The sequence below is a fragment of the Conger conger genome, chromosome 10, assembly GCF_963514075.1.
Source record: "Conger conger chromosome 10, fConCon1.1, whole genome shotgun sequence".
Lineage (NCBI taxonomy): Eukaryota > Metazoa > Chordata > Actinopteri > Anguilliformes > Congridae > Conger > Conger conger.
In genome coordinates this window covers 37168995-37313173 of record NC_083769.1, presented here as the reverse complement: position 1 = coordinate 37313173, position 144179 = coordinate 37168995, and the positions used below count along the sequence as shown (strand labels likewise).

At 42.3% G+C, this 144179-nt stretch overlaps 5 protein-coding genes across 12 annotated transcripts in view; 1 reads left to right on the top strand and 4 right to left on the bottom strand.

Annotated features, from left to right (window-relative positions):
* ccdc120a (coiled-coil domain containing 120a) overlaps positions 1-1111 on the bottom strand; it is a 25915-nt gene extending 24804 nt beyond the window's left edge. The window contains exon 1 of the mRNA XM_061257947.1: positions 819-1111. The gene's annotated coding sequence lies outside the window, so the exon portion shown is untranslated. The remainder of the gene's footprint in view (positions 1-818) is intronic.
* Positions 1112-33875: 32764 nt separating this feature from the next.
* On the bottom strand, positions 33876-70315 carry mbd1a (methyl-CpG binding domain protein 1a). Of its 7 annotated transcripts, none has more exons than XM_061258532.1 (19): positions 70219-70315; positions 54697-55332; positions 52206-52343; positions 51234-51357; positions 49793-50370; positions 49577-49659; positions 48184-48227; positions 45515-45658; positions 43770-43835; positions 43061-43108; positions 42071-42103; positions 40647-40691; positions 39721-39792; positions 38972-39136; positions 37776-37988; positions 37525-37611; positions 36833-36925; positions 36143-36313; positions 33876-34594 (listed from the first exon to the last, which is right to left on the bottom strand). In XM_061258532.1, exons 2-19 carry the CDS (start codon positions 55029-55031, stop codon positions 34121-34123), a joined length of 2913 nt encoding a protein of 970 aa, XP_061114516.1. In that variant the 5' UTR covers positions 55032-55332; positions 70219-70315; the 3' UTR covers positions 33876-34120. The 7 variants fall into 7 exon arrangements, with proteins under 7 accessions (XP_061114516.1, XP_061114517.1, XP_061114518.1 ...); XM_061258533.1 differs by having other exon boundaries at positions 36143-36310; XM_061258534.1 differs by lacking the exon at positions 37525-37611.
* An 8641-nt stretch (positions 70316-78956) lies between these two features.
* cxxc1a (CXXC finger protein 1a) lies at positions 78957-93469 on the bottom strand. Its single transcript, XM_061259103.1, has 13 exons — positions 93305-93469; positions 92526-92647; positions 92023-92123; positions 91404-91549; positions 90886-91041; positions 89594-89743; positions 88901-89008; positions 88224-88411; positions 81981-82188; positions 81043-81153; positions 80555-80604; positions 80057-80153; positions 78957-79103 (listed from the first exon to the last, which is right to left on the bottom strand). Exons 1-13 carry the CDS (start codon positions 93305-93307, stop codon positions 78957-78959), a joined length of 1587 nt encoding a protein of 528 aa, XP_061115087.1. The 5' UTR covers positions 93308-93469.
* A 1948-nt stretch (positions 93470-95417) lies between these two features.
* zgc:113363 (uncharacterized protein LOC791449 homolog) lies at positions 95418-105695 on the top strand. Its single transcript, XM_061258525.1, has 5 exons — positions 95418-95557; positions 99463-99625; positions 100335-100484; positions 100929-101183; positions 104180-105695. Exons 2-5 carry the CDS (start codon positions 99475-99477, stop codon positions 104434-104436), a joined length of 813 nt encoding a protein of 270 aa, XP_061114509.1. The 5' UTR covers positions 95418-95557; positions 99463-99474; the 3' UTR covers positions 104437-105695.
* A 10225-nt stretch (positions 105696-115920) lies between these two features.
* On the bottom strand, positions 115921-142991 carry tfe3a (transcription factor binding to IGHM enhancer 3a). 2 transcript variants are annotated; one of them, XM_061256912.1, is made up of 10 exons: positions 142387-142991; positions 133393-133506; positions 129434-129677; positions 128608-128829; positions 125814-125909; positions 122909-123026; positions 122171-122227; positions 121967-122042; positions 120820-120967; positions 115921-119641 (listed from the first exon to the last, which is right to left on the bottom strand). In XM_061256912.1, the coding sequence occupies exons 1-10, from the start codon at positions 142569-142571 to the stop codon at positions 119231-119233; spliced, it is 1671 nt and encodes a 556-aa protein (XP_061112896.1). In that variant the 5' UTR covers positions 142572-142991; the 3' UTR covers positions 115921-119230. The 2 variants fall into 2 exon arrangements, with proteins under 2 accessions (XP_061112896.1, XP_061112897.1); XM_061256913.1 differs by lacking the exon at positions 142387-142991 and adding an exon at positions 136600-137058.
* Between the last annotated feature and the right edge of the window lie 1188 nt (positions 142992-144179).

The window sequence follows — 144179 nt, the reverse complement described above, 5'->3', positions numbered from 1 at the left end:
TTAAGTGATCAAACCTACCATTTAACACATCTCCTTCTTGCATCACACATATAAACATACCTTGCCTGATACGACATCGGGTCGGTTATAAATGTGTGCATATAGCTGATTACCAAAACAATTTGAAATTTACGCTTATACACGGCACAAAAAATACGGAATTATATGTATGATAATTTCATGATTATTGCTCACAACTTCCTGGCACCATACAACACTTCAGTTTTTAAAATACCATGCCACTTCTCTGCTACAAATATCTGTTTTAAAAATGCATTAACGTTAATTGAATAGACTTAGACTTTTTAACAAGAAACCGGTATATTATAGGCAGTCAAAGTCAGCTTCCCAGCAATGTAACGTTTGAGACGCTTTTTAATTTCTGCGTAAAAATGCTCATGATCAAATTTACAGTAGTATTCCCTTTGTCGCTAACCAAGCTATTTCTAAACTCCCTCTATTATAAGCAAGTTACATGACAAAATCAACCGTAGCTTCTCTCCATATAAGTTTCTCAAGTTACTGGTTTCAATAGACCAAGGATAGTGACAAAAACATTTTGCACAGAGTGAAACTCAGTTGAAGCCAGCTATGAAAATGAAGATGCATATGAGGTGTCCTCTAGTAACTTGACAAAAAAAAAGATAGGCTATAGGCTATTGAAGGAACATTATGACCAAAAAGCATCGATACACTATGTCAATGTAGTTGTCAAATACAGTCGGCTTCATGTTTATCATTGTCAATCGACAACTAGTAAATGCAAACGTACAAACACTTATGCCTAACTGTACATTCGCGCCGAGATGCATGCTTACCTTGATATTTACACCTTCCCTCCTCTGCGTTTCGCGACCCTCATTACTAGGTTGGAGAGGGGAGGGAGTCTAAACGTAATGCTCCAACGTTTTTTTAGCAAGCTTGCAAATCGGTCCCTCAGTCATATTCCTCCCGAATTTTACCATCCCATAAGTAACGTGTCGGAAGACATGTCAAGAATATGCAACGTAATGGTAATGTATGAAACAACGATTAATTTAGCGATAAAGAGACCGATACAACAAATGTCTCGTCCTACGTAACATTGGGAACGAGACTCAAACTCCTGATACCCCCCTGCTCCCCAGGTTAGAGCCACCCAATACAGCTGGCTTTAAATAGACGAAACCAACTCCCAAATATACAAAGGGATACAAAGAATGAGACAAACTTTATAAACATCGCATTTTGCAAGTTATATTTGTCAACCTTTTCCAAATAAAACAGACCAATTGAATGACAAACATGTACGTGTTAGTTGGTTGCATTGTTTGGTTTAACTTGGCACAACTGCAATGTATTTAATTACTCACCCCAGCGAATTACTAAACATCTCCCTTGTTTCACTTCATTGGTTTGGTCCAAAATAGGTGCACAGAGTTGAGATTCCTTATTCCTCCGTACTTCATAAAGTCGAGGGCTTCATTGTGGAATAATTCATCCCCACGGCGATGGAATGTATAATATATTGCTACCCCGGCAACTGCTTTTGCACTGAGCGTTGGGCGATGGAGTTAATTAAATTAAATATACACTTACTGTGATTAGCATTAGCGCATATCGAGCTTTTAGGTGAAGGTGTTGACTAACTATTCAGTATTTTAGTATTTAAAGGTATGTATTTAGCTACGGTATTTGCAATTGAAAAGCCCACAGCTGAAATAGTAAAATTATAATTGCTAAATTATACCAAAAACCGTATTACAAAAAAGTTGGAGCACTATTTCAATAAAAGTGTTGTTAATAATGATAAGTATCCTTATTATTTCAAATGTAAAAAATAAGATGGCACAAAACACTCAATGTTAATATTTACAATCTGGTTTGTATTTTGCTGCTCGTAGATATGTAATTGACACCCCTTCCTCAGTAATGACTGTTCATTTTTTTCGAGGTATAATGAATATTTATGACATATGAGTCCCTTTCCTTGACATAATCTGATTTAGGTTAAACAGAAGGGTCAAAATCTTATATCTTGTAATGTCTGTGCTGAGGTCCGCAAGCATTTACACTTAGGCGATCGCCTATGTGACCTTCAGTATGTCTAGAGCAGGCTCTGAGAGTATCCCAGTGTCTACTGGCATTGCACTCACTCTCAACTCACTCTAAAGGCTGCTCCAAATGTACGATACCACCATTCATCCAGAGTCTTATCTGGGGAAGCAATCTGATATATTGTCGTTTCAGAATCCATTAGACTGATGGCAGGGAATTTGTGTGGCCTCTTTGTCTTTAACCAACACATGCTACTAGTACTACAGAAGATGATATGGTGCATCAAGGTACTACATAATTTGACACGTAAAGGTGTGCAGCCTCCATACACCTTCATATCGTCTGTTATTTGGACAGAGCCAGCTCCAGTAGGGGTTTGGTGGCCCTAAACAAGAATGAACTGGCGGGAGAACAACTCTGGTTGTTTTGTAGTAGAAACTCCCATGACAGCCTTTCTTTCGTTGTATGAATGTATGAAGTGGTCAGTAGCAGTTCTATAAAACATTTTAAAACTTTTATCTCACTGTCTTTCTGCTCGTAAAAATGCTCCAAGGAAACATACTGTACGACATGCCAGAAATTATTTTTATAAAAAAAGAAAGTGTACGTTCCACTCTTTTTTTTTTTACTTTCGCCATTTGTGACATACGAAGTCTTATGCCTTTCTGTCTCAGTGTGAAACTTTTAAAACTTTATATAACTTCTGCACCGAAAACAAACTGCCCCACAGAACACACAAAGCTTAAATTTTAATTTATTGTTTGTTCAGCAAAGAGGCAGTTGCAGAACTCAGCTCACAGTAAAGGGGACTGATAGATTGTTGTGTCTTACGATGAATCTTCAGTAAATGTCTCTTGCCTTCCGTGTGATTGGCTGCGTATCCACTGACTCTACTTTCTACATCATGACAGATTAAGCTCCATGCCACTTTCCCTTCCTGATTAAGACTAAATGTGGCTTTTAGTCCAGGGCTTTTAGTGCTGCTGCAAATGACAGTTTGTTTCGCTTACTCCGAAGAGGCCCGTCCCCACTCATACATTACTGGTCTCTCAATTGCATCTTCTGTATCCCTGTTTTTCATAATCTGTCTTGGCTTTTTTTTTTTACTTTGTTGTTTAATGTTTTTTTTTTAATTGTCTCTGAGAATTTCTAATTGAACGTGTGCTAAGACAGGCTTGTTATGAGCATTTGTTATGAGTTTCTCAATTTTGAAAGAATGAAAGTAATTACTTACATACATACCAACATTAAAAAAAACAACAAACATTTTAGACCACACTGCTTTCAATGACCACAATTACAGTGCTCTGGCTGCTATAATGACACAGTACTGTGATGGGTTAATTATCAGAATGCTCTTGTTTCTCACAGCGGTCAGTAATGGCGACGGTGTTCAGGCTTCACGGCAGAGTGGGCCGGGGTGCCTGCGATCGGAATTGGAGAGGACTGTGGGAGCAGGAGTGGGAGCCAGAGGAAGGCCGGAGCGTGTGAATTTGAATTGCGGGAAGTTCAGCTGGTACTCAGGACAAGGTGCATCTCCAGCCCCTTCCTGGAATTTTCCAGGCAGAGAGGGCGTTTTGATAGGGAGGGCATGGTCGGGAGGGGGGGTGTTGTCCTAGAACACAGCTCTCCGCTGGGACTGCACTCAGTGCAGCTTCCACTGGAAATACATCAATTATACTCTGAATCAGGAACTACACAATAGCCACCAACACAATCATACTGCTTTACTAGGCAATATCCTACTGATGCAAATCTGCTGGTGCCATTATTATGAAATGTCATACTGTCAAAATAAGACCAACAACAAGAAATAAACAATGACCTGGAAATCAAAGAGGTTATTTTCATGCTAGCAGTTGTTTTTAGTCTTGACCTTACATGCAGAGACAGGACAGCAAAGAAACCTACATTCTATTTAACCCTTTCAAGAGTATGTTTTTGGGAATGCTGGTAAGTGAATGTTCTAGAATGTTTCAGTTATCAGTCGTGGTCATTACATCAGCATTAGAATGTTCAGTTTAGAACATTCTAATTACATATTTGTGACCTCACACCTTACTGGCAGTATGCAGAGCTCTCAAACTGCACCAGGCACCATGCATGCAAGGAAAAATAGCTTAATCAAATCAATGGGATCCTTCCCAACCCCCTTCACACATGGACCGCTAGGTGTTTGTAATGAAAATGTGGGGGAGGGGATTAATGGGGTAAGGTAAAGGACGTTTCTGAGTTATGACTGAACATCTCAGATGACAGGGAGAAGAGATACACCTCCTGCTATATGCATCGGACAAGATTTATGAAACCGAAATGGTTATATATCAAAATCAAATTGACTGTAAATATAGTACTGTCAGAGGTGTAAAATCCAACCTACTATTTTTGTTGCAATCACCTGGATTTGCTAATAAGCACAATTCCCCAGCCTGGAGGTAGAACTAATGCGTGAAATCAGCTAGCTGAGTTCTTGTGTGGAAGAAACACATGGTAGAACTTTTACTTTCTGATCCCTGGACTTTCCACCTCTGAGAACTGTATAGAATACAAATGGGAAACAGAAAGAAATTGAACAAAAGATAGGGAAAGAGAGGATAAGAGAGAGAAGGGAAAATATAGCTTTGAGAGACCTGTTGTAATTTAGGAACCAAATGGAGATGTTTGGGCAACAGCCATCTGTTCAACACATCAACAACGCTGCCCACCACCTCCCATTCTCGCAGCTGCTGGAGATGAGCTGGTCTGAAGCTCCACTTTATGAGAGTCCCATGACCTTGCTTCAGCTCGCCATTCGGGACTCCCGACATTCAGCAACACTGAAGGCAAATGGCTGAACCAAACAAGCTGGAGAAACAGCGGGGTAAAAACAACAACTCAAGGGGGACACAGCGGACCTACACTAGTAGTGACATTGTATTGTGTTTAAGTCTAGCCTTAAGGGCCACTGGTGGGACTTGGACCACATGGGGCCCTACAGCCAGTAAAAATCACAAATCTAAAATCTCTAAAACTCTGAATATATATATATATCAATGTTCCCAGTGAATATTTGTGTGGTGAAAACTCAGTGAAATGCCATCAACATTAAGTTTTTCTCACTGACTAGGATGTAGTTAGGCTATGTCCAGGTAAAAACCGGAGCTATATTGGGGTTAAACTAGGCCATTTATGTCAGAACATCTCTCAAACAAGACTTCCATCCCTCTAGACATCTAGATTCCGGGGATGACTCACTTGTCGCAGAATGACAAAATATAGTACATAGAGGTGTGTCCTGTCAATGAATCATTTTGCCCTCAAGGACCAACACATCTTCCATGCAGGATTTTCCACCAGTTTGTGAAAAATGTACCTCAGGTCTAATTGATGTGAAAATTACAACTAAGCATCTTTTGACTAGTTTCATGAAAGTTTCAGAGACAAAAGCTGGCACAATAAAAAAACAACCAAATGAAAAACCAACAAACTGGCACAGACTCTCACAGAAAGGTTCCCAATTATTTATTATTTATTTCAGAAATAATTAAATCATATCAGGTAATAATTCTGACAATCCAGCAATTCAGACCTACAGTATGTGTCCAATAAAAACATATGGAGCACTATGGAGCTGAACATATTTTGCATGGACCAGGTAGATTCTGTTTGCAGATTTATTTCATTATTTTATTTCATTTTAATAAATATCTGTAGACTCTTCAACATCCCACTTAATTTCAGATAAATACAAAAAATAAAATAAAATCAGATGCACATCTCCAAAGCCTTTTGTGCCATCCAAGCTATGCTATGCTGGTGGATTTCAAAGTCACTAGTCCAAGGGTGGGAGTGGTGGCGTGCATGCAGTTTTTTGTTTCTACCAATTGCCCTGGCTAAATTGAGATCATTTGCTGAATACACTAGCACTGGTTCACCTTTACTGTAGATTAGATCACAGTAAAACTTTTCATCCCTGGACACAAGAGCTTCTTCAGCTGTCACTCATGCACTTATCGCTAAAATTTCAGATTGTGTAAATGTTAGAGCTATTTAAGTCATTAAGGCCAGATGTTGACATGAAAACCAGAAACAGATATGGCCCTCTTTTCCCACCACTACCCTCGCCACTACATCAGAGAACTACACTTCATGCATAGCTGCCCTGTGCCAGGCTTCCACTGGCCCAGTGACCAGGGAAGGATTCTTTTGTGCTGTTAAGGAGACTTCTCTGGCAAAGGAAGCCCTCCTATCCTGGGTGACCTTGGCCACTTATTCACCGGCCTACAGACTTCCCAGACACAGCTGGCACCCACACAGTCAAATTCAATGTCAGCCTTTTCTTTATCTGGTTCCCAGACAAATACACAAGGACAATCACAGAATGTGTACTCCACAAATAAAAGAAGTTGAAAAAAGTGGGTCATATTGCTTTGCTTGATATGTATTAATCGTTCATGCCAGCTTTGTAAAAAGTAACCAGTCAAATATAGCTCACTTATGAGAGGGTAGTTCCCCTGAAATATTAACCCATTGAAGTCCATTGCTTTCACTTTCCAGTAGTGATTATTACATGAGCATTGGAGTGTTCAGCTAAGAACATTGTAATCACATATTTGGGCTAATTCTAAATGAAGTACATTCATATTAATTCCTGTTTGTTTCACAACTTAAGAAAGATGATTTGCTCTACTGGTTTTTACGCCATGTCCATGTTGACTTTTTTCAGGTGTGCCAATCCCCCTCAGAGCCATTCAGAAAGGCCCTTTGTGTTTTGGTTTAACTGGCTGACCCCGGCACCTGACCCTAGCCCCTTTCCAGCAGTGCTAGCTATCAACTGCCCCTCCCTCTGCCCCAACACACTGGCAGTTAATACAACAGGACAGGGAAGTTCCCACAAACTGCAGTTCATCTCAGCCACTGCATGCTCTTTAAAACGGTGCACATGTGGGCTAGTTTGAATCATGGAAAGTGAATGGAGATGGCTTTTTTTATTTTTTTTATTACAGTTGACAAACTCACTTTCTAGATCATGTTACCAACAATTCCAAGTAATTTTAATTTACATTTAGTTTAACAATAGCCTTTTCAGGTGGGTTTACAATATGTTTATCTCCAAGGGATTTGAATGGGATTATTTGAGGAAATGAAGTGTTTACCACTGGACAATATTTTAGCGATGATACAAAAGCAGCACACCTGCAGAATAAATTACTTTAACTGGCACATCAAAAAGAAGTTGCAATGTGCATTCTAAAGTAGTCAGATTAAAGTAATTAATTGAAATGAATTGAATTGAATTGAAATACACTCATAATGGTTGGCTCAATTGCACCGGGAAATATCAATGGAGGACAGAAACATATTTGAATCCAAAACAGTTACATTTTTGACCCAGATCTGTTCAGTGCATGCACAAAGAAAGACCGGAGAGCGAGCCGTACTACCCCAGGAGCAGGGAGAACAAGGATGTGTTGGAATGAGGCAGAAATAAAAGTAGGCGCATTCCTAGTTTAGCATGCAACATTTTAACATGTATTTATTCAATTCCATATGGACAATGCCAACGGTTATATGTTTGACAGTAGAGACCCAATTTCAGACTCCAGAATGTGGTTTCTAATGCTTTCACACTGTCTGTGGGTTCCTGGGTTTTAATGTCCTTCTATGGCCAATTGCCTCCATTGGAGTGATATGCTATGGCCACTCCCTGGAGACAGATTATTCTCTCTCTCTCTCTCTCACACACACACACACAAATGTATGCACACACACACAGCATGTACACATACACACAAACATACACATACATGAACATGCACGCACTAACACATATGCAGGCTTTCGCACATGCGCACATCACACACAGAGCCAGAGAAACAGATGCATGGCCCTTTAACTCCAGTCAGTTGCGTAACAAACACAAGATTTATTAAGCGAAAGACAAAAGAATCATGGTGGCCAAGTGTTTTTTTTTTTTAAGACAGGCCCTTGAATAAACTTCTTCCACACACTGGGGTGGGGGATTGGAAATCTCAGAGCAACAGCTGATTCTGACAAGTTTAATGCAGTTCCTTTAATCTTGTGCCAATTGGCACGGTCTTCCTTCCCTAAACCTTATCCCAGAGAAACCACTCGATCCACCCTCCCCTGTTCTCTGCTCTAATCCACAGCTTGTTCACACTAGCTCCATGAAAAATTGTACTTTTCCCTGGTTAAATTTCATACTTAACATCCAACCTGGAATTTTAGAGACTGATGCCCGCACAGGCTCACGATGTCATTTTTCCAACAGTTAAAGAAAACTGTAAACAATGTTAAATGCAGAATAAGTGGGACAGCAAAGTGCTTATGAGAATTAAAGTAGCTGAAGCACTGCAAGCAAAAAAGAACCAAAGCACTACTACTACGAACACAATGTCAGTAGGCCTATAAGTGTGGAACACAACTGACTAAAGTGGTGTGAACATGGTCCACTGTGATCCCTGTGTAGTGAACTGAACTCAGGTGCTCATCCACGGCAGTGTTATTCTATCTCTGTCTCATAGCTCCTGCTTGGGAGAGGGTGTGTTTCATAAGTACAGTATGATGTCATCAGAGTAAACACACAGCTTTGCTGCAAGCGCAAAAAAAAACAGACGCTTGCCCACGCTGCTCTTCCTCTGTCCGTGACCTGGTCACCCAGAGGATGGATGACTTACCCACAGTCATCAGAACAGCCCTGAACTCACCCTTAACACACATCCATCAGTTCACACTTCCACCTTGCAGCCACTTTCCGACACAATCCTCCTTTATGTCATCCTCTCGTTCATACAATGATTTATCTGACATCTTAAGAGACTACCTCTTAAAGCACTACACTGCAATGTAAGGATTTTAATTACTACCTATCAAAGCATGCCCTATATTCCATTTATTTATTTATGGATGTTATAGTAAACACATGGAGAAGGTTCTATACAACACGAGAAACAAACATAATAGATGTAATTATTGAATAGGCATAGGTAAGTAATTGTAATTGTAATTGTAAATGTAATTCCATCCAAAAGGGTAACTACAAATATAAATGACAATTTGTGAACGTAAAACACGAGTATGGCATATTAAAATAAATACCTTATAAGTATGTTTAAATAATGTCTGAAATAGCCAACTAGCCTGAGCTTCTCTGGTTCTTTTTTTATGCGAAGACCAACATGTACACTCTGCCAAGATAATCCAAAAAGCAAATATTTTATAAAGCAATTATTACTACATTATTCAATTCATTGTAATGTGTGGCGCCACACCAGACCGTACATTTGACCGTACACCCATGGTATCAGAGGGTTTGTATGAATTCATTAATTCATATTTTTTCTACTTTGAAAAAGTGTCATAGCTGATGATCTCCGCCGATTCTCTTTTTCACCTTGCTCCGTGCATTCTCTCTCACCCTCTGGAGCCACAGAAGAGGAGACGGCATCATACATATATTTATATTCACAGACGGAGGAGATCAAAAGCGCAGCGAGAAGATGAAAGAGCCTTTGAGAGGGAGAAGCGTGTGAGCTGGGGTTCCAGGCCCTGAAGCAGCACTCTGTGCTGTCAGCTCCCCCTACCACTGTGGGGACCCACATTCTGCATCAGATCCTACCACTGTGGGGACCCACATTCTGCATCAGATCCTACCACTGTGGGGACCCACATTCTGCATCAGACCCTATCATTGTGGGGACCCACATTCTGCATCAGATCCTACCACTGTGGGGACCCACATTCTGCATCTGATCTTATCACTGTGGGGACCCACATTCTGCATCAGATCCTACCACTGTGGGGACCCACATTCTGCATCAGATCCTACCACTGTGGGGACCCACATTCTGCATCAGATCCTACCACTGTGGGGACCCACATTCTGCATCAGATCCTATCACTGTGGGGACCCACATTCTGCATCAGATCCTATCACTCTGAGAAATGTTTTACACTTAATTTTGAGTAATATTTTATTCATTTCTCTTTGATTGTTATCTTATATAATGTCCTCCTCATTTTCATGCAGTTCTGTTAAAGCACTGTCTCTCCATCAATGCATGTCCCATGTTTAAATAAAGTACACTCTCAGAAAAATGGTTCCAAAAGGAATCCCATAATTCCATGGGAGAACCCCATCTAGTCATAAGGTTCTTTGTCTGGGCTTTTACACTTCACACCTATGATATACGGATCCATAACTGAAAAGGGTTCCTCCATAGAGACAAGCCAAAGAACCCTTTTTTTCTGAGAGCGTATGGTTCCTGAGGTTACTAATATGATGTATTATTTCTCTGCTCATGTTTATCCTACCCTGCTCTCCTTATGTTTCATGCGCTGTGTGCCGTTTGTGAAAGGCTGAGCTGGAACGGGAGCGAGGGAGGCCTCAGAGAGAGGCCTCAGAGAGAGGCTTCAAACGGCACGGCAGTTGAGATGAGATAGCGGGTGCGGGGCGTGGGCGGGGCAGCTGCTGCAGTGCAGAAACCCAAACACAGCTGTCTGCTCTGCCCCCGCTGCAGTGACAGAGACTCTCGGCAGCTCCTCTCCCCGGTGGACCCGCACGCCGCTACACGGGTCGTCTCGCAATAACCGCGCCGTTCCGCGCGATAACTTTATCTTCAGAAAGCGTGCGTGAAAGGGCTGCCAAGTGTCCTAAACAACAGCACTCTTTTTATGCTATCCGTAGAATATTCCTCCCTTCATGAATGTCTGCACTTGAACAAAAATGTCCCATCTCTACATTTAACAACTTGCTGGAAACCCTGGGCCAATGAACGATGGTGAGGCAAGTCATTTGCGATAACAGGACAGACAGAAGCTACAATCATGTGTTTCATGAACTCTGTCAGATCCTTAACATGTTATTACACAGCATGTGATTGATAGTAAGCCTGACTACACCACACAGCATTTCGGCTAAGCCACTCCCGTACTCCAGAGCCAGTGGGTCTCCTCTCCTCTCCTCTCAGGCGGCTTTCAATTACCGGTAGATTAAACCTGGAAAATATGATGAGACTAAGATCGCAAATATGTGAATAGAATACCAAACATCCCACTGCTGATTTAAGAATCACTACTGGTAAATAGAAAAGCAACAGACACTGACTTAGAATGTTTGAAGAAAAAAAATAGCAGATGGTTAAGTTATAAATAACTGGATGGATTCATACGCGGGAATTCTCTTCTGAATAACTATGGAATCATATGCTGAAATCCTCTCGCGGGCCCATAAAAGAGGTGCGGACGGCTTTAATGATAGCATGTGCGCTGTGCCTGTGAAGAAGCATGAAAGCTTTGGAGTTCATGGAGTGGGGGCTGGGGCTGGGGCAGGCCAGCTGGATGGGGTGGGCTTGTCAGGACCTGCTCCTCGTTCTGTGACAGCGTCTGCAGAGACTCCTGCCGGCCTGCTCGGGGGCAGGGGGGGTGGGGTTGTCTGATGTTGTCAAATGACCAGCAGATACAAGGTGGGAGAAATATAAACGCTACAAAGTTAAAAGCCTCTCATGCGAAAGAAAGCGAAAATAATAAGGATAATCAGAGGATGTTTCCTTTGTGGCAGACTCCAGCGGTGATGATTCAGCGCGCTGCTTTAGCAGAGCGGTGCCGGTAGATGCGGAGATTCCTCAGTGTGGTAATGAGGGTCCTCTGAGGCTCAGTCCTGTGGCGTGTATCCGCATGCCTGCGAGCGAAGCCCATCTAATCACTCTGTCTTCACAACATTCCCCGGCACAGCACCTGGACTCAGCCTTTTTTCCATTCAGCTTTTTTCCGAGCCAGATCTCCTCCATCGGACCGAGCAGACCGGGGTCTGATCTGTGTCTGCCATTTGTGTTTACATGAGGCAAAGATCAACAGTGGGCATCATAGGTCCACAATCATATCGGTTGATTCGCAGGGCACACTAAACTTCTTTCCCATGGAGCACAAAAAAAGCTTGTTAATGCATCCCAATTAGTATTATTTTAGCGCACATCTACGTTCAGGAGCAAATGCTCCTACAATGGCAGCGATTGTAGAGCCCTGATTCGTGTAAATAGCAGGAAGGCTGGTGTGCACTGAGGTAAGTATGGTGGTGGTATGTGCAAACAGTGTGCACCTGATTTACAATGAGATCAATAGAGGTGCAGACCCAAGGTCTACCAGCCTTTGTCTGGAGTTTATCCAGTTAAACTCAATGGCCCCATGATGCTGCGTCACTCCTCCGCTCTCAAAGGTCAAGATGAGAAGATCAGTCCACAGCCAGAAGATGAGACCGCAGTCAGCGTCTCTTCTGTGGTCAGACTTGCCGGCTCTAATGGGTAATCAATCTCCAGGTGTGATGGGAGAATTGGTTAAAAATAAACACAGGTTACCATTATGCACACACACTTGAGCAGCAAAGAGGCTGGCCCACTCACCCATCCATTGTGTTGATGAAACAGTAGGATCCTTTTTTGAGCGATGGACAGACTGTTCACACTTTAGTTATCATCTCCCTCCCCAACTCACCTAACTTATTTCATTTCTATCATCTCCTCTTCCCTGCAACACCAAGGCATTGTGGGTATGCTTCGAGCATGGACATTCAGAAATCCAGAGCAGAAAGGTTTGGTCAGATTAATAGCTATAGTGACATAAATGATGAAAAATGAAACAACAGAAGTAAAGAAAAATTAAAAATTAATCACATCTGAATTTACACTGTAAAAACAATTTCTTGTTTCAAATGTACAAAGTTAGTGCCCGGCCTCACTTAAAATTTTAAGTTAAGTGAACCTGAAAACATAGGTTGTTCACACTAATTAATATGGAAAGATATTGTCTTCTCAAGTTATTAAGTTGGACACTAACTTTTGAAAAGTTTTTTTTTTTTACAGTGTAGTAATCAAATAACAGCATCAATGGGCTCACTGAGATCTTTTGAAAAGATTATTTCCCTTCTTACTTTAAAGTCTTCTGACATTCACACTAAAAGAACTGCTGTAAAATACAGCTCCTGCCTAAATTGGACAATGGAATATGGGAACGTAACTTTTGAAAGAAAGATCATGATGCGCAATCCATCAATCCAGCCCACTACCTCACCCTCTAAAGTTCCTCGGATTGTTTTGCACTGGATGCATGAAAGGGGTGTGTACGCTGCGTTGTTCTCCACTGTCCATAGATGGTCGGAGTTAGTAGGAAAGTAATGCTCCAACTCAAAAACAGGATCAGATTTCACAAATGCAACCTTGTGTCATCCCCCTGGGCGACCATCCACCTGTTCCTCTGGTATCCCACTCCACATGTTCAAAGTACTCCACGCATTCAACGAGCATGAAATTCCCACTTCCTGACGGGAGTCTGCACACAGGAGCTGCACTGTCCGATGGGATTCCCATACTATGGGCTAGAATTTGGGTAGAATTCATATAAATACAAATTTGGGTGCAATGGTGCAAGCTTCCCATGTAAAAAAAATGAATACTGAAGTATACCTTTTATACACCTCCAACAACAAGTTTGATAATGTATTTCTACCTCTAACAAGTATTACTGGAAAATTCTCCAAGTTAAGCAGCTGCTATCCTTTCAACTCAAACCCCCCACACCTGCTGCTGTGTCTCAATCATCAGGCCACAGACAGAAGGCCATAAAGGTTTTTCTGTTTTGCAAAGTGTTTTGTCAGATGTCATATTTTATTTTGTTTTCTAAATTATTAAAATAAATCATTTTAAACCAAAAAAAAGCAGCATATTTTTTATCATTGTTTTGAATTTGTTTCGCATTAACAGCACAACTCCAGACTGCCAGCTGAGAAATGTTGAGCATTGAGAAGGAGAAGCGTTCTCTAATCACAAAACACAATGAGAAATTTCTAGATTAATCAGGGAAAAATCAGGTGAATATCACATTCCCTTTCATATCTGCAGGTCTTGGAGAATAAATGGGAATTAAAATGGGGTTAATTAGTGAACCTATGAGATCCGACAGTAAAAAGATGCAATGATATAAAATGAGAGACAGACTATTAACATATCAGCTGTACAATCCAGATAAGTATATTGTGCCGTAATAATGCTTTAATTTGACCCTTATCCACAAAGCTAATTTCCAAAATCTGAAATGTAGTCTTTTACGTGCTTTTATTCTACACTAAAGCACTTAAAATATATTAAGGGTGAACTCAGTGAGCACACAGAATTATGGCTTAATGGAACATCTTATTTGAAAATTCATAATTAACTGGTATTTTCAACCAAACTGCAAGTGTCAAATTGCGGTCTACAATCAATATCTAAAAACCACATTAAGGATTAATTTCAACAACACACAGCTGGTATTTGGCCAGCCTTGGGCAGTTTAGCTGAGATGGTTGTAACCTGGTTGCTGGCCAAATTCTTAATTTCCATGCCAAAGATTGTTTTTACTAAAAGTCAAAAGTAACAATGTTGGTGGAGATGAAAAGTATGTGCACCTGGGAAAAACATAGAGGTAAACAGTGCCCTCACTGGTGGGGAATGTGAACTGGCTGAAGCCCTTGGTAACAGATGGAAATATGAGAAAACTGCTGGGTAAAACATGGCAAATCATGTGCTTGAATATGTCAAGTTTTTGTGTGAATGCACATTCCAATTTTACAGTAAGTGTACATGGATAAACTGACAACAAATGTTTTTTTATTAAAACTACCTAAAATTCCCTTACATATGACCATAAATATAACATCTAGAGTTATCATTTACCCTATATAAAGGTAAACATTATAAAATAAATGATAATCTTTATTATTACTAATCATATTGCCATAGTTTGTTCGGCTGATTTCACCATTGAACATGAAGGATAAACAGTGTATTCAAGAGATTAGATAAGAGCTGTGTTTTCCTGCCTTTCAAATTCGGCTTGTTTTTCCCAAAAGAAAGCAATCACGTGTTTTTTCGTGTAGACAGGATTGTCCTGTGTCTGTTGAAAGCAACAGAAAATCAGCCTTTACCTCACTCAAGATAAGTCTGCATCTTAAGCACTGGAGTAAGGAAGCCATTTTAGCTCGACAGAGGTCAGGGCCAGGTCAGTCCTGCACATTACCTCAGTGGCTTCAGTAAGTCACCCTCGGCAGAGGAGGTGATGAGTACAGTATTCACCACATGCTCAGTTCGGTGGTCACAGACTCATGTCTAGACCGTGAAGAACTGAACAGGCTCTGTTCAAATTGGCTGGGACTTCTGCGCTGGTATTCAGTAGTAGGGCTCACTTGGCGAGTTATTCAGTAGGGTATGGCCATACCATTCCCAGAGAGGCAAGCTATACTACAAGTGACTGGTTGTGGCTTAACCTCACCGTAACATTTTAATACAAACATCCGATAAATGCTTTAAAGTATGATGGAGTCATGCTTCATTGTACCGATGGGAATCTAGCCCCGGTCTTTCTCACCTCACGATAACCCTGCTACCAGCCTCCTCACTTGGTCATCCCACAGTCTCGCCCTATCGCTTTCACTGGAGCGGTACAACACATCCCATCACCGCTCTGCAAGAATGAAAGAACAAAAACAACCAACAAATCTACTCTGGAATGTTCTGACTCGAGGCTTTCTGACTGTCTCGCTCTCGCTCTCTCTCTGTCTGCATCTCTCTCCCTCTCTTTCTCTCTCTGTCTGTATCTCTCTCGCTCTCTCTCTCTCTCACTCACTCTCCCATTCTCTAGGTGTTTGCTTCAAAACATGACCTAATTTTTTCTGCCTGAGCGAAGCAGCGAGATCTGTCACGGTTCGAGTTCTCCACAGCGGCAAAGCTCTCAATGAGCTCAACGGGCACAAAGAGGAGGAACAACACGAGGGGAGGAGAGAGAAAAAAAACTGACAAGACAGAGTCAACGGCAAAGGCAACCATCGCATGGCAACAATGTGGAAAATCCCCTGCTAAAAATAGAGGCATATCGCGGGCGAGCAGCTCTGTCAGAGCAGCCAATAACCTTTCACCCCTGGGGCGCTGTCGGGTGGGGGGTGGTGGAGCGACGGGGGGTCAGTCCGTCCGTAGAGATTGGGATGAGTGACTCAGATGCAGATGTCTCGACTGAAACACCAAGGTCAAGCCCGTGTTAACACATCGTGTTGAGGAGTTGGGCATATCCATCCACACGGATATCCCGAGCCTGACGTCCCCCCACATCCCACACCGGGCGGCTCGATGAAAGCACGGGCACCTTCCCGAGGGTCCCATCTCCACCTGCCCGTCCACAGCTTCACCGATGGAGCTCAGCCACGGAGACACGGCCGTTCTTTCGCGATGCTTCAGACCCGTTTGTGACTCTCTGATCCAATCAATCGGTTCCACTCCATGGGTTCCTTTGAAGATCTCAACAGCAGTTTCCACTTTCCACATTCACTGATACAAATCTGTTAGTATATGACAAACCGTTTAATCTAAGGATTATTTCTGCAGGGTTTTTAATGAGTAACTCAATCAAATCAAAGAGTGCAGAACACAGAGGCTCTACATCCTCTACATCCGATATGCGCATGTAGGCTACATGCAGTCTAAAAATAAATCTGTAAATGTGTTTTTGTCATTAATGCACATAATTGCAGTCAAGTGCATGCTAATGTAAAATACACAGTTTCTCTATATACGGCAATGCATTTGACAATGTATTCATAAGAGAAATGCACAATTTTGAGCATACAAGCAATGACACAACCAGGCAACTCCAACTCCATCTGTTGAAGTGTATCACTGTAAACCAGTAATTCCCAAACCTCTCCTTGGGTAACACCCAGACATTTGATGTGTTCCACCTCAAGTCTACCGGAAACAACTAATCAAGCCCAGTAAATAGCTGACTCAGTACAATGAGCCACGGGATTCATCACTGAAGAGCACTTATTAGTATTTAAAATGGCATTTATCTACACACCATTTGAGCCCTACCAAAATGGCAGTCTGAGCATGTGATGAATTCTGAAGCCCTGTGCTCCTCACCTAGACAAGACAGCTCGTAATGACAGCCTCGCGTCGTAGCGTCTCGATTGGCTGACCTGTGAGAAGAGCATGGGTTAAGACACCGCACCGTCTTTAAACCCTCAGCGAGGCTGTAATTACAGCTGATCACCCGGCGGCCCTTAGGCCCGGGCTACAATTACACCGTCCCATCGCCATGGTGACATTCACTTCCTGTCCAGTGACAGTGGAAAGGAAGGATAGCACACGTAGGGGCACGTGTACACACGTCCTGTGGCATAGGACTGATGTGAGAAGAGCCTTCTGCTCTGTCTGAGCTGAGTTCTGGCTGAGTGAGGAGTAGCAGACTCCCGACTCGTGTCGTCCATCTGACACAGAAAAGTTTCCGATGGCTATTCAGAAAAGATCCGTATTCAACGTTTCTATGAAAGATCAGGCTATCCCGGCTGCCCTCGGTCAAGATACTTAACCTGAATTGCTTCAACTAAAAATATCCAGCTGTATTGTCTTGTACGTAAAAATGTAATCTGTGTTAGTCACTCTGATAAAGAGCATCTGCTAAATAGCTAAATGTAGAGAGGACCTTGCCATATCACAACAGACATTAAGCATCCACTTGAGTGACACTTGACAGCCATCAAGACCCATATCCCTCAGAGTAGTGGCTGGGGTCGACAGTTAAAGTGGAGGAACATTAAATTAGCCATTTTGTAATGTTGTCAGAAGTCAGTTCCACCAAAGGAGGCATAAGGTTTCAGGTGCATCGGAACCTCAGTGCTTCTAATTTAGGCTAAGGTACACACCTCTTATAGCACAGTGTCCCCCTCACTGTCCTTGAGGAAAGAGTGCCCTCTACTGGCCCAAAAAATCGACTTCCAGCTGCAAACAGTGTTTCTTGGTGGCATCCCTGACTGAAAAGGTCTGCCTACACTTAGCTAGGAATGGTCTGGAAGCAGTTATGATGCCACGCCAACAAACAGCAGACTGTGATTCACCAGCAAGTTACTTTTAAAGAAAAACATTCAATGTAGCTCATGCCTAAATCAATTAGAATTCTACAGGGATCCTTACATAAATAGGTGGTCATAACAAAGGCCGAAGGCTCAGCCTATCACATAGAGATCAGGTTCAGCCTATTCAATATATAATGAAATGAAATCTAATTTTAAATCAGTTTACTTCCAACATATAGGAGCTGACATACAGTATTTAAACTGAAAACCATTTGAAATAGTGTTTGTCTGCTTCACATTCCCAATCTGGGTTCACAACACTGCATTTACAGTTTACAGCTAAGCCACCCTCACCAGTTCTCGTTCCAGACTACACAAGGGAGCTCGGTCAGAATATCTCATTCACACTTAACATCACGGGACCATAAATCACCTCCTGATGACGTTCTGTGTCATGCTGAGTCAGCAGTATTTCACACTTACATGAAAACATGTTTGGAGTCACAATTTAATACTGGCTTTGCCTTTCTTTTTTTAATTATATCTAGCTTTTCACTACTTTCTGGGAACAACCTATTCTTCAGAGACCTGGTTCTTATTAACATACCTTTGCAAAACCAGGGTCATAGGTATATTTATGGGTCTTTAGAAGGCATGGGAACTATTTTATTTTCAGTTTTCTATACTTCACAAGGTCCACATGTTTTCATTTCAGCACAGTGTGGTTAAAACATTTCATATTTCATCTATGAATGGCAAATCCTACATCAGAAGATCAGTGTGTAAAATTAAGCTCATTTGTGGACACAGAGCTCTGAATATTGGGAAATCTTCACATTTCATATAGCCTACTCTAAATACTATATGTCCCGTATATCCAAGCTGGAGTCAAATATTAATTGCTAAATCTAATACACAGGATAATATACAAGTAAGTTATAGAATTCACATTCCTCTGATGTATGCATTTAAACATATAATGTTTTTAGCAAAAATAAACATCATACAGTACATTACTCAGATTGTATTATATTAGCTGTCCTGTTCTACCCTCACTTGATTACCCTCAGTACAATATCATGTTAAATTGTCATCAATCACGTGTAATTATTCTGAGACAACGTGCATGCATACAACTGAGAAAAACAGATGCCCCTTGATTCCTCTAATCATAAATGAAGTTAATTTTAATTTATATAAATTGTTCATTATTTATTACAGGTATTCATGTTAATAATGTTCCTCTTTGTCTCTTGGGCATGTCAGAACCATCACTCTGAACACGTGTCCTTTCTGCTCCTGCTTGTGAATGACTGGATTCGGTGCACTACTTTTGGAAGTCAACTCACAGATTCAATATTGACAATGGAAAACTTTTGTTAACTGGAACATGTACCTACATCAGGGAATGATCACAATACCATTCGGGGGGCAGAGGTAGGTAGCTAACCAGGCGCAGCAGTGTCGATTGGGACAGGGGGTGGGGGGTGGGTGGTGAGAACGATTCTATCCCCAAGGGCCCTCACTAAGCTGTGCTGTAATTATGCAGGGATTGGTGGCCTGGGGTGGTGGGGCCCAGTTGAGATCTTTTCATGGGGCCTAAAATCCCCAGCAGCACCCAAGACTAGGGGTGGCCTCTCTCACAGTGTCCCTCGGGAGCTGAAGGCACTACTGGACAGTCCCGAGCCGGGGTCCCAAAAGATTTTTCTGACCCAAAATGAATGTTCACAAACTTACATGACCCCAAAACCCCACCCACACACTTTTTGTGCCTTTTGCCACGACTATACTGGAAATAAGCCGCAATGTCTCCTGCCTCATTGCTTTATTATGGTTGGGTTGTTGTACTGTTAAAATGTAGTGGCCTACATTCACATATTTTAAAGAGAAAAAAATTATGTTTTATCTTTTTCAAGATTTTCAGGCGATCCCATCCTGAAATCAAGCGACCCAACATGGGGGCCCGACCCACAGTTTGGGAACCCTTGGTCCAGAGTGTCATCTCTAACCACTGCTGAGGTGTTAGGAAGAAAAAGACACAGGCAGTCGTGCTATGCTAACAGAAGATAACTGCCCTGCTGCAGTCCCGATTAGGAACACAGCAGACTGACTGGTTGTCTGCTGATGCAATCTGGAACACTCACTCATTTCTGCAATGTGGAACACTCCTGTATCATTTCTGCAATGTGGAACACTCCTGTATCATTTCTGCAATCTGGAACACTCCTGTATCATTTCTGCAATCTGGAACACTCCTGTATCATTTCTGCAATGTGGAACACTCCTGAATCATTTCTGCAATCTGGAACACTCCTGTATCATTTCTGCAATCTGGAACACTCCTGAATCATTTCTGCAATGTGGAACACTCCTGTATCATTTCTGCAATCTGGAACACTCCTGTATCATTTCTGCAATCTGGAACACTCCTGTATCATTTCTGCAATGTGGAACACTCCTGAATCATTTCTGCAATCTGGAACACTCCTGAATCATTTCTGCACCCTTGATCATGCATTTTCTTCCAGATCATCTCCTGTAATGTGGAGAGATGCAGACGATCAGGCAGAGGAATCTCCATGAGCCACTGTACACCTCTCATTGTAGAAACGTGTATAATCTACAGTCAAACATCTAATTCAATCAAATTAATCCAGGCTTGTACATTCAGTGCTCAAGCCAAGTTGGCCTCAAGATAAGGGGTGGTCTCAGTCAACTGTCAGCCAAGATAGTTCAAGCATTTACAAAACGTATTTTACCTAACAAGAACAGCGTTAACCTTTATAGCATTGAAAAGAGCTTGGTAGAACAATTATATCATGTTATATTCTACATTTTTCATAACCAAAATCACCTGAATAATAAATGATTTGGGCATGTACTTCCTGTAAATGGCAGGCTTGTTACTTTAAAGGTACAATATACAGTTGACGTACTGACACTCTGTACCAAATCATTGTGCAGCTGTACAATAATTCAAGCTCACTGATTGAAAATGGGTTCTATTGGTGTTTCAACATCAGCGCATTCACAGACAAGGGGGAGGGTAAACAGTGATAAACAGTGTTGTGGTTTGAGGGTGTTTTTTGCTGCAATTCCTCTCTTCACTGTCCAAAATTACCTATTGTACCTGTATGTGTCCTTTAGAGACTCATTCCAACTTCAACCCTTTAAGGTGTGACATCACATTATGTTATTAACAGAATATTCTGATGATGGTGTAACAGTCGCTACTGTTAATTGAAAGTGCTGAAGTTCTAAAACCCTGACTTAGAATTCTGAAAGAATTTATTTTCTTTTTTTTTTAAACCTACTAGGGTTCATCATGAAGCAACTTTAATCCATCTGCAAATCTAGACAATATCAGAATGAAAAACCATGAAGAGGTTCTGAAGTTGCCTATTGATTCATTTCGATGTCATAATTGATAATTGTGAGTCCCTGAGTCTTTGGGAGAGGGGAACTGTGAGTTCTATAAGTGGAAGCTGGTGTTGTCAGCACTACAGGAACTGCACAGCGCCTCACATTCGTCGCAGAAAAAAACCCCTGTGTTTGACACCTTGACTGTGCTACACTAAAAGAAGGAGAGACTGCATTATGCGCGTAACGTCCCACATTCTCTCAAACGCACATCCTGTTCCACATGCGGGAGAGAAAACGGCAGGAGAGACAGAGAGAGAGAGAGAGAGAGAGAGAGGGAGAGAGAGCAAGACAGGATAAAAAAGACTTTGATTTAGGCTCTGATTAAAATATTCACCAAGCCTCTAGTGGCAGTACATGCACTGCCCTGAATGTCTAATTAGAAACTGGAAGCAGAGGCTGCCCTAATTATACTCAGAACTGCACACTTCCTCCCTCTCTCTCATCCACATTCCTTTTCCCCATCCCTCCATCTACACAGCTGCCTCTGCCCCACCACCAGCTACTAAATCATCCTCCCATTTTTACCCTCTCAATTTGCTTGTTTCATCACTATTACTTTTTCAATTTGGATTCTTCTATATATATATATATATATATATATATATATATATATATATATATATATATATATACTGTGGCTCTGTACACATCTTTAATTTGAGTTAAAGTGGCTTTAGGATTCTTGGGGAACCCCGCCTACCCAAACACCAATGTCCTATAAAAAGACAAGAAGAAGAGATATGCTGTAGAAGAAAGGCTGAAGGAGATTTGCAGGATTTTCCCAGCATTCTCTGTGGTGCTCCACTAGTGTCCCCACCCTCAGCAAACGTGTGAACAGCACCCTAAATAGACCCTCTGCATTCTCTTCACATCCTCAAACTCCTCTTAGCCACTGCTAGCTCTTTTCCAACAAACTGAACACACTTTCCAGCGTAGCACAGTGATTTCCTGTAGTTCTTGCATACTGTTGCTATGTAACCAATGATTGGCAAAACAGTAAATGACAATGCATGGCCATAATTGACAACGTCACAGGTACAACTAAAAAGGAATTAAGCAAAATGAATTCCAATTCTGTAGAATGGTCGCATTTTAAAATAAACTGTTTGAGCTTTTAAGGTGTTAAGCTACACTAAAACGTTTGCATAATGCAGAAAGGTAACTGTATGGTAATATGTTGTGTATATTTTGTATGATAACAAGGATCAGGGTTGGGAAATAGGGAGGAAGCTAAATGAGGTCATACTAGTTAACTAGTTAGGATTGGCATGGCCTAGATACAAGACAAGCAAGGTATGGTAACAGAGTAAGAGGCTGGGCATGGCATTAGAATTAAAAATAAATCAAACAGCATTTTGAGTTCTCACACACGGACACAACCCTACAGTGTGTGAGTATGAGCAGGGGAATGAGTTCTCACACACGGACACAACCCTACAGTGTGTGAGTATGAGCAGGGGAATGAGTTCTCACACACGGACACAACCCTACAGTGTGTGAGTATGAGCAGGGGAATGAGTTCTCACACACGGACACAACCCTACAGTGTGTGAGTATGAGCAGGGGAATGCTGCCGGGGAAATCTGAACACACTTTTTCAGGAGTCAATCCTGAATGATTCACCCTGCTGTACCGTAGACATGGGGCTTTTTACTCCGTGCTTCCCAACCAATTTCAGTCCTCTATGACACACCGGGGGGGGCTGATTTCCACACATAACGCTGGAGGTCCACACCTATGCACAGGATACTAAAGAAATTAGTAAAAAGGTTGTATCCTTGGCGACGGGTGCGATTACAACATTAGAAACCACGGGAGACAGGAAGGAGTGAGATACCACAGGTGCCAACACAGACCATGCAGAGAGTCTATCACGAGTGTCAGAACACCTCACCGACTTGGATGAAATTCAAGAGGTGGAACGGGGCTGTTTGGAGTCACTATTTTTGCTGAGAGGGAGTCGATTGAGTATCTTTGGTTGACTCATTTTTAAATATTTCATTCCAATGTCAATCAATGATGGACTGGCGTTGTCAATGAATGTAAAATCAAAGTTTAACCAGTTCAGTGCAAACTTATAAATTAAATAGCTTGCTATTAAGTATCTCAGAGGTTTATGTTTTAATGATTTACACACACTCATACGCATGCATACACACCTTTCCTATTCTGTTAATAATTGTTCTGTTACACCTGCTCTATTACCCCATTTCCCAGATGAAATGATATTTCACTTCACTTACATAAATCTTACCAATTACAATTACAGTTTCTTCTAGAACAATAACATTATAGTATTGTTCCAGGATTGTTGGAGTTGTTGCTACGGATATTTCCTCCACTGGCAGTCATGGTTGTGGTAATCCAGTCCATGGTGACATTTGATAATCACAAAGAATGAATAAAAACATGTCTTTCCACAACTGTTAAGAAAATAAATAAGGAACCAAAGGCAATTTATATGAACAAAACAAATTCATGAAAAAAGACACTAAAATGTGTCATCACTAAACAGGGAGGTATGGTTCCTCTTCATCAGCAGTCGCTTTTGTCTTTCTGTCACCCCTGTTGCTAAGACTAAAAAAAAAAAACAGACTATTCTATCCCCTTGCACAATTTACACTTTAGCCAAATGTTATGTTCCACACATTGGTGGAATAGTCCAACCCACAAATAAGAACTACAGAGGTAAGAGTCAGCAAGGGGTGCGAGTTTAATATAAGCAGCTATAAGGAGATGGGGAAGGGAAATGAATGAAGGAGAAAAAAGTAAAGAAGATAAAAGAACAACAACAAATGCCTGTATTTGCCCAAAAAAAAGGTAATGAAGCACTAAAGTTGTAGCCAGCAGATGGATTTTAATACTCAAGCAGAGAAAGGTCTAACAGGGAAAGAGGATGTTTTTCTTTCTTTTTAAAATAAAAATCATGACAACGACAAAGTGCTACACATTTAACTATATTCACAAAACAGGGGGAGGAAGTAAGTTACTTTCAGATATAATGACAAAATAAATATACGTATTTTTTAAACTTGTTTATATGATTCTGGACATTTGAGACAGGAGGTTGCTGTCCTGACTGATTCCACGTTTCCAGGCTTTAATCGTGTCAGGTGCACCTAATGCCATTCGACCAAAGGCTATAAAGGCTATACAGCATTTGGATGTAGTAAAATAATTAGCATATAATAGAAAAAAAAAACAGACAGCTACCAACTAGATATAAAATTCTCATTCGCGTTTATGCGAACTTGAAACCTTAAAATGTACAATTAATGATGCCACGCTTGCCACAAAAATAGGCTATCCACTATGGAGTCAGAATATAGCACAACTACATTAGCTACCGCTGATAAATCTCGCGCTTCCACCATAACTGCATGCGCACGATATGACCACTAAACAACTTGCGCACAACGTGTCTGATGCCTACAAATTGATTAAGCGTCTCGGGCATCGGAACAACCCCCTACACACCCACACCAAAAAAACAGGACCATACAAATTCAGATTCCTGCAGACAACAATCGTGTTGCCTACCCAACCATACGGTCAGGGGTTAGAAAATACACCATCACATCTCACATCCTGTCCTTGTCTCTATCACTGGCATACACACCAACACAGCGATAAATATATTGCACACGGCAGGGAGGGATTTTGTAGTGTATTTTGAACTATACCTGTTTGTGCCTGCACCGTCTCTGTACGCAGCCCTTGCGTGGAGAGAATGTGAAAACCTTCACTGCTGACCCAGCGAGCCTCCTGCACAAGGTAGCAAACTCAGTATATTTTCGCCAGGATTCTTGTGTTTTCTCGAAATCATAAATGTCAGATTCCCGCAAGAGAGCGTCTCCAAGTTTCGAAAGCTTCTTCGCGCAGATGTCAAATGGAAGCGATAAAAAACGTTGGCACCAGGGTCAAAGAAAAATAAAAAAAATTGCTCTTGGAAAAAATGCTTCTTAAAATAGCCAGTTCTGCAGTATTGCCAATCTTGCTTTTAACACAGACCGAGGATGTGCCATAACCACATAAACAGTACGGGGGTACATTGATTAAAATGCACAAAAGCGGCAAGAGCGCAGGAAATTCTGACCATTTTCATTCATGCAATACCCGTTCAATTTAACAGCGGCTTCGATAATTAAGCCGCTTGACAAACTGGAAGCTCGTTTCCGTATGTGAGAGCACCAGCACGCTCTCAGAATACGAGACTGAAACACGGAGGAAAACAGCTGCGCCCTTTTCTTAGCTCCAATGCCGAGTCACACAGAACGGAAGAAACCTGAAATATATATTTACTGAGTCCCGTGTTTTAAGACATAATTCCACATCCCTTTTTGAAGACATCTGAGAAAAAATGTTCATAGATTTGTCTCATAGCCTATAAAGGCATCCGGAGGCCCTTACTAGAGCACGCGTGCATTCCTTGGATACATAGATCACATAAACATCATTGGATAGCTATGTATATTCTTTGCTTCGCAGCACTGTGTCCAGTTGATGAAACAAGTAGCTCGAACCGTCAGTTTTGAAAATCCGCTCTCATGCTTAAAAAATCAACTTCAGGAATATTGATGTGAATGAAAATATTTCGTAATTTAAAGCCTTTCTCAAAAGTCTTGCTCTGCGACATCAGATTCCAAACACAAATTTTAATTTGGAGCGCGTAGCCTGTTTTGGTAGCGGTATTTATCTACTTCTCTCTGAAAGGCTGGGATTTCCATTCGGTTTGACCTGCAGTCTCTTTATCGTGCACGTTTGTCCAGAAGTCCTCAGCATCCTTAGCGCAGACGCCTCGAGCCCAACGAAAATACGAAATTAATATATATGTTCAGCATATACACGATGATATTTAACCCAATAAGCCGGGTAAAGCTTGATTGTCAGCTCGTTTAAAACACACACACCGCAAACACACTGCACACATACAGCCGCAAATGCGCACGCTTTGCAACCCCCACCCCCGTCACATATCTCCCAAACATACTTAGGCGCGTACAGTAGCAGTGCCTGGATTTGCACTCAGAGGACCAAACCAATCCTGTCCCCTCACCCTGCTCAGTATGCCGCTGCCATGCCCTCGACTGTTAACCCTTCCGTGACCGAACACTTGTTTACTTAAAATAATACGCCTAATGTGGACATCGTCACAAAAAAAGATCCCCGTCGACCTGTGAAATTAGACTCAGGATCGCGCATTTTGAACAACTTACGGCCAGATTTCCAGTTCACATGAAAAAAGAAAAAAAGAACAAAATTGCAATTTCGTACAATTTTGATATTGACCATGCTTGACCTAACGCACTGCAAGCCAATGCAAAGTTCAGAAGTAAAATAACACGAACCGGCATGCTGTAAAATTAGGCTACTGAATATGTAATTGCGATGTTATCATTGAATAAATATGGTTTGGAAAAAAGTCATGACTAATAATTCCATATAGTGGGCGACAGGAGACACAATCAGGCAAATTTGTTTTTAAAGGCATTTCCTTTCATTAAGGTGCTGGACTGATGGCTAATTGCCCATGGACACACGCAGAGCATATTGGGTAACGCGTCTGTAGACTCTTGATCTCTCATTAGTTCACTATGGGCATTGACCTTACAAGCTCCATCTGTAGGCTGCTTGCCATCGCATCACTGTTGCGCAATTTCCGGTCCAGGCAGACAAAGGGTTAAAATACCAGGACTATAATCCACAAATGGCTTTAGTAGAGATTATAAAATTGGAAATGGGGTAAACGGAGTGCATGTGGCAAAAACAACGACTCTGCAATTTGACAGATTAAGAGGCAGAAAAAAGAGAGACTGAATTGATCAGTGAAGAGCGACAGCTTATGTGGATGTGTTAAAGGTATGGAATAGCTTATAACAGGTGTATTATGGCAATTTTGCTTTTATGGTATTGTGCCCCTGGACCTCTGGAATCAAGAACAGTCCCAAAACATCACTGATCCACCACCATATTTCACTGCAGGTATAAGGTGCCTCTGCTTTTACGCATCTCTGGTTCGATGCCCAACATACCGATTCTGTATCTTGTCACAAGGTCATTTGGTATCATCTGACCACAGCACCTTTGTTCAATCATAATATAAAAGTCCAAATAAGACAGAATGAGACGTTTTGGTCAGATACAGCATCAGCATGTTTGGCATCAAAACAGATACATAAAAGGAGAGGCACCTCACACCCATGGTGAAATATTGTGTTAGGGCAGTGATGTTCTGGGGCTGTTTTAATTGCAGGGGTCCAGGGGCACTGGTTAAGATCAATGGTATAATGGATTCCAATCAGGCAATTTTGCCTTTATGGTTGCCTCTACCACAAGGCTGAGACTTGGTGGACTTTTCAGCAAGATAGTGACCCAAAGCATACCTCAGAATCCACACAGAAATGGTTCTGTGACAGCAGAATCTATGTTCTGGTTCTGCAATAACCATCTCTGGCACTGGACCTTAATACATTTAAAAACTCCTGGGCTGAACTGTTAGACGGCGGTTGACAAACACAAGAAGTGAAGGATCTTGCAAGAATCTGCATTGAGGAATGGTCCAAAATCTCTCCAAATGTGTTCTTTAAACCTTGTCAAGTATTACAGGAAAAGACTCCATGCTGTTAACCTTGCCAAAGGTGGATGCACCAAATACTAAACCAGGTGTGTCAATAATAATTAAACCTTCATTTTGGTGAAATCTATTACGATTAATTAAATGTTTGAGTTTGGTTTGATCCATTGAAACATTAATAAAGCACAGTATTTCTCATGTTGACATTATCTCATGAGTTTCTCAATAATTGTACTGTTTATTAATTGGAAGTATTTTTTGTGCATTGCCAGTCAGGGGTGCCAATAATTCTGTAGCCCACTGTATATCTTCAAATCAATCAATGTATTACCCATGCTTCACCCTGCAGGGCCGTACACACCTACATATTCTAATTATTCAAAAGCCATTAAAACATTGTTTTGCCAACAACAACAACAAAAAAAAACTACAGGTTGAAGCCATATAGAGCCATGAACAACATGATGAAATTGGATTAAATCAGCCTGATTATCATTCAAGAAACCACAAGAAGTTTTCATGAGGACGTCGGACAGCAGCTGATGTACAATGGAACTGGTCCTACCAAAGATAAATAAACAGAAGTTGCAGTATTTGTGAGACAGAAAGCCTCAGAAAGTCAGCAGTTCAATATTAAGGTCCCAGTGGAAGAGAAAGTATCTGTTGCCAAGGCTGCAAGAGACTTATTTTTGTTTCTTGCCAAAATAACTCCATGGAAACAAAAAAAGTATAATTCAAATGGAAGCATCAGATGAAAGGGAATGCTGAGCCAATGAACAATCACAGGGAACAAAAGGTAAACATGGCTTAACACCTGACATGAAGATAGACAGGTGTGTCCATATAATTATCATATACAGTGCTGTCCATAGGTATTTGGACACATAGGTATTTGCTCTGTACTGCAGCAAACAAGCAGTTTAAATGAAACAGTCACTATGAGGTTAGAATGCACACTTTCAGCTTTAATTTGAGGGTTTTTACATCCATATTGGGTTGATCCATATAGGAACTACAGCCTTTTTCATACAATCCCCCCATTTTTTGGGGATCATTGTATTCAATATTACATTGCAAATCCTTTACAATCAATGACTGCCTGAAGTCTACAACCCATAGATATCACCAGATGCTGGGTATCTTCCGAGGTGATGCTCTGCCAGGCCTTTTTATGGAGGCCATTTCCCTTCAGTCTGGTCTTCAGCAAGTGAAACGCATTCTCAATTGGACTGAGCTCTGGTGATTGACTAGGCCAATCGAAAACATTCTACTTTCTGGCCTAGGAAACCCCTTGATTGCTTTGGCTGTATTTTTTGGATCATTTTCCTGCTGCATGAAGAAGTGTTGCCCAATCAGCTTTAACACATTTGCTTGTTTCTCTATAATTTGGCATTCATCCTGCTTTTTCCATCAGCAGTGACATCATCAATGATCACACGCAAGCCAGTTCCAGTGGCAGCCATACACACCCAAGCCACAACACTACCGCCACCATGTTTGACAGATGAGCCGTTCCTTTTTTCCTCCATACTTTCCTCCTTCCATCACTCAGGTACAGGTTGGTCTTCATTTCATAACACTTTGTCCATAACACTTTGTTCCAGAGTTTTTTTTATGATCATTTTTGCAAACTGTAACCTGGCCATTCTATTATTGAGGCTTGCCAGGGGACTGCATCTTGTGGTGAACTCTCTGAGTTAATGCTGGTGTAGTCTTCTCTTGATGGTTGTCTTTGACACATCTACACCAACATCCTAGAGAGTGTTCCTCAAATTCTACCATCCTGTCTGTCTTCACTCCAACCCTAACAAAGCACACCTCTTCAACAGCTCAAGATCTCCTTGAGATGCTAATTAGTAGAAAGTGTGCCAAAACAGGGTTGAAATGAAAACCCATTGGACAGTATATCCCCATGTACAGGGTTGGGAACTGCTGATGTGGATTTACACTGTGGTGCAACGCTGTCAGTTGCATCCTGTCTCTAGGCCCGGATGAGGCAGTGTAGTGGTTCTGTAATAAGCGGATGGAGGAGGATGCATGAAAGCCTTCATTTCAGGGCAGTTCTTCTTCCTTCTTATCCTGAGACAAAGCAGCCCATTCAGTTCAGGCTAGGTTTACTCGCTGCTGCGCACACTCACTCAGAGAATGACCCCTCTCTCAGCTTTCAGCAAGGCGAGCTGAACTACTGCAGGTGTCTCCGTATCAGGGCTCGCAACATGCACTCCCTCCAACGGCAAATAATAAAAAAAAAATGTAAAAAAACTTTCGACACGCACAATGAATGTTTCGCGTCAAAACTTTTCAAAAAAACACGCCCTCGCAGAGGGGTGGGTTGCTCGGAAACTCCCCCGCGTCTCCTGCTACAAACGGATTGCAGAGAAATAAAATGGATCCTCCCCGGTTAAGATCCGCAGGCCTATCCACCTAAATCCCGCGCTTAAAGCAGCTTTTCACATCTGCTTTCCATTTAAATCCCTCACATCTCCCCGGCGCTTCCCCGCACAATTCACACAGTTCTGTGTTGCCCGGGTTTTGATGATAGACTACATGGTATTTACTAAACGAAAAGCTGCTTCATTTTATTTGGCCCATGGAACTAACAACAGATAAACACTTCTTTAGTCATGTTAAAGCTACCGTCTGAACACTTTGGTTACAACATTTACATCACTGTTTCATGTATATGCATGAAATCTGCCAAATGCCTTAATTCACTGTTCAAACACCGCTAAAATAATATTTGTGGAATTTCAAAAATGACCTTCCAGTGAATATGAGGGACCTCTTGTGGACAAGGTTGAAAATTGCAGCCCAGAGCAGAGTTAAGAATCCTACCAGGACTGATTTTGGTGGCCTGAACTTATTTGCCATTGTGTATCATACTTACGATAAAAGTCAAATTTTGTAAGACTACTTGTGGGTGTTAGTCGCACAAAAGGTGGAGCTGATCACAGCATTATCATTAGCCAATACAACTAAAATGCGGTGAGCCTATATCCTAGCACCATATCCATGCTCTCGCACATTTTAGGGGACATTCCGTGACCCAATAAAAATGCATTCTACACAGAGTTCTAAAATCCGTAAATGTAGCGGGGTGTCAACATTAGACAGAATTATAATCTCTAAAATGGCGCAATTTAGCCTACTTTTCCTTTGGTAGAAAGGTTACCGAATAGGCTACAAACCCGCAGCCGAAAACCGGAAGCCTTATTTTAGCTAGATACACGCGACGTTAAGTAGCCCACCTGCGAGTTCAGTCTCAGGTGGTCATCCATGGTTAAAAATTATTAGTATCAAGCTCCGTTCTGTGCTCCGCGACCTATCGGAATACCAAAACAGGATATAAAACAGGACATAACACACAGATGGGGGTAACGCATTTTCTCTGCAACTACATTATCAATACTTGTCAGAGACGGTTGTACTTGGACTCATAGTGTTTGTGAGAGCCTTTACAAAACGTAGACAATAGCATATCTATGTACAAGTACCTTTGTAGAAGTAGAGTACAATGGCGAAACGGACAACAATAATTCCTCCAGAGAAAAAATATAAGAAAACAATCGACATTCTATCGAAGCTTCTCCGAGTTATCACATTTTTAGAATGAGAAACTATTATGCATTTGGTCCGCTCGACCCTTGTCGTGAAAATGACACTGACATTAGGCTACCTTATTTATCGTAGTATGTGTATTTCCAAAATATGGAACAGTTGTCGCTAAAGCAATGGCATTTTAAAATAGGTTATACAGATAGAACCGTGAGTTCTAACGCTTTCAAACGGTATATCCTGCTACCATAGTAATTGAAAATTGCACCCTGAAAAAAGGAAATGCAACAAAAAAAAGGGGGAAAAAAAGAAAGAGAAAAGGGTTAAGGTCCTAACCACCATTTGCAGCGTCACTGAATAAATCCTTGGTCCTTTTTATTTTATTTTAAATAAGTACCTTGGTCTGGATGTGTGTTAGAGAAAACCGAATAAACTGGATTTGAAAACAACAAGACCGAATTCAACTGCAGCCTATTACAAATTAAAATTGTGCCATTCAAATTCAATTTTTAAATACAATAATTCCAATATTTGTATTGCAATAGATATTATTGCAAAATTCAAACTACATTTCTGCTGGAGCACATTTCTGTCCACCAGTATTCATGTAATATATGCCTAAACCTCCACCTTATCCTTGGTTGAGGTTTGGGGAAAAATAGCCCCAGGACAATAAGACTTGTCAATTGATCAGACCACCTCTCATACAGTATGCATTTTTGCATGTTAACATCGTAGTTGGCAAACAGCATTACAACACAAAGAAAAGGACAGATTCTTATTTTCAAAACATATGGTTTAATATAATTAGAAAAAATAAACCATTGACCATAACTTCTAGAATGCGCCAGAGCTCACTGACCGCATTCCCAACGACACTAACTGAGATTCTCTACTTACTCTTTATGCAAATTTAATACTTAAGTATAAAATTGAACAGCTTCAACAGATACATGAGTGAAAAGTCTAAATTCAGTGATCATCATTGAAGAAATGTCAATGGAAAAAACATCCCAGCAAAATCAGGAACATTTTAATATCAAAACTGAGAAATGGGGAGGGGGGGGGGGGGAATCAAATTGAAACAAAGGAAAAGTAATGAGAAACTCCATTTATAATCAATTGATTATCCAATTCACCTCTTTGACTTAAAGGCTTCATCCAGTGTCTAAATATAATCTCGTTCTTTTTTTTCCTTTTTTAAATAGTCCTGTTACTTAATATTTACAAGAGCATAATTTTGCACAATATGAATAAAAAATACTAGCCACACTTGGTTAAAAGAAAAACACCTTTGGCTAAGTTGTGGTACCATATTTATGTAGTAGTCAATGTATTCAGGGAAGTACTGTGTTTCTTTAGGAACACTAAAGAGGGGGCTGCAAAGACAAAAGCTTTGCTGCATAAAGTGGTTTCTTCAAACAGCTTGGCACCAATTTTTACATCTGTGTGCTTTTTGACAAACCTCCCACCCCAAACAATAGGAGATTTTGGTTTCGCATGAAGTCAAGTGTGATTTACTGGAGTAGGGAATGTAAGTTCAGTGTCCTCGGAGAATAATTTGTTGGTCTTACTCAAAACTGAAACAGTTTTCAGAACAGTTGACTGAACCTGGGATTGTTCAAGAAAAGATGGTCCAGTTTGTACCATCATGTTTGGGGATGGCAAACAAACAGAAATGAACAAACCAAAAAGTGGCGACAGTGCATTCCTGGAAAGGAATGGCAATGAAAAATGCTTGCATGCTGGAATAAATTTGCTGAAAAAGTTAACCTGCCTATTAGAATCGGAGCCAACTGTGTAAGAGGGCAGTGTTTTCCAGTACAACGAAAGTTGTGGCTGTGGATAGTGAAACTGTGCAGATGGACACACGCTTACTTAAGGGAATGGGCAGCAGTAAACCAGCACCCAGCAGAGCTACAGATAAGGTGAAGACACCGTACAAAATCGGTGTGAAAGCAGGGTTTGAGTCAAACCAAGTACTAAATATAAGGCAGTTTCCAGCAAACATGCGGACAAGCAGGCGACCGTTCCTGCAGTAGGCAAATATGTGCCTGTGCCCACCAACCTCCATTACCACACTGACACTTTTCATGAGGAAACCAGGAAGCAGCAAGAAAAACAAAGCTAAACCACCAATGGAAACATGGAGCCAAGTGTGAAGACCACTGAGAGGTAGTCAGGTCGATCCGTTCACCTCCCTCACCCGAAATGCAATTAGCATCAAGTCAGAGGCAGAATACAAACAAACAAACAAACAAACAAACAGACAGAGAACAGTTAAAACAGCAGCAGTCTTTTCAGAACCGTCACAACTGTTGGGAAGTGGGAAGCCACTGGTGTCCTTGACGATCTTTAAACGCGATTCCACACAGAGCACCGTAGAAACAGAATCGGGGGAGGGGGGTGAGAGATGGGGGGGGGGGGGGGTGGGCAGCTGTGATCTTCTCAGGATTTGGGGGAGCTGAGATCCCCACCTCCAGCTCTCACACACCTCAACACAGTCCTTTATTTGGAAGCGGAGGTAAAATCAGCAGGTCTCCAGTGGCGTGGGCAGCAGTTCAGTGGAATACACCTCTGAGACCCCCGCGGGAGGCGCCGGTCACAGTGTGGGGAGGCGGCCCTGCATAGTGGAGGCCGTGGCCCCTCTGCGCTCCTCACACCACCAGCTGGGTGATGTCGCACTTGTCGCAGCGCTCCTCGGACTGCAGCACCAGCAGGCCGCAGGCGGCCGCCCGCACGTACAGCACGGGCTCCTGGTCCGGGCGCGGCACGCAGGACGGGTACCCCTGGCACACCGTGTACCTCTCCAGGTCCAGCAGCATGGACACCACCTGGTCCACCTGCGCCAGGCGGGGCGGGTGGGCCTCGTACAGTGGGTGCGTGAGCAGCAGGGGCTGGTCCTGCACGCTGAGCTGGTAGAAGAAGCCGGGCTCGATCTGCAGCACGGTGTCGGCCATGGTGGACAGCTTGGAGCACTGCAGCAGCTGCAGCCGCGGCCCCTCCACCATCAGGCCCACCCAGTGCGGCGGCAGCACCGTCCTCCGCAGCGCCTCCAGAAGCCGCAGCAGCTCCCGCTCCGCCTCGCTCACCACCGGCCCGCTCCTCGCCAGGCTGAAGATCTGTGTGATCTGCAGGGCATCATGGGAGAATGGGTCTCCAGCGGGCCGCTAATGGCCTACAACAGGCCTGTTCCTGGAGCTCTACCGTCCTGTACCTTTTCACTCCAACCATAACAAAGCACACCTCATTCGACAGCTAGAGATGTCCTTTGAGATGCTATTTGGTGGAATGAGGTGCCAAATTAGGGTTGGAATGAAAGCCTACAGGGCAGTAGATGGAACAGGGCGAGGAACTGCTCAAGTAAATTTACACTCAACACTGTCAGCCGCCCTGTATGTTTTCATTCCAACCCTAATTTGGCACACGTCATTCTACTAATTAGCAGCCCAACGAGATCTCTAGCTGTTGAATGAGGTGGACTTTGTTATGGTTGGAGTGAAAACCTACAGGACGATAGATCTCCAGGATTATAAATGGAAATTTATAAATGCTCAACAGTGGGGTTGCACATACACGATTCCCCAATTCCCTATTTTTTGGAATGTCCAATCATCTGCTACTACGTTCATGCGCAAACCCCCATACCTCTGCGGCTACCAGACAGTCAGCTCTGGCGCGGTCTGGATTCCGTCATTCGACGGAACACTATAAATATTCACTTAATCTTTTAATAGTGCTATACAGCAAATTATTATGTAGCGAGTAACATTTTTGAGGTGTTACATCCGTGCACCCCCGGTGCTGTCCAAATTCAGCTTTCATTTGACTGATTTTTTATGTGAAACCTGTGAACGTTTGGACAGCTTCCTGCTGGGGGGAGCAGAATTTCAATAGCACATCTTGGAAAAAGTGGAGGACTATCTTGCTTTCCAGCCCCAGCATGTCAGGCACAGAGCTGAAGGGATTAAATCCTGTCGGTACATGTTTGTTGTTTCTGTCACCACATCAATGGCAACCACAACAGGCAGCGATGCGTTTTTATAAAATAACAGCTACAGTAACACCCACACCACGCTAAGCCAGGAACATGAAAAAATCGCATGTTCTTTCCTTTTTTGAGGACACTTTTTTGTGTTATTTCTCCCCCAGTTTTGAATGCAGGAGCTGAGCCGATTAATGGCGGTGCTCCCGCCCAAAACGCACGCCTCTGCTGAGGGGAAGCCAGAGGGGGACAGCGGACCAGTGCGGGAAGGCTGCAGGAGATCGCTCTCCAAAACAATTCTGTTTCATCAAGGACCAGTTTCACAGATGAGTCCAGAAATGAAATGAGTCATTTCTGAAATGAGTCCAGGACTAAGAAACTAGCTCTTAGTCTATGACTCTGAAACTAGCTCCAGAGTTTCTGTCTTGTAATTAAATCTTTTTTTCCCCTCTTTGAAGTAGAAAATATTAGCCTGTCTTAAGATACTTTTTGCTTGTGAAATTGTGAAAAATGACGTTAAATAAGTACACCGCACGCCAAAATATGATTAAAATACTTGTTAAGATTGACTTAATTTGGGGGGGGGGGGGGGGGTTTATCAGTGCCTGATGTTGGGATCTAGCCCACGTTTGTGTACAGAACCTTTACTGACGAAGGCCTCGCTCTGAAACAGTGGAGTCTGCTGCTCACTCACCACAGGTGTAGACTCTGCCTCCTCTGGCTCCCCAGAAGCCACCTCCACAATCTCCACGTCCCCCCCCAAGACCAGAGCGTCTCCCTCTGCCCCGGGGTGGCTCAGCAGCTGCGGAAGGTGCCGGTACTGTGCTGGCAGGCTGGCCTGGTTATACAGATCATCTGGGTCCTGCTGAACGAAGGACAAGTCAAATGAGAGGAACCTTTTCCACAACCGAACGGCTCACTCACAGGAGTGTAGGTCCAAGGCCAGGGACGTCCCCAAAAAAGAAAGTAGAGGTTTGGGTACTGAAACCCGCTACCAATGTGGCACTGGTCCGATATGAGCAGTCCCTACCGGACTGAAAAACATCACAGATTTCAGTGCCACAAGCCTTCACTAGTTAATGCTACACTTGGTACTTTTAGCAAGCTAGCCCACATTAAATTCGGTCAAAACACCAAAAATAAAACGATAGAAATGACATGTATGACAAAGTATAATTTTAATAATTACATAAACAACCAAATTGTAACATTTCTTTGCCTTTGCAATAAAAAAGACGTTCTTTAATGTCATTGTTTGTTCTTTATTTTAAAGAAGGTATCAGGCACCATTTTAAAAGTATTGTTTTGGCATCAGTATTGGCGAAATCTAAACGATACCCATGCCTAGTTAACAGTGAGATGGGAAACGGAGGGGGTTACTTACCGAAGGAGGAAGGGGCAGGTTGGTGTCATAGGCAGCAGGCACGTGGCCCATGTTCCCCATCTGAAGTCTCGTCCGGTCCGTTTGGAAATCGTCCTGGTGCAGGGAGAAAGCGGGAGGTAAACGGGAGGTTTTCACTCCTCAACACTGAGCGAGTGCACACACAAATGTCAGCGCATGATTTATGAGCAAATGCAATGAGCACAACAAGAAAATAAATAAATAAATAAAATGAGCACAACAAGAACACTCCTGGACGGGAGCAGAATGAGATTCCCACCACAAGGGACTTTCTGTGTCAGATATTAACAGTGGCTATCACCTGTACATTCTCCATCCACAGCAGTGGTAACCAACCCTGTTCCAATCTACTGTCTGGTAGGTTTTCATTTCAACCCTAATTTGGCACACCTGACTCTACTAATTAGCAGCTCATGGACATCTCTAGCTGCTGAATGGGATGCGATTTGTTAGGGTTGGAGTGAAAACCTACAGGACGATAGAACTCCGGGAACAGGGTTTGCCACCACTGGTCTAAAGGCTCTGCTGTAACTTTCGCTAGGAATATGGACAGCAGTGATCCCAGTCAACAGTCAGGCGATGGCAGAACATCCATGAGCAGATCAGACGTATGGAATGATCAATGTGAGAATGATGTCCCTGCTGTCTGGACCCCACTTTAGGTCTTTCCTGACCTGGATGCGGATTGGACAGCTGCTGTCGTAGAGCTCCTCAGAGACCAGCATTCCATTGCTGAGGTCACAGGTCAGCACAGAGTTCATCTACAGGAAGAGAAGTTGAGTGCCCATCTACCCACCCATCACACACAATTACAATGTTTCGAGGGGAGTTCTCCCTGCATTAGTCATTCAGTCTGGGCCCAGACTTGTGTTCATTATGGCGCCTCCATTTTGAGAATGGGCAGCTACCGCGGACAGGTGCTCACCTGTGAGACGGCAGCCTCGTTGTCCTCGTCATCTTTGACGAAGTTGTAGTGCCCCGGCCGCAGCGTCCCGATGTAACCGTCCTCGTCGTCGTCCTCGGTCAGCTCCACGTCGTCCCAGATGGGCCTGTGGGATCGCCTCTTGCTCCAGTACTTATCCCGGGCTGTCCTCTGCCTGACCCGCGATTTACTCGACTGGAAGGGCAGCAAGTGCCTCTGTGGAATGCAAATGCATGCATAGACACACACACACACACACACACACACACACACACATACGCACATGTACACACACATATATACATACATACACACACACACACACACACACGCATGCCATATACATACACACACACGCCCACGCACACAAACATGAAGTTTAGTACATGGTAATGGCCCAAAAACTGTCGTTTCTACAGTATAGTAGTTCTACAGTAGTTGTTCACTCATCTTCTTGTGACATGGTCAAGGGATCATAGAACAGGACCACAATGCAAAACGGCTAGCCTGGGAAATCAGTGGCAACCTCTTCATAACCAACCATCCACCCAACATTTGGCACAGTTAAGTGCTAAAAACATTACATTACATCTTGTGAGAATATATAAAACACTTTCACAAATATGGTATTTACACATCACACTGGGTGTGCTCAGTATGAGATGGATGGGACCCTGTTAGCTACAGCGTGTGTAATTGATCGACTATTCTGAAGTGCACTGCTACTGGCTAATGTTGCACAGAGGTTATCCATTTACTGCAAAGGGCTGTTGGCTAGGATACTTTATGATCCTGAAACGAGAAAATGGCATTCCTTTATAAACACACATTTATAAAGGCTTTTTACCACACTGTAACGTTAGAGCATATTTTTACACGCTGTGCTGCACCCCCTCTGGATATCAGCGTCCACTAAGTGACTGTAATGCTTCAGAGCACAGTGTGGAGACAATGCAGAGATTGATTTTCATTTCATTTTCCCAGTCTTTTCCTCTGAATGCCATGTTTTAATTGATCCTGCACACCATTTAACACCAAAAACAGCCTTGCAACCTTGCTGCCATGCACTGGCAATGTTATAACACTGACAAAACATTCCAATAACATTGAACATTTTGTATTCTCTGGGAGCCAAGCTCTGACGGGGCAGACGCTGCCCTCTCTGCAGTACCTCCGACCGACCACAAGATGGCGCTCACCATAGCATGACTCTGGCACTGACGCAGACGGCACTTCTGCCTCTTCTTGTTGCGACCCCCGAATTTGGGCTTGTCCATGCAGAAGTCGCATCGGCCGCAGTCCGTCGTGCGCAGGCAAGCGTCGCATTTCCAGCAGGCGCGGCGACTGCGCTTTTTTGGTCCGTACTGAGCAGAGGGAGCGGAGGTTACTGTGTGAGTGTGTGTGTGCGTGTGTGTGCGCATTCCTGTCATAGAGGAAGAGGGGAGCAGTGCTGGATCAATTAAAAGATGTTATCTCTTCAAACAAAGCGGTTTGAGGTTACCAGTTAGGAATATAACCATAAATCTGCTGCTGAATCTGAATATGCTTCTTGTTCCCATTTCATACAAAATAACACCATTGCTGTAGAACTAACATATTCACAGAACTGGCCATTTCTATTGGTTTGTGAAATATACGCCAATACACAGACTTGTGTCCCAGCACGGATTCAGAATCATCACAATAAGATCAAATACAATTTGCTTGTGTTTTTTGTTTCAACAACTGTGGCTGAAATGTTTTGATATTATTATAACTATTGGTTTTATAATTATTAATATTATGTTATGTATATACTTTTACTGTAAACTTGCTGTTTATTTACACTTTAGATGTGATGAATGCATTGTTCAATTGCTTGAAAAACAACAAAAAGCTGAACTGAAAAATAACACCCAAGTTGGTGCTTAAGCGTAGGAACACGGTCGCCCTCCTTCCTCATACTCACGTCCGTGTCCTCGTGGTCATCGTCGTATCCAGGGAAGTCTTCAGCATCACTGTACTGAGGAACTGCATATGGCTGTGAGAAGAAAAGGAAGACCTCTCAGACCAACAGCTCTGAGGCCCAGTACACAGGGTCCATCCATCCATTGTCAAACCCGGAGAGGCCGGAACCTGTCCCAGCATGCATCAGACGAGCGGCAGAAGTACACATGACCCAGTTGGCCAAAAGTTGTACCTCTGCTATTTGTATCAATGAGCTTGTTTGTTTCTTAGCAACACGGACCAACACGAGTACTCCAGCAAGAGCCAACAGCAACACCCCAACAAAAATAATTTAAGTCTACCCTTTTTTTTTTCATAATGTACAGGAATTTTAATGTACCAATATGAGGACAATGTAGGCTGTGTGACACAGTCATATTCGATTCATCAAACTACGTGCAAGTACTTGCATTTGACAAAGAAGCGATCTGCATGAACAGATTAGGAGAAAACCTTCCGATTACAAACACGGGCTTGAGAAAGACGAAATACTGTTGGGAAGTGTAGTGCACCATTGTAGACTTAACATTGGCAGCAGCGTGCTGGTAGAGCCACTGCTGATCACTGTGTGAGAGTTGGCCATTCGGCAGTAACTGACAACCACCACCTCCACTAACACTGGACCAACAAGGTCATGTCTACGGAGTTATCACAACCATACGTAACGTGCACAAACACAGTTCACTGCCACCACAACACAGGGCACTTCACAATCATGCATTGGTCTGCTCAACCTTACAGCAGTGGCATTGTCCTGCAGAAGATAACACTGAATCCAGTAGCAGTCATGCCGGCACATCTGACGTCCCGTTAATTCATGCATTTTTAAAGACATATACAGATAAAAATGAGTCTATAGCAGCCCCATTCCAAGCCTGGCCACCTCACCTTCTTAAAACGTTTAGTCTCAGCGTGACGGGCCCTGGGTGTCCTCTAAGGAAGAGAGGGTGCATAATTGGCGGGGTAATGACCACAATGAAATGGCATGACCACAATCATTTTCACAGTTAAGCTGCTGCTAATCAAATATTCAAAACGATAACCCCACATGTGTTTTAAATTAAAAATGCCAGTGAAAGGGCATCAAGTAACCAGCAACCAAACCCCCCCCCCAGGATAACTGGGTATCAAAAAAAGTTTTGTAGACAATATATAAGAAAATATGACAACATTTTTGAAAGATTTGACATGATCAACAAAAATTTGTACACTGCCAATTGCCGTGAAGAAAATAAATCAATTGGAGATTTACCATACTCTAGGCCGAGATTACTCCTGGTCAGAATACCCTTCCCCCAGACAAATTTTGGTTTCTAATTAAAAGCTATTCGGGGCAGGGAAGTAGAAGTTAGTAGTAGTAGAAGTAGAAGCTCAGTGTATCTCTGCCTGCCATAAACTATGAGAAGGTGTAGTTATATATTGGTACATTGCATCATCTATGTTAATTCATTAATACTGACTGGTTTCATGATAAACTAAAGGTGTTTTGACCAGAGTTTGGGGGTGTGAATGTTTATGTGCGAGTGTAAATAAATGTGTGGGGGGTCAACTGTACGTCGCTCTGGATAAGAGCGTCTGCCAAAATGCCATTAATGGGGGTGTTGTTGCTTTTTTCCCCTCCTTTCCTGGTTGTCAGTTATGTATTTCAATGCTTTCGCACCAAGTTTACAGGTCATGCAAATAAAGCACATTTGAATTTGAGAGACAGAGAGAAGAGTGAGAGGAGTGAGAGAGAGACATACAGAGGGGAGGGAAAGAGATAGTGAGAGACAGAGAGAAACAGACAGAGAGAAACAGAGTGAGAGGAGTGAGATAGAGAGACATACAGAGGGGGGAGGGAAAGAGATAGTGAGAGACAGAGAGAAACAGAGAGAGAGAGGGAGAGGAGCGAGAGAGAGATGTTTATTTAAACATGAGCAGTGTGGAGAGTAAACAGCCTGCATCACATGGATGCAAATCTGAGCTTATTTGAATATTCAAAGACCACTGAGCACTGCTAACGTCCACTAGCAGCCCGAGTCACAAAGACCTCAGAAAACACACATTAATCTCCCTAAAAGCCAAATCCATGCAGCCAAAATATTACACTCGAGCTCTCCAAACCCTAAACCGGTCCTGGTAATGTTGTGTGGTGTGGAACCATGGGTGAAACCAGCTCTTCTTATATAATCAGGACAGAAAAATGAAAAATCACAATGTTTGCTTTGGACTCTTATAAATGGACTACGAACCCCCATGACACAACTCCACAATGAGCATTTCACTGTAACAACACAAAAAAAAAAAGAACAAAAACCGCTGGCCACACTCACCATCAGATCATTTGCAATTTGCCTCTTTAATTTCTGCAAACAACAAAATGTGTTTACTTTGGCTTCCATTCCTTTATGTGCCACAGGCCTATCACAGATGCCAAATAGACATATTAATCAACTTAAGTATTGCTGTTGCAATACAAGTCCCTGCTCTGTGGACTCTGCTTGACTACTTTGACTGTGATCAATTATACATAAGTTTGATTACCATTTTGTCATTACATTGCTTGTTTATTTTTAACTTCTATTTTATTCCTAGATTTCTCCCCAATTTTTCCCAATGCATGAACTCAGCGCAACTTGACGATCTCCCACCCGCAGCTGCTCCTGCCCACATCAGGGGGAGATGGCAGAGACACACGTTCATGTGACGTCTATTCCCTCGATTTCCACACTGCAGACGCACCACCAACCACACACTGCCCATGTAGCTGGAGTGGAACAAGGTCAGCGCAGTTTTAGTATGTGCGTCCGCAGGCGCCTGGTCTGACCAGGTGTGGCCGCTATAGAGCGATGAGACCATGGGATCATTCCCCAGCGAGGCCTTGCCAATGCGAACCTCCGGTCATCGGTAATGGTGTGACCGGGATTCGAACACAGTCACAGGGCTCACAGTTTGGAGACAACCAGATTTTTACAGCCTGAGCAACCCGCAGACCAAACCCATTGTTATTTATATTTTTGATGTTAATGATATTTATTGATATTTTTTGCATTGCGATGTTGTTATTTTGCCTGTTATCTTATTAAGTTGTACATCCTGCTATTGTGCAATCCTTTTGCATTTTCCATAACAGGCTGAACTAGTTTTCACATGTGTGGTCTCTGAATATTTACCTCCCACTTACGGTTGGTCTTACACTTTTATCCAGAGCGACATACAATGATTGTCATCTTGCTGTAAGTGGCTCTGGATAAATGCATCTGTCGCATGGCTGTAACGGAACGGTTATTCCTATGTGATGAGCAAGTGCAGCATTCTCTTACCGTCATTTTAAGTTTCCTCCCAAACTTCGATTTTTTATCTGTCTTTTTCTGAAAGAACGATAATGCAAGTACACATATGTTAAATCTAATATGTAAAGAATCAGCAATAAATAATTGTTTAGCGTTCCTTTAAAAACGGCATTCACTGATGAAACATGAATACAAAACAAAAACACAAAAGCACAACCAATTATTAAACAATCATTACACTTGGCATGTCAGACTATCACACTGACAATTGACAAAAACTTGATTAACGACATCGCACATTTACCTTGAATGTTAAATTTACTATTTGCCTTACAAAGCAGAAGCAGTTAAAACTTTGCTACTTTTCTCATTTTTTTATTGCTAACCTGATCCATTTATATCATTGGTACTTGAAGGCTATATTGCAGATGTATTTTCTATTTTATTAACGACGCATTCACTGCGCTCGAGTTCACCTTCAGTTAGCATTACTGTGTTTCATGCCAGGAATGTATTTTACAATAACAGGGAACACAATAATCATTCTTCTAATGAAAAACTGATACAAAAATGTATTTTTACACAGCCACATGTAAAAGATGACCCAGTCAGAGAGGGTATGTGTGCTTGGGCCAACGTTTTAAAATCTTTGCTCTTTAAAAAAAAAAAAATTATTATTATTTTTTTAATAAAAAAAAAAAAATCGGATTATTTGCGAACGCGCGGCCGCAGTTCTTACCGGCGGACTTGTGAATGGTTCCTTTGTGTCAGGCGCCCTCCCAAGCACCCACTGCCCTTGTCCATCCTCAAGAGAGGACATGACACAAGAGCTCCATCACACCACTCATCACCATACAGCAAATTTCATCAACCGCATTCAAAGATAAACCACTGCAAAGAATCACTGTCTTAACAAGCGTTTTATTCTTGGAATAAGACTAAAGATCTTTTGTTTTTCTCTCAAGCCGAACAGCTTGTTTTAAGTAAGTTTGCTTGATAACTGAAATTGTCTTTCCCCATTGGCAAATCTTGAAATTACTCAAACTATCTTACCTCATTGGCAGCATTTTTGTATTATTTAGCAGAAAAGGTATGAATAAATAAATAAATAAATAAATAAATGAGATCTCAATATCAGACTAAAATACTTGTAGACATTGGTCTTTGCAGTGTATCAACATTTTTGAGAAACTAAGTTAGCGCATACTGTCGAGGTGATTAGTCAGTGATTTTTTTATAACGCTCGTCAGGTTTTAGTTGAGGGATCCGGACATGCAAAGGCGTGCAGTATTCATGTGTGCACGTGAGGCAACAGAGGGACAGAAAGAGAGGCTTCAAGTGCAGGAGTAGTGGGAGTTTTACATACACAGTGTGTTCAGTGTCAAATCAACTCTAACAGAGTAAATATGGTCCCTATGGGACTGTTCCAGTTGCATTAACACTGCAAATTGTACCGTGTAATGTGCATGTTGTTGAAGAGCAGAAAGCATAAAGCTCTTCAAAAAGGTTTGGTTTATTGTTAGTATTTAGTATATGGTGAGAACAGTCCAGTTTAAATGAGAGTGGTTCGTTTTATTGTGAGACACTTCAATAGATGCCTGTGCTGCACTTGAATAAGGCTTTTATATGTTATATAGTATAAAAATTCACATTGCCTGTAGCACAAAACGGCGTTGCTTAAGTCTCAAAGTCTCGCACATTCAAACATATTTCTGTGTATTACTGACAAATCTCTGAAAACATTAATTTTGTACTGCCCTATTTCAGAAATCTTTTGCCATGTGCTTTACCTAGAAGGGGGACCCTCCCTGTTGAAATTTGACACAATTAAATTGCATTCTTTAATAGTTTTTGTCCATTTAAAAATAAAAATGGATGTATACTGATTTCAACTGCTTAACTGTATAACTGTAGACGTTTTCTTGGAGTTGCTGGTATATGCAATTACATCGATCTGAGAAGCATCATCATCACAAAATGTTTTGTGTTTGCACTCTTTAACCTGGCAGTAAGCATTCTTAAAATCTGAATACATACAAATAAATAAAAACTATTAAAAAAATAAATAAATAAAATAAAAACAACTAAAGCCCAGAAGAATGTCCCTGGATCATTCCAGTGAAATCAATCACAGAATGTTTATTTTAATTAATTCATTTTCATGTTTCCAAAGCTTCCCAAAAAAAGCACTGGGAGCAACTATGGGTAAGGGGATATGTTCTTTTTATTAAACTAAAATTTTCAAACCGAATTTTCCAGTAAGGGGATGTTGACTGTTTTTGTTAAACTACAGACCTACCTATAGAATACTACATTAGAATACTTTTTAGCAAACAGTCTTTTGTTCAACTCTCTAGTTCACCGGTTAGTGCCGTTACAAAACAGCTGGTTTGTAAGCACAAGTGCCGTTCGTTCGGCCGGCTGGCAGACAGATTTCACGCGGAATGATCCTCTTCCGTCTCCACGGATACCAGCAGCCAGTACCTTGCGGATCGGACACAGGCACTTCCTCCTCCGGCAGCGAACAGGTTTCTGGGAGGCGGGGTTTAAGAGGCCCTGCCGACAGCTGGCGCACGTACCACAGTCCTCTGTGACGTGGCACGCCCGGCACTGCCCGCAGGGCAGCCACTGTGAAGAGACGGGCAGAACCCAGTCAACACTGGGGAGAACCTACTCACTGCTGGGCAGAACCCGATCACGGCTGGGCAGAACCCAGTCACGACAGGGCAGAACCCGATCACTGCTGGACAGAACCCAGTCACGTCTGGGCAGAACCCGATCACTGCTGGGCAGAACCCAGTCACGGCTGGGCGGAACCTGATCATCATGGGGGTTCTCCCTTCCTCCACTTCCATCTACAGCACCCCAGAGTTTAGGGCAACCCTACACCCTACCCTTCCTCACTCTGACTCTTCAGCTCCCTCAGACCTTTAGCAGGATCCACAACCCCTGCGACGCCATTTTGATAACCTCAATGCAAGCACCTCTTTTAACTGGGTAAATCTTTAATTTCCTAAACAAGCCTTTAAGGGCAGACAGATCGGAGAGAGAAAAGGTAAACTGAGGTTTGCATATAGCTTTGGTAGGTAACTTTACTCATAAGAGAAGGGGAGATATAGCTGTTGAATATCGCCAGGAGCTTGCAGGCTTACACAAGCATGGGGCACAGTTGTTAACGCTCTTTCTTTGAAGCGGCCCAAGAGAGATCCTCATGGTTGGTGGAGTGGGCTCAGATTAAAATTAGGAGCAAGGGGTATACAGAGATCCCATGAAAGTGCAGGAACTGTCAGCTGTACTGCAGTTGGAAGAGATACTGAACTTAAAAACAGCTGGCAGCTTTTAGCTTATTTTAAAATTTCAACAGTGAAGCTTCTTCAGTCGCAATAACATTTGAAACTAAAATATCTAGTATGGTGGTTGTTCACTCGTATATCTAATCACATTTATTTTTTTGCTAATTGGAAGACTGGACACAGCCCAGGGAATCTGAAAAGGAAATGAAGTAGCCCAGTAAACTAAGTTGAATGGCAGGCCTCACTGAAACCCTCCCATGAACTTGGATTTGACCTTGGTGACAAAACTGTAGCCTTCTATACATCATCCCTGAACCAATGCCAGAATATACAGCAGTGAAAGCCTGAATTCACATGTGAATTATATGTATATTATCTGAATTCTAGGGATTCTAATGAAAAACTACTCCAATTGTCCAGAAGCTTAGAATTGGACATCCGTGACTGTGACGCAGTATGAAAATTCTGCGCTCAGCTGAAATTGACTAAATTAGCAGAGTGAGAAATTGCCCTGAGGGACCTGGAACGGGTCGCACTGATGTGCATTTACAGCGGTGTCCACACTCACTGCTCGCCATCTCGCCGCCGAAATGTGACCTGGTTTTTCATCCCTCCCCCCTGCCATCCACCACCCCTTGGCCCATATAAACCCCTACGATCGCTCAAAATGGCCACAAAAGCATGCTGCAGTCCGCTCATGGTGGCCTCCTGTCTGGGATCTTACAAGTTCCGACCCACAGGGAGCCATTTCATTACACAACTTTATGGGTATTAAAGGTACAATAGGTGGGATATTTGTGTTAAATATTACAAGACCATTGTAAATCCCTTCCTATCATTGAAAAAAGCTCACTGACGTGTTGACTCACCCTCTGCCTGGGTTTATAGTCCTTAAATTCGGGTTTTATAATACACAGTTGACAGACCAACACTGTACCAAAACATTGCACAGCTGTACAATAATTAAAGCTCATTGGTTGAAAATTGGTTCTAATTGCCACAGCCAATGGTGTGTGTGTGTGGGGGGGGGGGGGGGGGGGTTCAACGTCAGCAGTTCACAGAGAAGGGGGAGGGACAAATAGTGTTGTGGTTTGAGGGTCATTGTTGCTGCAATTCTTCTCTTGACCGTTAGAAGTCAGAAATTACCTACTGTACCTTTAAAATATTCATCCCTAACTATCAACATCAACACAATAGCTCGAGCCACGCAACACTCCTTTGTATTCACAACAGAACAAGGATTTCTGTGGTGAATCTTGAGCAACTTACACAACTCTCTTACACTTACACAACATAGTATCTATTTCCACAGCTGGATATTTTTAAACAGTCGGCTCAGGTTCTCATTATGAACTGAAAATTACCGTTACCCAAGGAGGCCTTGATCAGCAGATCAATTTGGAGGACCAATTCCCACCTAAAACCAGAATATTTGCCCAGTAGGACAGGCATGCTCCTAAACACGAACAAGCAATCAAAGGACAACATGGTTGCCAAATTAGATTTAGGAGGTGGAAAAATAAGGAAGACCAAAACATCTTGAAGTCAATATGGGTATTAACATATTCATCCACAAGTGCCAACATCAAAACACACAGCAGATCCAGCCACACAGCACTGCTTGGCATTCACCACAGAATAACCATGGCACAAGCAATGAACATTTCAAGCTCTAGAATAGACAATTTCTTCACAGAGCATGTACAGCACAGGCAGGATACCCCGGAAAGAAGAGAGAAACCCCAGGAGATGAAGAGGAAGCGCTCCATGCACATACAAGGGAGACGGTGGATGAACAAGCAGGAAAGCACATGCAGGCAGTGTGATGTGTGGGAAAAGGACCGTCATGGTCAGAGTTACCTTCCTGAAGACTATGTTTCGGGGGGCTTCCGGTTTCTTCTCAGCTATACAATCAGAAAGCAAAAAAAAATAAACCACCAGCTTAGGCAAGGAAATATCTGGGACATCATCTGGGGCAACAGCTTTCTTTGCCTTCTTGATTAATTTTCTGTCACTGTGTCATTTTAGCTCTCCGATTTAAAGGCACACTACGCAGGATTTCTGTCCTTGCTCCTGTGTTTACAATCAAAAACGTGTCTCCTCCTCCCTTCTCAATCCCGCCTACACCCCCAACATCACCCGGAGTAGTACTGCAGGCTACTGGAATCATGTGACTTTCAACACAGTAATGGCTCCATTCAGACCAGTCAGGAAGTCAAAGGTATGCCAAAAAGCTTGACTAACATATCCGATAGCAAAAACCATATGCAGCAGGGTAGCTAGCTCCAGCTAAACATTAATAGTGATCGAACGGACCTACGCTAGCCACTGCTAACACAGCACCAATGGGTTTTAGTCTGCTCAAGCCTTCCTCAAAGCATGGCAAAATTCACAAGTGCATCGATTCATTGTCGCTTTCATTTTTATCTCAAGTCTCCGGGAACGTCCTGGAGTCTTTTGGATTTTGGCCTGAGCTCCCTGCCCATGAGAGGGATAAATCTCCCGGAAATACAAGTTAGAATCTCCAGAAAATATGTGGCAGCAGGGGTCAGCTAACGTACATAGTACATAGTACAGCTAATAACAGCAGCTACCAAACCTTACCAAATGCAACACTGCAGTAGCCAATCCATACACAGTTCATCCTGCAGTCCACCTTCTATTGCCCACATGCTTTTCAGATACCATTAAAAAAGGGTCACGCCCATAAATGCCCCAAACACGTGAGAATAACAAATACAGGTACAGAAGCAGGGTATCGGATAGAAGTGAACACGGACACAGGTTGGCAGAGCATCATAGTAATGACTGAGCTTGGTGTTTTATAATATTTTCAAGGTGAAAATCCTGCATAGTATGCATTAACAAGTGAGAACAAGTTGCTTTCCCTGACAGACAAGTCAGAATTAGGGCTCTATACCACGCAGGCACTTTAACTTTACTTCTACAGGGACTGTTGACTGAGCTTGCATGTTCTTTTAAAGCAACACCCTGTTAATTGTCACAAAGCCATTGAATGCATGAATGCTGTACCTATACATTTCATATTAAATACGAGTATGAATGATTAACTGACCTCTCCCTGAACAGAAGAACAAATGGTTTTACAAAGGAAATGGTGCCAGAGTAACAAAAGGACATGTGCGGGGATGTCTGTGTCTAATACAACACAATATTGTTACTGCTGCATGCTAATGCTTTCTTTCATTTAAAAAAACTAAAACAAGCAACCATAAGCAAAAATGAGACATACATTTGCATTTTGGACAAAAGGCTTTCTGGTCCGGTCTCCTGAACACCATGCCAGGATACGAGCAGCCACATTGGGAACAGCCACTGAAACAAGAGAAAAATAAAATAAAATAAATACAATTTGAACAGAAAAGTTTATAATTTGTCATACAGAAGTTCCACATTAAAACAGTTCACAAAAAGGAATAAAATTGGTATATAGCATTTGGCTACTCACTACACAAGTGGTCCTGCTGATCCAGCATAGCCCATGGCTCCGTCCTCCCCATTGGACGTCGAGGTGGGGTCTAAGGACTGGGAGATGTCCACGGAGCGGGGGGAGCGCTTGGTTACCTGTAGCGAGAAGGCGGGGGAGGACTTGAGCTTGTCCAAGCCCTCTGGGGCGGCGTTAAAGTCTCTCTCGGGGCTGGAGCTGGGGCTGATGGGGGCCAGGGTGGTGCCCAGCCAGGCGGGGGAGAGCCGGGGGAACAGGGCGTCCCGGCTGGGGGTGCTCGCGGCACTCAGTCTCTGAGGGGAGAAGTCCCCAAACTGGAGCGAGGGGGTGTTGGCGGTCCGGCGCGTGGGCGTAACGGCGCCCAGGGGGGAGGCCCGGACGAGGCGAGGGGGGGAGCTGAAGGAGTTCGGGGAGTGAGGGGAGGGTGGGGCGGTGGGCTGGGCGGTGAGCAGCGGCCGCTGGGGGGTGGTGACCTGGCTGTGGGGGGTGTGGCTCCGCTCGGGGGTCCCCGTCTTCTCCGAGGAGAAGCTGCGCTCGGACGGCGTTCCGTCCTCCGTGGAGGCACTGTCTCCCTTACGCCGCTGCGGGATCACCGGACGAGGAAAGGGGAAGATCAGTACTCAGTAGCCATAGATGAACCTGCTCCTGAGGCCTGATTTATAAAGCAGGGTCTCGCCGTTAGCTGGATACAACTGCTACCCTGCAAACTCAGTCATCCCACCTTGTCAAATACCGCCCAGGAATTCTAATGACAAATTTGGGATCGATCAAAAAAGTGCAATGGAATCGATCATAAGTGGGCCAAAAAAGTGCTCAAAAAATGTCACGGATCTGAACAAATTCAGGCTGAAGCAAACACGAGCAAGACCAATGAAAAGCAACCGATTAAATTAAAAATAATAATAATAATAATAATAAAAACGTACCAAATTGTACATGAATCACACCTGGGCCAAATACGTTTTGGATTCAAATACTTTTTTGTGCACGATTGACATGGTGCAATTGAGAGTATTTTGAGAGGATAGTGTTACATTACAGTATTGACATCGACATTACATTGACGATCTAATCCAGAGTGCCGTACAACAAAGAGCAAAGTGCATACCCATAACCAGGGACAAGTGCGCTGAAAGATCCTAGAGGGAAGTACAATTTCAAGTGCTAAAGCGACAACAAAAATAAGGACTTGGGCCTATTTGATTAATCTGACAATGGAATATATCGGAAACCATTTTTATACAGCACAAGCGATAGACCGATTTACAATTACATGGGACCAATAAACAGCTTACACAGGTAAATGAAAGGAGCAAAAATACCATCCTAGGCATAGGTGCCAATATTCCAGACAAGCTCAGAAAAGCATAGAAAGGCAAAATGGTTATTTCCTGTACTTCCCTGCATAGGCCAAGATGCAGGCGTGTGCCACACCGGTACGTACCTTTTGCCTCTTTCTGCCCTCTTCCAAAAACAGCCCAGACTTGTAGTCAAAGTTGCCGAGGTCAAAAGTCTTTGGCAGGAACTTCATCAGATCAATCTTGCTTCTCGCACGGCCACCAGTGGGACTAAAGGGGGCAGGGGGGGGGGCAGTTTATCAATTATTTCTAAATTATTAAATATTGTATGAATTATTAACCTCATGCGTGGGCGCCTCAGCAGCTGGGCCACTTGTCCCCTCAATGAGGTTAAAGTGCGGTAAACTCGTGTATTTTACAAACCCATGTTTTACCACACGTATGAGTGTAACATTTCTTCATATTACTGTGTAATACATGTGTGGATATTCAATTCAATTCAGTATTATTTGAATAGAGCTTTTTAAAGTTATTTTTGAGTTTTTTTTAATTGAGCAATTGAGTGAAAAAATATTTTTTAATCAAACTCGTATTTTGAACTTTGACAATTTCATTGGATTTAAAATGAAATATGAAAGGGGGATGAATATGGGGTTAAAGTGTCAACTGTCAGTTTTAATTTGCTATTCACTTCCATATTGGGAGTTCTGTGCACGAATTACAGCTCTTTTAATACACAGCCCTCAAACAGTGGTGAGAATAAACTCCGCAATGGGAAGAAACATCAGAAAGAATCTGACTATAGGGGGGGTGCCCATCCTCCACTGGCCAATAGGCTGAGTTGGTAATAGTTGACACATTAAACTAGCAGGTAAAGTAGAAAGTCCACATAGAGGAATGAATTGAACAGACGGACCAGAATTAAGCCAATGAAAGTGAGAGAAATGAGAACACAGCGATACAGGTCAAAAAAATGGCTTAACTAAATACACTGCTCAAGGCTGACTATGAGTTGACTCAATTCCTACCTGTCTGTACATGCCTTTTTTACTCTGCCGTGCAATGCCATCGCTGCGTTTTTCTAAGCCTGTGTGTAATGCTAGTGGCTTTGCGGATACCTCATGTAGTACGTGTCCGTCTTTCCCATGCTGAAGCCGGAACGTCGGAACACTTCTTTCCGCTTCCAGCCTTCTCCCAGCAGGGGCCAGTCCAGCCACTTCTCCCCCGACGTCCGCCCCCTCCGCCTGATGGCACCGCTGCCAAACCAGAGCACAATCAAGGCCATCCCTTTCCATGGCTATCCACGGCGACCCCATAATTATCCATGAACCCAGACAGCCCCAGGGTTTAAATGAAGATTGCAGTTAAATAGTTTTATATGACATGTGATTGTTACCTGTGTATTTAAAGGGACAATAGGTAAGATTAAAACATTGCTACAAGACCATTGTAAATCCATTTCTATCGTTGAAAAAGGCTCACTGATGTTGACTCACCCTCTGCTTGAGTTAAATTCTGGTTTCAAAATATACAGCCGTCACTCTGTACCAAAACATTGCACATCTGTACAATGTACAATGTACATTGTACATTGCAAGCGCCCTGGTTGAGAACTATTGCTTATTATCCAAGAGAAGACTACATGTCTAGTTATAAAACAATACCAGTTCACTACTGGTAGCAACAAGCAAATTAGCCATAGATAGCTTGACGAATTTACAAATATCCACCTGAGGCAATACGAACATAGTAGCGAGCGTTGCGAGCATTCTTGTAAACGCGTTATGTCTCAGGTGGATATATGTAAATTCGGCAAGCTAACTAATAGCTAATTTGCTTGTTGCTACCGATAACAAGGGTGTTTGTTGCTGCAATTCCTCTCTTGAATGTCCAAAATTACCTATTGTACCTTTAATAAGATGATGCTATGCATCACTGGTTGGTTATTTATTTATTTCACTTTACACATACAGTCAGGTCCATAAATATTTGGACATAAGTTATTGTTATTTTCACTGTCTACCACAGGATATTGGAGGTGGAAGTAAATAATGAATACGAGCTCAGAGCTTCAGCTATAATTTGAGGGTATTTACATTTAAACAGGGTGAACGATGTAGGAACTACAGCCCTTTTTATACATAGTCCCCCAGTTTTCAGGGTAAAAAAAATTTTTGGACCAATGAAAATAATCGTAGATTAAATAATAGTTTTTCTATACTTGGTTGCATATCCTTTGCATGCCATGACTAGTCTGGATATCTTATTTTCAGGTTGCCCTGCAAGTGGTACTAAAACACTTTGAAATTAAATGGATCTTTATGAGAATTGAGATCCATTCAAATGCAATATCCTGTGGCAGTTATACAATAAATAACAATAACTTTGTCAATATCCAAATATTTACTGTGCGTATTACTGACGGTATATGGAATATGACATTTAGCCACACTTCCTAAGCTGATATCCTATTGGCTAATCTCATATCGGCTAATGGTGTGATTAATTCAGGTGATAAACCCATAGTTATGTGCAGGGTAATTCTTGTGAATAAATATATTCGGCATACCTTTGTTTTGGATTCTCTCCATTTTTTTTTCACGGTTTCTTACTTTTTTTAAATTCTTTTTTTTACCCCTTGCTTATCCACAGCTATCCCGTTTGTACTCATCACCACACTTCAGTATCAGGCAGTCCTCCCAACGCTATGTGCAACAGAAATGAACTGCAGGAGTTATCTGTACATCCCACGGCTATTTTCTAAATGTTCTTAGGAAACCTATACACCTGTGAAACCAAATAAAGAATTGGCTTCAGAACCAGTGTCTATGAAGATTGTGAAATGCACAAACACACTAGTCTCCAGTCGTCCTTCAACAGCAGGAAGAGCTGCTGCGATTAGCTCATTTCTACTTTTCCTTTCAATGGGGGACCCTGGCATCTCAAACTGTTATTCATGATGTCACACCCCGATTTACACATGCTATGACTAGGCAAGTGACAAACAAGCCCATTCATATGTCAAAGCGCAGGTCTTTTTTATACTGAGTATATTCAACTCATAGTCAATTTAAATAATGCCACTGTTGCAAAACTGTAGCATAGACCAAAAGGGTATGAGCACAAAGAAACTATGAAATGAAACAAGTATATATTTATTTCACACTGTGGTAAATATTATGCAACTAACATTAGGCCTCAAACATGAACTCTGGCAAAGTTTCTGGTTCCTGGTTTAATCTGTTTTAGTTAGAGGAAAGAGTGCAAAGTGCAACTACCAGGCATGACACATCTGGGGGTGGGGATTTCTGGGCCAGTTAACCTCTTTGACTGTCAACACCAAAGCACCAGACACGATCAAACCCATTTTCTGTATTTATCGGGTTGAGCACCATGATGTACTTGCAAACACACCCACAGTACTCTCAGTATGAATTATGATCCTGCACATAACAAGGAAACAACGAGTTCTTTATGGTGGAGAAGACGAACAGTGAGCAATGAAGGCTGGCAGATACCCTTCAGCGTTTTTTCGTGAGAGCAATATTTTGTACCTACTGACGGTCTTGGTGATACAAAGATAGCTCTAAAAGCAGAAGTGATACTTACGGAGTGCCCCTGATCTGCTTCCTGTCAGTAACAACGCCGTCATTTTCCCCGACCGGACTCTCCCTGCTACCGTTGACCCGCACGGACGAGTCCACACTCTGCCAGTCTTCTTCCTCATCTTCATCATCCTCCAGCGGCTCCAGCCAGTCTCCGGGGGGATCCTCGGCGCCCTCCACTTGAACGCTAGCCCCCACGGGGGGTACAGGGCATTCTGGGACAGAGTCCCCGCCCTCGGCCACCTCGACAGCGTCGCTGGCGCATGCGTCTCCTCCTCCCATGCTCCCCTCTGCCTGCCCGGGCTTTGAAACGGGCAGATCCGGTGGTCCTTCCTTCATTTCCGAATCCCGGCGTCTGCCCTCCAGGCCCCCACGGCCTTGGACACACTCATAAACCCTCAAGGCCTGTTCCTCTGTGACGGCAACACAGTTCTGTCTCAGGACTATCAACAACCGCCCGCTCTCCTCACGGTCGTCTCTGCTCGCTGCTCCTTATTCAAGGACGATTTTCAACATATTTAACTTGAAATTAACATCCCCCCCCCCCCCCTAAATTACAGATGTTGCTGAAACTTATGAAACCTTAGGCCACGTGTTTCAAATTCTTCTTCAAATTCCAAATCTGCTGTGAACATCTAACCTGAAAAAAAAACAAAACAAAAAAACATGAAAAAACTGCAAGTTGTTCCATAAATTTCATGCTGAAAGGCAATTTTATAAAAAAGACTAGATACTATAACTTTATCACATTACAATACAGTAGTGCATGCATTGTCCCATATTAAGCTAATACACAAAATTATGTGAATGCTTATAGGTAAGAAGACAACAGATTGTCATTACATTCAGGAGAACAGTACATTTCAGTCCCATGGTGGACCGGCATTAAAAAATATTTTCAAGATGTTGTAATATATTTAAACAATATTTTTTTCTGGGTGCGTTTGATGTACACGAATTTTGAAGGAATATAGAATCTTATAAAGCAACCACAGCTGAATTTAAGTCATTAAATACAGTATATACCACACAGTTACCGGGTCCAATACGTATATTATTATAGCAAGGTGAACGGATGATATCAGCATATTCAAGGAGTAGCCTGCAGCGTAGTGGCTAAGGTACATGACAGGGACCTGCCAAGGTTCGATCTTGAACCCCGGTGTAGCCGCAAAAAGATAAGCTTCGCGCAGCTGTAATTCAACAGCAAATATGCGGCTTTAATATGTCCACAGACAACCAATCGACCACTGACCTAGGAGGCGATGAAATTTGCACAACTTACCGACTGAACCCTCGCATACCCGGGGTGGTGAAATCACCAGTGCAGCACACAATGGAGCTACAGGGTGCGGTTGGCACCGGCACAGCCTGGATTCTACCTGAGACCATGGGGCTCATCCTGGTGCCTTAACCAAATGAGTGACTCAGCAGCCCATAATACACTTTTTGTAGCTACATGCAGCAACTCGTTGTTGGTACCCACGTATATTTGAGTTTTTTTTTTTTTCTGCCTAAAGCAGAGCAAGCAGTTTCATATTTCTTCCGCCCTGTTTTATAAGTGTGTGATCACTGACACAGTACAGGACCGGCCCCATTAAAATCCCAGGCTCCCAATCTGTCATAGGGTCAGATTTTGCTTGCTGTCATTCCGTTTGAAAACAAACACACACATACATTTGTAATATACCAAATTTGTTATTTATAAATAATACATAATTACCAAAACACATCATAACTGAAACCTGGTGATATTGAAATTGGCAATTCACGGACTTAATCAAGACCACAGCTTGCCTGAAATATTAAAGCTGAATCATGAATATCAAGTATGACAGAATTCTCTGGAAAAAAGCAATCACACAAATTAATCTGATTGACAGGAGAGCCCTTTGCATAGTGCAGTACAACAAACCATGTTCCTATGTGCCATACTGCTGACAGACAGACGTGATTTAGCTACACAGGTTCACATATTAAGTCTCATCTAAATATTAATTTAAAATGACTGTTTGTATTACTATGGAAACTGGCAGTTATGCGAGTGTTATAACAACACAATTATGTGAAAACGTAAACAAGAAATTCTCAATTAAGGGATATGAGCAGCAGAAAATAGGCACGATCCATTTGATCATTTCAGTAATAAAAAAACTATATTGTGGAAATGGCGATCAGTAGAAACTTAGAAACTAATCGTTAGAATTTCACACCCGCTAGAGAGCCAGAGACGATGGCTACACACCACTGTGGGGGATGGTGGAACATATATTTAGCAAGAGGGGCAAGAAAGAAAAAAAACATTGGAATGGTTGCCATGGTGACGATATTGCAGTAGGCAGAGCGAGACGAAGGATAGAGGGAGAGCGGGAAAAATACAGCCCAACTTAAGCTCTGCAATGCAGCGGCATAATTACGCCAGCCTAACGCCATTTTGAAAGATTTACAAGATGGTAATTCATAGAATGGGACAATTCAGGCAAGCTACACAGGACCATCGCATCTTCAGAGACCGAACAGAGGATGCTGAAATGTAAACAGAACACGCTGAGGTCGGTGTGTAAAAATCTGTACGACAGCAATAGAGTGATTATAAAGACCATTTCTCATGCCACTTCTCCTTGCTTTCAGGGAGGACTGAATTAACCTAGTTATTACACCCCAGACTTAAATGGCTGAACAAACAGAAGAACACGACTTTTATATACAGAGCTAATAAATGTGTAGCTTCGATCATGCAAAATTTATGAGGTGCATTTTCATGTAATCTTTTATTTGCAATTCAAAAAGTGACTTCTTTGAGTCATCGCTTTCCCAATTATGAGCCCCTTCCACACACTCTTAGAATTAAATTAATATCGCAATCCTTACATTTTAAATAAAACAACCTACTACTCAAACACCTGTAACCCCAACAGTACGTAATCAAGCCTCATGACACATTTTTAGTAATCTTTAATAAATGGTCACATTATATATGCTATGCTAATTTTCTTAATTTACCAAGGCTGTATATTGAACTGACACATGTAATCTACAAGTTTCAAAAAGATAGCCCAAACATTAACCAATGCAAAGGGCCATACACTCAGAATTCTAAACAACCGGTCTGATTAAAACAACATCTACAGCAAGAGCAAAATCTTAAATAATATACTGAAATATGCAGTACATATTCAGTCTGCTTGGCTACATTAAGTTTAATAGGACACAGAAAATGCATTATGCTATACTCTACCTTTAAGATTATTACCAAACCAAAGCACATCACAACATGTGTTCGCCCACACTGCTTTCGAACAGAAGCAATGCATACTGCTCTGTTCGAGATGGAGCATTGGCTTTCTCAGACCAAATTGCAAACGTTATCTCGAGGCTCGAATACCAGAACAGCCTATCTACTACTGTGACACTCGTGATAAAGATTCTGATTCTACATATTTAAAATAGGCCCTTCTTGCAAAAATAATAATAATCAATACAAAATAAAAAAATAACACAGTGTGTAAGCTTTTTAGTCTTTAGGATATTCTCTGCTGCACTCACATCACACACAAAACTTAGTTTAAGGGCATTGTGGGGATGGTAGTTTTTGTACAATGTAGGCTGACTGTTTTAGCAACTGAATAATTTAGCACACTGTGACTGCAACTGTAAAGCATGTATACACACTCCAAATGATGCAGACAATTACCACGCGATGGGAAATAGGGTAAGTGCACAATTTGCCATGCAATTACTGTGCGTTTGCGGATTGGACTGTGTTTCGCTACAGCAGAGTATTCATGTGTGTAACACATAGATAAGTAGGCCAGAGCTTGTATAACTATTAAAGAAGTTGAGAATATTCCGGACATGAACCATGTTAATGAGAAAAACAGGTACGATATACATAGTCAAACACAACAGTCTGCACACTGTCTAACGTTAACTTACTAACACTTCTGTCTTCTCATCTCAAAAAGAGCCATTAGGCTTCAAGGGTTACTTTGTGGTGTTAATAAATTGACGTTATACAGAAGCATATGCAGTGCGCAGACTCTTTTGAAACTGCGACTTGTTCAAAATGCCAGGGTACTAACTAGAATGAAGGTATTCGCACATATTGCTACGATGTTAAAATTCTTACACTGTCTGCCAGTTGATTTTAGAACTGAGTTTAAGGTGCTCTTATTGGTTTTAAGCTACTTGTGGACTTCCCTGACTATTTAAATGATCTTTTAATGAAATATGTTCCTGCCAGAACCTTCAGGTCCTCAGATTCCCTATTATTAGGCAACCCACAACCGAGGACTAAACCTTACGGAAAGGCTGTGTTCAGTTCAACCCAGACTGTGGAACAAGCTTCCTTTGAATCTGAGGGCTTCGGAATCTGTGGATGTTTTTAAGATAAACTGAAAGACCTACTTCTTCAAATGTGCTTTGTCTTAGGAACTGTTTTCACCTCTTAAACCCCTTCATTTTTAACCTCTTTTTAAATTATTTTTTTAACTTTTCTTGACATTTTATCATTCACAGTATTTTTAGCAATTTATTTTAATGTTATTTATTGCTATTTTATACACTCACCAAGCACTTTGTTAGGTATTTATTATACTTTTAGACTTCTACTGCTATAGCCCATCCACTTAGCTATCATGCATTGTGTGTTCAGCAATGCTCTTCTCCATACCACTGTTGTAATGTGTGGTTATTTGCGTTACTGTCACCTTCCTGTCAGCTTTGACCAGCCTGGCCCTTCTCCTGACTTCTCTCATTAACAAGGCGTTTCTGAATGCAGACCTGCTGCTCACTGGATTTGTTTTCGTTTTTTGGACCATTCTTTGCAAACTCTAGAGAATAGTGTGCGTGAATATCCCAGGAGTTCAGCAGTTTCTGAGAAACTCAAATCACCCTGTCTGGCACCAACAACCATTCCATGGTCGAAGAACACATTCGTTCACCATTCTGATGGTTGATGTGAACATTAACTGAAGCTCCTGACCCGTATCTACATGATGCATTACACTGCTGCCACGCAATTGGCTGATTAGATAACTGCACGAATAAGTAGGTGTAATAAAGAAAAATGTTCCCAATGAAGTGCTCGGCGAGAGTATATTCTACAGTTTCTTACCTCTTTTACTTGTCTGATTATTTGGCTGTCCATTTTTCCAAAAAGCACATTGAATGGCACTCTGTGTTCGAAATGTGCTCTATGAAGAAAGTTTATTATTATTATTATTATTATTATTACTATTATTATTATTATAGGCCTCATTTTGGGGAGATGGCTATAGGACAGTAATAATGTGCTGACAAATTGTAAATTACTTTCATTAAACTGGTCCTGTTGTGCCATGAAGGCACACCTTCACATATTTATTTTTCTAGCACACAAGCAGGAAAACAACATTTTGAGGACTGCGAGATAATTTGTACTCAGTGTATTTGGCTGAATATGCTTATGCTGGTTTTGGTGACATTCATTCAACATAATTTTCTGATTGAATCACTAACCTTCGAAATACATTCTAAATAATGCAACCTTCAAAGACAAATATGCAATATTTTACATGAAAGGGAGAAATGTTTGCAAGTGGAATACCTAGCTATGATAATGAACTACTACTTTATTGTCATTATAAGATGAAAAAGTATATTTTCTACAGACAATGTTGACATCTGATGCTACTATATCCAGAAGGATTAGACAAAACGAGAACAACATTCGATCATTGTCAATCAACAGTCCACTGGTGAGAAGTGGCTAATTTACAGCAAATGGTAAATGGGAAATGTCTCTTCAGTTAATGATATGAATTTGCCAACCATGTTTTGCTCCATTTTATTTGTTTTGGGAAATTAGGCACTGCAACTCTCAGCAAGTTATTAACCAACCACCTTAAAACCACTGGCAAAATTCACTGACAAAATACTGTACTAAAGCAGGGGTTTTCAAACTTTTCTAATCCAGGGACTCCTACCCAGGCTCAAAGGTATCAAGGAAACCCCATCTTGTATTAAAAATGGTTAAAAACCAAATCAATATACAATGGTTATAAAATCCGATCAAGGACCCCCTACAGAAATGTCAAGGACCACCAATTGAAAATGCAGGAAGTAGTCTTCGTTGGTTTCACAAGGACACAACACAGAATAGGATGTCAAAAAAATATAACAAGTACTTCTCATTCTAAATAATTAGAAAGAGTGTAAACCTGCAAGTTTCAACAAAGAGTTGTTGAACTGTGGATTTTCTGGAATAATTTATTTTGCAGAGGAGCTTTCTATCTTCAAGATTGTGACACAGAGCACTGTGGCCTCTGGGACAGTATAACAAGGCTATTGGACAGGCAAACATATTTTTATTTGCTGAATAAAAAGTAATGTTTCATGAGCTCCTTACTATGCACTGTGCACCACTGGCCTCTCCCCCCTCCCCACTTTGAATGAGTCAAAAAGTGTGTTTACAATGATCAAAAATATATATTTTTAAACATTAAAGGAAATAATGATTTGTGTTGATCGGAATAACCTCACATAAAGAGTGAAAGTGTCTGGGACCAGTTGATGTTGCAAGTGACAGAAAAAAGTAGCCAATCTGCGAGAATTTAAAACACTGTTGGTTTTAATCTTGCCCGTGCTTTGTTTCAAATGGCTCTTGTCTCAATTCATGCAGCATCTGTTTGTCTTACACCGGGAATTACGTTTAACCAAGCATCAGTCTATCGTGCCCCGCCCATTACTTGTTTAAACATCTGCAATCATAAACATCACCGCGGAATATCTACTGTCACACCAACTAACCAAATGTCAAACAAAAAAAGTATTGCGATGGCATTTAAAGTTTAGTCCTTGTGATAGTAAAATCAAATAAAACATAGAACAGTCATCTTTTCGGGGTATAACTGGGTATACCTAAAACGTAAATCACTGGAAGAATAATTACAATATGGACCAAAATAGCCTAAAATTACTCAATTAAATAACTGATTGTCTTCACTACTGCCATCTTCCCTCCTTTAAAAACGTAATGACAGTTAGACAGGCACACTTTCAGCAACCTGCTTCAGAATTTACAGTTTCAGACAGTCGTTCAGGTTCTGCAAATACTCCCTTCCACGGGGGAAAGTGCATTATCGTAACACTACACAATGACGGTAATCATTTTGACCCATACACCACGAAAGTGCTAAGAAGAAATACACGTTAATTACTGATTTAGTAAGGATCCTACTACCATTCTTAGCCATATTGTCAATTTCGTATCGAACGGTGGCTAATCGTTTACACCATAACACACAAATAGGCACTGTACAGCATCTAGTGGAGGACTGGAAATAAACTGAGCCAGTTCGTTTTAAATGATTTGCCTGCACCTACAGAGATTAAAATTAGATCACGCTGAAAAGTTGTATGGTTTTCTTCAGATCTACTCAATACTAAGACTGGTGCAGAAAGATATTTTTTTATTATTAACGAACAAGTAATAACAACGTCCATATGATGCTGAATCATCTCATGCACACGTGCACTACCCAACACATATCATCACCGAAATTGGATTAACTACTTGATCAGCATCCACCCGTTAACACAATACTCACAAGCCAGGAACCGGAAGCCTTTGGAATGAAGCCGGGATGCAGCCTTCAGAATTCGAATGCGGAGCAAAACCACACCGGCGTCCCCGTCACGTGACGACACCCGTAGAATACTGTGAGCACCGCCGCGACAGAAGGGGAGGAATGGAAGCAAGCGTGTCGCTCAGCCGATCGAGTTTAACTAGCGTGGCAGCTTTCTATGCAACCGTTTGCATGTGCCCTCTTGGTGCAAATATACCGAACCATAAACGACATGGATTATTTAGAAAGAAAAACAACAATACTTCATGTAATAATTGTTTACGGCGTATACCTCGAGGCAAACGATAACATTAGCAAATGCCTTGATTTAGTAAGTAACCTGCAAGTAAAGGATCGGGCAAAGCTCCGTCGTAAAAAGAAAAAAAAGAAAGAAGACTCCTCCCACACCACTGACGTGTGTCTTTGTACGCCTCTTGTCCGCTGTAAATACTCCACTAACTAGGCCACCCGATAAGTTAATTTTACTTTTTTGTTTTATTTTGTCGGCTTAAGAGCAGTTTATAGTAGCGTACATGGCGATCGTGTAGCTGTTATGCGATACAAATTACAGTTGAACTAGGAATCTAGTTTTCGTATTTCAAACCAAATATAGGCCAAGTTTGATTTAGTTGGAAATAGGCTCATTTTGGAATTAAAGTTACATCAGGTTACATAAAGCTATATCAGGAATTGCAATAAAACTAATATACGAACGTTAACGTCGCTGCACCCATGTAACAGATAACCCCCAAATAGCAAGACCGGATCTGTGCCCGTACCGGTTGATTTCGGGCCAGAATAGAGTTAAGATCCGGCCCTGAGACGCTTGCTTATTTTATTTTTAAGTTTATTTTATCTAAGTTTATTTTTTAGTCACCGCAAAAACATATGCGCTAATTAGTCCTCCCGTAGCCACCATAAGAAAAAAAAAAAAAAAAACGAGTGCTCTGAACTTTAAATCTTTTGGTCTTTTAAAATTTTCACAAAACTAGGGTCACAAAAATAGGTCTCCAGGACATTGCAATTAGAAAGTCGACTGCGTAGCAGTGCATAGGCTACTTTGTTAGTATACTGGAATTATGAAATCCCGAAGTGGCGCTCGTTTTCTGTAGCCTACTACATGCATTTGTTTTCAAACTCGCTACAAAACGTTGTGCTAAAACAGACCTTGTTGCTCATTCTCACTCCGCAAGCCAGCTGCTCATTCTTATAACGATATAACCCACTAGTTAAGTTATTGCACAGGACAACTTGACTAAATAACAAATGGAAGGAGCACACAGACTGCAAGCACCCAGATTAGGCTCTGTATAATTTTTCTGCAGTCTACAGTATAACCTGTCAACTAAAGACACCTTGTGCCAGTGAAAATTGTTAACCTCAAAATTCTACATTACTCCCTTCCGGGGTGATTTCAGATGATAGCCTATTTGCTAATCGGGCAATGGTGCCATATTCTTATAGCCTATTCTTAGTTGCTGCATCCAAAATGGCCAAGTATCACCACCATTGTCCTACAATCCTTGTGTCGTTTAGTCTTGTTGGCATGGATACTACCTCAATCAGCGGGTGGTGAGCATGCAGCGAGAATGCATGTAGGCTATAACATTTTATAAAAATATTGGTTAATTGGGAATTCATTTCCCATTTCAGATTTCTTGGATTAACATAGGCTAGACTCAACATGTTCCGAACACCGATTTAGCTAATGGTGTTCCCGAACAGTGCAACTTTCACGACGAATAAATAAGAAATTAGGCCCTACTTGTTGATCAGCTTTGGTTTTTGTGTTTTCCGTTTTCATCAAAAAAACCTTTTAGGTTTGACTTTTCAGTAACCTACGCGATCCATTTCAGCATACAGTGACAAGGTAAAGGTGCTCCCTGTGACAGTGTGGTGGGGAAGCTGTTGCTCAGGAGGCGCGAAGGCTTATAGCTATAACTCAGCCAAAAGTGTTCCTTTTAAAATTATTCACGCAAGGACACACGTCGTTTTATATACTTTTTTTAATCACTTTTTAATTAATGTTATGATTAACCAGATAAAGACTTATAGATTTGCCTGCATAACAGTGCAGAACTGTAGTAGTTGCTTCAGGTGCTGTTCACAACATTGTGAGCTAACACGGTCTTCCGAACACGTGTAGTTATTTGTCTTTTTCGCGATAAATATTAGTCTAATTCACATCTACACAACTACAATTGAACTGACGTTAAATTAAAGCGGCCGCTATTCCAGGTTCCGTTCTGTTCTTTTCGGTGTATGCCCTTGAAGACTGTACTAAACAGATTGATTATTCCCGTGAATAAATCCTCTTTCTGCAGTCTCTGTACTATCATAATCCAAGTATAACCTCCTCTACAATCATCCACACCCTTGATAACACTGGGCAAAGAAGGGTCAAATAAACAATCATAAGCAATGCCTGTGTTAAATTTAAAAAAAATATATAAATACACCTGCCACCATTACTTTTAAAGTTCACTTTAAAGCATAGGGGACTGTGGCATCCCATAGCTTACTGTTTCACTGGGCTAAATGAGATGAGAACACACATAAAGAAAATATGGCTGAAACCGCAAACTATGCTCTATGTAGTTAACTAACAGAACAACTTCATATTACTTGATGTGTATTACTTCATATAAAAATATGCTGGAAATGTATCCATATTTTGTACTTGGGCGGCATTGGCTCAGGCGGTAAGAGCAGTTGTCTGGAGGGTTGCTGGCTCGATCTCGCCCTGGGTGTGTCCCTGAGCAAGACACCTAACCGCCAAACACCCCTGATGAGCTGGTTGGTGCCTTGCATGACAGCCAATCGCCGTTGGTGTGTGAGTGTGGGTATGAATGGGTGAATGAGAAGCATCAATTGTCCAGCACTTTGGATAAAGGCACCATATAAATGCCAGCCATTTACCATTTATACTCGCTTATTTAGCGGATGTGATGACTCGCACAGAAAACCCTCAACATTTTTAGGTAGTCCATCACCATTGTTAGCTTACTCACTAGAATGTAACACCTCATTCAAGTTCTCCAATCAGGAGACATCCTTCCGTTGCATGCCTTGTTGTTATTATTCCCTGTAATACAAGTTACACAGCATGATACTTTCATTTTAATGGCAGTAATTATTTTTCTGAAATATCTGCTTGTTTGCTAGCTCGCCAGCACCACCTACAGCTAACTCTTTATATCTGCAAACTAGCTAGACAACAAGGTGTAATTAGAACAATAAGGGTTAGCTAGCTAGAAGTAGCTAACGAATAACCTTCTTTTTTTAATTTGCTTGTTTTACAGTTAACTAACAGCAACACTGCAGCTGCTAGCTGAACTACAGGTAGCTAGCTAGTAGTGATGTAAGAAACTCACATTTATTCAAATAATCAGTGGATGGTATGAACAAATAATGGATTGTTGGGATATGTAACCATGTCTTGAACTTCAGTCAAAACCTCATTATGTTATTAGAAGTCTCACACGTACAGAGGTTAATGACCTCAGACCATAAACTGTGCACACACACTGGAGGCACAAATTCCAAAATCAATAATACGGAATCTTGAATTCCAACATTAATTTTAAAATACTTGTTTATTTCAATGAAATGTCTTTAAACTTACCCCCGAAATACATGGATGCCACAAAAAACGATTTCATGTATTGACGTCATAAACAAATAATTGATTTTGATTTGATTTTTCAGTCCCATCCTTACTAGCTAGATAACACTGGATTTATGATAGTGGGAGCCAACATTAGCTAACTAGTTATAGGGGCCTACAGCCTAATGGCTAAGGTGCTTGACCTGGAAGGCCTTAGGCAAGACCCTTAACCCCACATTGCTCTGGGGGGGATCAGCCCCTCCCTAGTATAATCAAAGTAAGTCAGACTTTGGATAAATGTGTCTAATGTAATGTATGTAATGTAGGTAGAAGTAACCAAACTTTGCACTGACTAACTTTAAATAAACAACATTGGCTATTAGGAATTTACTAATTTATTGCAGTATAGTAAACAGTGGTGTCTCTACATTACCACTAGTTGGCGGTATTGTGTTCTTCTCTCGTTGACTTTATCGTCTCTGACGCACTGCAGTTCAAATAAGAAAATGTGTTTTGAATTCAACCTTAGATGGATATTATCCCTAATTCCTCTTTTAAAATGCACTCAACAGTAATAAAAATTGTGTATGCATTCTATACTCATACTCATATAGCGCTTGATGCTGCCAATAACCCATAGCCATTGCAGTATATTCTGCGCATTTCATAACGGATTTTCTATGTTGGCTCGTGAGGCCCGATCATCTCGGCCCGTCTGGTAACGCCCACATAAAGGTTAAGTGCTGGTCGCAGAAATCAAAGCTAAGTGTCAATTGGCTAGCTGTCTGTAGATAATCTCATAGTAGTTCTAGCTGCAGTAGCCTGGTTATGTTATAACTAGGATACTTTCTTAGTCTTAGCTTCGCTGTAGCTTAATATATATATATATTACAGTTTATCCAGAGTGGTTCCACAGATCTTCCAACGGGATGTGGTAGGCTAGATTAATTTGGTTAAATCCTTTGAAATTAGGCCTACCCATTTTTACGTTTTTAGCTAGACGTACAAGATGCGGTGCTTTTGTAAATGTCACCACAGGAAGTAGGATTAATTAAGAAAATGAGTATTTAGAGTGTGAAAAAAAATAGCTTTTACCAGTGACCACAGATTTAGCCAAAAAAAAAATTTGAGGACAGACACTTTAAATTAGGCAATCTACTCCAAATGACCACAGCACTGCACAAAAGACAACCACCCATTGTTGGTATACTCCAAACAATCTCCAGGTTCTTTGTTTTATCTCACACTACACTATTACCGGAGCCAGAATAATTTTGCTCCAAGCATTTTGTTCCGTTTTGAATCTACTGACACCTTAAAAGTTTGCCTTTTAAAAGCAAAGCCTACTAATTTACACTCCTGTTTGACTTCCTTTTCCTGCAGTGAATGATGGCAGTGGTTGGTTCATGGGCTGGTTTGTCAGTCCCTGTCAGTAATCTGATAGCACAGTATCTCACTTCAGTCAATTTTGTGGGCGAACAAACACATTGTCTTGAGCCCCCGTCTCCATGAAATCTGACTTAATGAAGCAGGTGGACTTTTCAGAGCAGCCAAGTAGTACATAAAAATGAATGAGTTTTACAGGTTCTCGGTTCTCAATCCATTGAGCTCCTTGAACGATAGCAATAGCTTGAGCGGCCAACACAAACCCATTCACATGACGTCACAACCTAGCTTGTTTCAAGATAGCTGCGCCATAGTGGCGGAAAAGCAAATGGTTTGTTTTCTGGGGGGGAATACAGGTTCATTTCAATGCAGGACCATACCTCAATGGAGTTATGAGCTCCAGCAAGTCCACCAAAGCTTTGTGTCAAAAAAAGCTTGGATCAAATCCGGACAGTGCCAATGCCAACTGTAGCTAGTAGCTCCATCAGGCGATACGCAACAGGCAATTTTTTCTCCTAGGGTAAGGGGGGCGTGTTCATTGCCATCTAATGCCCCCTGCTGGCCTGTGGACTGCATGCAAAAGCTGCATATGAATGGTCTATCTGAGAGTTTAGCTGTAGTCTGCAGTGTGAAAAGGCGTTGCTGGAGACACCATGAGTTCTGGAGGAGAATCATCCATGTCGACACTCTCCTGAATCGGCAGCTGAGTTCTTGTACGAACATGGTTTCAGCTGCAGAAGATTGGCCATTCCGAAACTGGGGTACCCATCATTGTACCCTGTATGAGAAAGTTGGCTGGTCCTCTCTATCAGAGATGTGGTAAGCACGGGTATTTATTTCTTTACAAAACACTTAAATTACCATCTTGCATTAGAACTCAGTGAAACATAGAAGAATCAGTCGGAACATATCAAACTCGTCATGACTGACTCCCGCTCCATGTACCTACAGTAAATTCTGGGTTCACAAAAAACGCATTGATATTGTCTGCGCCAAACTCATGGAATAAGCTGCAGAGCACTTTAAAAATGGATAGTCTTATAAATCATCGGCAGATGTTTATCTCAATGGGATTCACCTGAATAAGTTTAAACGTCTCAACCAACGCAAGCCAGTACTCTGGGACACACTGTCAACATTGTTTTAAAACATTTTAACAATGTTGACACAGCACCCCAAATACAGTGTGTTTTTGTGTGAATAAAAACAAATAAATAATAACTGGTAGGTAGACTGCTATCAATGGCTCATTTATCATAGCTATAGCTACATGATAAAATTTGAGCTTTGTGAGGCAGTTCAGTGATAGATAATACATTTAAAGGTTAGCTAAGCTAGCTATGTACCAAACTGTGTTTATAGCTAGCTATCACACTATACATCCAAACCGCAGTTTTGACATAAAGCGTGATAGCTAGTAAACAAAAAAGGATGAAATTAATCATCAATTAATCTTTTTTTACCTTCATTCTTTCCTCAAGTAAATCCCCATAAAAACGGCTTTACTTATTATTAGTTACTAATTATTCCTAAAATTATTATGCAACATGTCCAGCCTGTGACATAAGTTTTTGGTTTTGAGATAAATGCTACTCTCTTCAGACACATCACAGGCAATCTTCCAGTAATACTACCTTGTGCCTGTGTGTGTCTAAGAAGTCTGCTTAAAGCAGTATTTGACATTGATGTATCCTGGATAATCTTGCAGATCAGCTGAATGAAAATTGTGAATTAACCTATTTGTGAATTTAAGAATGTGAGACTGTGATGTTATTGGCAGAAAATAAAGACTCAATGTGCTAACTATTAATCTACTAAAACATCTAGCATCTAGAAAATCTGTATACAAATCTGGCTTACCCATGTTAAACATATTTCTACAAAGTGCAATATTACTGAAAAACACAAAGTAAAACTAGTGTGGTATTCATTCTGATTTAATTTTCTAATATCACCACTGGTCATGTGTTCTCCATTGTATTTGAAATCTCATGGTTCAGAATGTACTATGGCTCCTAAAGTGTCTATGGGCCCATCACAGGTGAAAGATGCACAGCGACGTCAGTGATTTGTTGGGACCCCCTCGGGATGTCCTCGGAAAGCATGATGATCATAGTATACGCACAACTGTGCACGTTCAAACCGGTTTTAAATTTAGGTCAAAGAAAAGTATGTGACCTGATTGCGACTGCCTCCACAGGGTCTGGTTGTAATGCAAACTCTCAACGGTTAGTTACGATATCATTCTATTGTAAATGAATTAACTCCTACCGTTGTCATCTTTGTGTACAGACCGAATTGTTGTGACTCATCTTCAATATGCATTTAAAAAACAAAGTGATACTTCATTTCTAAATAAGATAATGAATATGCAACAAAAGTTCATGTCCATGTCAACTTCCTAAATAATGAAAATCCCTCAACGCCTTATTAATATTGCTATGATGTACTGAACTAAATGCACTTCGTAATTAATTATGAATATGCAAAACCGTTACATAAATAGCTACAGAAATTATAACAACGTCTGTAGCTGATCATTACATATCCGTATAATAATGTAGCAACGTAGTTCAACGGTAGTCATTTCCGTCTGTATCTAACTGACCGAGCTGGGTGCGCAGCGTAACTCAATCCTGAAGCCCACATCCCTACGTTACCCTCCCCCACTGCTCTGCACTCCCCTCGTCTGTTTCTCTGCCCGAGCTCGACGCGAGATTGTTCGCTACTGAAAAACGATTGTAAATGCCGACCGAGCTCTGGTCAGAAACTCGCCGTTTCCTATTTTTCAGTGGTCTCTGTTTCAAATCTGCGTTTCGCGTGTTTCTGCTAGGAACGCGTCGTTACTTCAGATCCCTCGCAGAGGAATGTTGTCACTACAGCAACCAGAAAAAAATCATAAAAAAAGAACGAGGCAGCTACTTACGCAGCACGTCTCCCTCCATCGGGCCCATCGTGTCTCGTCTCGCTCGTCGACTCTCAGCGCTCGTTCTGTTTTCTCGTACGTAATGATAACTGAGCATGTGCGCAGCGTTAGGTCGCCGTAGGAACAATAGCTAGCTATATTAGCTAAAATCACACTGCCAAAAGTAAAATTATACACAGTGCCTTAATGTGGGAAAAACCACGACCCAACTCAACTCTTTTAAGCACGCTGTACGTGGAAAGCCGATGCAAAATGTTATTATCAGCGACACCAAAGATCGAGTAGGACAGCAATGATAAAGTCGGGTACAAGAACGGAATTTCGTAAATCCGGTGCTTGTCGCTCATATCGAGCGAGCACATATTTTGGAGATTGAATTGCTCATTCCAAAAAAATCGGACTAAGTTTTTTTTAAAGTCCATTGCATGGAACAAACTTACAACTATATATAGATTATCTGTCGCCGTATCGCATAACTAGGCTCGTATTGTCTCGTATCGTCTGTTCACTCGTATCGTCTGTTCACATTTGACTGCGAAACGTGTTCGAGCCTAATGGTTCAAATGGAAACGGAATTTTGTGCGATCCACGTAAAATGGCTAGCAGGCGTTCACTACCAATCTTCTATGTTTTTTATACATAGAAGTTCAACTAACTCTAAAAACAATCTTACTTGACGTAAAATAGTCTTTCAGTATAGGCTACCGTGTGGGCCCCACTCTGAGCTAAATAGCGTATTCATTCATTATATGGATGTAATTGTAATTGGCTGTGTCAGGGGAAGAATATAACCAAACTTAAATGTATTGATACACGGCTTTTTTTGTCTCGGATAATTTTGGCCTTATATAGAGGCTTGGGATGTTCTCTAATGCAGGAGAGGGCAAGCATCGATCATTTTGTGGTGGAATAAAAATGCAGCACATGCACAACCCCGCAGAAGACCAGCCGGGTTTCTAAGGTCTTAGCTGGCCACAGCTGGTCTGTGGATGGTCAAAGCTGGTGGCCAAACTTGTGGATGAGCTGACTATAGGTTGGCCAGCTGGTCAACCAGCTAAAACCAGTGTCAAAATTACAGTTTTAAACCAGCTTAAACTGGTTTAAGCTTGAATTTTCAGCAGGGAAACCAGTCACGATCTTGATATAGTTGAGGTAAGGGATAAAAACAGTGGGAGGTTGTTTGACAGTGATCCAAAATGTCCACATGAATAAACCCATTTGACTGAATCCAACCTGGGTCAAATACATTGTTTTGGATTCAAATAGTCTACTTTTCTACAGTGAGCTACGCTGGAACCTACAAAATACAAAAAGTGCAAACCCCACCTTCTGGTCCTCTTCGTTGGCTTAATTGCACCCAGGGGTGGATCTACCAGTTTCAAATTAAACAGGCACACGACTAATAGGGCCCCTGGCTACTGATGCATGATGCATTTTATGTTGGGGGTTGGGGGTGGGGGGTGGGTCAGAGAGGGGCCCTACGGCACTTTGAAACGGCCCCCAAGTCATCAGATCCACCCTTGCAGATCCGCCCCAGGCAAATCCAAAAGAATTACATATTTGACCCAGGTGTGAATGTACATCCTAGTTGGTGGGGAGAGGACTCGCTGGAACCATATTTTAATGAAGGCCTCTAAAAATTTGATATTTGCCTCATTCCAAATATCCATATATATACTATTACAAAATGGCTTAGACAGGCAGACTAAGACATAGATGAGGAGGAAACATCGGATGAGGAAGAAATTAGCCCATAATGGCATACATAGCTTTTGTCCCTGAGCAAGACACCTAACCCCCAAATGCTCCTGACGAGCTGGTCGGCACCTGGCATGGCAGCCAATCGCTGTCGGTGTGTGAGTGTGTGTATGAATGGGTGAATGAGAAGCATCAATTGTACAGCGCTATATCAATGCCAACCATTTACCAACCATTTCATTTTTCAGAGAAAAAACAATGGGTTATTTAGCACTGGCCGAGGTTACTCATTCTAAACAATACTGATAACTATCTAGGCCAAAAGCCATACTTATAAGGTCATCAAAGGCTAAATTTAACGTTTGTCCATATTAGCTAACAACAAGAAATTCGAAAATAAAAGGTTAAATATAAACCAATTTGAATGGTGTAGCCAGAACATTTCTCAATAGATTTACTAATTTCTTATTGAGACATTTTGGGCAATGTGGTTAGCCTAGCCTATTGTTCTCGAGCCTGAATGAGAAGTTGCAACTGTGGGTGGAATTTGGTAGAAAATTCGACACACGTTCTGGACAAAATGGGACTTTACCTAAAATAGGATAATGGTTCTATGATCAAATTCTACACGATGAAGGAAGAGATGTAATAAGTCTATTGGCGGACATGTGGCCATGTCGCCTCCATTTTGTGTGGCATCCTGCGTTTTACTAGGCTAATATTTTCTAAATATTTTTGCCTTCATGGCTTTTGATCACTGCTAACCCATATGCGAAATCTGTAAAAACAGTTCAAGCAGTTTTAGGGAATTAAATAAGGTGCTACCATTTCGTTCACAATCGCAATATCTAGGGTCCAGCACAACGGGGTCGGGGAGTCAATGTGCTTGTTGTTGCAAAAAAACAAAAAACAAATTGTGGCTTTCAATGAGCTAGATGGCCTCTTGGTGCGTATTTAAGGCTCCATTTTCAAATTTAGCCGTTTATTTTCGAAAAATGTGTGGTAAGCAACAGCGTGATCAGACCTTCGCCAGGGAACAAAACGTGGTATAAGCGCGAGTGTCCAATGTAGCCTATATGACCCGGTGGCTCCTGAAAATCCTTTATATAGAATCTTGAATGAGTTTGCACGCTGAATAGCCTCTCTCTATTCTATAGGTTGGACTCAAAAGTAACAATTTTAGAAGCAAGCTACTTATACCTACCATACAGGGTAACGAATGTAAGTTTTCTGGTTGTGTTTAAACAAACATGTTTCAGATCGACTGACTATGGAAGCCCCGCCACAGAAAAACAGCTGCCTTAATCGCGACTTAATTTATCGCAATTGGGACTTTCTTTTTCTATGGCGGAAACTGGCCGCAACTTAACTCTTTAGGTGTAAGATCATAATAGAATGTTCTGAACTGAACATTAATGCTGATGTAACAATTGCTACTGGTAGCTGAAAGAGTTCGGGAACACGGACTTCCTTCTGAAAAAAATAAAATAAAATAAAAATCCAAGAAACCAACTCTTCAAAGTAACATTGAAGAGTTACGACTTTTTCGAAGTCTTCTTCCAGTTTTTTAAGGACAGACTTGTCACTTGCCGAGTTTATGATTTCTGCGGAATACGTGTTTTCAAATAAATATTTTTTTACATTTATGTTAATTATACGTCTTTTACACACCGCCAACAATTTAATTACACGGTACACTATCTAACGGGGGGGGGGGGGGGAATCTATAGACTGCCATGCATAGCATATGTAATGTAGTAGCAGGCACTCTACGCTAAAATAAACACTCGATGAAAGACACGATCATCGTAATAGTTAAGGACCACGTATCCTACAACCAATTACAGGGTAAAAATGATCACAACACACCACAATCCGTAAACATCCATAACCTATATAAGCGACATACATATTTCAGCCAGTACCTACAGTCAGCACCCTTGATAAACAATTGAGAAAAAAGGCTGCATATAACAAACAACACGGATAATAATCTATAAGTTTACAATAACATTTGACTTAGTTGAGTTATTCTCAGTTCAAAAGGAACTTATATTGTATCATTCCATCACTTCTTGTATAAAAATGAGGCAACAAGCATGCAAAATCCCTTTGTCATCCATCAGCATGGTACAAACCAAAGTGTCAATTCAAGAGACTGATCATAATTGACTGTCTGGCAATGTACAAAAAATACACAAATGGTAAGGGCAATAATAAATGAAAAAGTAAAACATGGAATGGTTCCAAACTTGCCAGGAAGAGGACACACATGCACATGGTGAGGGAGGCAATACAGAGCCCAAGGATTATGTTTTAAGAATTGCAGAATCTTTTGGTCACCAAGTCTCAAAAAGAACCATAAAGTACTACCTCCATACCAACATGCTCCTTTGAAGGGTGGCAAGAAGAAAGCAGAACGAAGTGTCTGGAGTTTGCCAAACGTCATTAGAATTATTACCGGAAGAGAATGCAATGCAGAATTTCGCATTTTGGACATACACCCCATCAGCATGCCATGAAAGAGGAAGCATATAAGGAGAAGCACCTCATACCTACTGTCAAATATGGAGGTGGGCCATTGATGTTTTGCTGCCAGTGGTTCAGGGGCACTATTTAAGATCAGTGGCATGATCCATTCAAAATACCAGGAAATTTTGGCAGAAAATCTGGTCTTCTCTCCTAGGAAGCCGAGACTTTGTCAGAAATGGATTTTCCAGCAGGACAATGACATATATAAAAATCCACACAGAAATTGTTAAATGAAAACAACATCCATGTTCTGCATGGAGGAATGGTCAAAAATCCCTCCAAATGGGTTCTCTAACCTTATCGCAAATTATAGGAAAAGACTCATGACTGTCATCTTTGGCAGGGGTGGGTGCGCAAATTATTAAACCTTGTTTTTTTGTGGAAATTAATTTAAAAACGAACTGTGTTTTATTAGAAAAAAATGTAAGACTTTGGTTGATTCTGTTGAATCATTAAAAAAGCACCCTAAATGTTGCACAATATTTGTTTTTAGTTTTATGTATTTTCGTGCATATTTACCAAGGGTGGCAACAATTCTGGGGCTGACTGTACATGCTCAAACCATGACAACCCACCACCACCATTCTTCACAGATGAGGTGGAATGCTTCAGTTCTTTGGAAGTGCCTTTTGGCTTCCACTGTTGCTCTTGACTTCAGACTCATTTTAGGATGGCCAGGTTACAGTTTGCTTCTCAGCCATACTGTTTTTGCAGATAACTAGTGGTTTGCAGTGTAGCCTCTCAGTTAATGTAGAGGTGTTCCTTGGCCTACAAAGGGTTTTCTTTCTTCTTAAGGATGTACCAAACAGTTGGTTTGGCCTATGTCTCTGACATTCTTTTCTTATTTCTCAGCCTCATAATGGCTCCCTTCACTTTCATTTGTACAACTCTGGTCCTCATGTTGACAAATTCCAATGACAGAATCTAGAAAGTCTAGAACCAAGACTAGATACTGAAAGCTCTTTTATATCTGCACTAAGAAAACGATTGAACACACCTGGGGGGGTGGGGGGGTGGGTGGGCTGGGGGATCTAGTAGGCCTACCCTTGAAATTAAAACTCATACCTCAGATGGTTTAAAATTATATGCTGCCATCCATCAATCATTGCTCATAATTATCTGCACAACCAATTTTTTTGGCAGACCTAATATAGGCATGGTTTGAAGTATTCTTTGTGAAGTGAATATCATTCTTAAAGTAATTCATTTTAATTGAAAGTAACTGTTATGAAAGACCCAGTGGAATGAATATGCATGGAGAATGGAATTTTCAGACGTGCTCTTGTGTTTAGAAATTTAGAACTTTACATTAACGCTGAATGACTGCTTTAACTGCAAGAGGAAAAGTGATTGCCTAAGGTCCTTATAAACAGCTAGCAGAAAATACTGAAATGCAAATCTTAGAAAGCTATGTTATTTTGTCACTATTTGAATGCAAACTACGCAAATTATATTAAATGTTTTTAAATACAATCTTGTAAATAGTACAAAGACTTAAATATTAATTAATTAATTCATTCATTCATTATTCTAACCTGCTTATCATGAACAGGGTCGCAGGGGGGCTGGAGCCTACCCCAGCATACATTGGGCGAAAGGCAGGAATACACCCTGGACAGGTCGCCAGTCCATCGCAGGGCACACACACCATTCACTCACACACTCATACCTATGGGCAATTTAGACTCTGCCATCAGCCTGACCTGCATGTCTGTGGAGTACCCGGAGGAAACCCACGCAGACACGGGGAGAACATGCAAAATCCGCACAGAGAGGCCCCCGGCCGACGGGGATTTGAACCCAGGACCTCCTTGCTGTGAGGCGGCAGTGCTACCCACTGCACCATCCATGCCACCAAGACTTAAATATGTACAGCATAAATAGCAATTTGTCAATATGCAATAATTGTAATATGTTAAAACATATCTACTGTACATTATCCTTTATTTTTCAGTTTTGGTGATTTTAGCAACATCTGGTGTTTTCACAAGTACAATTCCGGAGCCCATGGACTGCTAATTTGTCTTAGAAGATAATCAAGCTGTAGCGTATTTTGGAGAAAGAATACTTCCTAAAGACAACCAACAATGCTATCTGATACGGTAATATTGAGCAACACATCAAGTCTCATTTTAAAGACACTTTTTGGATTTTAGACACTTGCTTCCCCATTCGTCATGCAAGTTCCTGTGCCTGCATCCACGTATTTGAATATGTGGCGGGAATGTCAAACCTGAAAACAGCAACTCTATAGTGGTGCAAGCGAACACATTGAATCGATATTGTTACAAAAATGTCATCATGATAAGGTATGAAGGTTATTTTTTTAGAACCTTTACATTCCATTTGGAATCCTCTTGTCAGATTGGGAATCAGTCAATATATGAAATTAGTTTTTGTTACATAAGATGAATTTAAATACTTAAGTTTGAAATTATTTATTTGTGGGATAAATAGTTGAATGTTAAAACAAATATTGTGTTTAGTTGAACATGTTCTAATACTTGGAAGAGAACCATGATTAAGAGTGGGAAAGCACACTTTCTATTTAAATATAAAACCGCATATATATTTACATTTTAGCAGCTTTAATTTACAATCAAATTGTGAATATACAGTGGGCTCCTGAATTATTGGCACTCTTGATAAATATGCACAAAAATACTGTAAACTGAAAAATAATAGTTCATACTGTAAATACTGTAAGCTTTAAAGTAGTGTGCTTTATTAATGATTTAATGAAATTCTTGAATTTTTCGAGTAATAAAATATCTCCCCAAAAAACAGGTTTCACAATTATTAGCATTAAATTATGGTCTCATCAGACCAGAGCATGCTCTTCCAGGCATTATTCCAGTTACTGGCAAACTGGTGCTCAGCAAGGGCGGTCTTCAGGTCACCCCTCCAGAATTCTTATGGAGGTGCCATTTCATGGTTCTTTTTTAGTGAATTGGTGACCCAAAGATGCAACCAATTACTGCAATTCTTAAAGTGTGATCCTTGGGTTCTTTATGGCCTCCCTCACCATCTACCTCACTGTTCGTGGGGACAATGTGTACTTGTGTCCTCTTCAAGATTCCAACCATTCCATATGGTTTACATTCTGTATTATTGTCCTTACAGTGCTAAGTGCTATGTTTAACAGTTTATGTATTTTTTACCCATTGCCAGACAGTCAATTACCATATGTAATGTGACAAATTAAGTACAATTTCACTTTTATTTTATTTTTATTTTGATAGGGGTCCAACCATTTTAACACCTATGGTTTTCTGAATTTATTTTTATTTTGAATTTTTAAACAGGAAATGTATTGAAATAAAATGAGCCTTTTTCTTAATTTATATTCAGGGTGCAAATAATTTTGGAGCCCACTGTATTTACTGAAGTACTTCAGGTAAAGTACTGTGCTCAAGGGTTCAATGGCAGTATCCTAATTCCTTTTGGCCCAGATATGTACAGTGGTATGACAACCTATGAACTTTGCCTCAAGATTGAAATCATATCCTATTGTGTTGAAGCCTGTGGTTTACACCCATAGATGTTTAATTACAAGACTAGTTCAATTACACCACTAGCAAAAATACACAACTTGGGATTCACTAAAGCACAGCAATGACTGGTCACTCTCTCTGCTACCTCTTCATGAACAATTTATCTGGTATCTTTTCATTTGATAAATACAAATACAAATATAAAATACAAATCACATGAGATGGCACTGCATCTGTATTCCTTTATTTTTTTTTGTCCATTGTATTTTAGATCCAGAGACAAAAAAATGTAATGCAAAATTCACATACAAACAAACTTCAGAGACTTGCTGATTTATAGACACAAAACCTGCATACAATGGACAGAATTCCAAAAGTGTTTGTGTGTAAAAACCATTCACACCTTTGCACCAAAGGACACAGACAGAGCACTACTATTCCTACACAAACATTTCTGTCAAGGATCAAGGGTCACGAGAGTTGAATTTAAAAAACCTATCCAGACATATGAGATTAGAAAAACCTTTGACAATTTTCCCAGATGCAGCTACAACACTTGTTCATTATTTCTGGCATAGTAGACAATTCTGTAAGCATCATTCTTAACACCATATGGAAGTTTGTGTTTTTAATGCCTCCTCTTGTCACAAGAAAATATCAAGTGTGCACTGAGAGGGAAACAGATACCCTATTAGGAATAAACTAATAAAACAAGTGTTTAAAAGAAAGACACTTAAAAGAAAGACATCTTAAGCAACATGTATAACTACAGGGCGGTTGCAGGACTATATGCAATTATATATATATATGTACATAAAGGTAAAATATCCACAAGTAGTTAATAGAGCACAATACAGAGGGCAGAGCTGAATAAAAATCCAAGTCTTTCCAACACAGTCTGTTCTCTGTATCAGCTCTGAAAAAAGGAAGTAAATCAACTGAATGGACAAGTTTAAAGGACTGTTAAGTCGAATGACAGTTGTGAGTAAAAAGGAGGACTTGGAGACAGAGGGATTATCTGTCCTTGTTGGAGCGGAGGTCGGTGGTGTGGGGGTCGTGCTGAATGGTCTGGTGCAGCATGAGGGCCAGCAGGCCGGCTCGGTTGGTCATGGCCGTGCGCACGTTACGCTCCTGCTCAAACAGCTCGTCCAGCTTGTACCACTGATCGGAGATGAAGCAGAGAGACAGAGGCACTCAAAGACCAGTTTACACTTCGTCAGATGACGCTTTTGACAAGATATCATTATATCTTATATAGCACCACCACAATTTTCATCCAGCAATACTTTTTGCAAGTGCCATGCGACAATATATAGATTAGGCTTCAGACTTGTTTGACCAGTGTATTATGGGTTATGACAGTTTTTGCAATTTAAAGTGACCAACTGTGCATTAAGCTAACTATTATGATACACAAATGCATCTTTATATCTGTGGTGTATGTGTGTTTGCGTATGTGCATGTGTAGGTATGCGCATGTCTGTGTATGTATGTGAGCTTGTGCGTGAGTGTGTATATATATATATATATATATATATATATATATATATATATATATATATATATATATATATATATATATATATATATATATATATATATATATATATATATATATATATATATATATATATATATATATATATATATATATATATATATATATATATATATATATATATATATATATATATATATATATATATATAATATATATATATATATATATATATATATATATATATATATATATATATATATATATATATATATATATATATATATATATATATATATATATATAATATATATATATATATATATATATATATATATATATATAATATATATATATATATATATATATCATATATATATATATATACTAATATATATATCATACTATATATATATATAATATATATATATATAGTATAGCAATATACATAAAGTAAAATAAAATTTAACAAAATTGTTAAAAAAAACACCATCTAAACTCATTCCAAATGTATTCTGATTAAGGGGTGGTCCATAAAGACTTCACATGAATGCTTGGTCTTCCTCACCTCAAAATATCAAATTATCTGTTTTCTGTCAGATTAAGCGGTACTGACCTTGGGGTCTCGGGAGTGTTCTGGGCATAAGACCTGCAGTCTTTTGCAGTATGTCTTGCTCTGGGGGTTGTACACATCGCAAAACAATCTGGTGGCCCTAAAAAATGGATACAAACCAAAACAAAAATTAGCAAGCTTGATGAATACAATATATAAAAATATATATAAATTAAAAGCAATTACTAACACTAAATTTAACAAAAATAAAAATAAAAAAAAGTAAAAATAGAACATGAATTTAAATCTGCCCTTTACTAAGCTGAAGGGCTGTGATGGATTATTTACTTGTGCTGATGGAGGTATGACATTCCTTTCACCATAAACCATCCCTTTTCCAATGCCACACCCACCACCGCTGGCCAAAAAGCTCAATTTTGGTTCCAGGACCGCTTAACAAAATCCAGATCACACACAAAAAAAACAAAAGAATTTAACTTAAAAACATTTAGAAAATGTTAGGCTGATTGTCCCATGCAGTCCAGCCAGTCATGGTCTTACCCTTCGATGCGTGTGGGGTACATGGAGCCGAAGGAGGTCTGACTCTCGTACTGTACAGAGAAAGAGGGAGACAGACAGTGAGCCCAGTAACGCTGAACAACGCAGCATCTATTCCTTACGACACTGAGCCAAAATGGGCACGGTGCATCAACCGGGTGGGTGCCACACAGGGGTTTCCCCCCTCATCACTTTAAGCACTTTCACTTTTGAGAAAAGCACTACGAATGTGTGGCAGGGTATGTGGGAAGGAGCCTGCCACAAAATGAAAGCAATTATTCTTTTATGCATTTAGTAAAAATTTACCCTCACAAAGAATCATCAAACTTGCACCAAAAACCCCTGGATGAATAAACAGTAGTTCATCATTCATAGCTGAAAACATCAGTTCAAGAAGTTAATTCATATTTCTATCATATTTTCATCACTTGAAGCAGGGAGTTTCATGCCTGGCTCTGTGTCAGCCACGCGAAGCAAACCGTTTTTCTCACCTTGGCGTAGCACCTCTCCATGTGCCGTAGCGCCACCTTGGGGTTGATGGGGTGACTGCAGGACACGCAGAAGATCTGAAGGTCCGTGTCATCACTGTCCCCCTCATTCACCTGCAGGAGAGTCAGAGAGACAATCGGCTTAATGCAGCATATCAGAGGTAATGCCAACTAGCATAGCATTTTCTGCCAAACCTCAATGAAAAATTGTATTATGCCAATATTCATATAAATATTTAATAATAATACTGTATTATTACAAATATTTAATAATATTGTGCCATTATAAATATGGAGTAAACAATTGTAATACAATATAATTATCATTATTAATAATAATATTGTCGTATTATTAAACTCAAGTGTCGAAACTGAATGCAGTCAGACAAAAAATTGGCTTGAAGGAGCCACAAAAGATGCACATTAGAGCCGTTAAGTCTCTTCGAAAGCATTTAACAGTAACTGTAACTTTATTTATGTAGCACTCTTCGAAACGCAGTTACATAGGGGTGTAACAATACATCAATTCAGATGAATGTATCAGTTCAAAGGGGAACAATCCGATCCAATTGACCCATATCATTAAGAATCGTAGCAAAATACTTATTAAATGCCTATAATCTTATGGCGTTTGCTCTTGGCACTGCCAACATCATCGATTACCTTTCCAACTCAACCGCATCATCACCAGTGCTAGCACTGTTAAGTCAATAAACTTTTACATTCTCAAATCTCAAGCTCATTATGTGTAAACTGTAACAGGATTGCGCTAGCTGGATCATAAAGGAACTATATTGATTGTTTCTCACTACATTTGATCGTTTTTAAATCAAATTGTATCAAAATGTGTGACACTGCCAAAAACCGGAGCATTGCCTAAAGCATCATAATCCTCCCCCATCAAGGCGAAGCCTGAAGCTACAAAGCGCTGCAGAACTGACCTCCTCGTCTTGCTGGACCACCTGCTGCTTGGCCTTGATGATGATGCTCTCCAGTTCGTGGAAGCGGCGCTCCATGTCGGTGAGGCGCATGCGGGCGGACTGCTGCTCGCGGCGGATGCGCTCCAGCAGCTTCTTGCCCTGCTCCTCGGCGATGCACGGGCTCTGCTGCCACTGCTGGATGCGCTGCGGCAGGATCTCGTAGATACGGCTGCAGGGAGGGAGGGAGGGAGAGGTGGGCGCGACGCTACTGCTAACCTGTGGCTAAACCGTGGCTAACGCTAACCTGTGGCTAAACCGTGGCTAACGCTAACCTGTGGCTAAACCGTGGCTAACGCTAACCTGTGGCTGAACCGTGGCTAACGCTAACCTGTGGCTAAACCGTGGCTAACGCTAACCTGTGGCTAAACCGTGGCTAACGCTAACCAGTGGCTAAACCGTGGCTAACGCTAACCTGTGGCTAAACTGTGGCTAACGGTGACCTGTGGCTAAACCATTGCAAACGCTAACCTGTGGCTAACGCTGACCTGTGGCCAAACCGTGGCTAACGCCAACCTGTGTCTCACTTCAAATGAACTTGCAAAATTGAATGTGACAAAAAAGTAACAAATGAACTGGCATGTGTGATATTTGCCAAAAATTGTAACCAAAATATTTTAGGGAATTGCTACATTTTGTTTTGTCAAGAGTCACGCAAGAGGTCGGTTTAACTTAATCAATAAATTACCAAAACAAAGAACAAAAAAGGATCCACAAGCTGTCTGAGTTCTTTTCTGGAGTTGCTCAGGGTGATTGGCGCCGGGCAGGTGTGGGGATACTGTGTTGGAGTTTCACCCGGGGAAAGAGAGGGTCGCCTCTCTGCGACTATGTGTTGCTGGGGGGAAAGCTCTGACTGTCGTTTGTGCTTATGCACCAAACGGCAGTTCAGAGTATCCAGCCTTCTTGGAGTCACTGGGCAGCATCCTGGAAAGGGTGCTGCCCGGAGACTCCATAGATCTGCTGGGCGACTTCAACGCTCACGTGGGCAACGACGGAGAAACCTGGAAGGGGGTGATTGGGAGGAATGGCCTGCCTGATCTTAACCCGAGCGGTGTCTTGTTATTGGACTTCTGTGCTGGTCATGGATTGTCCATAATGAACACCATGTTCGAGCATAGGGTAGCTCATAAGTGTACTTGGTACCAGAGCACCTTACGCCAAAGATTGATGATCGACTTTGTGGTCATATCATCAGACCTGCGGCCGTATGTCTTGGACACTCGGGTGAAGAGAGGAGCAGAGCTGTCAACTGATCACCACCTGCTGGTGAGTTGGATCAATTGGCCAGGGAGGCTGCCGGACAGACCCGGTAAACCCAAATGTGTAGTGAGGGTGAACTGGGAATGTCTGGCGGAGGCCCCCATCCGTGAGGTCTTCAACTCCCACCTCCGCAGGAACTTCTCACACATCCTGGGGGAGGCTGGCGACATGGAGTCTGAGTGGGCCATGTTCAAAGCCTCCATTGCAGAGGCGGCAAGCAGGAGCTGTGGCCAGAAGGTAATCGGTGCCTGTCGGGGCGGCAACCCAAGGACACGCTGGTGGACACCGGCAGTGAGGTCAGGGACAGTACCTGCAGAGTGGCAGACCGGGGTGGTGGTCCCCATTTTCAAGAAGGGGGACCGGAGGGTGTGCTCCAATTATCGGGGTATCACACTCCTCAGCCTCCCTGGGAAAGTTTACTCTAGGGTGCTGGAAAGGAGGCTCCGACCGACGGTCGAACCTCGGATTCAGGAGGAGCAATGTGGCTTCCATCCTGGTAGTGGAACAGTGGACCAGCTCTTTACCTTGGCAGGGTTGCTGGCGGGGTCATGGGAGTTTGCCCATCCAGTCCACATGTGCTTTGTGGACTTGGAGAAGGCTTTCGACTGTGTCCCCTGGGGAACCCTGTGGGGTACCGGGGCCGTTTTTACGAGCCATCCGGCCCCTGTATAACCAAAGTGAGAGCTGTGTCCACATCCTCGGCAAAAAGTCAAGCACGTTTCCAGTGGGTGTGGGACTCCGCCAAGGTTGCCCCTTGTCACCGGTCCGGTTTGTGATATTCATGGACAGGATCTCAAGGCGCAGCCGAGGTGAGGAGAGTGTCCAGTTTGGTGACCTCAGAATTGCGTCTCTGATTTTTGCAGACGACATGGTTCTGCTGGCTTCATCGGACCGTGACCTTCAGCACCACTGGAGCAGTTTGCAGCCGAGTGTGAAGTGGCCGGGATGAGAGTCAGCACCTCCAAGTCCGAGGCCATGGTTCTCTGCCAGAAAACGGTGGATTGCTCCCTCTGGGCTGGGAACGAGTCATTGCCCCAAGTGAAGGAGTTCAAGTATCTTGGGGTCTTGTTCACAAGTGAGGGTAGAAGGGAGCGTGAGATTGACAGGCGGATCGGTGCAGCATCAGCAGTAATGTGGGCATTGCACCAGACCGTCGCGGAAACGACCGTCGTGGTCCCTCGAAGACCCCCCCTGCGACGTGGGCCTCCACGGCGTCGGAACCCCTCAAACCTCAGCTATCCCCCGCTGACCCCCTGTGAGGACTTTGCTGTCACAGGGGGACTATGGAACTGCCAGTCTGCCACTCGGAAGGCTGACTTCATCCCTGCGTATGCCTCCCTCCAGTCCCTACAATTCCTTGCCCTCACGGAGACCTGGATCACACCTGACAACAACGCCACTCCCGCTGCCCTCTCATCCTCCTTCTCCTTCTCGCACACTCCCCGGCCTTCCGGCCGTGGCGGTGGTACTGGTCTTTTAATTTCCCCCTCGTGGAAATTCTCTGTTCTCCCCCTCTCTCACCTGTCCATATCCACTTTTGAATTCCATTCTGTTGCAGTATCCTACCCTACTAACCTTTTCATTGCAGTTATCTACCGTCCTCCAGGGCCCCTGGGAAACTTCCTTGATGAGCTAGACACCCTTCTCAGCTCCTTCCCTGAGGATGGCACCCCACTGATTCTCCTTGGAGACTTCAACATCCACCTAGAAGCCTCCCAGTCTGCTGCCTTCCTACCGCTAATCCACTCCTTCGGCCTCTCCCTGCAACACTCTCCTCCAACCCACAAGGCGGGCAATGTCCTAGACCTTGTCTTTGTAAGGAACTGCTCATGCTCCAAATTCACGGTTACCCCTCTGCATACATCTGATCACCACTTCATCTCATTCTCCCTCCCTCTTCCTCCCCATCCTCCTCTCCCTCCTCCCTCCCACACTTCCTCAGCCCGCCGTAACCTCCGCTCCCTCTCACCCTCTTCCTTTGCCAGCACCGTCACCACCTCACTCCCCCCTCTCGAATCCTTCTCCAAACTCCCCGCTGACTCTGCATCTGCCACCCTCCTTTCATCTCTCTCCTCCGCCTTTGACTCTCTCTGTCCCCCTGTCTCAAAGCCACCTCGCACATCCCCTCCCAGTCCTTGGATATCTGACACCCTCCGTACCTCCAGGGCCAGCCTCCGCGCAGCGGAGAGGAAGTGGGGGAAATCCAGAGACGCTTCCGACCTCATGACTTACCAGTCTCTCCTGGCGGCATTCTCTTCCGATGTCACTGCCGCCAAAGCAAAATACTATCAAACGCAAATTCAGAACTCTGCTTCTAACCCCCGGAAACTTTTCTCCATTTTCTCCTCTCTCCTCAACGCACCGCCTCCTCCTCCTCAGTCCTCCTTCGCTGCTGATGACTTTGCTGATTTCTTCGATGAGAAGGTCGCAGTCATCCGCAGATCCTTTACAACCGCCGCCCCCCTCACTGTGCCCTTCCCCCCCTCTAGGCCCATCCCTTCCTTTTCCACTTTCTCCCCCCTTACAGACTCTAATGTTTCTCAACTCCTGCTCGGCCACCGCCCTACAACCTGTGCCCTTGACCCTATCCCCTCTTCTCTTCTCCAAACTATCACACCTGACATTCTCCCATTTGTCACCTCCCTTGTCAACTCCTCCCTGTCTTCCGGCTGTTTTCCGGCATCCTCCAAGAGGGCCCACATCACTCCGCTGCTAAAAAAGCCTACCCTGGATCCCTCCATCATCCAGAACTACCGCCCGGTATCTCTTCTTCCTTTCCTTTCTAAAACTATAGAACGAGCCGCTTCTACTCAACTTTCTTCCTTCTTTTCTAACAACAACCTGCTAGACCCCCATCAGTCTGGCTTCAGATCGGGCCACTCGACAGAGACTGCGCTCCTCTCCGTCAGTGAGTCACTTCATGCCGCACGAGCAGCCTCCCTCTCCTCTGTCCTCATTCTTCTAGATCTCTCTGCTGCCTTCGACACTGTGGATCACTCCATCCTCCTGTCTGCCCTGTCAGCAACGGGCATCTGTGGCACAGCCCTGGACTGGATTGAGTCCTACCTCTCTGGTCGCTCCTTCCAGGTTGCCTGGGCTGGTTCGGTATCGACACCTCGGCCCCTCGCCACAGGAGTTCCCCAGGGCTCAGTCCTTGGCCCGCTTCTTTTTTCTCTCTACACTCGCTCCCTTGGCCCTGTGATCACTGCACATGGGCTATCCTACCACTGCTATGCGGACGATACTCAACTCTTCGTCTCGTTCCCGCCGTCTGATACGCAGGTTTCAGCCCGTATCTCCGCTTGCCTGAGGGACATCCAGAGCTGGATGGACAACCACCATCTAAAGCTCAACTCAGGTAAAACTGAAATGATATTCATCCCTGCTAATGCCTCTCCCCATCTGGATCTCTCCATTTCCCTCGGGGATACCACACTCACGCCGTCACCCAGTGCAAGGAACCTCGGCGTGGTGATGGACAGCAGACTGTCCCTTTCCGAGAACATTGCGGCGGTGACCCGGTCTTGCAGGTTCTTCCTATACAACATACGGAGAATCCGCCCCTTTCTCACCCCCTACTCGACCCAGCTCCTGGTCCAAGCGATGGTTCTGTCCCGCCTGGACTACTGCAATTCCCTCTTGGCTGGCCTCCCAGCGTCTGCCATCAGACCCCTCCAACTCATCCAGAATGCAGCAGCTCGTCTGGTCTTCAACCTTCCCAAATACTCACACGTCACCCCCCTGCTTACTTCCCTCCACTGGCTGCCTGTCATGGCTCGCATCAAATTCAAAACATTGGTGCTAGCCTTCCAAGCAGTTAAAGGGTCTTCCCCAGCTTATCTGCAAAAAATCATCAGACCCTACACCCCTGCCAGACCTCTTCGTTCAGCCTCCACAGGCCGCTTGGCACCTCCCCCTCTCAGAACCTCCACCTCACGCTCACGACTACTGTCTGTTCTGGCTCCACGGTGGTGGAACGAACTCCCCGTTGAGGTCAGAACTATAGAATCCCTCCCCACCTTCAAGCGCAAGCTGAAGACACACCTCTTCAAACAGCACCTCTCCCCATCCCTCCCTACCTCCCTGTGAACCTTAATTGTTGTCTCTGTGACTTGTGTATCAGTATTTTAGTTGGCTAGGTAAGCAGTGTTTGGATAGTTAACTTTGGTGACTTTTGCTCTGTTTGTTTGTTTGTTCAAAAAAAAAAAAAAATAAAAAAAAAAATAAAAAATTGGCCCTTGTCCTTATCTTTGTTGTACAGGTAGCAGTTGAAATTGTACTTACCTCTAGGGTCTTTCAGCGAACTTATCCCTGGTTATGGGTATGCACTTTGTTGTACGTCGCTCTGGATAAGAGCGTCTGCCAAATGCCAATAATGTAATGTAATGTAATGTAATGGAGCTGAGCTGGAAGGCGAAGCTCTCGATTTACCGGTCGATCTATGTCCCAACCCTCACCTATGGTCACAAGCTTTGGGTAGTGACTGAAAGAACGAGATCGCGTATACAAGTGGCTGAAATGAGCTTCCTCCATAGGGTGGCTGGGGTCAGCCTTAGAGATAGGGTGAGGAGCTCAGACATCCGGAGGGAGCTCAGAGGTTTTCCGGGCTCGTCCAACTGGGCGGAGACCCCGAGGTAGACCCAGAACCCGCTGGAGAGATTATATATCTCTCCTGGCCTGGGAACGCCTTGGGATCCCCCAGGAGAAGCTGGAATGCATTGCTGGGGAGAGGGATGCTTGGAATACCCAGCTTAGCCTACTGCCACCGCGACCCGACTCCAGATAAGCGGATGAAGATGGACGGATGGAAGCTGTCTGAGAGTTGTGAGGCATTCCCCCCCTAAATACTGTATTGATCTTCTCCTGTGTGCTCAAATAATTCAGGAGTGTATTAGTGTGCGTGGGAGACGTTAGCGTAGAGCCCTGCTGCTCAGGACGAGCCCTTACTTGGCAGCCAGCTTCATGCCGCAGTCCTCGGAGCAGTATTTGGAGTTGGGGCGCGCCGCCTCCACGCAGCTGGGCCCCAGACACTGGCGGAGCCCCCCGCCGTCCCGGCCCTCGCCCCGGTCGCTGTGCTTCACCCGGTCACGATGCTTCTGCTTCTGCTTGTGCCGCCGCGACTTGTAATCCTCCTTCTGAGAGAGAGAGACAGACCAGAGTCACACAACCCCATTCAGTACAGTACATTACATTACATTACAGGCCTTTAGCAGAAACTCATGTACACCATTTTGCATTTTACTGTATCTATTTATGCATTTATACAGCTGGATATACTGTATGCTGAAGGTTAAGTATCCTGCGCACAACAGCAGTTGTGGGGACAACGTCAGCCTACCTGGGAATCAAACCTCTTGGTTACAAGACCAGTCCCATTACATTACATTACATTACATTACAAGGCATTTAGCAGACCCTCTTATCCAGAGCGACGTACAATGAAGTGCAGCTCAAACACAGGAACAACTGTGAAGAGGACCCGAGAGGACAGTATGGTTCCGAGTCCCTTGACCATTACACCACACAGTCTGAATGGCTTGCCCTGTGCCACCCGTTGCACAGGAAATGCAGACAGCACAAACAGGGGAACGCACAGGCCTTTCAGAAAAGCAGCGCTCACTCACCTTCTTGTCAGATTTCTTCTCTCGTCTTTTCACGTGCTTGACTTTGACCGCTCTCTTGCGCAGCACTGGGTCAAGGAAGGGCCCGTCATCTTCATCACTGAGCCAAGGCTAGAGAGAGAGAGAGAGAGGGAGGGGGAAGAGAGAGAGACAGAGAGAGGGAGAGGGAGGGGGGAGAGAGATAGAGGGGGAGGGGGAAGAGAGAGAGATGGAGAGGGAAGGAGGGAGGGAGGGAGATTCTGTAAGTCTAACAGACAAAGCTTCAAATTGATTATAAATATATATCAGAACAAAAGCTACATTCAGGGCAGGCTGTACAGTGTTAGACATGGGGGGGTAAGTTGTTACCATGTTGTAGTCAGGGCAGGTTGTACAGTGTTAGACATGGGGGGGTAAGTTGTTACCATGTTGTGGTCAGGGCAGGTTGTACAGTGTTAGACATGGGGGGGTAAGTTGTTACCATGTTGTGGTCAGGGCAGGTTGTACAGTGTTAGACATAGGGGGGGGGGGGGGGGTCAGTTGTACCATGTTATGGTCAGGGCAGGTTGTACTGTGTTAGCCATGGGGGGGTAAGTTGTTACCACGTTGTGGTCAGGGCAGGTTGTACAGTGTTAGACATGGGGGGGTAAGTTGTTACCATATTGTGGTCAGGGCAGGTTGTACGGTGTTAGCCATGGGGGGGGGGTAAGTTGTTACCATGTTGTGGTCGTCATATCCAGCTGCTCTGTACTGCTGAAGCAGCTCCAGCTCCTGTTCATCGTAGTCATCAGAGAGCTGGCCGTCCCTCCCCAGGGAGCTGTCCTGCTCCTTCATGGAGTACTCCTCATCACGCACACGCAGCATCTTCTGCACGCGGGAACACGCAGAACGCCACAGCGCCTTAGAGCCAGTGCACACACCCTCCTGCCACAAAACTTTTGCTACATCTCATGTTAGCTTCATAGGTCTGTTTTGGCCCGCCACCATCCCCTCTCTTTGGGGGGACATCTTCATTGTGTCAAAATATATATTGAATTACAGAGGTATATTTATATTTATGTCCCCTGATGTACCCCCACCCCTCCCCGAACCAAAGTTCCTTCCCCCTCAATAGGTGCTAAGAAATCTACAGAGATGCCCAGGGGAAAAGACAGACATGGAGTTAAACAAATGCAGAGACAAATAGACATGGGCATACAAAGAGAATGTCAAAAAACAAACAAACAAAAAAAACAAATAGCAATATGAAAAACTGCCAGTACATTTATGCACACTGTTCTTCTGAAAGTTCTCTCAGTTTATGAGAGCAGGACGGGGGGTTGGAAAAGAAGAAAGTAAGAAAGAAAAAAAGGCCCAATAATGATAAAATGTTTAAACAAATGAAATAAAAAGTAAAAATATTTAAGGAGAAAGGAATCGGGAGCAGTAAGTTATGTTTTGAGATGTTGCAGGAAGGGAAATCATGCTAGAGCAGTGATGAGCAGTTTGGACTGCGGTACTGCTTTAGTCCAAGGGATTCAGTATGTTCAGAGTACTGGGAGAGCATCAATGGCAGAAAGGTGGGCAATCCAAAATGAATGACAATCTAAGACTCAAATAATTGGTTTAAAAATGGGAATGAGGTAAAAACTGATGGATGTCCCACAGAGGGGCAGTCCCTCTGAGCAATCATACCACTCATGTCACATCACTCACATTAAGTACCAGCACATCACCACTTATGTTCTTCTGATTTCCAAAATCAGCTTAAAAAGGTTAGTTTTATTACTACTGAGAGAAAGCTTGGGCAGTACTCCCACACCACACCCAGCCTCCCTCTATCAACACTACAGTATTCGTTATCAATTACTAGTATGAATATTACGGATGAACTATTGTTTTAGTTACCACAATATTCACATTACTTAATTACATAATTACCACAGACATGTCGATGTATACTTTTAGCATATGACTGACCACACATCTGAACGGTAACGGTGACTGGTACAGGCGGCGGTGGGGCTCACCCTCGCTCTGACATCACACTGCCTCAGGCGGCACTTCTGCCGGATCTTGTTGGGCCCGCCAAACTTCTTCATGTCCTTGCAGAAGTCGCACTGCGCGCAGTCCTCCGTGCGTCTGCAGGGCTCACACTCCCCACACATGCGAGCAGAGCGCTTGATCTGTGACAGGCCGCGACACGGAGAGACACGCTTTACTCAGCTGGGATATCCGCTTACGCAGCAAACGCCATTTTATATAAATATATATATATATATAAATATATATATATATATATATATGCCATGGAACTGACTTTGGCTAAAGGGGTCTGCTAAATTGGCAGCTGTTGAAATGAACCCGAGGGTTAATGTCAATTAACATTAATGGTAAAATGCTTTAAGATTATGAAAGGTAGTGGATAAATGACCTCCATTATTATCGGATAAATGCACTTGATTATTATTAAAAACCATAACTTCCAACAAGTTAGTTTTTCGATTTAAAAAGAAAGAAAAAAAGGAATGAAATATAAAGAAGGCACATCAGAGACCCGTGATCCACGCCGGCGATCGGTCTTAAAGTCGGGCGTGCCTCGCTGCTTCTCCAGCCGCTCCATCTCCGTCTCCTTCTCCTTCTCCCGCGGAAGCTTCTTCGGACGGTACTTTATCTCCAGAGACTCATCTTTACCTGGGCGGGGGACAGGGACTCCGTAAACCAGGGCTCTACGAACTACTCTTGCAGACAGGCCAGATATGGGACATGGGGAAATGCATGTACATTAAATGTAGGCATTTTTCTAGAGTACCTGACACGGTTGACATTTTTTTTACACATAATCAACTTTAATTGTTTGATTTTTACTGTAGAGCTTTTCTGCCCCACCAGCCCTGCTGCCTTTAAAATAAGCAGTGCGTTTACATGTACAACTGACACAAGAGCTCTGGAGCTTACGTGTCTTTGGACTGTGGGTGGGAACCGGAGTATCTGGAGGAAACCCATGCCACACAAGGGGAGAAAACAAACTCCACATAGAGAGGATTCAGCCTGGGACTCAAACATGGAACCTTCTTCTTTGGAGGAGACAGTGCTAACCACAGCTCCACCATGCCGCCCAAGCTGAACGAATGAGAATGACTGTAAAGACACCTCAGGACACTCACCCCTGCACTTCAGACAGTACCACTCCCGAATGGCCTTAGCCATCTTTTCTGTGACATTGATGCAGTCTCCATGGAACCACTCATTGCAGTTGTCACAACCGCTGCAGGGAACAGAGAGACGACTTCAGTTATCCAACTCAACATCACCGGATATTTGCACGGTTACGATATATTTGCGAACAAAACATAAAAGCCATTATACTGCAGTGTATCACTTAAAATAAAATAAGAGACACAAACAAGGCACAAACTCCAAGGGACTTGTATAGAAGAATGTTGAGTAGTTATCAATGCCTTAGAAACATGGTGAGCGGTATAATTCTGAATCCTCTTGAGTCATGTCTTATATTACCCTACTATAAAAAAGAAGAACATCTAGTTAATTATTGTTACTGCACAGCGATTAAACTTAAGACGTATGAATTTAGAAAAGAAAGCTTCCGTTCCTTAAAATAAGATTTTTACAGCACACAAGGAGTAAGGGACAGGCGTGCAAAACTCACATCATGAAGCAGTTGATGTCGGGCTTGCGGCAGACGCAGTAGACTGGAGCGTTCTCTCCGTTCTCCCCTTCCAAACAGCTATCCATTCCCGGCGGCTGGTCAAAGTCTGACACTTCACTGTCCTGGAAATGTGCAGCACCATCGCAGAACGACCAGACAAAAGGAAGCCAAATTAACCTTAGATTTCTAGCAATCTTTGCAATCTTTGTAAAAAAAATTGTTGTCAAACAATGGGAGAGTGGAACATGCTAAATGAATGCATGCGGATATGATAATACATTCAAACATATTGCACGTGCATTAGCTAGTACTAAGAAGGAAGAAAACAAGAACGAGAATTATTTGACTCCTGGCGAAATTAAGTTTGTAGCGAAGTGAGTAACGTTAACTTAGCCAAGTTCATTGTTCGGAAAAAATGGCCTGGGCTAATAAAATAGTTAGCCAGCTAACTTGGCTACCTAATTAACTTAGTCTAGCTAGTTAACATTAGTAATGTTAGCTAGCTAACGAACGTTAACTAAATACATGGAGTACGAAAGAGTTCCACAATTTGTCGTTGATCAAGACTAATTTTGCTACTTAGCTTGCCATCCAATTAAATGATAAAAAAACGAACTATTATGTTACCATCTAGCTAGTATATGCAACCATGTTTGTTTGACATTTAATGTTATTTAGCCAGCTAGCTATCGTTAGCAACATAAGTCTGCTAGGTAATTTACCTGGCAACCTGAAAATACATTTTGATGCTACTCAGCCAGAACTATTCTAATACTTACCATGTTGATTTTCTCGCCGATCCCACGTAAAACTACGTAGATTTAAGTACAAATGATTACTGTTAAAGAAGACCGTTCTCTCATTTGAAGAAATGAAAGATAACAAACAGCGTTTCCGTAGCTAACAATTGTTCTAAAAACTGCTTGTCTTCCGCTTCCGGTTCACAATTCGCAAATCATAGAGCGTATAGAGTTCAGTGGTCAAGAGACGCGCATCTAACTGAACGAGAAAATGATCTTACTTTTTTTTGCGAAATAGCCGCATTGAAAAACAATAGTCTGTTGTGTAATGAAATCTATGGAAATATTGTTAAAGTATTTCTGATGCTACTGTCTAAAACACGAAGCATTCTCGTAGCACTAAACTCTGGTCTGCCTGGCTGAACCTGATGTGAATATTTAGGTCAATGGCCTAATCTGGACTTTTTTTTTTTATTATTGTGAAGAAAAAACACGGACAATACAAACCAGTACAAAACATAGATGCATAGAAAGGGATACAAGTACAGAAATATCTTATTAGCTGCTTTTTTTTGTTCTTTGATGTGAAAATTGTTCTGATGTGCTACTTAGTTTTTTCCCCAAAAGTGATAAAGGTTTATTTTTGCTAAACCTTGATTTCGTTGAAGGACTTAGTCTAATATCAATGTGCGATAAGATGGAAATGCCAAGATATGGTATAATATGTATAAGAACTGACATAAAGTACCAGTGCAGTGTATAGTATTGGTGTAGGTGCACTACTGTTCAAAGATTTGGGGTCACCTTGTCTGTTTCTGATTTTATATTTTATTTTCTCTGTTTGTAATCAAACACTCATACCCACGGGCAATTTAAACTCTCCAATCAGCCTAACTTGCATGTCTTTGGATGAGTGTGTGAGTGAATGGTGTGTGTGCCCTGCGATGGACTGGCCAACTGTCCAGGGTGTATTCCTGCCTTTCGCCCAATGTATGCTGGGATAGGCTCCAGCCCCCCTGCGACCCTGTTCAGGATAAGTGGGTTAAGATAATGGATGGATGGATGGATGTTTGTAATCAAACAATCTGTCAAAGCGCAGACTCAGAGCTTTTATTAAAGGGTACATACACTTTGGTTTCACCATATAGTAATTATAGCAGTTTTTATATGTTCCATTTCATTGTTTGAGAAAATGTAACATAATTAAATCAAATTATGGTAATTAAATGGTAATGTTTATATTTGGTTGCATATCCTTTGCATGCCATGACTTCCTGATGTCTGTGACCTATCAACAACATCATTGTCTGGATGTCTTATTTTTCTTTGTTCTACCAGAGATACTAAAACTCTTTGCATTTGAATGGATCTCTACTAGTAATTGGGGGTGGGACTAGATTTAGCTTTAAATTATGCTGATGATATTACAACTACTACCCTACTACTACCACTAAGAAGCTTCCAGAATAATTCCCTGAATCTGGGTCATTGTGTTTTTCAAGGCTAAATGTAAAAACCACCAAATCAACTTTTTTCTATAAAGACCCGTGCAGTGTCACATATTTTTCCAGGAGCACGGCTGATAGATAAGGTATGCTTTTTTTGGCCCTTGCTTTGGGTTAGTTCGCTTGGCAATGTCGCTGGTTATCGTTGAAGCCACATTCGCACTTCTAGATTTACACCACATGATGGCGCTAAAAAACTACTTTTTAGGAAGTGCAATGAATAACAGACAAAAAAAAAACGAAATAGACAAATAATTAAATGAATGAATAATGATCATGATCATCGTCTAATAAACAGAGTGATAATGATGATAAGGACTACTGTTTTAATAAGCACAAGGCTGATTCTTACAACTAACAGTAGCTGTAGTAGTATTACTAGTAATATAAGTATTATTATTATAAATAATAATAGCCTATTACTACGAATAAAAAATCACCATCATCATCGTTATATGTTCTTCCTTTTCACATGCCATACAATACAATCCTTCACTGTTTCTCCACCTTTTCCAACTTTGATGCGATGAACTCAAGGACGCTTTGGGCCCCAAGGTCTGACGTAAGAGGTTCGATTTTATTTTTTTAAGGGAGGCGTGGTTGCTTTTACGTCGACGTTAATGTCCAAAAAGCAGTTATTCCCAGTCAACATAGAGGAGCTGCGCAGAACCGGTTACTATCCCCATCAAATAAACGGACCGTAGGCGCTCGTTTTTCTGCAGTTTTGTGAAGTATTTCCCCCGTACTGAGGCTTTCAAGGTGTAAGACTGGCTTTAATTACGTTAAGGTAGGTTGCCGTTGTTTTGTACTATTTTAAATAAAGTAAGATTTTCCGTTTTTGCAATTTCTTCGGATTCAATATCATTTCGTTAATTTTAGATGTAGATAATATCATATACATGTCCTCTTAGTTGCGACACGTTTCTCATTTTAATGTGTATGAAGTTTGCAGCACAGTGTCCCGGGACCGCATAACAACAATCTATAGGTGAACATTATCCCTAAACGTATAACGCGTATGAAATAATTTGTTTTAATAAGCGTGCCTGTGAATTGTCAACTTCAGTAGCCTATTGGTACTCGCTAGATGTATAGCCAACCATATCTTTAACTTTAGCACCACAGACTTTATGATGTAGGTAGCCTATCGTTTTGGGGGGAAACCCACAGGAATACTTTAACCGGAGATTTTAACTCAACTGCAATCGTCATAATATAGATAACAAATAATAAATGAGGCTGTATATTAGAGCTGGTTCCATATTTTCTCAAAATTACCTTTGTACTGTTGTGCAATAACAGATTGTGCAGGGCTGAATTTATTTAGCCTTCTTAATAAAAAAATGCAATTCAAATTAGTTGGCCTTTATTGCTTGTCTGTGGACACCTATGACCTAACTTTTAGGCTTAATTCATCTCATATTTCAGCTATACACATTTCACACAGTATTGTAGCCAACTAGCCATTAATCAGATAATTTAAATAGAATAGAATAATTTAAATCATTTCTTTATCAAAATGACAAAGTGAAATTAGGTGGCAACCCATGTAAAATAAATAGTTTGCTGAAGTATGCCTGAAGTATACTATTTTATACTTCAGAATACTTGAATACTATATATAATTATGCTTCTACACTGAGTATACTATTTTATGGGAATGTATGCACTGTTGCATTTGTCAGATAGAAAAGGTTATGCTGATCTCAATTTAGTCCACTTAGCTGAAAAGTCCCCTGTGGCATTTATTATTTAAACATGTTCACACACAAGTGCAGTAAAACTATAACCATTTTATTTTATTGATCCTGATTCACAGTGGGGAGTGAATGGGAGACCTATCTATGTCTTTTGCCCAGACAGGTTCTCACCCTCAAAAGAAACCATTTCAATGCATCATATCTGTAAACATGTATTTAATAATTTTTTATTGAGGTTTCAAAATGAAATCCAGGATTGGTGTTCATCCCAACTGTGTTTGAAAACAGAGTTTTCAAAACCAAACTGTTTGCCAATGTTTTGTGTATGGTTAGTGGACTAAAATATGCACATCACAATTTATTTGAACAGTTTATTGTAACTCTGTTAAAGGACGGTAAAATACATTTAAGGCATAAATCTTTAACATGCATTACATTACATCAACATGAAATAACTATAAAACATTTGCATTGAAATAAAAGTACATCGCAAATATGAAACATATTGTAGATTTATGCTAAAACCTCCTCAGATCCAGCAATTAATTTTAGTCTCCTGTAGCGCACATGAGTCTCTGGTCTTTATCTCAATATTCTATATATTCTATATTCTATAACTAGCAATTCAACTATGCTGAATACAAGGGGCATTCATTAAAAATAAAATAAAAATATATTTTCACTGCAACATGTTTTTGTCATCCTAAGCTCATAAGGTTTCTTTGTCAAAATGGTTATTTGTCTGGGAGATTTCACACTTAATACCTATGATAGAAGGTTCCATAAAGAACTAAGAAAGGGTTCCTCTATGGAGAGAAGCCAAATCTCTTTAATGTACAGTATATTCATTATGCATGATCATACAGGTTATATGTACACTGTTAAACCCAATATTACCTTGCTGTCCAGATGACTTACACAAAAGGATGCAAAAGCATGTCTGGTATTTCAAACCCCTGGTATTAAACTTGCCTGATGGGAAGCTTCAGACAAATATTACAATTTGCTGTGTTCAATATAATAATCAAGGTGCGCAAATTTTCAATATTTAATTTAAAATAATATGGAATGTACTTAATTAAATACTTAAAAACAATACAGTTTTAAGACTGTTCATAGATTACACATTTCTTGATAAGAAGAACTTGGTCATATGCGCATGCCAAACTTTCATAGCAGATAACTTTTTTGTAAACAACTACAGTAATAAATCTAAAATGCATGACAATGATGCAGAGGAGGAGGAGTATGACAACCACGATTATACAAGCGAAAAAACCGAAAAACCATAGCTGTATGAAACAGGAAAAACTGTTGTGCATTGCCTGTTTTGATTTTATTGAAAATGCTTAATAATTTGACTAAACTGTTTGTTTTGCCTAGCAAGGGGACTTCATGGAGTGTGCTGAGTTTCCCATTCCTGTTAGACTGCAAATTTAAATGATTTGTATTATTATTTTTTCTCACACTTTGGAATGTCCAGTGTTTTTGGTCCATCTGGAGGGCTTTGGCAGCCCAACAAAAGCACTCAGTCTGGCTAAAAAACACGGTCACGGGAGTAGCCAAGAATTCTGGGGCCCCTGGCAGAATCATTCAGTAGGCCCCTTACTGGGTACAAGGCATATAACAAATAATTTGTGGCCCCCTCCTATCGAGCTTTGGGCCCACCTTTAATCAAAATAACCTTTACTGAATTAGCCTTAACTGAATGTGCCTTAATGGGATCTGGGTCACATACTTCTGGTCTTCTTGGTTGGCTCAATTGCACCAGGCAAGATCAGTTGAGCACAGAAAACTATTTGAATCCAAAACAATTATGTATTTGATCCCAGTCTGGTCTTAACCAAATTTTTTTCAGCAGCCAATCCTTCCTTTTCTAGCTGGTAGTCAATTTTGTTACAGTGTGTAATGTATCAATGTAATCATTTGCATCAACTAAACAAAGCCACAACTTTACAAGTAAATCTTTCTGTGCTGATATGGGTTTACAAAGTTTATGACATATTACAACTTAATTTACCAATATTCAATAATCTATGCAATTTCAGTGTTTTTATTCCGGTCTGTCTCCACCTCATTATCGTATGCATAAAAGGACTTACATGAATAATAGATAACATGCAATAGATATTACAGCCTTATTTTTATTGCTTCATCATTGCACTTTTTTCTTGAACTCACACAGAGTAAAGTTTGGATATGATTATAACTGCTCTCTGGTATTTGCAAAATTTCTAAACTTTCTGTTAAACACATTTTTTGCATAGTTACTTGAATACACAGTTTATCTAGTGAGTTCAGAAATATTCTAATTGATACTCCACCAAAACATATAATTCACTATGTTTTTTAATAACCTTAAATACAGCTAAATTTAGAAAACTATTTGGAGAGACCACTGGCTTTTTCTGTAAATATATCCAGCCTGGAATTTCTGTTGAAGTTCCAAAATCATTGCAATATTTATGTTCGTGAGGATCTAGCCACTTTCAGGTAGAAGTCTGAAAAAGTGAGTTTGAGAATCAAAAAAAGATTGTTCAAATGAAAAAAATAAAACTTCATTTTTAGCATTCAGTATTTTACCAGAAAGTTTACTGTACAGTAATATTATCAGTGTTAATAAAACAATAACTATTGGACCATATGTACTCTGTTAGAGTGGAATTAACACTGGATATTTTACTGTGCTGTACATTTCTGGTAATGTACTGAATGTTAAGAATGATCTTCATTTGAGCAATCTTTTTTTGGTTCTCAAACTCAACTTAAAAACTCAATCTCAAGCTCAAACTTCTACCTGGAAGTGGCGTGATCCTCACAAACATAAATATTGCAATGATTTTCAACAGAAATTCCAGGCTGTATATATTTACAGAATCTTTTTTGATTCTCTGTTCCTTACGAGAGTACACATGACTGGTACAGTAGCAGACCTTTCGTTTTGTGCAATGTGCGACCTACAGTACTGTCTGTCTTTCTCCGTTTGGCTCAGAGTGTGCACAGGATGTCTCGGGGTGAGACAGAGCCAGAGGTCATGGACGTGCCACTCCAAGGACAGGACAGGGACATGGGCCACGACCGGCCTCAGAGCCTGGGTGGCACAGAACATCCCTACACTGGGCCAGAACAAAGCACAGCCACGGCGGGACACACAAGTGAGACTGAACCACCGGGATCAATTTGAGTTCTCTGTTCGATTTATTCAAGAACGGTTCTGCTTGGGCTGGATGACTTAACAATCTGTTTGTATTAAAACAAAGCCTGCCCTTCTCCGACAGCTTGCTTTGCTGAAACCATGTTATCTCCTCTATGATGTAGAAGACACTGATGGGAGTGCGGGGGTGTTCAATCTCATGGGTGCAGGTTTTGGTTTTCGCCCAATGCAAAGACACCTTATTCCATTAATGAACTAATCAAGGTCTTCAATCAAACCTTGAATCAGGTGTCATAGTGTTGGACTAAAAAAAAGCCTGCACACACACCAGCACACACCACTCCTGTCAGATGAGATTGCACACCCTTGTCCGAGACAGATGTTGTTTATTACTGACATCTGCATAGTATATACAGATTACTGATATTACTTGCAGATGATATCTCCGGATGTTGCTGTTATTTAGTAATGAGAGTACACACAGGGTTACTGTATCTGTTCTGTGCTCTCCTGTTCAGTGAGATTTTCAGTTTTGTTACTATTAACAATGTTGGGTTTACACCATTACAGAAAAGTGTGAGACCTTTATAGCTTGTGGATAGCATCAATAATCAGTAATTGTAATTTAAAAAATATTTTCATGTATAAGTTTGGAACAAATTTGTAACATTTTGGGTAAATCCTGGCCTCTCTGTTTGAATGTGTGACAGAATCTGAAACAGAAGAGACGCCAGCCTCTGGCAGAACTGGTCTGGAGAAAAGCCATCACTCTTTGACTGATGATGTCCCAACCAATGAGAACTGCTGTCTCATCTCCCAACATCAACATGCATCAACACCCAATCAGATTTTGAGAGCCGGTATTCTCTCCATCACTGATTTAGCACTGAATTTAGATTAAGCAACTAGAGTCGCTCTAGTTTCTTTATAATGGTACTGCAAATAGTCATTTAAAGAAATAATGCAAAATAAAAACAATATGATTACAGAGCTGGGGGAAATTGTTCCCCTAAAGATCATAGCAAGGTGCTGGACCCTGTACAGCATGGATGGTGGCCAACCATGTTCCTGGATTGCACATTTGGCTCTACTAATTAGCAGCTCAAGAAGATCTAATTTATAGCTAATAAATGGGGTGTGCTTTGTTAGGGTTGGAATGAAAACAGACAGGACAGTAGATGTCCTGGAACAGGATTGGGCAGCCCTGCTGTACGGTACCTACGCATATATAATAAAATGGTTCATTTCCATTTCAGATGGTTCCCCCATATAAACACTTTTCATCTTGCCCTACTTCTTTCCAGAGGCTGACAGCGGTGAGAATCCTGTGTCCAGTCTCCAGAACGGCCACGCCCCTCCAATGGGACTTGCAAATGGAGCCCCGCCCATTTGCACTCCACCAACCGTCTCTGCTGCCCATCCCGGATGGCGGTTAGCACAGCCCCCCAAGTGCAGCGCGAAAGCTTCTCACGACAAGAAGCGCCTCCCCTCCACCTCCACCAACAGCCAGAACAGCCTCAAAACCACTGCTGCCCAGATCCAACAAGTGGCTGGAGATGGTGAGAATAAACACACATATTTATGCATACTAGGATGAATTCAATTCACATATAGCCAAGGCTTAATCTGTGTCTGTGAAACTGGCCCATAAAGTTTTTATGTTAATTTCTGACTAACAGTAAGTTTTAATAATATTTAGCAGTAGTGTTGTTTTTGAATATTTAACTTCTGCAAAGGTTGTTGCAGTTGCACCAAATACACGCTCACATAAACATACGCAAACGCATCCTACACCACAGTATACAACCCTCCAGGTTTATCTTTAAGCCACCTTGGTTCCCCCTTCGTGCACTGTGTTTATCTGACTGAAGACATGCTGCCTAATCTACAGCCAGCTACTAACAAACACTCCACATAGATGATACATTTGTACTGAGTCTTCTGTCAGTATTGAACTTTAATGTGTATTTACTCTCAGTGACCACTTTATTAGGTAGACCTGTACAGCAGACCTGCACATGCAAATATTGAATCAGCCAATCATGCAGCAACTATATGCATAAAAGCATGCAGAAGTCACTTTGACCATGGAATGATTGTTGGTGCCAGACAGTGTGGTTTGAGTATCTCATACATTGATGATCTCCTGTGATTTTCACACACAACAGTCTCTAGAATTTGCAGAGTCTGGTGCGAAAAACAAAAAAACACTGATAGTATCAGTAGGCAGAAACATGTTGTTAATGGGAGAGGTCAAAGGAGAAGGGCCAGACTGGTCGAAGTTGACAGGAAGGTGACAGGACATTTTTAACAGAAAAGTGGTCTATAACATAATATGTTACTTTACTTTATTTAATGACAGAATGCTTGTTAACCTCAAATTTGCTCTTTGTTCTACTGACACACGAATGCAGAAAACAAAAAAACATCTAAGAGCAAATTTGGGTTAGAAAATCTGAGGTGCCTAAGACCTTTTTAGACTTACAGTACTGCAGTTACCGGACCTTGGACATTGGGGGTTCAGACAGCTTGTGTGGACCATTAATAATTTACTGACTTTACCAAAGGTGTTTTAATAGTTTTCATAATTGAAGGCAATTATCCATATATTTTTACACATTAAATATTTTAATGACATAATTTTGGCCTGTAGTCCTAAAGCTAAACTGATCTGGTTTGGCTATGGGCCAAGGAATGCTGCTCGGAGATCAGCACTTGATGTGAGAGGTTATGAATATGGCCCTGATGTGATATGAATGAGGAGCAAAGACAATGTCCATGCTAGTTTCTGACATTGCGCTGTGACTTTGCATGGCTTGACTACAAGCACTGTACTGTAACTTTGGATAGCTTTACTCTATCTTTTCTCAGTACTAACACTCTCCCCCCTTCTGTCTGCCTTTCCCACCACACTACTTCCCTTTTTCTACCTCCTCCAACAAACAAAATCTCCCTTTTTCCATTATCTTCACCTTCCTTTGCCTCCAATCTGCTTCACGCCATTTACTCCTTTTCACCCTCTCTTCATTCTCCTTCACATGCTGACTCATCCCTCACCATCACCCTTCTCTCTTTCTGCGATCCCCCTCTCTGTCTCTCTCACGCCTTTCTATCCCTCCTCTTTGTGCTCTTTTCTTTCTGCGATCCCTCCCTCTCTGCACCCCAGACCTGTGCGCCTCCATCGTTCTAGCTTGCCTGTTCTGCCAGCTGTGGGACTGTGTGGTGGTGGCGGGCGAGGGTTGCCACGCCTGCCTCTCGTCTCTCTGCTCCTCCGCCTGCAGCTTCGCGTGCGGCTGCTGCGACCCCGCGTTCCTGGAGGCGCTATTGGCCGAGACCTGGCTCTGCTGCGGGGCGTGTCCGGACGCGCCCTGCTGCAGCTGCGCCGGGGTCGTCTGCGACTGCTCGGCCTGCGACCTCTGTCTCCAGGCAACCGAGTGTCTGGAGCTGGGCATGGAGATCTCTCAGCTGCTCTTCCATTAGCCGCTAGCGCTCCGGGCTAGCGCTCCGGGCTAGCGCTCTGCCAACGTACACTGCAGAAAGCAAAAAATAAGTCGATCTTAAGTATTATAAATATTAGACTAAAATAAGTATTTTAGTCTAATATTTAGAATGAATTATTTCACTTTTTTTTTGCTAAATAATACATAAATATTTCCAGTCAGGGGACACAGCTTGACTCATTTCAAGATTTGCTAATGGGGCAAGAAAAGTTCACAGTCAAGCAAACAGTGACTTTGCAAGCTAAAATGTTCTACTTGAGGGAAAAGTCTCATTACAAAATGAAAACACTTGATGAAGTTGAATCTGTCAGCTTTTCAAAGCCCTCTTCATAGTCACAATCACAGTAGCTCAGGCTGTACAGTGTGTTCAGGCCTCACAAAAAGCTATTTTGATGAGGCTTACAAACTATGTGCTTTGTTGAGTGACTTATTAACGTATACTGGGCAGGGAGGTACCAGCCAACCCACGTCCTTTTGGGCCAAAGAACCAAAACCAAGTCGTACTGTTGGGCCCTGTGCAGGGCCTGTACAGGTGAAGGGTGGAAGGACATGGCACTGTGTTCCATATCAGTTTCCTGATACTGTGATAGGTGATGTGGTGTGTGTGTCTCCCTGTTGTGTGTGATAGGTGATGTGGTGTGTGTCTCCCTGTTCTGTGTGTTATATGATGAGGTATCTGTGTCTCCCTGTTCTGTGTGACATGTGATGCAGGGTGTCTGTCTCCCTGTACTGTGTGATAGGTGATGTGGTGTGTGTCTCCCTGTTCTGTGTGACATGTGATGCGGTGTGTGTCTCCCTACAGACTGCTGTTTGCACTGTGTACTGGCCTGCTTGTTCTGTGTGACATGTGATGCTGTGTGTGTCTCCTTGTTCTGTGTGTTATATGATGCGGTGTGTGTCTCCTTGTTCTGTTTGACATGTGATGCTGTGTGTCTGTCTCTCTGTTCTGTGTGATATATGATGAGGTGTGTGTCTCCCTGTTCTGTGTGATATATGATGAGGTGTGTGTCTTCCTGTTCCGTGTGTTATGTGATGCTGTGTGTGTCTCCCTACAGACTGCTGTGTGCACTGTGTACTGGCCTGCCTGTTCTGTGAGCTGCTCTCTCTGTGCTCAGCGGTGGCACAGTGTCTGGCCTGTGGGCAGGGCTGTGAGGCGTTGTGCTGCTGTGGGGGCGGAGCCGCAGGAGGCATGGCCTGTGGAGAGGAAGCCTGCTCAGCCGGGTTGGATTGTGGGATCATGGAGGACTGCTGTGGGTCCTCCGACTGCCTTGAGATATGTCTGGAGTGCTGCTCCATCTGCTTTCCCGCCTAGTTCCAATCCACACCGCAAAGTCCGGTGAATACCACAGCGGAAAATGACCAAAGATGCACGGATACAGTGGCCACATGGTTGCTTTGTAGCAAACAGTTATTGTGTAATGTTCGTCCTTTTTCAGTCTGTATTTATCTGGCCATTTTTTGTTTCCTTTTTTAGTAAGTAAAATACAGACCTGTTACTGATGAGCGCTGCCATGGTACTACATTTGTCCTTACGCAAAAAGCTCTGAATATCCTTCTGAAGACCCGGCAGAAATAAAAGTTTTAGTTGGATGGCAAGAACATTTTTTTGAAAATATTTTCAAAAATTTTTATTGTCTGTCCTTTGTAGTGTTGGTTTCAGCATAGTACAATATAAGGTTATTGGGATTAAGACCAGAATTGGTTTTTGGAGGATATTGGAACCACAATCAAAGTGGTCAAGTGCACTTTGCCAACATATGCCTGATGTAACATATAAGATATATTCATGTTTTTTGAGTGTCAAAAGCAGTGTTTACCAGTATCTTGTGATACAATCAGTAATCCAAATGAAGGATTTTTAAATTTTGCATTCCAGTACACAGAAAAGGGCTCACTATAAACTCTGTAGCAGATTTTACACCTTACACTGAGAAACTTATCGAGTGTAGACTACCATACACTCTCTTACAGTTGAATTAAAACTGAAGTTGCTGATGTCACCGTAATAATACTAAAGTTTTTTGAAAAAGCAGAATATATTTTTGCAGTTATTCTGCTGTAGTCCTAATGCTCTGAGTGCGTAGTCTGTGTTTTCTTTTAATATTAATAAAGTCAATATGCTTTAAGTACAAATTGACAAATCTATTTATTATGGATTAAATCTCGAGAGTATTACAATTAGATAGATTAGGTTGTACAATGTTTTAATTTCGCAGCTAATGATTACTGTACATCTAAGGGATGACATCACAGTTGGTGTTTTATGTGTACAGCTTCGGCCTTGTTGCTGTGAGACAGGGCTATTTCAGCTGCTGCAGAGTAACTTAAATGTATGCCTTTTTGACACATATTACCAGTGTAACTAGTGTTCAAAATATTAGGGAAAAATGGAGGAAAAAATGGCCTTAAAACCCACAATTTTCTAAGATTGTAAATAGTTTCTTCTTTTCTGATCTGTATTAAAATGAATAGTACAAATGTGAAAACATTCCTCATTTGAAATAGCATTTTTAATGCAACACTATGTAGATTTTTTCTCTCATCCTGTGTAATAAACGTGATCTTTTTTTTCTTTGCCTCTGATCTCTCCTCTGTTTTAACAACCTTAAATTGCCATGCACCATGCAATATCAAGCACAGCCTGCACCATGATCTATCAACTAAACCCAGACCATGTACTATCAACCAAACCCTGCACCATGCACTATCAATCACACCCTGCACCATGCACTATCAATCACACCCTGCACTATCAACCACACCCTGCACCATGCACTATCAATCACACCCTGCACCATGCACTATCAATCACACCCTGCACCATGCACTATCAATCACACCCTGCACCATGCACTATCAATCACACCCTGCACCATGCGCTATCAATCACACCCTGCACCATGCGCTATCAATCACACCCTGCACCATCAAGCACACCCTACACCATGTACCATCAACCACACCCTGCACCATGCACTATCAATCACACCCTGCACCATGCACTATCAATCACACCCTGCACCATGCGCTATCAATCACACCCTGCACCATCAAGCACACCCTACACCATGTACCATCAACCACACCCTGCACCATGCACTATCAATCACACCCTGCACCATGCACTATCAATCACACCCTGCACCATGCATGATCAAACACACCCTGCACCATGCATGATCAAACACACCCTGCACCATCAATCACACCCTGCACCATGCGCTATCAATCACACCCTGCACCATCAAGCACACCTTACACCATGCACTATCAACCACACCCTGCACCATGCACTATCAATCACACCCTGCACCATGCACTATCAATCACACCCTGCACCATGCGCTATCAACCACACCCTGCACCATCAAGCACACCCTACACCATGTACCATCAACCACACCCTGCACCATGCACTATCAACCACACCCTGCACCATGCACTATCAATCACACCCTGCACCATCAAGCACACCCTACACCATGTACCATCAACCACACCCTGCACCATGCACTATCAATCACACCCTGCACCATGCATGATCAAACACACCCTGCACCATGCACTATCAATCACACCCTGCACCATGCACTATCAATCACACCCTGCACCATGTACTATCAATCACACCCTACACCAGGTGTCCAATCTTATCCTAAAAGGGCCGAGGTGGGTGCAGGTTTTTGTTTTAACCCAGCAATAACACACCTGATTATACTAATGAACTAATCATGGTCTTTAATCAAGATGAGTAGAATCAGCTGTCTTAGTCCTGTGCTAAAACAACAACCTGCACACACACCGGCCCTTTCTGGATAAGATTGGACGGCCCTGCCCTACACCATGTACTATAAACCACACCCTGCACCATGTACTATCAACCACACCCTGCACCATGTACTAACAACCACACCCTGCATCATGTACCATCAACCAAATCCTGCACTATCAACCAAACATTGCACCATTCTCTATCAAAATAAATCCATTTACCTCTCTCCCTCACATACACACACATATATTTCAAGGTTGCACGCAGTTACACATCCGGCTGTGGGCAGGGGCTGGGGAGTTTCCAGTGATTGTGTGAGCTTTGTGGAGTGAGGTCGAGGGGGTGCTGGTGGTGGTGTTGGTGATTGGGGGTGGGGCAGAGGAGGAAGGTACTGTAAAATAAAGACTGTACCATAAAGAGGCTTTTGTGTTTCAGCTCTGTTCATCTTACCTTTCACTCCGTCACAAAACATAAGTGTGGTAAAGCTAAAACCAAGGTGTCAAGAACACTGTACTGTTCAATCTGACATATTGTCACATGCAACCATGCATGTGTAACGAGAGAGTTTTGCCTGAGTCCTAGGTCGGAATTGAACCCTGGCCTCTCACTCGTCCAGTCAGCTAAAGGCTAGCCAAGGGGGACGACATTCTTTTGAATTTGACTTATGTCATCAGGGAGCATTGTCGTGGTAACCTGCAATGAGCCTTCACTTTCACTGCGGAGTTAGCTAACAGTCCAAACTAACTGCTACACATGCTTCTTAAAACAATCTATATTTACCCCTGACATTCACCCAGGTATTCAGAGACACATAAATTCAAAGATTATTTCACCAAATAGTAATTATTCACTTGGCTTGCAGAGTTGTTTGGGGTATGGATGGGTTCAGATGGGGGAGGACACGCCTGTGTACTGTGTGTAAAGTTTTATTATGAGTTCATACATGGTTAAATACACACACTGTGAAGTGAGATAATGCTATACAGGTGGGTTGACGTGCAGTATGTGGTGTCGGGAGCTTGGGAAAATAAACACACAACTGGAAAAAAATGTAGAAGATCAACAAATACATTCTTTTTGCTTCGCTTAAAATGATTTACAATGCAATGAAATCTTTTTAAAACTCAAGAGAAGAAAGGGGTTCAGCAAACAGGAAAGAGAAGTGGCAGATGAAATAATGAAATGGCTGACCCACTGGTCGAAATTCTGATCGGAGCAGACAGGAAGAGGGACACATAACTCCGCTCGCCGAACCCCCCCCCCCCACTCCGTCTCCACCTGTGCTCCAACCCACATCGGGCCCCTGTGTTTAAAGTGTAATTGCTTCAGTAATTGACCTTTACGAGACTTGGCAGACAACATTACCACAGAGGAAGAGGACAGGGCCAAGAGTCACACATGCTCATTACGAGTCTCGGAGAGAGAGAGAGAGAGAGAGAGAGAGAGAGAGAGAGAGAAGCAGCAGCACAGTGAGGAGATTATAAAAACAAAGCCAGGGCTGCACTCTTACCTGAGAATCCATGGGGGATTATAAAGTGCACACATGGATGACGGGGCCTGACATGTGGGTGTGGACAGGAAAGCCAGCTGCCCCTCCCACCATACATGAGCCCCCAAAACGCCACAGTGTGAGCCACTAGTGCACCGGACAGACTCATTAAAACACATGTTTATCAGACACCGCATATCTCCAAAGTCAACTATTATCCATTTCAAAGCCACATTGTTATGTTCGGTCATGTTATCACAACTGACACATTAATAATAATTGTCAGCTTGAGCAGTGTAGTTATTGGCCTTTGTTGGTCTGCGCCCTTAAAAATGGCAAAAACAGAATTGCAAAAGAGAGTAATGTTCCTAACCGTAACACTTATTACAATGTACATGTTCACTGATCGTAGAAAAGATCAGTTTCGCTCAAGCTCAACCCACTGAAATGTGTTTCTGTTCTGGCACCAATTTGGCAGCAGGGGGACAGGAAGTGCTTGTTTATAGTAGCGATGTGCGAAGCCAGCGTCAACAGGAAGTTCAGGAAGTGAACAGACAGGAATGGCGTTGGCTGACGGGGGAGCCCAGGGGATTGTGGGCCCAGCCCAGAGTTGTGTTCCACTGACCCCAGACCTCAGATCAGCCGGCTTCAAAGGGCCGCTCGCCCGCCCGGAGAGGAAGCAGCTTTTGCAGTGTCACCTTACTCCAGCACTGTGCCAGACCATTCCCCGCCATCCCGCTAACTCTCATAGCCCCACATACAGCACTGTGCTACACTGTTCCCCTACACCCCGCCATCCCGCTAACTCTCATAGCCCCACATACAGCACTGTGCTACACCATTACCCTACACCCTGCCATCCCGCTAACTCTCATAGCCCCACATACAGCACTGCGCTACACCGTTCTCCTACACCCCGCTAACTCTCATAGCCCCACATACAGCACTGTGCTACACTGTTCCCCTACACCCCGCCATCCCGCTAACTCTCATAGTCCCACATACAGCACTGTGCTACACCGTTCTCCTACACCCCGCTAACTCTCATAGTCCCACATACAGCACTGTGCTACACCGTTCTCCTACACCCCGCTGACTCTCATAGCCCCACATACTGACCAGCCCCCTGCCTGTGTTACTCACTCAGATGTCCAATGGTTCCAAAACCTTTTCCTGGAGATCAACCATTCGTTACGTTTTCACTTGAAACCCAAATTTGCAGCTCATTCGATCCCTAGCTGTTGAATGACGTACATCATGGATGAGATATTAACAGGTGTTTTGTTCTATGACATAAATTACACCCATTAATATCTCACACCCATGAAGCTGCTATGTACTTCAATAAACTAGGTTGCTAACCAGTTTCTATATCAAAACTACAACAAACTGTTACAACGCGCCAAAATCAGTAGTCACCATTGTATTGTGGTGAACTGCATCTAGACAGTAAAACAAATCAAATCTCAGTGAAACTGGATGGATAGATAGCAGTCTGCGTCAGTGGAAACATACAGTGGGTTCAGAAAGTATTCAGATAAAATTTCCATTTTGCAGAGATTTCAGTTTTTGATTGTTAATACATTTGCAAAAATGTCTAAAAGCATGTTTTCCCTTTGTCATTACTGGTTATTGAGTGTAGATTGATGGGCAAACATTTTATCCATTCAAATTTCAATCTACAACCCAATAAAATGGGTAAAAATGTAAGGAGTCTGAATATTTTCTGAACCCACTGTACTTCAATTTCAATTTTGGGTGAACTGCCCCTTTAACAAAGCTGCCCCACCAAAGTTCAGCTGTGACCTTTGAGTGACCGTCTAAGTCCTGAGCCATGGCCTCTTTGGACTGTCACAGTGAAATTATTGCCCTGTAGGGATGAATAATTGTTCCATTTTCTATTTTCTTTTGTTCTATGCAAAAAAAAACTTTCCGGAGAAAATTTATAGTAGCACCACGGCAAAAAGCTTCATGCTGGCAAGCTCAGCAACTCAGCACATTCCAAGACCACTAAACCAGTGTGTAAGCAGTCAGTTCCGTGGAGGCTGTGTTACAATTCTCTTTAGTCACAATTCATTACCAAATAAATATCAGACACCCTAACCACAACAATTCAATCCTTCAATGCTAAAAAACTGGTATTCTTTGTTGAGAAAGTTGAAATAAGCTCCTGCCTTTAACATTAAGCTTTCATTGTATGAGGAATCTACAGCAATATATTTTGATTTGCTTTATACTGTACACAGGACAAATCCATCCAGATGCATCCTTCTCTTATATCCATGATTCTCTAGGTAGTTCACTCCTTTCTGTCCCTAAAACTTCTCACCAGTCTCCCTTCTCCGCTCTCTCTGCCTTCGTTCTGACTCTCCAGTGACTCCAACATCGGGAAAATACTCATTGCTGAAAAAGGCTAACACCAACTGTTCAGCTGCACCATCTCACCAAACACACAAGCTGCACAAGTCCAGAGGGTATCGAGGAAACTGAACAGTAAGCGTGGAGATTTATTTTTAGATTAAATATCTCACAGTTCACTTCTTTAAAATGAAAACAGCAGAGGTACAGACTGTGCCAAAACCAACAGCCCAGCATGACTCCCTCGGGCATTTAGGGTACCCACGCCTTTAAAAACACACAAGAACATAAACATAAAATGGCTACCTGCCCGGTCTCCATTGCAGAAAAAGTAGAACAGCCCTTCCCTCCAAAATATTTTTATATATTTGTAACACACCCATGGGGTGTGAAAATTCATTTGATATCAATTTATTTTAGTGTTACCCACTCAGCTAAGCCCTGGGTTAAACTAATAGAATTCAACAGGGAGTGCAGACACAAATTACTAAACTAATAAAGAGTCACATATGGAAATAACTTTTTTTGCAAGGATAAGTAGAAATATAAAGTATATATTGTAACAGGGGCAGTGTAGAAAAAAAAACATATTTTACAGTGTACAGGACCTACAAGCAACCAAGATGATTATGATACACACATCAATTCTATTGATTCTGTAGACTCATATATAATCCTGTCATAATTACAAAGGCTAATGTACTTTTGGTTACCACCCTTTTATCACAATAGGTGTGCTCAATCACAAGCCTCGGGATTGCAAATGTCCGCCGCAGATAAAAGGGTCATAAAGCGCCCAGAGGGCCCCCAGGAGGCCACTGGTTCCAGCCCGTTTCTCCCGGGCGTGAGTGGGGCATGGCTGCTGTCCAGGGCTGTAAAGGAATCCTTTTATCCCGAACATCAATCAGGTTTAATCTGGTGCAGTGCACTTCATAATGGGACTGTTACTTACACAATACAGCCACACTTTGCTAAATACTGTCCAAAAAAAAATAAAAAGAAATACGATTGCACTTTATTCACCCAAACGCATTGATTTTTTACAGCTCAAACAGCAAATATTTAGTTTGTTTCATATTTAATGGGATGAAAATTAGTGCATCAAAACTGATTGAATCCTTGGGGATCTGTACTGCAAGTGGCTGTTGATGTCCTCCTATTCAGTACTTCAATCAAAACCATTAAACAGAATGAGAAACTGTACTTTGATTAATGCACCAAGCAGTAATTCATGTAAAGTATCCCTTTACATGCGCATTAAAAAATGCAAACATTAGCGAGTGTTTACTGGAACTTTGGTGGTTTCAGGCATATCTCTTTCATTTGAACTTTTCTCACTCTTCACAAAGGCTTTAAGTGCCTCTATTAGAATGCTGCCAATATAATTGTCTTATAAACCATCATGAGGCAACAATGGCAGTACACTTACCAATATCTCAAAGTCCAAAGTCTCATTTATCCAATGGTATACTGTCACTATAATGTACCAAGACACTCATACAAATGCACTTAAAGAAAATAGATTTGGCAAACCCATGAACATTCACATCCTCAATAATATGCTTAGTGTTTGTAATTACTGCTTTCTACATGAGCAACAATAGCACTCAATGCACAATCAAAGAGCTCAAACTCACCGTGTATCTGCAGGAATGCAGGATGATGGACTATATTCATCACATCACTTAGGAGTTATTTATCTAAACACTGCTTGCCTCACTGACATTGATAGGCATACTTTCAACTTCTGACATTTCAGTATCTGACAGAAAACAGAGCATTGAATGATGTAAAACATGGCTGCCCAACCCTGTTCATGGAGAGCTACCATCCAACAGTAATTTGGCTGACCCGTTTCTACTAAATAGCAGCTCTAGCTGTTGAATGAGGTGTGCTTTGTTAGGGTTAGAGTGAACACCTACAGAAAGGTAGATCTCCAGGAACAGAGTTGGTCAGCCCTGAGGTAGAATAACCACACTGCAACATGGCCCAGTTGGCATTCAAGAAGTGTGGTCCCAGAGGAACGAATCTTGAACAAGTGTGCACACACATACAGTATACAACAATAAACAAGTGGAGCAGAGCAGAACACATTATTGAGACCGCAATGTTCTCAGCGTAGATCTCACACACAGAATGAGTACAGCTTATGAACCTTTTTATAAGCTGCAGGGATGCATTACTGAACCACAGGACCACAGAGACCCACACAGGCCCGGGGCAAGGCAGTGTCATGTGTGGTAAATGGTAAATGGTTGGCATTTATTCATTCATTCATTATCCTAACCTACTTATCCTGAATAGGGTCGCAGAGGGGCTGGAGTCTATCCCAGCATACATTGGGTGAAAGGCAGGAATACACCCTGGACAGGTCGCCAGTCCATCGCAGGGCACACACACCATTTACTCACACACTCCAATCAGCCTAACCTGCATGTCTTTGGACTGTGGGAGGAAACTGGAGTACCCGGAGGAAACCCATGCAGACACGGGGAGAACATGCAAACTCCACACAGAGAGGCCCCGGCCGACCGGGATTTGAACCCAGGACCTCCTTGCTGTGAGGCAGCAGTGCTACCCACTGCACAATCCGTGCTGCCTGGTTGGCATTTATATAGCACCTTTATCCAAAGCACTGTATGCTCCTCATTCACCGATCTACACACACACACCAACAGCGTTTGGCTGCCATGCAAGGCACCAACCAGCTCGCCAGGAGCAATTGGGGATTAGGTGTCTTGCTCAGGGACACTGTTGAGGACCCGGCCCTAGGCCCGTCTGATGAGAGATTGACGGGGGATGGGTTAGGCAACACTTCAACATATCCTGGGTGAAATCGAACTGACTGCCAGATGACCTCCTGAGCTAATGTCGGCCAATGTGTGGAGGACCATATATTCCTGGGGTCAGGCAGGGTCATGTATGGAGGGCTATATAGGCCTTGGGTCAGGCAGGGTCATGTATGGAGGGCTATATAGGCCTTGGGTCAGGCAGGGTCATGTATGGAGGACCGTACAGGGCTTGGGTCAGGCAGGGTCGTGCATGGAGGACCGTACAGGGCTTGGGTAAGGCAGGGTCATGTTATGGAGGGCTATATAGGCCTTGGGTCAGGCAGGGTCGTGCATGGAGGGCTATACAGGCCTGGGGTCAGGGTCATGTATGGAGGGCTGTATGGGTCAGGCAGGGTCATGGAAGAGTACGGAGCTGTGTGCCTTCTTCTGCATTTTCGCATTTAAGAAATAAAGCGGAAGGAGTGAGGATTGAAAACTGAGAAACTTCAGTAAATAATCAGAGCTAAGAGCCAGATAATTACATTTAGTGTCATTGATAGTATGGGTGACATCATTAATGCACTAGAATGGTTGTTTATGCTTGGTCTATTGAGTCCATTCAGTCATTGGAAATTCAATGACTCCACGTGGCTGACGTCTTTGTTGAATCTGAAATTTTATAACTGGTTCAGTGCAGGCCTGCAAGGTCAGGTCATTGACATGCTATGGCCCCTAAAATAAAAAAGAATAATATATTAAACTTGAGGATTTATCAATAAATGATCACAAATGCAGCATTTTCTCCAATTAGTGGGGGGAGAAAACAGGTCTGATTAAAGGCCAGGTGAATGAAAAGCAAGGTCGCCCTCTAGTGGAACACTGTGGTGTCATATCTGTTCACACATTGCTGATGATGAAATGGCAGTATGCAATAGGAGGCATTGATTTCCCTTTGACTTTTGCTCTACTTACCCCACTATTTGATTTGATGGTGTCAATATGAATAACTTTGTATACAATTAATCAAGCCTAGAGCACTGTGTGAGGAAAGGATTCAGGACATTTGCTGATCACACATTCAAGACATCGAGTTCACTAGTTCATCCTCCGGCAAAACTGATTACAAACGAAACAGTTAATTCTGGTTTTAGGCAGACAATCACTCGTGTTTATTTCGTCTTACAATTTTAATTTTTTTTCTTTTTTACTTAAAAATTCTTTTAAAAAAAAAACTGACAAAATGATATTAGTAAAACTACGCAGCTTGCATTTCAGTGGTAGCATAAAGAGAAAAATAATCAGATTACAAGTCATGAGTACAGTCTGTGGAAGAGGAGGAGGAAATGGAAGGGATAGAAGACAAGTTGCAGTAATTTCCCTTTAAGTTTGTTTGAGACAGGAGATCAGAAGTCTTTATTACAGTACACATTTCTAACACAGCAGCATTGGAAGTCACCATCTTTCATCATAGCTCTAGATTGCATTGAAGCCGAGGATACCAGATCAATCAATAAAGTTAAGCTTATTGTAGTTATTCTGGAACAAAATCATGCAAGCTTCTTTCTCATTAATGAAAGAATGGTCATCTGATAACATGAGACTGAATACTTCTTTAAAAACTGATTGCTCTCCAGCCATCCAGCGAGATGGACACAAAACCTGAACTGAGCATAAACATTTCTAAAAATATTAATGTTTACCAATAAATGCTATATAAAACTATATGTGTAAATGTGTACTACTCTCTCGGGCACCTCTTGAACAAAAATAAAAAATAATACATTTTAAAAAAGCTTCTCAGTAGCTAATCGTGATCCAGCACTCTTCCTTAAAACTGAAACGGGACACCAGTATCCTGCCACATCCCGTTCGGCGTTCCCAAACAAATCCGACTCAGAGGAGAGGGCCAGGGTCCTGGGACACTAAACACTCCCATAAACAATCCAAAGCACAACTCACATTACCACACGAAGATCCCTCCCAACACAGGGACAGGGCTCGAAAAAACACTGACCCGAAAACACACTTTTACAGCATTTCTCCAAGCGGAGTGACACGTCTCAATCGAATTCGACTGTACCGTCCAAAAGACCCAGGTAACCACACTCTCCATCCTGTCACTCTGTACGTACTAGCCCACAGACTCTGTTCTCCCGTTTGTCACACTGTAGGGTGTCGGGACAGGGACTTCAACAAAAAGGTGAGACCAGATTTCTTACATGTACATACAGACACTACAGTGGACTGCATCTCCCTTAAAGGCAAGGGGAATGTTTAGTCACAAACGCAGACAATCGGCACGTACGACGCAACTCCAGCGACACACTACGCACATCCACAACTTACCACACCCCACACGAACTGAGACACTAAACACCCCGTCTACAGCAGTCCCCACCCACCCCGCCCCCCCCTCCCCCGCCCCGATGGGTGCACAGCACCCCCTGCATGCAGCTGCTGCAGACATACTAACTCCAAACCTACTGTGACCCTGCCATTTCACTTTCACCTGCAAAAGGAATATTTCATTCCACTAGCAAATACTCCCAACCAAAACAAAGGGAAAGTGAAGCTGGTTAATGAGAGGGAATAGGCTTTTTTTAAAATGCCAGATGCATTAAAACCCAATCTAAAGTATGGTGTATGACTATCACCTCATACAATTATAGAATACACAACCTATTAAAAAATATTAAAGAAATGTTTCATCAAATAGACTATTGTGAAATTTATGTGTATATATATATATATATACATATGCACGCACACTACACACACACGCACGCACACGTACGCACACGTACGCACACACACACACACACACACACACACATGCACACACACGTATTGCATACAGACACACAGATTGGTCAGTTTTTTTTTTCTTTTTTAGTTGAGATAAACATTATTCTAGTGCCCTGTTGGCTTGACTGATGGTGGCTTCATGCTTTATGTGTGAAAATATCTGCTAGCTACGTAACCAGAAGCTACACTTTGCTTGCATACATATTGCTTTGATATATGAACATTTAACGACAAAAAGGAATTTTTTTTAATAAGAAGCAAACCGGGTTGTGAAATTAAAGGATTTCCACTGTCGGATTACTTTAAACATCCTTTAACTTCAGCCCTTCTGAATGTCAAACATTTTTGAGGATTTTCTGGCTTTCCCTGAAATCAAACGAGAGGCTCGAAACTGAACTCGTGGCTGTTGGAGCTTCCATTGGATGATTTTTGGTTTGCATTACAGTCATAGCATGTTCATGTTTGGGTGGGCAAATATTCATGTTTACAAATGTCAAGCCAAATCAATGATCTTTAAAAAGATCCAGACTGACATTCCACCTCTTTTCCCATGAGAAACGATCCTGCCATATTAACCATGGTTAAGACTGTCCTAACATACTGGACATGGCAGCCATTTCTGTCACCAACATAAGCAGCCATCTTACCCCACAAAGAGCAGCCGTACGGAGTTGTGTTTCTGTTTGGAATATAGGGTTATGAAATGGTTCACACACAAACTGCCATTATTATTAAGAAAAATAATAATCAAGTAAGTTATTCACAGAACTGATTTTGATTAAAGACAGCATTGAACAACTTTGTTTCCTGCGTTTTAAAAGGGCACTTTATCATGAATTATTCCTTTCAGTTACAACGGCATTTCTTTCTCAAACTGAGCCCAGGAGCACATCCGAGCTGAGGTTAAGTGGGGACAGGCTGTCTGCAGGGCTCTGTTATAGAACTGGAGCTTTGGGTTACAGCAATGCCATGAATACGGAAAGGGCTGCGTCTATTCAGAACAGAGACAGCACAGTGTTCCCCTGCCGTGCGAGCATTAAACACAGCGTGGGTCAGTCAGACACTGAGGGGTTTCACAGCTATGGTGAAGGGAGACCATGCAACATTTCCTCCTTTTGCTCTTTTGCTTCCATGATTCTTGTACACGATTATAGCAAAAACGCCACTTGAGGATGGAATGGTTTATCATTTGAATGCAATTCACGGCTCACAGACTAATAACGGTTTACCTTGATACCAACTGTTCAGTTTGCTGTGCCAAGCCCAGTTCTAGATTCAGATAAACTACCTATATTCTGCAGATACCAATGTATTAAGAAGTTATCACAGAGAGGTGTGCGCAAAAGGCCATAGGTAGTGAACTATCAGTCTTCCATTTAAGTCCATTTAAGCGACTCATGACCATGCTGAAATTCAGCTTCGTAAAATCAGTTAAAACAGATGTTGAACTATGAAGGCGACACTCCATGACCAGCTAATTATAGTATAAAATAAACTATCATGAACAATAGCCTATTGGACACTAATACAAATGCATTCCGTTGTGCGGATATTAGCAATCGCATTGTCAAAAGGGCAAACTTCATATCATATCCGCACCATAATCTAGCATTTCTTAGCACTCGGAAAACTAAATTTCACTCATACTACACCCCCCCTCCCAACCCACCCCCAAAAAAGGACTGGGTTCTCACAGTGAGTAAACATTTAAACTTATTGCTTAAGATCTGTTGATGTTTGCTTTGGGAAAGTCTAACCTAGGAAGGAAGAGAGTAAAGTTTCAAAACAGACAAGTCTTTTACACCAAACTGGAAAACACGCAAGATCACAGGCTGGAGGAAAGAAAGCGGAAGAAAGGCCATTTCATTGGGAGATAAGGGCCTCCAGAGCCCTCTAAAGCAGGAGAGACATGAAGTCCCTGCGAATAGCACATGACCGTAAACTACAGCAACGTCCCCAAGCATGCTACAGAGGCTGGACGCCCTCATTGGCTACCTAATAAACAGCGTTTCCATTAAAGGGAGTTTATCGTAATATAGTGGTACGAGAAGCAACGCTGCTTTGAAGTGGACAGCCTACCCGGAAGCAGAATAAGAGATAAAGTGTGTTTAGTCGATGCCCTGTCACTTCTGCTTGTTGACCTGGGCCAAGCTTGAGCCCAGCTCACAGACGACAGGGCAGTCCCTTTAGTTACTGACAGGCTATGATCCTTTAAATCAGGTGTACATTCATGCATACAATTATATATATAAAACAAATCTGTGTAACAAAATAAAAATAGAATTTATCTGGCTGTCTAAGCACTTCTTTCTAATGTCTACACTGAAACATTGACAGGGGAGCCTTGTCATGCCCCCAGAATTAGAGTGCTTATAACCACTCTAATAAGGATACTGTATGTACAGTAAAAATGAAGGAAAATAAAGAGAAGCAGATAAAAATCTAGAACACGCTTTCCAAAAAATCTAGTATTAATGTCACGTAATGTCTCTTCTTTTAGTTCCTTTTCTATTTGTAGCACAAAGTCCTGTGGAGGAAAGCACCGGGTGAAGAGCCACAACACCCCCTGCACTTCAGCATCCTGCTCTCCCATGACTGAACCCCTCTGACCCAAAGCTGTAACGGAAGTGGAGGAAAGCGGCATTTTAAACTGCCATCTGCTATCATTTCCCAGCACGGGAAAAACGATCTACTTGTCGGGGGCCAAGCTAGCCGTGGGATTGGAAACAAAACCCGATCCGAAAGAAGAGGGGAGCCGTTTTTCACCGCGAGCGTTTCCAGGATTTCACACACGTCTGAAGGAAGTGAAGATGCAGAAGGCTGTTGTGGCTCTTGAGTCTCCCGGGGCGACACCCGGGTCTAACGCCCGTGCCTAACACTGCCGCCCCGCCCCGCCCCGCCCTGCGGCCTGTCACGAGTCCTCCTCCATGCTGAAGCTGCTGCGTCGGCTGCTGGTCTTGGAGGCTCCGGGGGACACGGAGGAGAGCAGGGGGTCGGCGCCCCCCACGGGGGACAGGGCACCCCCGTCGTCCATCAGAATGTCGTCCAGGCCCATTTCGGACATCAGGCCGGGCCCGAAGGCGGAGGAGCCGGGGTCGTCCAGCTCGCCGAAGCTCAGCGCCCCCAGGTCCAGCGCGCTGCTCATGGCCGACGGCGGCGGGGACAGGAAGGAGGGGGAGACGGCCTGCGCCGCGGCTCCGCCCAGGCCGAGCAGCGATTGGGGGAGGGCCTCGCCGGAGGCGGACTGCTGCTGCAGGAGGTCCAGCTCGGCCCCCAGGGAGGGCGCGGAGAGGCCGTGGAGCCGCGCCTGCATCTCCAGCTCCTGTCCAATCACAAAGCAGTGTGTCACGCCTGCTGTCCCACACCCACAACACGAAGCAGGATTACTGAGCTGGATAACAGTGCCGAGTAAAACCCGGAAACCGCCCAAATCTGGAACAAGGACTGAAGTAAAAAGAGCTGTAAATCAGCTTCCTGATACAGGCCCCTTTACACTCTCCACAAGCAGGCAGTTTCGTGATTTCAGCGTGTGCCATTTCTCACAAACACAGAGACATACTCATGACTCAGCCCAGTGGTATGTAATTGTGGTGCTTCAGTGATCTTCCCAGTGGCCAGCGTGGTTTTCAACTTTTACTTTCAGAGTAGCACGTTCCAGCATTGTCCTGACTTTGACTCCACAGAAGGAAGACTAACACCTCAGCTACCACTGCCTAAAAACACGCGCTGGCATATCGCTAAAACTGAAGTGGATGACTTGTGTTTACATGCCTTGCCATTTTAAAAGATTTCTGAGCTGGCCAACATTGCAGGATTAAAGTGCTAAGACTAAAAGGCACTCAGTGAATTCGGCCTGAATGTACAGAATGGAAGATTTCATTCCACATGGGATTGAGCTGCAGCTGTACGAATGAATAACAGCTCTTAAAGGGTGCTGATCACTTCTTACTGGATGCTGTAAACCTAGCCACACATAATAGGCCATTCATCATAAACCCTGAGCCCTATGTACAGCCCATCTCAGATCATTTCAACAGGAACAGTGTGTGTATGCATGTGCACATGTGTGTATGTACATGCGTGTGCATATAGTACCAACCTGTATGTGCAGCAGCAGTTACTGTGTGTGTGTCTGCACTGATCTGTATGCACAGCAGCAGTACTGTGTCTATATGTGTGTGTGTGTGTGTGTGTATGTGTATGTGTACTGATCTGTATGCGCAGCAGCAGTACAGTGTGTGTGTGCGTGTGCGTATATGTGTGTGTGTGCACATATATGCTGATGTGTGTATGTGCGTGTGTGTGTATATGTTGATGTGTGTGCGTGTGTGTGTGTGTGTATATGTTCATGTGTGTGTGTGTGTGTGTGTGTATATGTTCGTGTGTGTGTGTGTGTGTGTGTGTATGTTCATGTGTGTGTGTGTGTGTGTGTGTGTGTGTGCGTGCGTGCGTATATGTTCATGTGTGTGTGTATGTGCATGTGTGTGTGTGTGTACAGACCTGTATACGCAGTAGCAGACTGCGGTTGGCGTGCTCCAGCTTCCTCTGCCGCGTCTCCATCTCCTTGGATCTCTGCTGCTCCTTCTGCAGCTTGCGGATGTAGTCCACCGATGCCTTCAGGATGGTGCCCTTATTCCAGCGCATCTCCCTGAGCCACCAGCAGAGAGCGACAGAGAGCAGCGTTTACAGACACACACCAGGACAGACCGCAGAGAACAGGCTAGGCACAGGCAAACTGACTGAACACACAGCGGAGCCATTCCTCCATGAAGGCCAGGTGCTCTTGACTCATACTGTTCAGCTTGTACACACTGCAAAAAATATTTTTTTCTCTCAAGAACAAAACATTAGCTTGTAGCAAGTTATTTTTTCATTGATAAGTGAAAGATTGGCACCCTACAGGCAGTTGGCATCGTTAGTCTCTCACCTCATTGGCAACCTTTTGGTCATGTTTTTTTTTTTTTTTTTTTTAGCAGAAACGTAATAGAAATAAAATTGTAAGTCTAAATATAACAATAAAATACTTGTTTAGACGTTTCGTTTTTTGTTAAATGGAAAAGTTGGTGATTTACACATAAAAATGTACCCAACAGAACATAAAAATGCACATTGCAAAAACATTCCATTGGCTTTTAGGTATTTTTCTGAATAGAATTCCTAAAATGCCTTGACATCTAGGACAATATTTAAATGCCAAGATAATTAACCCTTTAAGGTGCAATATCACAAATGTCTGATTAGTGTTCTTAACTGAACACACTAAAGCAGATGTAACAATCAGTACTGCTAACTTGAAACCAATGGAGAACGTAAACACTGGATTCTGAGGTTTGTGGTCCCAATGAATGCTTTACTGTCAGCAAGCAGGGTAATTTATATTCTCAGTGGTTCTCAAGACTTTTCGTTTTTTGCAGTACACTGGGTGAGCTTCACACGCAGTAAACATATGCCTCTTCACATTACATACACAATATATTATTTTTCATAGTATTTTGGGGATAACTAAATAGGCCAATAAAGCAAAAACTGATTTCCCACAAACAAATATGTTAATTTGCAAATGTAGAAAAGTGTGAAACTTCACGATCATTTGCTAAATGTGAATACTAATTTTGAAATAAAAAGGAAAATCATAAGTTGTACTGACGGGTCACTTGACTTGGGAATGAGTCCTCCCAGCTCCTTGATGCGGTCGTTGATGTTAAACCTCCTCCTCCTCTCGACTGGAGATGGGAGAAACACGTGTCAGGAGGAGAACCACACACAAACTCGAATGCATTGTAAAAGAAACGGTGGGGACAGCACACATACATGTGCACACGCACACGCACGCACACACACAAAAACTCACTCAGGTTATGGTTGTCCTTCTTCTGACGCTCTTTCACGATTGCTTTCACTTCAGCATCTGAAAAAAAATGAAAAAGTTTACACATTTAAAACACGGATAGATATGCTAAAATATATTTGATAAAAACCTTTTGGGGTAACAGAATCCCTTACAATTACTGACATTGCAGTTAGAATTTAATTTAATTACAATTGAATAAAAATGAATAAGTGAACAGAAATGACATACAAATCCAGCACATTGTTGCAGGTTGTTTAGGAAGAGAAGAGGTAATGTGTCTGTTTGGGCTGCACTCAATCCCTCCCAATCTGCAATTTATCTAGTGAAGGTGACTGATGGGCTAAATAAATGGCCACAGGCTGGGATAAAATACAGAATACACAAGAGAGCAATCTATCAGGGTCCAGTCCTGGAGGGCCAGTCTGCATGCTGGTTTTTTTTACAACCAATCGCTTAGTTTTCTGACTGACAGCTCCATAAACTATGCTGGTTTACTCCTGTACTTGAGCACAGTAAAGTCCTTAGGACTTGAGCTGGTGCTAATACAAATGTCAGATCAAGATATGATTGAATGAATGAAATAATTATGAGCAGAAGCTGGAACAAAATCCAGGAAGCTCTGTGGACAGGAGAGAGAGAGAGAGAGAGAGAGAGACAGAGAGAGGGAAACAGAGAGAGGGAGACAGAGAGAGGGAGACAGAGAGGGAGAGACAGGGGAGGAGCAGCAGGAATTTGTACCGGTCATCTCTCTCTTAACGTTGGGCAGGTCAGCGGGGCAGGAGTTGCTGACGGTGATGGTGGGAGCTGCCATTCCAGGGCTGCTGTACACATCCAGGAGGTTCCCCGACACCGGCAGCTGGAAACAACCAATCAGAACGCAGAGTTCAGTAGAGGCCACTCCCAGCAAATGATCAACCAGTTACAGGTCACTAGTCAATTTTTTTCTTTATTTTTCTGCACATAAAAAAAAAGGTGTGTTAGGTTTCTTTAAAATAAGCAAGGAAGGCACAGCGCAAATCACCATCGACACCAAGCTCCCCAATTCCTCAAACCCACAGAACGTGTCAGACAGGCATGGCTGCAGTCTGAGATTTCCTCTTACGTGTCACAATTCGTCACATCACAGACGATGGCAGCCGTGGTATAAGTTATCATAATTGGAAAGCAAAGTGGTGGATTTTGTGGAAAATATAAAGCGGCGCATGAAAAGTTCAATGAAAATATTTCCTAAAAATGAGCTAAAAATTACTGGCAATGAATCAATTATTCTGAAAAGAAGAACCAATGAATCACTGCAGCAAAAATGACTCAGCTTGTCTTGTAAATGGAAAAGTTGGTGATTTACACATAAAAATGTACCCAAAAGAAAATAAAAATGCACATTACAAAAACATTCCATTGGCTTTTAGGTATTTTTCTGAATAGAATTCCTAAAATGCCTTGACATCTAGGACAATATTTAAATGCCAAGATAATTAACCCTTTAAGGTGCAATATCACAAATGTCTGATTAGAGTTCTTAACTGAACACACTAAAGCAGATGTAACAATCAGTACTGCTAACTTGAAACCTGAATGCTTTACTGTCAGCAAGCAGGGTAATTTATATTCTCAGTGGTTCAATTCCTTTCTTACTGGTTACTTACTGGAGATTCTCATCCATTCTAGTCTTGTGGAGCCAGGCATGCCAGTGTAACTGCTCTACTGCAGTTCTTCGAATATCACAAACTATTCCTTAAAAATTAGATTGAATCTAAACAGCCACGTGTTTGTTGAGAGCGGGCGGCACTGTTAATCTGTACACTGCTAATGGCAAAATCCATGATAGCCAAGGCTGAGAATCTAGGAAAAACTGTGACGTTACATTACTGAAACAGAATTATGCCTTCTGCCAGGAATAGGTGAAATTTTGAGACATGGGAGAGCATTTCATTGGCCTAACGACAACTCAAGGAGAGGCAGCTAACCTCCGGATAAGATAATATATTCAAATTAAGGGTAAAGAGGGTTTGAAGGAAGTTCCAAGCACAGAATTAAGAGAATGAAGAGAACTGAATAATTATCAGGGCATAAGATAACCGGACTTTCTGGGGCTGAGACAAATATTCCAGAAAGGACCCCCCCCCCGTTCACACACATTTCCTGCAGAGTCTGCTTCAAGGTTGGCAAGGCCACAGCCATGCCTGGCACATTCACTCTGCGGCTCCAAAAAAATCAGTCCAAACGCTGCTGTACAGCAGATGTCAAAGAGCGATTGTTAAAATTCAGAGCAGTTTCAATACGCTCCTTCCTCTTTCTGTATAAGCTCCTGGTCTCACAGAGCTGCATGTGTCCACTACATATGCTACACACTGTCCCCACAAGTATACCAAAAACGGTTTCATTCACCTGACAGTACAATGCTTTTCAGTGCTTAAACAGAAGTACCCACGACAAAGCAATGCAGGGCTACAACCACAATGCCCTAGTATCTCAAGATTTAAAAAGGCACCTCACCGCATGTGTTCTGACAACTTGAAACACATTTCCACACACACACACACACACACACACACACACACACACACACACACACACACGCATTTACCTCAGGGTTATTTCTTTTCTTTTCATGCTCTTGCAGCAAAACTAAAATCCTCATCTTCAGAACACCGCGCTCACCTTCCTCTTTCTCTCTCTCTCAAAGAGAAGGCAGTTTAAAAATGGGGAAATGTCTTTGTGTGAGAGAGGAGGATAGAGAGGGAGAGAGAGAGAGAGAGAGAGAATAAAAAAAAAACTTCCCGTTGGCTATCTGTGCTTAGCAAACTGCCGCAGTCGCTGTGCGCCTCCCGGCTCTGACCCCACCCAGGTTGCGCGGGCCTGGCGTGTGTTAGCCATGTGTCAGAAGTGTCTGTTTACTCCCACTGCCCCACTGGATTCCAGTATCTCCAGCTACATTCATCTGCAGCGACCCCAAGTACCGCCAACAAGTCACATTCAGCCCAAGCGTCCCAAAGCACCGCCAACAATCCCAGTGAGCAAGTGGGCCTTGTTTCAGCCCAATTTACCTTCTCTTTTTCTGTGAAGCGCCTTTATGACAATTCTCCGTAAAAAGCTACACACCAGGCTGAACACCCCCAAAGCGGTCTGCTGTGATCCCAAACCGCAGTGCAGCCACATCCACAACACCCGCTGACACTTTCTGTTCAGCTTCCGTCAGAACAGCCAGGCCATTTCCTTCCAATTCAGACTTTTTGAGAATGTGGTCAATTCAGCAGTCCATTCACAGGCAATAGCGCACTACCAAGAAAAGAATATGTAGGACTGTAGGACAAAACATCTAGGTAGTGAACCAAAAGCACTGCTTATACATGGATGCAGTTAAAACCTTGTTAATGGATGGCAGAACATTTGATGGCACCCAGCATTTTCACGATGGTGCGGTTTCTGAAGTTGTAGGCAGTGTCCCAAAAATTATAGGCTGCATTGAAGATTACAAGCTCTTATTTAGCACTACAACAGCAAATGAACAACCACTGTCTGTTCTCTATCCATCCCAATACAATTACAGAAATAAAAAAAATGAACAGAAAACTAAAAAGTGACAGAACCCATGTGCTTGCAATATGGTGTAAACATCATCCACTAAACTGTAAATACATACCGTGTTGGGGAGCTGTAGGCCAGAGTCAATCAAAGTCATGATGTCGTCATTGAAACTGGACTCCAGGCTAATGATGTCATCAATTACATCATCAATCTGAGGAGAGAGATTAATAAAGATTAAGAGTCAAACACAGAAAAGCTGCTGCTGGTTGCTGGTGCTCCGAATGAACAGATTCTAGCTGTCATTCACAGTTGAGTCACTAGACAAACGATGACCGTACAAAACAGTTGCAGACACAGCGTTTTCAAAATGACTCAAAAACCACACTTAAATAAGACGTCCTCTTCCACTTTTTCACACACCGTTAAAACAAACAACAGAAACGCCCAACCGGGAACTAGCAGTGGCGATCACTCAAGTGTTCACCTCTGCCATACACCCAAACCTAAAGTTGGCTATTGAATGCGTTTGACCCTCTGTAAATTAAGTCTGAATACCCAAATCCATACAGTAAGCAGGACAGAGCTTTAAAAGGCTAGGCTTGTTGCATTGCGGGCGCAGATCTCATTAAGATGCTGGTGTGGTATTTGGCAAAGCAATGTGGCACCAAACCGGAGCGTGCAAGATAAGAGAAGCACCTCCTTCACACAGAGACCTGAAAGCATGTCCTACTGTAACTCCAAAAACACACAGACAGGCCAGGACACAATTAAGAACATTAAATATCACTGGATTCATAATTCCACATAAAATATCACTGGACTTCATACAGAACTAAGCTACTGGATTAAGGAATGGATTAGTTTGGTTAAGAAAACAAACATGAAATTGATTGTTATACAAAGAATTGAGTAGATGGCTGAAAAATAATATATAAACTGAAAAAAAGAATTAAAAAAGAGGAGTACATGTCTTAACTGGATGTGCCTCTCAATTAAACAGATAATACAAGAGAAAATGTACATTTCATTTTAAAAATAACCTTTACTTAACCAGGCGGGTCGTTTAAGAACAGATTATTATTTACAGTGACGGCCTGGCAAGAGGCAGACTTTAACATTCCAAATTTTACCCAGTAAAATTTTAATCAATTCCAAATGTGGACTACCACAGTTCCCCATTGGGGGTCAGTGTTGTTATTTTTAGAAGCTAAATGGGAGGGGTGGGGGAGGTTCTCAAATTACAAAGCTGGAATTCTTGTTAACATCAAAAGAACATCAACTCTCCAAGCAGCAGCAGACTTCCCTGCCAAATTTTTATGATCTTTAGGACGACAGAAATTCTGCTAGTTATTTGGAGGAATCAATTTTACTGGTGACCGTGATAAACAGGAATAGGAGATCCAAAATATCCATGCAAATGTTGCTATTATTAATTCCAAATGTGTTTTCTTGTAGTAAGCCACAGACTGTAAAAAGAAAGACATTTTGACTCTTAATGCTGAAGCTCATTTTGTGCTTTTATTTTCTGCCAAGACTCACAATGTCAGTAGTCTGTTGATAAAACTGCATATAACCACAGCATCAGATGACAAACAGGCATGAATTACTATGACTGTGTTCAGTAAGTTGTGCTCAGTGACTGTGTTCAGTAAGTTGTGTTAAGTGATAGTAGTACTAGTAGGTACTTTATTGTCCCCGTGGGGAAATTAGTTTTCGGTAGAAAATCATTGTTGGTGGTGTTACATAAAAACAGGCACAGCACATAGAGACAGACATGTAACATCAACAGATCAGATCTGAAGTCCAAAATTAATAAAAATTATTTTTTTTAAAAACACGGTGCACTATAGCAACTGCTGGTAGTTACGACATAGATAACAAAATAAGAGTAGTGCTCTGGCTGGACCCGCTAGACAGAGTTAAACTAGGTGAATAAAATATAAATATAAAAAAATATATAAAATATGTGGGTTAGACGTTACCATTCAGGGATTTAATCACCTGTGGTATGAATGAATGTTTGGACCTGTTTTTTGAAAAGGCTGGCTGCCGGAACCTACGCCCAGAAGGTAACCGGTCGAAGGCTGTACACAGAGAGTGCTTGGGGTCAGAGATGATTTTTTCTGCTTTCTTGAGAGACCTGGTTCTGTAACTCTCTTCTAAGCTGGTCAGTTTAAAGCCCAGCAATTTGCCGGCACTGGTTACAGTTTTGCTCAGGGTTTTTTTCTGTGCTTCTGTTGCATTACCAAACCAGCAAATAAGGCCAAAAGTTAAAACACTCTCAACAAAGGCACTGTAAAACATCTTAAGCATGGTGAGATTGACATCAAATAAGGCTAACTTTTTAAGAAAGTAAAGCCTTTGCTGGCTCTTTTTGTTAATGGATTCAGTATATTTGTCCCACTTCAGCTTATTATCTAAGACAACCCCGAGGTATTTATATTCCGTGACTGACTGTATAGGCTGTCCTCCAATACTAGTCAGACCGGATGTGGGCTCTTTCCTGAAATTAATAGACATCTCTTTTGTCTTAGAAGTGTTCAGGTGGAGATGTGAGTCCTCACACCATTTGATAAATGCCTCTAAAACCATGCACTGATGGTGTTCAGTGCATGGTGTTCAGTGATGGTGTTCAGTGATGGTGTTCAGTGGGTGGTGTTCAGTGGGTGGTGTTAAATGATGGTGTTCAGTGAGTGGTGTCAAGTGATGGTGTTCAGTGAGTGGTGTCAAGTGATGGTGTTCAGTGAGTGGTGCTAAGTGATGGGGTTCAGTGAGTGGTGCTAAGTGATGGTATTCAGTGAGTGGTGTCAAGTGATAATGTTCAGTGAGTGGTGCTAAGTGATGGGGTTCAGTGAGTGGTGCTAAGTGATGGGGTTCAGTGAGTGGTGCCAAGTGATGGTGTTCAGTACCTCCTCTTTGTTTCCCAGGTTGAGCAGAGCCATAGGACTGCTGGGAGTGCTGCTGGCTGCTGGGGTGAGCTCGGGGGCAGAGCCAGCCTGAGGCGAGGGGGACGTCCCCATCGTCTGATTGGCCACCTTACTTCCGAGGGTGGTGGAGAGGTAGCGCTTGACCTGCTGCCGCTGGGACTGCTGGATGTGGTACTTAGTGGGGTTCTCCAGGTGGGTCTGCACCTGTCACACAGACAAACACACAAACAGTCAAGCAGAGTTTACCAAAAACAACCAGAACACATTTCTCTCAATGAAGAGGACAAGCAGTAAATAATATGGCTCATGTTTTAGATATTAAATCATGTTTTTTTTAACATATTAAGAATGGGGCATATAGGCTTTCTTTCGTCTTTTTTACTTAATCAACCAAGAAACAACCAAGTCAGAGGTCATGCGAAAAACTGGTATCTACTGGGTGCTAATCAGCAGCAAGGCCTTGTAGCGTCCATGCGATTGGAGAAAAAAAATAAAAAATCACATGATCACATAGGTGTACGACCTTGCAGCCGACAGGCAGCTTAATCAGCACCCAGCAGATATCAGTATGTTTTTTCCCCAGAAGCCTTTCGCCTCATATGATTGGCATGAGGTATGATTAAAGAAAAAAGACAAAATAGAACCTATATGTCCCATGGTGGTGGTTATTCTTATCACACTTAAAAGAAACGGTTTGATATATAGTGCGGCTTGAATACGGCCTATTCCTCAGCCATCCGCAGAGCAAGGAGAGGGGCCCGTGTGAGCCCAGAGTCGCCCAGGGCCAGGAGGGGTCTCTCCGTCTTACCTTGAGCACCTCCACGGGCACCTGCGCCGGAGGCGGGCGGGCGGCCCCGGGCGGGGCGGAGACGGAGATGGCGGGGGAGGTGTCGGCGGCTCGGAGCTGGGCAGAGGAGGCCTGCTGCTGCGCCTCCCTCCTCTCCTGCTCCCGCGCCTGCTCCCGCATCAGCTGCTGCCGCAGCAACACGCGGGACGTCATGACGGCGCTGCCGCTGGGCGAGGGCAAGGGCGAGGCCGACGTCAGCACGGGGCTGCGGGGGAGAGACGGGTCAGGGGATCAGGGGGTCAGACGCTCACACGCCACGGTACGCCGCTGTTACACAGAGTGTGAAGGTCAATCATCCGCCGCAGGTACTGCAGTGCATCACAACATTCTGAACAATACAGAAAGCCAAGCGTCGTTTCAATATTTTATTTACAGTATCATACACACAGCATCTCTGATTAAAGAATATATATACTTACATATTTTAGAGATGAAAAACACCAATTTTTTTAAACACAGCTTAAATACACCATTCACACCAGTATTTCTGAAACAAACTCAGCAGCTGAAGTTACTTTTAGAAGGACATGTTGTTCACATTCCATAGGCATGGCTGTTGCCTCTTTGCCCTGCCTCTTTCCCAATTCCACTCACTCTCCCTTTACGCACCCTTCCCGTGCATTTCCAGTGTCTCCCACAAGGGCCGCTGTTGCACAGGCCGAATATCACTACAGTAAGATGAAACATGACCGGGAAGTACAGGGGTGGGGGGGGGGGGAGGGGGGCTTCTGTAGACTTATCGGGGGAAGCAGTGCTAAATGGGGCAGTGTAAAGTCCACTACAAGACATTCTGTCCGTGGAGACCAGAGCCATGAGGAAAGCAGTGGAGAGATGCAGAGTCATCAGTGGGAAGTCCCTGCGACAGAGGAATCAAAACAGAAACACGACACCCCCACACCCAGGACACAGCGCCTAGGCCCCGGCCTCCTGAGGCTCAAACACTGCACCCTGGGGCTCATTCCAACCGCTCAATTTCCACCTCCTTTTTCCTTGGTCATTGCCTGACCAAACCATTAAATGTTCCTTCAAGGAGCTAGTGGCCAGGAGATAATAGGCACCCGAAGAGTTCTTGAGCAAGAAAACAGGAGTGCATCCCTTGTGAAAGTATTTCCTCAGGATGTGTGATGTAGAAATGATCAACCTATGGATCCACCGCTCCTCGCATCTGCCATGTCTGTAACTGACGTATGAAGGAACAAGGACATTCCAAATTCATGTTGTTCTCCATTCCCCCATCTTCAGCTTCATGCTGGCTTCCTTTTCTTGCCTCCCCTGACGGGTGGAGCAAGGAACAAGGAAAAGATGCTAGGAATAAAAGAAGGCGGTGAAGTATATGCGATTGGAATGAGCCTCCGGTCTCCAGGAAAGTACCTTTAAAAGATGAACTTTATTGAACCCTGTGGGGTAATTTGCCATTGGCATTTCACCCATCCTAGTTACTTAGGAGAAGTGGGCAGCCACAGCGCAGCGCCTGGGGACCAACTCCAGTTCTGAGGCCAGTGCCTTAGTGAAGGGCAATGGCAGGAGTTGATGAACTATAACTCTACTTAGCTGTCAAGGTCATAAGGCTTTCAATGTGGAATGGAAGTTGCTTTGACTAAATGAGGCTCTCTGCTAACATTACTCTCCAAGGAGCACATGTGCTCCTAAGTTGAACATTTTAGGAGCACACTAATGCACCCCCATTAGGAGATTATTTTTCCAGTTAGCACACATCAATTTTCAGGAGCAAATGCTCCTAAAATGGAAGCGCTGCAGAGTCCTGCCGAACCGACCTGCTGAATGACCAAACTGTAAACTTTACAACAGAAACTCTGTAACTTATCCCATAATAACAACAGCTGCACGATAGCAGCCGAATGACAAGCTTGCTGTACAGAAAGGGCAGGAGAGGCAGAGTTAAGGTGAACATAACTGTAAAAAGTTGAAAGCAACAATGTAACCTGGAGATGTTACAGGGTGTGAAACACCAAATGCTGGTAAACTGTTCATAGAGCTGGTAAGATTTTCTACTCTAGCAGCCAGGTTATTTAATACTGTAAAAGGTACTGTGGCTGGTAAAATGTTTAAAACGGCTGAGGATTTTTTTGAATCAGTGGGAGGAAAAAGGTTAATGTCATGCCTTGATGTTGGAAAAACAGGAGCCCGTGGCATGCTTTTCCGTTATAACGTTTAAAACGTGAGCACGCTAATGAAAATCAGCCAGTCTCTGAAGCTCGTCATACATCAGAGAGAGCGCCCTGCGGGAATTCACTTTCAAGCTGTAGACAGAGGAGGAGGGTGGATACTGGCACCGATAAGCTTGTGAATCATTGTTTTGCCTTTGGTTCTTTTTTGGCAGGAAACAGTTGGGGATTTGGAGTCTGGGAATCTGAAGCCAGGCTACAACTAAACCATCGGCCAAAAGTACCCAAAAGTACCCAAAAGATTAAGGTGTGTTGCTGCAAGGTCCAATGGGGGAGTGGAGAAGAGAATACACAACACATTCAAAATCTCAACAGGGCACAGACAAAACTAATCATGTTTGATAAAGTACAGTCCACACACTTTACTGCTCTCAAGATAAAACTGCTTATTAACACTATGAATGTGACAAACACTTCTGTCTGAGGAACACAGAAGTTTGTGGCGTTAATGAACACTTTCGTAACGGGATAAAAACACGTTCCTCTTGTGAGACCTGCTCTATGATTAAGGCTTTAGGCGCTAAGAGGGGCTCAGCAGCCCTCCGACAAACACAAACATGTCCCAGGATTCTCCGGGACGTTCTGTACTGCAGCTCCCCAGCCAAACGTGTCAGCGCTCAATTTGCAGGCCTCAAGGTCCGATTCAAACCAGGAGCAGAGAGGACATGTAGCGTGGAGACAGTACAACATTTCCACGCGAAACCATTGCTCAGAAGCACTAATCCGCTAGCATGGACAGTGAAAGGCCGCTACTCATGCACTCCTGGTGTGCTTCAGGCCAAAGAGGCCAGTGCTTGTTCCACAAGCCAATCAGGGATGTCTCACCATTTCTGCCACTTGAGATTGAGCAGGAACAATTCCACCCCAGGTAAAGATCATTAACCAGGCCTATATCTGTGGCAGATATGTCCGTAAAGAACTGGGAGCAGGAGTTGCACTTCTCCTTCTACCTGATGAGAACCTACGCGTGTACCACAGAGAAAATAAAATAAAACGTAGATGGAAGGTTCCAAACAGTGCAAAAGGAAAACCTCTTTCACCCACTACTCAATAACGTTGAGTTATAACAACTTCACAGAAATAAGTCGACCAAACCACCCTCAATGTGAAGCAGGGTGCGTGACTTGGAAGTCCACCCTTATGGTCTATGCACTTCTAGATTATTTTTTTAATACACTCTCCCATGAGGACCGGATGCCCTCTCCAGACCCGACAATATAAAAGGGAAAACCCTGAAGCATCATCTGAGGACAGAAAATTGAATTTTAAATATAACCGTGTCCCTTTGATCTGCTCCTTTTAATCCCACACACAAACAGCCACCTGCTCTCACGCAAGCCCAGCACGAGCAGCTCAAAGAGTTTCACATTCACACTCTCACAAAAGCACATGGGCGCAATGACAGGAGTAACCATAATTATAGGTGCAGCATTTTTCATTATGATTTACTGTAAAAACATCACAGAACCAATAATATTTTAACAGCTTTACTCAACTGTGAGCAGTCTGTACAGCCTACCAAGGGGGGAGGGGGACATGTCCCCAAGCAAATTTACTTACACCCGACTATAGGGAAAATGTCACAATTCGAGAAAAACATGCTCAAAAGCATTATATTCCTTAAAATAAAAATAAAAAGGCCCCGAGATAAATGTGCTAAATGCTAACAATTAAAGGTACGAAATCAAACACCTTGTCTGATCGGTACTGCACCATACGTGTGTCTGTACTCACCTTAGAGTGATGGGCTGGCTCTTCAGCTGGTAGAAAGTTCCGGAGTCAGTGGAGAGAATGTTCTCAACGTCGATATCCGCAACAATGCCCGACTCGGGCAAAAGAGACTCCACACTGTGGAGAAAGAAGGAGATTGAGGAGATTGATGATTGTGAAGATTATATAATGAGCGATCTGGTTAGACTTGTGAAAAACAGTTGGTTAGTATGCAGAAGTTCCAGGCATTTCATTTCAGATTTCTCCCAACAATGGAGAACAGAAAGCAGTAGACAATACTTTCTGATCTGCTGACAGTAGGAAATGGCAGCCAGACTGGCAGAACAGACACTGAAATGAAAAATAAGAAGACAACTGGAAAAAAACAGAACACCGTTCCCTGTTGTCTCTGACATAAACCTGAAGGACACTATAGCACTATGGCTAAGACACAGCACTCTTTAAAAACGACAGACTACAGTTTCTGAGAGGTACCAAGCACAGACCCCGACAGGTTTGCCAGGTGAAATCACTTTCATGTCACTCATTTCTCATTCTATGAACGGCCTCCCATGCAGGCAGTGCCTGTGCTGACATAAACAGAACCGCGGGGATGCAGGCAGTTTGGTGACATAATGCACACAGAAATTATTGTAGCCCAGCGCTGGGAGATCTGTCCAGACAGCACACCGACCGCCTCAGTCGTTCTCAACACGACAGGAATGTCAGTGTGCATTTAGGGAGTCTACAGACCGGCTCTGGTGAAATAACACAGCGCAGCAATCTTCTGCTGCTCTGACTGCAGTCCACAGCAGGGCTGGGGAAACACAGGCGGAGTCTCAAACCTCACCCATCGGCACACTGTGTCCCTCTCCCCTCTCCGTACCTGCAGGACTTATCAGGCCTTATCAGGGAAAGGAAGAATTCAGCAAGATACCCCAACCGCTCTAACCCACACAGTATTCACCCAGGTCTGCCATTCGCGCAACCCATTCTCCCATCTGCAGATTAATATGAATCGCAGACTGATCCAAAGATAACGCTTTTAAAGGAGCTACTCTTTTATAAACACATTTCCTTTTTATTTTCATTTGGTTGTATAAGACACATGTTTTTTAAGTCTGCAACCAATACTTCAGTCTGGTGAGAACAAATCTGCCTATTGATCCCCCTCGTACCTTTATAAGCAGCTACTTACAAACATTCTTTACTTTCCTATTAATCATCCCAACCAAGGCTGGTTTCCATTGATTCACACATTCTTCAATTTTATTACAGAGATAGCCAGGTAAGAGAGATATGGCAGACATGAGTAAACCCTGGAGTAAAATCCAGCTTTCTGCTTCAAAATATAGCTTGAGCTGGTCTAACTGATCAACCAAGAAACTAGAAGATACATTTCATCCACTGTTTTTGACATGCCTAACTGAACTTGTATGAAAAATTAATTCTACCAGGACTGAAATCCAGAAACCATGTCCATTATGTATGGCCAGAGCCCAATGTGGCGATCCTGAATTAGCCTAACGGTAGCCACAAATGAGTGCCAACAGTAACAAGACAGGAATTTGTTACATAAACTAAAAGGTCCTGTCCCTTTTACATCCCATTACACGTGATGTGACCTTGATGTGACGTGACAGCCTCTTACCTGCCACACAGTATAGCGACACCTACAACAAATAGCAGTGTGCTCTACACGCGCTAAGGCAAAGTCCCTGCAACTGAGCTCAACATTCCAGCACTGGAATGCTATATAACTGTGATTCTATTGTGCTCTGAAAACTCCACTGATGTCGGGCAGCAGACGGAAAAGGAAAATTGAAGAGTGCGGGTTCTCCCTGTGAGTCACACCTATGACTCACCATTTACAGTAAAAAGCCGTCCTATAAAAAGGCTCTTCAATAGTTAAGAGACTGATGAATACCACAAGTTTCAAATAAACCAATTGTACCAAATCCACTGCTGGCAATGAACAGAAATTAATAATGGGAATAAATGCAATACAAATTAAAACTCCGAAAACGTTCAGGAAAACGTGCAGTCTATCCACTACCACACAGTAATTCGAATCATAGCACAACCAGACAAATGTGCCATATGTTTTCCTTGAATTCTTTTAGTTAATACAGGGTGTTGGTTCAAATAAAACATGGCTATCAATGAAAGTGAAATGCAACGAAACACACACGATCTCATTAACGCTCACGCGAGTCTAGTGTGTTCTGCCCATAATCCAATGGACAATATGCTGTTTTTAATCTCTCAGTGACACTGACAGCACATATTTTGTTGATGTGTGGCAGTGTGTGCGATTTAGGCAATGCAATGCCCTCTGGACCCGAAGCTCCGGAGTTCAAAAGCCACACGCAAGTGTTGTTGTAGGCTTTCATTGGTCAAAGCACTCAGGCCTATGCGACTTAGGCAACAAAGTAATATCTCAGTTTACCAGGAGAGTCATTTGCAAAATATCAATTAGGTCTGTCTGCAAAAAGGAAAAAAATAAGCAAAATAAATACAGCCATTGAACCAAATTAATAATGTAAAAATAAGCTGGCAACTTCTAAAAACTGCTGGAACATTCTGCAGAATTTATGATATAAAGTCTAACAACTGGTTCACGATTCACCTTCAGTGTGAGTAGAATTAACACTGAAGGCCCAAAAAATAAAATAAAAAAAGCAAAGGCACTATTCGATCTGCTTTAAATGTTCCATAGACCACCAGTTAACATGGTAGACCAATATTAACTGCAGCCCGACCTAAATTTTAAACATTTAAACTTTGGAAAGACATGTGTGGGAAATTGTTGTCCTAAATATCAATGGTGAATAGTCCAGAGAACAACAAACTCGCTCGCTATCTAGCCATGCAACGAGTCATGATGGGCTGTGCCCAAATTACGCACAATAATTCATCATTGCACTTCATCACTTCGGATGTTGTATTTATATGCCACTTCAATGGAGCCAAAGACTGCGCATTTAATCACAGGCTACTAGAACCGTCGCTGAAATATCGAGTGAAATGTAGCCGACTGTCGCCTAACCCAGGCTTCAGCGTTCCCAGAATGTAAACACTGCTGCCCTACCGAAACGTCAAATGCTGTAGTTATACAAGCAGATCATAATATGAAAATAACATCTCGAACAATCTATAGTACTCGCATTTTCTCTGTCACGAAGATGATCATTTAGAAACGCATGTTTGATACGCGATTTCTACACTTACCTATAGTCGGTTGTCGAATCGAAAGTACAGGGTAGGGTAACTTGACAAATATTCCGGCCACACGTCGAAATTCCACAACTGGCATATAGCGGGGTAATGAATTTCTCTTTCAACCCTGGTTAAATGTGCCAGCGTAAGCAGATTTAAATTCAGTGAACAGTGTGCATTTTAAAATTTCCCATGCAATCACAATTTCCGTGTTTTGTAAGCTTCAGCAAGCAATCCATGGTTTGCCATTTTGAAAGAGGAAGCACTCGCTGTTAGCCGGTTTTACACGGAAAATATTTAATTACAATATGGAAAATATTCTCCGGATCCATCCGATTCCTCCTAGAAAATACTTCACAACTACCTCGGTCGTTTACAAAGACACCGCGATTCTTCTACGGTCGGAACTGGCTTTAAAAATTAGCCAAAAGGTTTAAGTTGCGCAAAAGCCTCAACACAGCAACATAGTTGCTAAAAATAGTGAGAGCTAGTAAACTATGAGCACAATGGTTGGCACCACACGGGGGCGCCATTGTACATCATTACGTCCAAGAAAGCGCATTTGTCTTGATTTCGTTGTGCAACTCGGGAAACATTTTCAGTCTGGACTCTGGAAACATAATTTATTGGGGGAAATGGACGAGTATTATCGTTCATTTCTAAGCGATGCTCATCCTGGTAACACCACACTGACTAATTACAACTGTTATGAGAGGGTGAACGCCAGCAACAGGGTTGCAATGAGTGAGTATTAAACATCACCGTACAATGCGGAGAACAGCAGCTACATTAACTGGAATACAATCTACACCACACGTAGTTGGATAATGCTAACAGAACAGTTGATTAATTCAATGGTTATCAAGTGAAAGGGGCAGTTGAGGCAGGCACCACTGAAAGTGGCAAACTGGTGACCTGAGTTTCAGTTGAGTTCACAGAATAGCCCCTACCTCAAATCATGGCATGGTGGCAAGCCATGGAGTCCAAATTTGTACACATTTTTCCATAACATTGTTGTGTAAGGGGGTTTATGAAAGAATGATCATAAGCAGTGGTCTCAGCCCCAGTGCCATGGAGGGCCAGGTGTATGCTGGTTTTATTTTTTAGGCTGTAGGTTTGCACATAAAGTCAAATGTGTTATGTTTTTTTTCTCAAAATAACTGTTCTGTGCTTTAATGCAGTTAAATACATGGGGCTGAATGAGTCATTGGAATAAAGGCAGCATTAATGGTTTGGAATGAACACACACACACACACACACACACACACACACACACACACACACACACACACACACACACACACACACACACACACACACACACACACACACACACACACACACACACACACACACACACACACACACACACACACACACGGCTCTCCGTGGCAATGAGTTTGAGACCAGTTTTCTGTATGTTGCGGTGTATAAGGTCGTGGTCCTCACTCCTGGTCCTGGAGAGCTGCAGGGTGTGCTCGTTTTTGTTTTCAGCAACCAATTCAGACCAAAGAAACCAAGTGAGGTGAGTTAACTGATTAATTAAAGCACTTAATTACAGTTAAGTGCCAAGTAAAGCCAGGACCATGAGTGTAAGGCAAACGGTCCTGCCTGAAACACCTGTATTGGGCTGTAAATATGTTTTCTCCTTCAAACACAAATTAAAAACATTCATGATGCAAAACCTTAAAAAATAAACTTATATATAAAAAAAAAAAAAATTAAAAAAATTCTAATTTCCAATGTATTCATGTATAGATAGGCCTTTGGCACATTCCGGGGGCTTCTCAGGCATGCCTGTATGAACTAATCTGCCTTTTCACCTGTGGAACCTCAGAGTCTGTGATATTTATTCAGACTTCAAATGACCATAAGCAGGGATCATGAAATCACAGTCACAGGGCTGAGAGCTGCTGGTTTTCCACCCTCCCTTTTCCTTGGAGTCAGTAATTAGTAGCACTGATTGTTCAGTTAATTACCTGGCAGGAAAGAAAACCAGAACTGGACACACGGGACATACCTTGTTAATGCATTGTGTGATCTCCTTTCATCAAAACATGCCTGGCCCAATTTACAAATACAAGGGGGGGGGAATAAAAATAAAAAACAGTTGTCTGGAACAACAGATTTCTGGTGCCTTCAGAAAGTCTTCACCTCCCATTGACTTTTGATGCATTTATTCTAACCAGTGAAACTGGTATTTTGTACATTCCTTTGTAGTTTACAGTGTTATTTGATGACCCTGCAAAGATGCATCCTGTAGTCTTTCACAAAGACTTCTCGTGAGAGACTAACAACATTTTTTCCTGCCTGTCTCCTTCATCATTCCTGGTTTTTGCTTGCGAACCACTTTTTGAGCTTGAACTTGAGCAGAGTTCAGGCAGAGATCTAGCTTCTTTCCTGGTATGCGATAATCATAGTGTTTGTGATGCACATATAGTTCAGGGTCCAGCAGAGGTTTACATGTACTGAATTTGCTCCTTGTCTCTTCGATGTAATGTGACAGGAGAATACCTTATACTGCTTTCTCCAAGTAACTGCCTATGTCAAACTCCAGTCCTGGAGGGCCGTAGTGTCTGCTGGTTTTTGGGGTGTTCTGGGTTAATTCAAGTCATTGATTGGTTAAAGTATCCACATGCCTTGTTCTCAAGGCCTTAATTGACCTTAATTGGCAGCTGATTGAAAGGAAACCACAAAAGACTGCAGACACTGCGGCCCCCTGGGAATTCAGTTTGACACCCCTGGCCTATGAGGCGTATTCTGTACCATGAAGGCAGCCTTTCAGCCACAGCACATCAGTCATTCTTCAGAACCGCACTGTCATGACAGCAGCTCAGAATGCCTTAAACCTTGAACAGCCTATCCATGTTACTTATACTGAATGACATTGAATGGGGGCAATTTTGTTTTTCTAAATATAGTTTGCAATATCACTTTCTTGGACTCTTAATAAGGTCCCCAGGACCAAAAGGTGTAAAAAGGAAAAGGAAAGCACTTAAAAGGAAATCAGATCTCCATCTCCACATTGCAGAATGCAGTAAAACCGACAAGCATCTCGACAGTTTTATATAAGTTACAACTAGGGTCTGGATTCTGGGGTGTCATTAAGTTACAGCATGTCTGTCTTTACCACAAAGATTCAGTAAAGATTACCTTAGCAACTGGAACAAACACCATATTCCATGAACCACCACTTCCAAGTTATTCCCCCCCCCCACCCCCAATGACAAATCCAAATGCCACGCTTTCTTGGAAACCTAGAAGTTTGCCAACGGTTTGCCTCCCCACTTTTCTCTGCTACAAAATTACCAGAAATGTTGCACAATATTAGTCATCCTGTTTAAAATAACTGAGTTGCATTTGTGCCAAGAAATAAACTAGTGATTGCATACTTGCATTTATTCAGTTAAATCATCTTTTTATTGCCATTTATCAAGGGTTAGAAGGGAAACGATTTGCCCATCGCAAAATAGATAGAAGGACAAACCCCTTGGGAAACCGCTGTAAGAATACATATTTGACCATGCTAAAAACATTTCTGCAGCATCTTTCCAAGGAATGTTTCCTTTTATCCGTTTTGTGGTGTGCAAGTCCAGCCCTTCTAGCCTCCAGTCTACTACGACCTCCACACCTGCAACTAATCAACCAAGACAAACAAGAGTAAGGCACAACAGCATCCCCTGTGTAGCTTGTTTATGAAGGATATGTAAATGTGTGGCCTCTAGATATGGACAATAAAATTACTTACGAACCTTAAACAGAGATTGCAAACTGTTCAGCAAAACAGAAGACATAATGGAATAATGTAGTGGACAAAAGGAAAACAGACAGTGGTGTGTACAGATGTGTGAGCAGCATTTTTGTGAAGAATCAGTAGGACAGGCAGAAATTTGAGTCTTCAAAAGTTGAGGCTATGCAAATAACACTGAAGTCAGCAGGACTACAATGATCACAGCCAAGAAATCCACAGGATGTTGGGCTCAGAGGAAAAAAAAAAAATGCTGGTGGATTTGCTGAGTCATATCCTCATATATTCAAGGTCCACAGGCATGTACTGGAAAAACAATAAAAAAAACCTGCTCTCTTTGGCTTATCTACAGCACTAAGAGGCCTGGGTGCAGAGGGAACATTGGGATAGGTTCAGAAGCAACAACTTATTATTTCTGTTTTTCAAACCATCAGCTACTCTTTACTGCAACATTATTTTGTAGGGTGTTATGGAATTTAGCACCCTGAATAATTCAATGTCAAAAAGCAGTATATGAAATTTGAGTCCTTGGCGTCATATTTAACTGAAAAAATTGTAATATGGTTATTGAAACATTTGGATCCATTTGCCTTTATTTAAAAGCAGCTCATATGCCTGTTGAGTTTCAATTAGGAGTTTACTTTACAGGACTTTCTAACAGCCTTACTAAAATAACTGCTATGACTGACATGAGCATTACAATATGCTCATGTGATGATGGCACTTAACCAAGTTCTTTGAACTTTTTGGTTTCACCTTTACTGAAAAGCAAAACATGATATCATGACTGTTGATGCTGCTCCCTCAAGATTTAGCATAGAAGAGAGCCTAAGTTTTGGCTCTAAATCATCGCATATATTCTATTTTAAGAAATTTGAATGTGAGGTAGCCTAAAGAAACCAGACAGAACATGTAAGGCCTTAGAAGGTGATTAAAAGTAAACTACTTGATCATTTGTAATAGTTTCGACAATTTAAATATTAAGAATGATTAAAAACGTGTTTCAGATCATTTAAACATGTATGAATTACAAATCTCACTTTACAGTATTAGCGTTGTTGAACTGTTCTACACTAGGGGTATGACTACATTTTAGAGGAATAACAGCCAAGTACCGTAATTACGGTGATCAGTAAACCCGATAATTTAAATGAATGTAATTAGATATCAAAAAAATAACAACAAAACTTCTACGACGATGTCATTATTCCAATTTCAGCACAAAACAACCAAAGCTTGGCAATAGTTTTTCTTTTCTGTAAGGAGTTCATTGGAATGGTGGATGAGTCATATTGTACATTTCGTCCAAAACTTCATTCAATGGTACATCGCCACCCTCAGTCTGACCCTGCTTTGTGAGGACGGGTGAAACAAAGAATCTCTGTTTATGGGGGAAAACAAAGTGTACTCAATATGGCTCAATATAGCCTCATAATAATGTGTAAACAATCACACTACCCAATTTCGCTCAAAATTACATTGATCGTGAAAGGGTAGAGGAAGCATGAATTCATGATTTAACGGTAGTAGTAGCAAAGAAAATGGACAGCTAAAGTGGTTAGCTAATTATTTTCATATGGAGCAAGGAAACTAGAAAGCGACGTTGACACGTTGTAACCTTGCTACAAGACAATTTGTTACAATAACGTTAATCATATACCACCAGCTTACTTTATGACCAAACTTAATTGAGTTAATTCAACCGTGTTCAACTTCAAAGTTAATTTTGCCATTTAGCGTTAGCTAACCTATTCAGACGTAGACATGGATGCATTGCGAGCGAATCTAGCGAAAGTTAGCTAGCTAAATTCAGTTGTTCCCGTCTGCTTACCAACTTTGGGTAGCTAGACCAACTAGCTATGCGAACAGATTTAAACTACAATGAGCTAACAGTTAGTTAACTTAAGTGAGCTAGATTGAGCTAGCTAGTAACGTTATCACATGTAGAATACGTTATGGCGTTTTTATATCCGATATGGTCAAACACGGTGGCTAGCAAGAGGACATATTTAGCTTGGCAAAAAGGCAGTTAGCTAAGTTAGCAACTTACCTCAGTAAATTGACGGAATCTGCAGGCGAATCCAAAATAACGAAGACGGTCTGTGGTTGCTCGTGGGGTGCTGGTTGTCCAGGTAACGCTACCTGGCTGACACACTCTCGATACAAATCTGCTGTCGACGACAACAAGAGTATTCCCTTTTCACCGTTTTCTTGTTCTGGTGTGACGGCAGACATTTCTTAGCCGGTTTTAGGCTTTTTTATTTTATTTCTTACGTTGCCAATTTCGCTACGGATGTCACCAATTTGAGGAAAGTGCCAGCTAACGTTGAATGGAAATAATGGAAAATGCGTACTAGTATCTAACCTTAGCTAAACGGTTTAGTCTGTCGATGTTAAATTAGTAACGTTATTAAGTATATCAGCGACAATCTACAATTAAGTTCACAGGGTAGCTCACTCCACACGACAGCAAACTAGCGTACTGTAACAGTTTGCTGCCTATCTTGCATGCACTGTTTGCTAGCCAGCTAGCAACTGTTACGGACGTAGATTACTCTGTCTAAAAGAAAGTGTAATCGAAATACAGGACAATCTCAGTGCACCTCACTTGCCAGTAGCTAGGTAGTCCCAATGAACAGTGGTCTGTCTACTCTACATTCATCTCATGGTAATCAAGTCACTCTATTTGTAAAACAGGGGAAACCCAGGATGACGTAACCAGCAAACGACTGATCGGCCGAGATACGACGGACAAGGGAGAAATCCAATGGAATGGCCTCGCATTTTAGACACTCCTTATATTTAACGAATCAAAATATATGGGTAGGTCCCACAGAACTTGTAGGCATGTATTATCGGGGATGTTGTTGCCATTTCTACCTATTTCATCATTCGCTTCCCCTTGGGGTTCAAGACAAAACGGACTTACACTTCATTAGTATTGAATAGTATTGGTACGCCAACACTGTTTTACTAATGTATTAAAATAGCCAGGTACACAATGCTGTGCCAAATCTCGATCACTGCGAAGAACACAGTTGCCATTAATCTACCCCAAATTGATAACACCTGCCCAGTCATAGAACCCCTGCAATGTTGTCACTGTAGAAGCCTGCAGCTCACGAGTTAAATAGCAGGACAGGAATGTAGTAACCATAATGTTACCCACTATTGACAACAGGTTAAAAGGTTAGCACTCTGAAGTCCTGACGACTAAACGCACACCAATGCACACTAAATAGATGTAAATAGATGCTAAATTTGACGCTAACAAAACAGCATGTTTCTTCAAGTGTACAAGCGTGATAATGGATTATGTGAAGTATCACCTCCCAGTGATTGCAAAGATCTTCACAATGAGGGGGAAAAACTCACCTCAGCTGCCACCAGTGTGTTGTACCACCTGGGTGATGCTCAGCTGCCATTTCTGGATTAGGTTCAGAGAATGAATACATGCCCAGTTTCACAGAACCCACTCTGGCATCTGGCTGGAACATCAGGTGACACATCGCTTTGTGATACTGTCCAATGTGCCAATATATATTTTGTCTTACCACTGTGAGCCAGGACCTTAGTCTACTATCTCATCAAAGTGATGGTGCCTTGTAGTCTCTGGATATTAGTTTTCTTCTTATTCCAGTGGAAAATGTGGCATGGTACGCATCATAACTCTAAGTGGATAGGCTACAGCAGTAGAAGTCTAAAAAATAAGTAATACCTAATAAAGTGCTCACTGAGTGTATATGTTAAGAGATGTGTAATATGGCTGCAGGTGAAATAGTATTGTGTTGTACGGTAAAAGTATTGTTTACCATATTTTATATCTCTTCAAAAATGTATATG

Bases quoted from the DNA above. Each gene is read 5' to 3' on its own strand.
- tfe3a (XM_061256912.1), bottom strand. From the start codon at position 142,571: ATGTCTGCCGTCACACCAGAACAAGAAAACGGTGAAAAGGGAATACTC. The intron at 129,678-133,392 runs GTGAGTACAGAC...TCTCCCCCGCAG, and splicing joins AGCCAGCCCATCACTCTAAG to CCCCGTGCTGACGTCGGCCT. The intron at 128,830-129,433 runs GTAAGACGGAGA...TCTGTGTGACAG, and splicing joins TGCCCGTGGAGGTGCTCAAG to GTGCAGACCCACCTGGAGAA.
- mbd1a (XM_061258532.1), bottom strand. From the start codon at position 55,031: ATGAAGGAAGGACCACCGGATCTGCCCGTTTCAAAGCCCGGGCAGGCA. The intron at 37,989-38,971 runs GTGAGCGCCATC...TGCATTCCACAG, and splicing joins AGTGCCAGAGTCATGCTATG to AGGCACTTGCTGCCCTTCCA. The intron at 37,612-37,775 runs GTGAGCACCTGT...CTCTTCCTGTAG, and splicing joins ACGAGGCTGCCGTCTCACAG to ATGAACTCTGTGCTGACCTG.
- zgc:113363 (XM_061258525.1), top strand. From the start codon at position 99,475: ATGTCTCGGGGTGAGACAGAGCCAGAGGTCATGGACGTGCCACTCCAA. The intron at 99,626-100,334 runs GTGAGACTGAAC...AATGTGTGACAG, and splicing joins AGCCACGGCGGGACACACAA to AATCTGAAACAGAAGAGACG. The intron at 100,485-100,928 runs GTATTCTCTCCA...ACTTCTTTCCAG, and splicing joins CAATCAGATTTTGAGAGCCG to AGGCTGACAGCGGTGAGAAT.
- cxxc1a (XM_061259103.1), bottom strand. The intron at 91,550-92,022 runs GTGAGTGTCCTG...TCCCCCGCCCAG, and splicing joins GTACTGTCTGAAGTGCAGGG to GTAAAGATGAGTCTCTGGAG. The intron at 89,744-90,885 runs GTGAGCCCCACC...TCCCGCGTGCAG, and splicing joins AGTGTGATGTCAGAGCGAGG to AAGATGCTGCGTGTGCGTGA.